Genomic DNA, 144179 nt, shown 5'->3' with positions numbered 1-144179 from the left:
TGGGATTCTCTCCATTCCAGCTAGTGTTTGGGCACGAAGTAAGGAGCCCGTTATTGATGCTGAAGGAGCGGATAACAGCGGAGAAGATATTAGTGACAGTGGAAGAGTATGTGCGAAGATTCCATGAACGATTGAAAACGGCGAAGGAGCTGGCTGCTGATCACTTGAAGACAGCGCAAGAGAAGATGTCGATCTGGTACGACAAGAAGGCTGTCCCAAGGGAGTTCGAGGCAGGAGCCAGAGTGATGATGTTGCTACCTGGGAGGGGTAGAGTGACGGAATCACGCTTTGGTGGTCCGTACTCGGTTGTTCGGCGTGTGGGTCCTGTAAATTATGAGATCAGCAAGCCGAATCGCCCTAACAAGACACAGGTGTGTCACATCAATCGTTTAAAGCCATACTTCCCAGAGGAGCAAGAGAGTGCAGGAGTGAAGGGAGCAACACAGTCGCGAGAGGGGAAATTGGTTCTGTGTATGGAGATGGACCAAGTGTTGCCAGCAGAGGAGAGAAAGTGGGCCCGTGCCAATGGTACGCGCCTGTCGAATACAGAGAGTTTGACACACCTAGAAGACAGGCTGCATCATCTGGATAAAGAGAAAAGGAGAGAACTAGTGACCCTGATAAGAAGGAACAAGTCGCTTTTCACGGATGTGCCCCGACGGCACAAGAGTGTGGTGCACGAGGTGGACGTGTGCGGAGGAAAGCCAATCAAGCAGAGTGCTTATCGGGTGAGTCCCGAGAAGAGGAAGATCATGCGACAGGAGGTGGAATATCTGCTAGCGAATGATCTCGCTGAGCCCAGCAACGGTGAGTGGAGCTCGCCCTGTGTGCTGGTCAAGAAGAGTGACGGATCATATCGTTTTTGCACTGACTATCGTAAAGTGAATGCCATAACCGTGTCAGATTCTCACCCGATGCCCTGAATAAGTGATTGCGTCGACCAAGTAGGAAATGCAAGGTTTGTCACCAAGGTCGACCTGCTGAAAGGGTATTATCAAATCCCTTTGTCTCCGAGTGCGAGAAAGATCTCAGCGTTTGCTACTCCAGACGGATTGTACCAGTACAAAGTGCTTCCGTTTGGTATGAAGAACAGCGGAAGTTGCTTTCAGAGGATGATGAACGAAGTGCTAAGAGGGATGGAAGGCTGCGCCATGTATATAGATGATATAGTGGTGTACGCCGATAGCTGGAAACAACACATGAATCGACTGACGGAGTTATTCCAACAGTTGGAAGAAGCGAACCTGACCGTTATTCGGGCCAAGAGCGAATTCGGAAAGGCCCGATTAGAATACTTAGGTTTCGTCGTGGGTCAAGGGGAAGTGACTCCAGTAGACCAGAAAGTGATGGCAATCAAAGAATATCCGAATCCCAGGACGAGAAAGGAATTGTTACGATATTTAGGGATGGTTGGATACTATAGAGGATTTTGCAATAACTTCTCGACAGTGGCACACCCTCTGACTGAATTGCTATCTAAGAACGTTAGATGGAAGTAGGGGGAAGCATGCCAGGAGTCCTTTGAGAAGACTAAGAAGTTGTTGACTGAAGCGCCAGTGCTGATTTCGCCTGACTTTGAGTCAGACTTTATCTTATACGTCGACGCTAGCGACGTGGGGATTGGAGCCATGTTAGCTCAAGAGAAGGACGGAGTCCACGGTCCAGTGGCATTCTACTCGAAGAAATTCGAAAAGTACCAGAGGGCTTATAGTACAGTGGAAAAGGAAGCCTTGGCCCTGATCCTGGCACTGAAGCATTTTGACATCTATGTGGGTGGAGGTACTTGACCGGTGCAAGTGTTCACCGATCATAACCCCTTGACGTTCGTGCACAGGATGAAGAACACGAACCAAAGGCTGACAAGATGGGCCCTACTGTTCCAAGAGTACTGGCTAGAAATCAGGCACATTAAAGGAAGGGAGAAAGTGGTGGCAGATGCCCTCTCCCGGATTTACTAACCGATATGACTCTTATTTTAAGGGGAGGGGTATGTTACGGTGCCCTCTCCTATCTCTTTCGTTTGCCTGCTTTAAGAGTCATATCAGCTCTCCCTACTGATTCTCTGAGGTTCAGGGAGTCTAATGATATATGTGGCAACCAGACCGACTGCCAGTAAAGGGAAGGAAGTTACATTATAAGTTGTAAATAAAGGGAAATTGGCGCCCTGTTATAAAATGAAAGAGTATCCCCTAATGCAGATATGACCTTTTGGAAGGGACACTAGCCGATCGCGGATTGGCCGACTTAGGTTGCGGGCGACAAATCAGGGCCCGCCATGACGTCACCGAGTGCCCCGGGCGGCGCCAACGTCAGAAGTGACCCGACCTTGGAAGCGACAGGACGCACCTCGGTCTGCTCTCCAGGATTAGAGGCTCTACAAGCCTTTCTTAGTGGATTAGTGCTGGCTATTGCAGCCCATCGGATATATTGGAGACCCCGCGCTTCTGGGAAGCAAAAGGAACCAAGTTTATTGAGCGAAAAAGGGCCAAACTTGGAAAATATTCGGCGACGACGCAGGGCGGCGACGCTGGACGTTGAGGGTCAGAAAAGGTGTGGCGGGCAAGCCTAGCTGTGACCGGGTCACATCCACTGAGGGTCTTGGAAGGACGACACCGTGCCTAGGACAAGGAGCAACGCCTTGTGGAAGGGGCGAGTGTGGGAAAAATAGTGATTAGCTCAGCGCCCATCGATGAACCAGGATTGGGGCAGCTGAATCTCAGGGATTGGAACGGCGACGACGCGAAGGCTCCACGACACCTGAGGACCTGTGGAACGTCCTGGATCGTCAAGAATCGACCCAAGGAAGCGTGGGAACCTCACACCATCGAGGGACAGGCGTCGTGAGCCAGGAATGTAAGGTAGATCATTTTCCCTCCCATTACCCCTTGTGTGAGTAGGCTAGTTAGGCCACAATATTTGCTTATGTATGTGGCAACAGGACTTTAATACTTTAGTAGTAGAATAGGCTGCGAGGCAGCTTGTGTCCAGGACTGTCAGAGGGGACAGTGTGTATGGATGGCAGGACAGTGAAGAAGAGGCGCCGACGTGGTGAAGAGGCCCTCCTGTGAGAGTGTGGGACTCCTGTCTTTCTGCCCAGTTGAAGGAGTGTTGGAGGTCGTGGAAGAAGAGGCTGACGATCTCCAGACTTATTATCCATATTTCCATATTCATGTATTACTTGTGATTGTGTGTGTGTTCATGTAATTTGCATCAGTAAATTCACACATTTTATCACTGTGTTTAAGTGTGCCTCCATTTATGATATTTCTCTATGAGCATACACGAAGGTTATCATAGTACCACCTAGGGAACACTACGTCCTCTATGGGAGTTCTTATTGCCTGGAGAGTGGTAAAGACAGCACACACTTACATAAAAGTGTACTCTTAGCCATCCGATCAGTATCAGTGCCTGAATGGTGGCAACTATTAACGTAGTGGCTAGAGAGAGGTAAAGCCACACAGACCTTCCTGGGAGAGTACCCTGGGCCGACAGTCTAGTAGCAGATCTATGGGAGTAGCAATCTTCTGGCTACAAACAATATATAAATACACCCACTGGACTGCATTGCTGGGATGCGGATATGATAACCCAGCTGGCGACCTTGCTAAGAAGAAGATAGAGAAGACAGGCGGGAAAGGAGTTCCTGCAACCCTTTTGTCTGGCAGGCAAGACTCAGGGAGGTTATGGTTATAAGGTAAGCCTGAGTCTTCCTTCACTCCCCCACGGGTCTAGGCCGGAACTGTTAACAGCAGTTTCCCCGTGTTTGACTGAAGGGCTTCCAGGGTAAATCAGTGGCACCCCTTTTGTGGTGGAAGCAAAGACCTGTGGAGGTGGGCATTGTTGGTCCTCTCCTGTGTGACCGAGGAGACTCCGGTGAATCCCGGGAGTCGGAGGAGCTGAGTATTTGGGCCTTTCGAGCCCCTAGCAGCTAAGTGTTAGCAGAGCCCCGGCCCACCATCCCCCACGTGACAGAGAACTGGCGACCTTGCCAGGATTCGAACCCCGGTAGCCAAGAACTGGGAACTTCGCCAGGAAGCGTGGATCAAGCTACAGTGTGGCCCAAATTTCAAGACAAGTGTTGCCAGGGTACTAATACAGTGTTGCCAGTGAATTCAGTGGTACTGTTACTCAACCAGCTAAGGGACTGAAACGGTGAAATTAGTGCCTACTAACTTGTCTGTGCTGTCGTGTATGCTCGATGATATAGAGATGGAGGAGGACAAAGTAAAGAAATTTATTGACACAAGGGACAAGAGAATTTTGGAAGAGTGTACCAAGGCCCAGCTCCAACAAGTGGCAAACCACTTTGGGATCTGGTTGAGGACGACTAAGGTAGCGGAGCGAAGGATACAGATCATGGCACAGCTCACAGCTCGAGAGGAGGCGACGGGAGAGGAGCTGTCTCAAGAGGAGCCGTCCCGAGGAGAGCCGTCGCAAGGTGAACCGTCCCGACTAGGGCCACCCCAAGCGCCTACCAGTGTGGAGAGAATTCACAGTGAACCTGGGAGCAGTGGAAGGTCCAGCTGTAGTAAGAGGAGCCTGCAACTGGAAATAATGAAGATGCAACTGGAAGCCCAGCTGCGACGAGAGGAGACAGAAGCGCAAATGCAGCGAGAGGAACGTGCGGCTGAGCTGCAGCGAGAGGAACGTGCGGCTGAGCTGCAGCGAGAGGAACGTGCGGCTGAGCTGCAGCGAGAGGAATGTGCGGCTGAGCTGCAGCGAGAGGAACGTGCGGCTGAGCTGCAGCGAGAGGAACGTGCGGCTGAGCTGCAGCGAGAGGAACGTGCGGCTGAGCTGCAGCGAGAAGAAGGAGAGAGACAACTGCGACTGGATGAAATAACGGCAAAGAAAGAAGTCGAATTGCGTCGCGTTGAACGTGGTCTGCCCTCACTACCTGCACGGAGGGATGACCTCCGTGCAGGTAGTGAGGGCAGACCTCAAGGTAAGGGAACGTGACTTACCTACGTTCAAACCACAAGAAGCTGAGGCATTCTTCGAACACTTTGAACGGATAGCAACTCTGAAGGAATGGCCGGAAGATGATTGGGCTGCTCTGGTCCAGGGCAGGTTGACTGGTGAGGCCCGGGAAGCCCACAACATGCTGGACCTAGAGGAGTGTACTAGTTACGACGCGATTAAGAATGCGGTGCTCCACTCATTCCGGCTGACTCCGGAGATGTACCGGAAGCGGTTCAGAGAGTGTACAAGAGCGTCGGGAAAGACTTACGCCGAGACCGCCAGGGATATGGAACGGAAATTCCTACGATGGTTGAAGGCGGAGGAAGCGGAGTCGGTGGATGATATCAAACGACTGATAGTGATGGAGAAGTTTATGTCAGTGCTCCATCCGGAGTTGCGAGTAAGGGTGAGAGAAGCGGGTATTAAGGACCTGAAGGCTGCAGCGGACCGAGCCGACATGCTGGAGGAGGCACTACATATCAGGAGGAAGGGGCCACCCAGACATTCGCCTTACCCCAGGTCAGGAGGAAACCTTAGGAGTTCAGGAGGAGCGAGGACGGGTGGGGACTCTCCCAAGAGCAGCGTGCCTGATGAAGTAACCCGGTTCGAGAGCTCAAGAGACGCGGGGAGGAAGCCCCAAGCAGTGAGCAGTGGACCTAGCTCGGGAGCAAGTGCTGCAGTCCCGGACACGACGACAGGGAGTCCAAGGAGGTCCCAGGGAACGTCTGCAAGTGGTACCGCCAGAGGGACTAGCGAGTGGCCGCCCAGGGGAGGCAGCCGATGCTACAACTGTGGTGTGAGAGGACATTATGCCCGCGAGTGTGAGGAGCACCAAAGGAATATAGGACTAATGTTGGAAGAGGAGAGAGTGTTTGTTCACACCCCATATTATAGTGGACCCAACGTGAATGGTTGGGAAATGAAGTTGGGTGAACATCCCTTCGTTTTCGAGGCCAACGTGAAGTTTGGAAAGTCAGACCCAGTGGAGGTTGCCGTTCTTCGAGATACGGGTGCTGACATAAGTATGGTGACCAGGAGTATTCTCCCCAAGGAATTTAATGATTCACCTGTGGGAGTGGTGAGGATACGCAGTGTGGGGGAGGAATACAGGTTGCCACTTCACGAAATACAGCTGATTGCCGACTGCGGAGTCGAGAAAGCTATAGTGGCTGTAGCCCCTAAGTTACCCCTAGAGCATGTACAAATGGTGCTGGGTAATGACCTCGGAGGAGGCAGGATACAACCTGATTGGGCCAGAAGTGCCTATGTTGCAAGCAGCGGTACAACCCTGCCAGGTGAGGTATCGGTCGTTCCAGATGGTAGTGAGGAAGCCGACTTCGCCAGGGGAAACGTCGCCAGAGACGACGACAACGAGGGCGAGAGTGCAGAGAGGTCGTCGGAGGTCGTGGAAAACCCCGACGAGGACCTCCGACTAAGCCTGATGATGCGTGTGGAGGAGTGGTGAGGAGCGGCTGTACCAACGCCTGGGGCGGTGAAGAGGCTGCAGACCGCACTCCCCCCACACAGAAACGTGAATAAAGTAACCTCAGTGGATGAGCGAACGGCGGTGAGGGGCAGAGTGGAGGAGCCACGACGCAGTGCACCCTATGCCAGCCAGATGAATAGTGGTAGGTGCATGATGAACCACCGTGGTGAGGTGAGCCACAGGGAGGTGGATAAGCCCAACCACGAACCGAAGAAGACGTCTGCAGGGAAGAGAATCTCATGGAGGAGTGAAGATGTTCGTCGGGAACGAAGGAGCGAATGGTATAGGAAAGGCAATATGAAGAAAGCAGGGAATAGGTACACCCAGGGTAGGCACCAGCCTAACCAGAGGGGCATTGGGCCATCGCAAAAGCGTAGTGTAGGAGAGGGGAAGCCGCTGGATGGAGTACAGGTGACAAGTGCCACTGTGCAGAGGCAACGCACCTATGGGAGAAGAGGAACCGAGAAGAGAGAAGATTGGCGAAGAGAAGCTCATGAGAGGAAACATGGAGTACCTGTAGGACGTGGTGGAAGTGCAAGACTATCTCGAAGTGCACGACGCGGTGGAGGCGCTGCATGCACTGAATCTTACAGTGGTAACGAGCCGTGGGAGTACACTCGTGGCCACGGAGAGAGGATTTCTTATAGGTGTTCAGGGAACACCCATCACACCCGTTCCTATGCGAGGTGGAGATATAATGAGGCAAGTGACTGGCAAGGTGGTACGAGCCACGTCACCAACTGGAGGAGTGACACTTCAGGAACGGAGGGAGCAAGAGTATAGGTTGCCCTCTTGAGTGCTGCTCTTCCGATATGACTCTTATTTTAAGGGGAGGGGTATGTTACGGTGCCCTCTCCTATTTCTTTCGTTTGGCGGCTTAAAGAGTCATATCAGCTCTCCCTACTGATTCTCTGAGGTTCAGGGAGTCTATTGACACATGTGGCGACCAGACCGGCTGCCAGTTAAAGGAAGGAAGTTACTGTTGGATATTTCCAACATCGAATACAGCATTGTTGTATTCTCATTACTTATTACTAACCATACTTAATATTGTAGTAAGTAAAATTAACAACTCGTAGAATTCTCCTGTACTAATAATTCATCTGTGCATTAGGCTAGAATTCTCACGTCACCCGACGCCAGTATTGCGTCAGATTTCTTTACAGTAAAACACATTATATTCAATTTGTGTGAGAATTAAATACGATTCTCCATAATTAAAGCATTCTGTATGACAACTGATTGCAGACGAATTGTTCTCTAACTAAAAGCCGAATAGAGCGTTAGAATTATACCGTCTACCTCGCTATAGTGTTAACGTCATCAATGAATGCCATGGGGAGACATTAATTCCTCTCCCTTATATATTTACTATTCTTAAATAGTTAAATAATAATATTTCGTTCCTCTAAATAATAAACCCGTCCAGTCTTCAGAGTTTCAAGCGCGAATGCGAGAAATATTAATGTTCAAGACAATAATTTGTGTCATGAACGTTGACTCGGCGTGGGTTGGGGGACGCCATCCTCAGTCGGTACGCGGACACGTGCAGAGCCGGAAGGAGGCAGAACTGTACTTACCGTACTCAAAACAACGCCATTGCCCAGCAAATCGGGCAGGTGTTATTCATCCGCAGATGAAAGCCGCCACTGTGAGGCGTGAACGACCATGCAGATAATATCTTCAACTAGTGCTGGTGTTAAAGGAGGGACCCTAGACTTGGTTCCTGACGACACGTGATCAGCTAGCTTGAAACGCATCAATCCAGGATAGGTTCACCGGAGCCTGGGATACGAAATTACGGCAATCTTAATACTTATACAGTGCCCACAGCTAAGTACCCTTTATTTGATGCATCATTTACAGGTTTAATAATAGCGGGGTGATTGCGCGTCACGCGGCGAGAAAACACCTAATAACAGGTGATTAGAATTCCATTTGTAGATATCAATAATCTTGAATATGAATTGAGTAGTTAAATCAATTGCTACTGGTAGTTATTTATCTTGCAGCTCGAGAGACGAATTCCTCACGCTGTCTTCTCCATGTTAACTGTGCCATTCGTCAGTGTACCAGACTTGGAGATTAAGAGGACTTCCATGGTTATCTAAAGGAACCTACTACCAGCTAAGGCTTATTTCTTTTTCCCATATTCTAGCAATTTGATACATTCAGAATGTTTCAACATAATGTGTGATTTACTGTAATTCATTGCTATGTTCATATTCATGTTCTTCTTTATATGAATAATATTATATTCAGCATTATTTATAGGATTAGATTATTATTAATTGAATTAGTGAACGAACCACACTGATTCCTGGACGTACTGACCTCCAGTAATAACCCCCCAATGTAGGTGTTTGAGGTTTGCTTCTTTAATAATACAGCCCATTAATTATTCTTATGATCATACTTTCTAGTCATATCCATAGTCACTGGTTTTCTCTAGAATTTTATCTAATGATCTGAAATTCTCAGTTTCCCTCTTTACTTTAAAGGCGGGTGGTCCTTCGTAATTTAATTTACTATTTTAATTATTAATTAATCAGAATCAGCCCAAATATCCCACATTATGGTCCTTCGAACCGGATAGGCATTAAATTTATAATTAAAATATTAACCATTAATAACTAATCTTTGTGTGATAGAAGCTAGACTAACTATTTAATTGTGTCAACTAACATTGTAACACATCAGTTAGCCTAGATCACACTAACATATTGCTACTTTTACCTCATGTATAAAGTGGCTTTAGTGGGTCATAGCCAATTACCCACAACAATTAGACCTATACCTCACACCGAGGTGAGAATCTTTAGGTCACCAGGAGCAACAGCTCATAACTTTTACAATAACACCACCCTAACACCTGCGTTAGAGTGGCCTCACCACCTAACCATCATATACTTAGGTGGTAATGACATCCATCCCACTCGTCATCCAGCCGAGGTGATCAAACACCTCAAAAACATAATTTCTTCTTTCAAGCTCATCAGTGAATCAGTAGTATTCACATTAGTGGAACCTCGCCAACCAAGCCAAGATAATCGTTGGGGAGTAACTCCCGGGTACTACCTGAGAGCTGCAAAGTACATAAATTTCAGGCTGAAAAAGCGAGTGAGATTGGATGCCACATATATCCAATTTACAGCCAGACCTTACAGACAGAACCTGACCAGAGACGGTGTACATTTGTCAGGGGAATCTAGGTTGCATGTGGTTGACAAGTTAATTAACACCATCAACCATCACAAAAGGCTGTGGCTAGCAAGCCAAACTTAACTGTACATAATTGTTCACCTGTGTGCAAGAGCACTCTTATAAAACAAAAAACCCAAAAATACAGCACAACTATATTTACCTTATTGCACCACAATAATCTTTACCCATGTTATTAGGTAGAATTTAGGCTGAGATTGTGCTGAATTTGGTACAAGCCCAGACTAAATAATTTTATAGTTCTTAGTTAGGAATTATTACGACTAGATCTAAAACTAGTCAGTGTTGTGTATATATTACATTATTTGTGCTGACCCTCTATAGGGTGGGATAAATTTTTGAGATAACTCTGATTGGAGTGTCTCCATAATATTTCTCTTGTATACATTATTTTGTGTATCTATTTTGTGTATTGCTGGATTATCTCCATTAACTCTGATGGTGATAAGGATGAGCTAACCGGACGAGAACTAATGGTGGAGTTCAGACAGTACACAAAATATCTAGCTATTTGTTGTTAGGTAGGTAGGTACATTCAACCTCAAGTGAGGTAAAATATAAAGTAGCCACCTTAATTTAGGCTACAATTAATGTTACCTGTTCACTAATGAACAAGTATCCAAGCTTCATTAGTAATACATACCCTAACACTGTGAAGTTTGAACCTAAGCCCAACATGGCTACTCCTGAACAATTGAGGAGAACCTACATTGGCCTTAAAGGTCACTTGACCAGATTAATTAATAAGGCTGATGACTTAACTAAAGATAATCCCATTGACTCTTATCATTTAGAGTCAACAGTTAGATTGGCTGATCTGAAATTTGATCAAGTCAGAACTGCAGGTCAATCTTAACTTGCTCTGCTAAATACTGTAGAAATTGATCCTGATGAAGTAAGTCAAATAGTAACCGACATCTCCCAATATGAAGAGGAGACTCATGATAAAATTTTCAGGCTATCTAAATTAGCCAAACAGTCTGGATCCAATGCCAGCAACACTGGGTCTCACTTCAATAATCCCTTACCTGAGGTTCGTTTACCTACTCTAGACTTGCCCACCTTTTAGATACAGAAAAACAACTTTCTCCCGCTACAAAATTAGATCCGTTGTCTGATATCATTAATCTAGGACATGATCGACGGGCAGCAAATCTGCGGAAAGCTTGAATGAAAGCTTCAGCACTCATGTCTGGGGTGACCTCTAAGTGCACCTCTGGTTGTAGCACATGTAAAGAGACAAATGTACGCCTTCACTGATATATTATCTGGGTTACCAGTGAGGAGTAAGGCTCCTGTATAATCTACTCCAGTGGTTTCGAATGGACGAAGATGACCTACTCGCTCTCCTGGGAGTGGAGGAGGTCCTGGGTAAGGACAGACTCTAGCGTCGTATCTCTTACAGATTACACAAGATTTAATAATGGTCTTAACAGTCTAACGACCTTGAGGAAGCCAGTACTTTTGTCTAAGGTCGGTGAGAGTATCTAAAACTCCACCATGTAGGGTACCATATTGATGGTGATGTAAGACAAAAAGTTTAGTTATGATGTGGTGGCGAGGTAAAAGGATTGGGTTCTTAGTGTCTAAGTCAATCTTTGCATGTAGCAAACGTCCTCCACATCGTAGTATGTTATGAGTGTTGACATCGTACCAGATGCCCAGAGATTTAGTGAGTTTATCCGGAAGATTCTCAAATTCGCTTCCGTAAGTCTCTTGCTGCGCCCGCTTAATCCAATAGTGAACAGGATTGGGAAATTTGTGTCGTTTCCTACTTTAGAGAGGAAATCAAACACGTGTGCAGTCACTCGTAACAATTTGCTTAAATTGGAATAATGATGAGGATTAATGGCTAATGTTCGCTGAGGCTCTGGTTCCTTCATGGGAGCGGTGATACTGGTCACTATGACTTGTGGCTTTTGTTTGGGCCACTGACCACCAACAAGCCATGAAGGTCCGTTGAACCACAGCGAAGATTTGACAAGTCGTTTTAATGTCAATCCTTTTGACAAATAATCTGCAGGATTGTCCTTAGTAGGGACATGTCTAAACTTATAACCTGCGGACAAATCATGAATCTCCCTGACGCGATTACTGACGTAAGGAGTTTTGTTGTTATTGTTTCTTACCCATTGAAAGACTGCCTCGTTGTCTGACCACATCACAATCTCACCAAAGTGGATATTACTGAGTGTCTTTGCCAGGCAATGGGCCAATCTTACTCCCACTAGCAATGCAGTCAACTCCATCTGAGGTAAGGATCTCTTTTTGATGGGAGCAACTCTTGCTTTTGATGTGAGTAAAATTGATTGAGCACTGTTAACTAAATAGGCTACTGCGCCATATGCTTTGCCAGAGGCATCGCAAAAAACGTGCAAATTGGTGGGTAAGTTTGGTCCTGAAGCATTACGTGGAAATTTCAAAACACCTAACTGATTAAAATCCGTTGAGAGTATTTGCCATTTGGCTTGTAACTCACTTGGTAACGGATCATCCCATCCCATATGTTGTTGCCAGCACTCCTGCATTAGGAGTTTGCCCCTTATTAATATAGGACTAAGTAGGCCTAAAGGGTCAAATGGTTGACTGACAAATGAGAGCAGTGTTCTCATGGTAAGGGTTGAGTTATCAGTTTGCACTGACTTGACATTCATCTCGTCAGTGTTGGTGTTCCATTCCACGCCTAGAACCTTTAATTTACTGGGTACCTGATAATCGGGAAATTCTTTCTCAATTAACTGGTTAAGCAGTTTATTATTTGAGGCCCATGACTGTAGAGGCATATTAGCTCCTAACAGTTCATGGTTAGCCTCAGGGTAGATTTCTACCAGATTAGCTTGATCATTAGTTGTCCCCTGGAAATTGTCGACATATAAGTTGTCGCTAATGGTTGCCTTATAAGGGCTGTCTGATTTCCTCAAATGCGTGTCTAGTGTTGCTTGCAAAAGAAACGGTGAGGATGTAGCACCAAATAATACAGAGACGAACCGATAGGTGATTATTTCACTGTTAGGATCCAGTGGATCCTTGTACCAGAGGAATTTTGTGTAGTCACGATCTTCCTCCTGCAATCCTACTCGGAGAAAGGCTTTGCTGATGTCAGCAGTGTAGGCAAAAATGCCTGTGCGAAATCGCAACAACACGTCATGTAGCCTTTGTGTTAGGCTAGGTCCCGTTTGGAGACATTCATTTAGAGACACACTATTAGGCTTTACTTTAGCACTGCAATTAAAGACAATACGAATAGGTGTTGTCAGTGAGTCTTTCACCACAGCATGGTGTGGTAAATAATGACCTGTTTTTCGGTCATCGTGTTCAACAACTTCAATGAACTTGTTGTTAAGTTGTTGTTGGATAAGTTGGTGATACATGGTTAATTTTTCTGGCTGCTTCTGCAGTCGTGTTAATTGAGACCGCAATTGTGAGGCTGCCATAAAATAATTCACTGGAAGTTGGGGATGATCTAACTTCCATGGAAGTCTTACCCAGTATTGTTTATTTGAGTAGACAACTGTATCCAGATATTGCTGGTAAGTCCATGTATCATCAGGACTTGGTTGTTCAGGGATGATGCCTAATGTATCTAAATCCCACAAACGATGTATTGGTGGGTCAGACTCAATGTCCTCGGCTATTTCCCTGAAGCGTAGGGGTGACTGCTCTAAGCCTAGTCACGCCACAATTACATTATGGGTTTGTTGGTTTGTGGGCGCTGGACCTTGTCTGAAAAGCACGGGTCCTGTGAGCAATTTGCCACCTGCGGATGACAACAAATTCATACCATGTTCCCTAGTGCATCCAGTGATAAACTTGTAGTAATGATCCGCGCCTATTAATATTCCAATATCTGTGAGACAATCGGAATTTATTTTATGATCCGCTAGCCTCATGCGGTTTCGCTTAAGGTGTCTCGCTGTGCGAGCTAATCCTGTGACCTGTAGGTCCGTAGGAATCTTATCCACTACCACCGCATGGATTGGGCTAGCAGAGGATCCTAGTCTAACTAGTAATTTAACTACCTTGTAGTCACGTGGTCCACTATTTGATAGGAAACCAGAAATGTTTAACTTCACACTTTTGGTAGGTTTTAAATTTAAATCATCTACCAACTGTTGTGTGATGAAGGTTTTTTGGGAACCTTGGTCAAAGAGACCTCTACTGTTAATTCTAGATCTTCGGTTTATTAATTTAAGCTGAGCAGTAGGCAAGGTAGTACTGTTGCCTGACTCAGTAGCGAGTACATTCACTTCGTGATGTACTTTACAATATTGCACTGAAGTAGAATTAGTAAAATTCTCTCCAGTGGTTATAGTTGGTGTAGGAGATTTCCTACATAAGGCGTAGTGGTGTACACCCTGGTTACAACGGTTGCAAGTACATAGTGGTACTGCACATTTCTTGGGATCATGAGAACCCATACATTTAGTGCATTTGTGCAATTCCTGTAACCTTTTAACTCTAGCATTATACGTGGGATAAGCTGAGCATTGGGAAGTGATGTGTTCCTGATTGCAGAACAGACACTTTCTTTGATTAATAGACTTAGTCTCTTTAGTAGACAAGTCATGAGTTATCTCTGAAGGAGATACTGAGTAGGTACCTACATTTCCACTTCTTTTCCTGGTGGATGGAGTAGGTTTGGATTTATATTTATTAGACTTACTTGGAGTCTGTTTAGGTTTGACTGAAATATCAGTATTAATTGGTTTGGACTCAGGTTTAATTTTGTCATGAGTTTTTAACCTATTAACTGTGATCCTCAACCCCTCGAAAATCTGATCGAGAGTAAGAAACTCAGTATTATAATGTGAGCAGAGCTCTGTCAAGACGTTTCGAGGTAATTTCCTCTGTAACAATAGCTTGATAGACCATTCAGAACTAGATATATTAACCTTGGTACCTAAGGCCTTCACTAGAGACTCTACTTCTAGTCTGAAGCTTTGAAGTGACTCTGGTCTACTGTTTGGTGCATTCAGATCTAGCAATTGATAATAAAGGGTGGCTATACTTAACTCTTTGTTGCAATAGTTTAACTTCAGGAGTTTTATAGCTTCCTCATAATTACTCTCATTAAGATTAAGGTTATGTATGACCTTTTTAGCCTCTCCTTTGAGAAGACTGAGTAGGTATGAAAATTTAGAAACTTTGTCTAGAGACTGTTTCTTATGGATGTGAACTTCAAAGGAAGTCCAAAAATTATCCCAATTTTCTGTATCTAATCCTGTATCTAAAACCACCCTGAAGTGCAATCAGTCTTACAAAGAAGACACTGTCACTGGAAATTCATAGCACCAAGAGCCCCTTGGCAAGGTGGGTTCTATGAGCGAATGGTAAGCACAGTCAAAAAATGTCTAAGGAAAACTTTACACCGACAAAGGGTCAGTTACTCAGAACTCCAAACTATTGTTGTGGAAATCGATGCACGAGTCAATAATCGCCCGATCACCTACCTGTCTGATGATTACACCCAGAGAGAACCACTGAGCCCCTCTCACTTGATCCATGGAGGTCTACTGAGCCCTCTCATCCCCTTAGCCGAAGAGGACCCTGTAGACCCGTCCCATGTGACCAGAGGAGACTTGGTGGAAAGCTACTAGCATCTTTCTAGAGTTATTAACAGGTGGAATGAGGTGTGGACTCGAGAATACCTCACAGATCTACGAGAGTACCACTACGGAGCTTCGAGCCCTTACAATAAGGTACAATTAAAACCTGGAGACCTTGTACTAGTCGACAGTGATGGACCAAGGTCCGAGTGGCCTATAGGAAAAATCGTCACCATTCACCCAGATCGACAAGGTGTCCTAAGAGTGGTTAAGGTCTTATGCAAAGGCAACACTACTCTAAAAACTTTAGAGAAGCTGGTTCCCCTAGAACTGACTGAACAAGAATATCAGTCAGATCCAGTTTCCCCAGTAATTTCAGAGGACAATGAATTTGTTCCTCCAAGCAACCGTCCCACTAGAGCTGCAGCTCAACAATGTAGGCAGAATTTGCGAGCCTATTATAACTCTGAAGAAGAATAATTTCCTTCATTTCCCACTAAGAAAACTGTGCTGATACTACGATGTAATATCACGTAACGAAACATTACACGTCACTGTGACCCAAGATATCGCATCACTGTAGATTCTGTTAGTTTAAATTGGGAGAGTTAAATTCTATAAATATTGTGTAGGCTACAAACAACATGTCTCAGTTGACGTGTAAATAGCAAGACTCAAATTCTTGTAAGTCCTTGATAAATCCGGGACGTTCGTTATGTGTGTACTAACATACTAACATACTAACATACTAAGGTATTAATCTTAATATCACTTCAGGATAGGTCAGTACAACACAGTACACTGCGACCCTGGGAATCCCCCCCCGGAGTTATGTTGGATATTTCCAACATCGAATACAGCATTGTTGTATTCTCATTACTTATTACTAACCATACTTAATATTGTAGTAAGTAAAATTAACAACTGTAGAATTCTCCTGTACTAATAATTCATCTGTGCATTAGGCTAGAATTCTCACATCACCCGACGCCAGTGTTGCGTCAGATTTCTTTACAGTAAAACACATTATATTCAATTTGTGTGAGAATTAAATACGATTCTCCATAATTAAAGCATTCTGTATGACAACTGATTGCAGACGAATTGTTCTCTAACTAAAAGCCGAATAGAGCGTTAGAATTATACCGTCTACCTCGCGATAGTGTTAACGTCATCAATGAATGCCATGGGAAGACATTAATTCCTCTCCCTTATATATTTACTATTCTTAAATAGTTAAATAATAATATTTCGTTCCTCTAAATAATAAACCCGTCCAGTCTTTAGAGTTTCAAGCGCGAATGCGAGAAATATTAATGTTCAAGACAATAATTTGTGTCATGAACGTCGACTCGGCGTGGGTTGGGGGACGCCATCCTCAGTCGGTACGCGGACACATGCAGAGCCGGAAGGAGGCAGAACTGTACTTACCGTACTCAAAACGACGCCATTGCCCAGCAAATCGGGCAGGTGTTATTCATCCGCAGATGAAAGCCGCCACTGTGAGGCGTGAACGACCTTGCAGATAATATCTTCAACTAGTGCTGGTGTTAAAGGAGGGACCCTAGACTTGGTTCCTGACGACACGTGATCAGCTAGCTTGAAACGCATCAATCCAGGATAGGTTCACCGGAGCCTGGGATGCGAAATTACGGCAATCTTAATACTTATACAGTGCCCACAGCTAAGTACCCTTTATTTGATGCATCATTTACAGGTTTAATAATACCGGGGTGATTGCGCGTCACGCGGCGAGAAAACACCTAATAACAGGTGATTAGAATTCCATTTGTAGATATCAATAATCTTGAATATGAATTGAGTAGTTAAATCAATTGCTACTGGTAGTTATTTATCTTGCAGCTCGAGAGACGAATTCCTCACGCTGTCTTCTCCATGTTAACTGTGCCATTCGTCAGTGTACCAGACTTGGAGATTAAGAGGACTTCCATGGTTATCTAAAGGAACCTACTACCAGCTAAGGCTTATTTCTTTTTCCCATATTCTAGCAATTTGATACATTCAGAATGTTTCAACATAATGTGTGATTTACTGTAATTCATTGCTATGTTCATATTCATGTTCTTCTTTATATGAATAATATTATATTCAGCATTATTTATAGGATTAGATTATTATTAATTGAATTAGTGAGCGAACCACACTGATTCCTGGACGTACTGACCTCCAGTAATAACCCCCCAATGTAGGTGTTTGAGGTTTGCTTCTTTAATAATACAGCCCATTAATTATTCTTATGATCATACTTTCTAGTCATATCCATAGTCACTGGTTTTCTCTAGAATTTTATCTAATGATCTGAAATTCTCAGTTTCCCTCTTTACTTTAAAGGCGGGTGGTCCTTCGTAATTTAATTTACTATTTTAATTATTAATTAATCAGAATCAGCCCAAATATCCCACAGTTACATTATAAGTTGTAAATAAGGGGAAATTGGCGCCCTGATATAAAATGAAAGAGTATCCCCTAATGCAGATATGACCTTTTGGAAGGGACACTAACCGATCGCTGATTGGCCGACTTAGGTCGCGGGCGACAAATCAGGGCCCGCCATGACGTCACCGAGTGCCCAGGGCGGCGCCAACGTCAGAGTTGATCCGACCTTGGAAGCGACAGGACGCGCCTCGGTCTGCTCTCAAGGATTAGAGGCTCTACAAGCCTTATTCAGTGGATTAAACTAGCCATCGCAGCCCACCATAAGTTATTGGAGACCCTGCGCTTCTGGGAAGCAAAAAGGAACCAAGTTCATTGAGCAGAGAAGTGCCAAACTTGGAAAATATTCGGCGACGACGCTGGGCGGCGCCGCTGGACGTTGAGGTCTGGAAGGTGCGGCGGGCAAGCCTAGCTGTGACCGGGTCACATCCACTGAGGGTCTTGGGAGGACGACACCATGCCTAGGACAAGGAGCAACGCCTTGTGGAAGGGGCGAGTGTGGGAAAAATAGTGATTAGCTCAGCGCCCATCGATGAACCAGGATTGGGGCAGCTGAATCTCAGGGATTGGAACGGCGACGACGCGAAGGCTCCACGACACCTGAGGACCTGTGGAACGTCCTGGATCGTCAAGAATCGACCCAAGGAAGCGTGGGAACCTCACACCATCGAGGGACAGGCGTCGTGAGCCAGGAATGTAAGGTAGATCATTTTCCCTCCCATTACCCCTTGTGTGAGTAGGCTAGTTAGGCCACAATATTTGCTTATGTATGTGGCAACAGGACTTTAATACTTTAGTAGTAGAATAGGCTGCGAGGCAGCTTGTGTCCAGGACTGTCAGAGGGGACAGTGTGTATGGATGGCAGGACAGTGAAGAGGCGCCGACGTGGTGAAGAGGCCCTCCTGTGAGAGTGTGGGACTCCTGTCTTTCTGCCCAGTTGAAGGAGTGTTGGAGGTCGTGGAAGAAGAGGCTGACGATCTCCAGACTTATTATCCATATTTCCATATTCATGTATTACTTGTGATTGTGTGTGTGTTCATGTAATTTGCATCAGTAAATTCACACATTTTATCACTGTGTTTAAGTGTGCCTCCATTTATGATATTTCTCTATGAGCATACACGAAGGTTATCATAGTACCACCTAGGGAACACTACGTCCTCTATGGGAGTTCTTATTGCCTGGAGAGTGGTAAAGACAGCACACACTTACATAAAAGTGTACTCTTAGCCATCCGATCAGTATCAGTGCCTGAATGGTGGCAACTATTAACGTAGTGGCTAGAGAGAGGTAAAGCCACACAGACCTTCCTGGGAGAGTACCCTGGGCCGACAGTCAAGTAGCAGATCTATGGGAGTAGCAATCTTCTGGCTACAAACAATATATAAATACACCCACTGGACTGCATTGCTGGGATGCGGATATGATAACCCAGCTGGCGACCTTGCTAAGAAGAAGATAGAGAAGACAGGCGGGAAAGGAGTTCCTGCAACCCTTTTGTCTGGCAGGCAAGACTCAGGGAGGTTATGGTTATAAGGTAAGCCTGAGTCTTCCTTCACTCCCCCACGGGTCTAGGCCGGAACTGTTAACAGCAGTTTCCCCGTGTTTGACTGAAGGGCTTCCAGGGTGAATCAGTGGCCCCCTTTGTGGTGGAAGCAAAGACCTGCGGAGGTGGGCATTGTTGGTCCTCTCTTGTGTGACCAAGGAGACTCCGGTGAATCCAGGGAGTCAGAGGGGCTGAGTATTTGGGCCTTTGAGCCCCTAGCAGCCGAGTGTTAGCAGAGCCCCGGACCACCCACCCCCACGTGACAGAGAACTGGCGACCTTGCCAGGATTCGAACACCGGTAGCCAAGAACTGGGAACTTCGTCAGGAAGCGCGGATCAAGCTACAGTGTGGCCCAAATTGCAAGACAAGTGTTGCCAGGGTACTAATACAGTGTGGCCAGTGAAATTCAGTAGTACTGTTACTCAAACGGCTAAGGGACTGAAACGGTGAAATTAGTGCCTACTAACTTGTCTGTGCTGTCGTGTATGCTCAATGATATAGAGATGGAGGAGGACAAAGTAAAGAAGTTTATTGACACAAGGGACGAGAGAATTTTGGAGGAGTGTACCAAGGCCCAGCTCCAACAAGTGGCAAACCACTTTGGGATCAGGTTGAGGATGACTAAGGTAGCGGAGCGAAGGATAGAGATCATGGCACAGCTCACAGCTCGAGAGGAGGTGACGGGAGAGGAGCCATCTCAAGAGGAGCCGTCCCGAGGAGAGCCGTCGCAAGGTGAACCGTCCCGACTAGAGCCACCCCAAGCGCCTACCAGTGTGGAGAGAATTCACAGTGAACATGGGAGCAGTGGAAGGTCCAGCTGTAGTAAGAGGAGCCTGCAACTGGAAATAATGAAGATGCAACTGGAAGCCCAGCTGCGAAGAGAGGAGAGAGAAGCGCAAATGCAGCGAGAGGAGCGTGAGCGAGAGGCACGGCTGCAGCGAGAGGAGCGTGAGCGAGAAGCACGGCTGCAGCGAGAGGAGCGTGAGAGAGAAGCTCGGCTGCAGCGGGAAGAAGGAGAGAGACAACTGCGACTGGAGGAGATAAAGGCATAGAAAGAAGTCGAATTGCGTCGCGTTGAGCGTGGTCTGCCCTCACTACCTGCACGGCGAGATGACCTCAAGGTAAGGGAACGTGACTTACCTACGTTCGAACCACAGGAAGCTGAGGCGTTCTTCGAACACTTCGAACGGATAGCAACTCTGAAGGAGTGGCCAGAAGATGATTGGGCTGCTCTGGTCCAGGGCAGGTTGACTGGTGAGGCCCGGGAAGCCTATAACATGCTGGACCTAGAGGAGTGTACTAGTTACGACGCGATTAAGAATGCGGTGCTCCACTCATTCCGGCTGACTCCGGAGGTGTACCGGAAGCGGTTCAGAGAGTGTACAAGAGCGTCGGGAAAGACTTACGCCGAGACCGCCAGGGATATGGAACGGAAATTCCTACGATGGTTGAAAGCGGAGGAAGCGGAATCGGTGGATGATGTTAAACGACTGATAGTGATGGAGAAGTTCATGTCGGTGCTCCATCCTGAGTTGCGAGTAAGGGTGAGAGAAGCAGGTATTAAGGACCTGAAGGCTGCAGCGGACCGAGCCGACATGCTGGAGGAGGCACTACGTATCAGGAGGGAGGGGCCGCCCAGACACTCGCCTTACCCCAGGTCGGGAGGGAACTTTAGGAGTTCAGGAGGAGCGAGGACGAGTGGGGACTCTCCCAAGAGTAGTGTGCCCGATGAAGTAACGTGGTTCAAGAGCTCAAGAGACGCGGGGAGGAAGCCCCAAGCTGTGAGCAGTGGACCTAACTCGGGAGCAAGTGCTGCAGTCCCGGATACGACGACAGGGAGTCCAAGGAGGACCCAGGGGACGTCTGCAAGTGGTACCGCCAGAGTGACTAGCGAGTGGCCGCCCAGGGGAGGCAGCCGATGCTACAACTGTGGCGTGAGAGGACATTATGCCCGCGAGTGTGAGGAGCACCAAAGGAATGTAGGATTAATGTTGGAAGAGGAGAGAGTGTTTGTTCACACCCCATATTATAGTGGACCCAACGTGAATGGTTGGGAAATGAAGTTGGGTGAACATCCTTTCGTTTTCGAGGCCAACGTGAAGTTTGGAAAGTCAGACCCAGTGGAGGTGGCCGTTCTTCGAGATACGGGTGCTGACATAAGTATGGTAACCAGGAGTATTCTTCCCAAGGAATTTAATGATTCACCTGTGGGAGTGGTGAGGATACGCAGTGTGGGGGAGGAATATAGGTTGCCACTTCACGAAGTACAGCTGATTGCCGACTGCGGAGTCGAGAAAGCTATAGTAGCTGTAGCCCCTAAGTTACCCCTAGAGCATGTACAGATGGTGCTGGGTAATGACCTCGGAGGAGGCAGGATACAACCAGATTGGGCCAGGAGTGCCTATGTTGCAAGCAGCGGTACAACCCTGCCGGGTGAGGTATCGGTCGTTCCAGATGATAGAGAGGAAGCCGACTTCGCCAGGGAAAACGTCGCCAGAGACGACGACAACGAGGGCGAGAGTGCAGAGAGGTCGTCGGAGGTTGTGGAAAACCCCGACGGGGACCTCCGACTAAGCCTGATGATGCATGTGGAGGAGTGGCGAGGAGCAGCTGTACAAACGCCTGGGGCGGTGAAGAGGCTGCAGACCGCACTCCCTCCATACAGAAACGTGAATAAAGTAAGCTCAGTGGATGAGCGAACGGCAGTGAGGGGCAGAGTGGAGGAGCCACGACGCAGTGCACCCTTTGCCGGCCAGATGAAGAGTGGTAGGTGCAAGATGAACCACCGTAGTGAGGTGAGCCACAGGGAGGTGGATGAGCCCAACCACGAACCGAAGAAGACGTCTGCAGGGAAGAGAATCTCCTGGAGGAGTGAAGATGTTCGTCGGGAACGAAGGAGCGAATGGTATAGGAAAGGCAATACGAAGAAAGCAGGGAATAAGTACACCCAGGGTAGGCGCCAGCCTAACCAGAGGGGCATTGGGCCATCGCAAAAGCCTAGTGTGGAAGAGAGGAAGCTGCTGGATGGAGTACAGGTTACAAGTGCCACTGTGAGGAGACAACGCACCTATGGGAGAAGAGGAACCGAGAAGAGAGAAGATTGGCGAAGAGGAGATCATGAGAGGAAACATGGAGTACCTGTAGGACGCAGTGGAAATGCAAGACTATCTCGGAGTGCACGACGCGGTGGAGGCGCTGCATGCACTGAATCTTACAGTGGTAACGAGCCGTGGGAGTACACTCGTAGCCACGGAGAGAGGATTTCTTGTAGGTGTTCAGGGAACACCCATCACACCCGGTCCTATGCGAGGTGGAGATACAATGAGGCAGGTGACTGGCAAGGTGGAACGAGCCACGTCACCAACTGGAGGAGTGACACTTCAGGAACGGAGGGAGCAAGAGTATAGATTGTCCTCTTGAGTGCTGCTCTTCCGATATGACTCTTATTTTAAGGGGAGGGGTATGTTCCGGTGCCCTCTCCTATTTCTTTCGTTTGCCGGCTTAAAGAGTCATATCAGCTCTCCCTACTGATTCTCTGAGGTTCAGGGAGTCTAATGATATATGTGGCGACCAGACCGGCTGCCAGTTAAGGGAAGGAAGTTATAATATAAGTTGTAAATAAAGGAAAATTGGCGCCCTGTTATAAAATGAAACAGTATCCTCTACGGCAGATATGACCTTTTGGAAGGGACATTAGCCGATCGCGGATTGGCCGACGTGGGTCGCGGGCGACCAATCAGGGCCCGCCATGACGTCACCGTGTGCCCCGGGAGTCGCCAACGTCAGAGTTTGTTACATAAATAGATGTGGGGGCTATGGGGTACTGGTAATATTAAGGGGTAAGGGTAGTTAGAAGACAAGAGTATCAAATATGGGAGAGCTAAAAGGCCTGGCCCCCAAAATAAACTATCCACAGTAGTAGTAACTTGCTACAAGACCATATATGTTAGTCTAAGGGTTGATCAATGCACTCCCACACTGGAAGAAGAGATACTCTGTAATTCATGTACTTATTTATTAACCCCTTAACAACCCCCCATATACACTCACACCAATAACAATAATAATAATAACTTTACCACACTATCTTACGTTAAAAGCCTTGGTCCACATAGGCAGGATACAAGGTTACACTAATAACAAGCTAGGGTAAAGTACTACTGGATAAGCACTGAAGCTGGATGCAGCTTAGGGTAGTGAGACCATGTGGTACCCTAATACAAAACACAACCCTAGGGGTAAACAAAACACTGGCAAATACTAACCCCAGGTCTCACCAATCGTTACTACCAGAGTAGGTACACTTAATAATGCCCCGTACTTAACTTAAGGATACAGGAACTTCAGGTAAGGGAAATAAGTAAGAGGAGGAGGGAGAAGAGTAGGGGAGCAGCCACAGAGTAGGTCTTATCCGCACGACACCAGCCCGAGAAGAGAGCGAGCTCCTCGCGACCACCTGGCCTCCCTCATGTCGTGGTGCCGGAAGGAGCCTAATTAATCGTGCAGCTAAGCACATTAAAGATCTTCCCCTATGCAACGTATTGTTACTTTATGAATGATTAGAAAGTCTTAGTAAGCAAAGTTGGTGCCTATGTTATTATTTAATAATCAACCCCCAGCTCAGTCTTTAAATGCTCTTTGAGAAACAATAATAGTCTTACGTCTGGCAGGGAAGATACAAACAATTGCTATTCGAGATGCACAACTGTACTACCAGAAAGTTTAATAGCTCAATTTTGACCTCTGGTTTCCACTGGAGAACCCAGGGTCGTAACACTCCTCCCCCCTTCAGAGAAAAAAAAAATGTGACTACTAGAATAGTAGTCATATTTTTTGTAAGAGTATACAGAGAATAAAAAGAAAAAACATGACAAAAACAAAAAATCAATCAAAAACAATTTCTCTGCAAAAAAAAAAAAATACAAAGGAGTTCTCTGAAAGAAAAAAAACACAAAAAATAAAAGAACAGGGAAGTAAAGAAATTGGACACGGAATATTTAATGTCACAGGAGAACCTAAAAAAAATAACTAAAGCATGACAGTTGGTAAATGGCTTTCTGTGGCTCAGATGAATGTTATTCAGGCAACCGGGACAGAGCGTCGGCTATCACATTGAGTCTGCCCGGTAGGTGGGTAATGGAAAGATTGAAGTCCTGTAGGTACAACGCCCACCTGAGGATGCGTTTATTCTTACCCTTCATCTGAGTCAGGAAGACTAGTGGGTTATGGTCCGTGTACACTTCCACTATATTACCTGTGAGGTAAACTTCGAACTTTTTACATGTTAACACTAGCGCCAACACCTCTTTTTCTACCACTGAATAATTGCGTTGCGCCTTGTCGAATTTCACAGAGTAATAATATACTGGGTGTTCCACCTGATCATCCCCAGTTTGCAACAACACTGCACCAGCACCCGAGTCAGACGCGTCAACATGAATTTTAAACGGTCGGTCGAACCTTGGACTAGCAAGCACTGGGGCGGAAGCTAAGATCAATTTCAAATTTTTAAATGCCTCTGCACAGTCTGCTGACCACTTAAATTTAACGGCTTTCCGCAACAAGTCTGTGAGAGGAGTGGCAACACTGGAAAAGTTCTGACAAAAACGTCGATAGTACGCACACATACCGATAAATCTTTGAACGTCCTTTTTAGACTTTAGTACTGGATACTCCAGAATGGCATTGATTTTATCTTGCCGAGGTAACACTTTTCCTTGGCCCACTTCATAACCGAGGTACGTCACTGTGCCTTGGCCAAAATGACACTTTTTAGCATTTAAGGTAAGATTTGCCCTTTTCAAGATGGCAAACAACTGGCGTAACCTAGCTATGTGGTCAGCCCAATTACTGTCAAACAGCACGATATCATCTAAATACGCCCGACAATTTGGCACCTTAGCGAGTAGAGTGTTCACGAGTCTCTGGAACGTGGCAGGGGCATTACGCAAGCCGAACGGTAACACTTGATACTCAAAAACACCCTCGGGTGTCACAAACGCCGTTAGCTGTTTAGCACGTTCAGTGAGTGGGATTTGATAATACCCCCTCGAGAGGTCGAATTTCGAAACGTACTTGGCATTTCCCAACTCGTCGATGCAGTCCTCGAGGAGGGGCAGCGGATAGGCATCCACAATGGTCACCTTGTTGAGCTGCCGATAGTCGGTGCATAATCGCCAGGAGCCGTCTGGTTTGGGGACCAAAAGGCAGGGCGAGCACCAAGAGCCCTGGCTCGGCCGGATGAGGCCGTGCTGGAGCAAGAAGTCGACCTCCTTCCGTACGATGGCCTTCTTTTCTGGACTCATCCGATAGGGTTGAAGGCGAATGGGAGTGTAGTCCGTCAACTCGACATCATGGCAAATGGCATCAGTCTGGGTCGGGACCTCCCCGAACAGACTGGAGAATTCATCAACCAACGACTGCACCTCTTCACGTTGGGCCATCTGCAAATGGGACAGTTCCTCCACAGCATTCACAGAACTAGAATTATTGAAAATGAGATTAGTTGGGTCCCCAGAACAATCATCCCCTCTCTCACTGGAAATGGAAACATTGGTTAGTGCAATGGGCCTGGGGCCCTGGAACTTCTTCAGTCGATTTACATGTATGAGCATTACCTGGTTACGTTTGTCAGAGTGCCTCACTTTGTACGTGAGGTCCCCAGTCTTTTCTGTCACAATGTAGGGGCCTTCGTACTCGTGGGACATAGTGTTCCCTAGTCGAGGCTTTGATACCAGGACAGGGTCGCCAGGCTGAAATACCCGTAACTTAGATTTAGCATCGTTACGTTCTTTCATCTTTTCTTGGGCCTTGCCAAGATACTTAAATGCAGCCGCCTTGCAGTCCTTGAGTCTCTGGTGGTGTTGCGCAAAGAAAGCCGAACCTTCGGATAACGTTACATTCCCTAACAGATTCTCCTGTAACATTTGCAAGGGTCCACGAACTTTATGGCCAAAGACTAACTCAAAAGGAGAACAGCCCAGTGAACTTTGTAATCCCTCTCTAGCCGCAAACAAAACATACGGTAAATTCTCATCCCAGAAGGTGTGGGAACTCTCGCACGATGTCTTCAACATCTGCTTCAGAGTTAGATGGAAACGTTCAATTACCCCCTGACTCTGTGGATGGTATGGGCTGGAAACCTTATGAGTTATTCCATGTTCCTTACAAAATTGCTCGAAAACATCAGACTTAAAATTAGTACCATTGTCAGTTTGCACGACCCGAGGCAGTCCAAAAGTGGAAAAAAATTGCAACATACGAGCAACAACAGTTTTTGCTCGGATGTTCCTTACAGCAAAAGCCTCTGGGTAACGAGTAGTGATACACATCATCGTGATTAGGTAAATATTACCAGACTTAGTTCTAGGTAATGGTCCAACACAGTCCATTACCACATGAGAAAATGGTTCCTCTGGCACGACAATAGGCCTTAGAGGAGCTTTAGGTGGAGTCTGGTTTGGTTTCCCAACCAGTTGACAAACAATACACGCATTACAAAATTTTGCCACATCGCTTTTCAGCTTGGGCCAGAAAAAATACTTTAAAATTTTGTGATACGTAATATTAATACCTTGATGTCCCCCCAAAGGATCATCATGAGCAGCTGCCAAAACTCTTTCTCTATAGCAGGTCGGCAACATAACCTGGTGGACTACCTCCCACTCATTTGACAAGGGAGCACTCTGTGGTCTCCATTTTCTCATCAAAATCCGATCATTGTAGTAGTACCCAGTTGCTGCGTCTACAATTTCCTCCATAGAGATGGCTGTCTCATGACAATCTGCAAGAGTGGGGTCAGCTTTCTGTAACTCACTCAAGGAGGCATCTAGGCCTTGGTCAGATGCCATTGGCCGAGGCTCAACAGTGTTCTCCTCCACCTCCCCACTACTCTCTGTAGATGGCGGTGGCAGGCTCTCCACAATGTCCTCGGCCACGTCATCGAGTTGGGCCATGAATGTGTCCGCGAGGTCCACTTGGTTTTCACCACTCGGAAAGCTCCTCGTGACCTCGGGATTTACCACCTTGGCAAGCACAGGGCTGCCCTTACATTTAAGTCCCATAGACCTGGTCACCGCGCACGCAGGGTACACAACATTATCCTCTGCGGCGGGTGGATCCAGGCAAACCTTAGGGGTAGGCAACATAATAGGCAGTCTGGAGTCCCCTACCTTATCCCCTGCTAAATCATTACCAACTATTACATCAACATTAGGGAAAGGTAGGTATGAAGTGACTCCGACTGTACAAACACCCTTGTGGAAATCAGATTCCAGGGTAACCTTATGGAGGGGTACTGCCCGAGTATCACTAGTGACACCCTCGACCAGTACCACCTCTCCATTGTCGAGAGTGTTGGCACCTTGCAACGCACTCTCTAAAATTAAAGTCTGGATGGCACCGGTGTCTCGGAAGATCACCACGTCCTTCCAGGAAGAACCCTCAGACAAAAGTAGTCTCCCTTTCGATAAGAATGGGGTAAGCAAGTCCAACCACTGTGGGTTGGAGGTCTTACTCCCTAACCCTTCTGAAAGCCTCAAGCCCTGTGTCACAACTAGAGCATTGGGTCTTTTTTCAGGGTGCAGTTGCCAACAACGGCTAATAGTGTGGTTTGGACGATTACAGTGACCACAAAAACGTCGGGGAGAAGAGACATTACTAACAGAATTACCCTTCGGTTCACCTTTAGGTGCCGTTGGGCTAGACACTTTAACAGGGTTAGTTATGTCTGAAACAGAAGGTGCATTAGGTAAAGGGTTAGAATGAGCTGGTCTGGACTGGCTGTGGGTATAAGGTTTGCTACTCTGTGGGGTATAATTATTTTTATTAGGCCTTTTGCCCGTCAATTGGTAGTTTTCGGCCAACTTGGCCAAATCCCCTATTTTAGAATTTAACTCTATCCTTCCTCTAATATACTGTGAAACATTCTCTGGCATAATATCTATAAAATGCTACATTAAAATTAAGTTCCTGAGAGCCTCGTATGTTTCGGCTTTCGCCGAGCGAATCCATCTATCAAACAATCGAATTTGATCATTCACAAATTCAGTGAGCGGTTGGTTGTGAGTAGGCCTAAGGTTACGATAAACTTGGCGGTGAGCTTCAGGAGTAATTTCATATGCCCGCAAAATACATTCCCTGACTTTATCATATTCGAAACACTCGTCGTCAGGCATGTTTATAAAAATATCTTGTGCTTTACCCCTAAGTCTTCCCTGTAGGATTTTCACCCACTCTTCCTTTGGCCAGTTCATGGACGTGGCCACTCTCTGAAAATGGTTGAAAAACCTTTCAGGGTCAGACTCGGAAAATTCAGGCAAATTATGCTTTTTCTCATAATACCTGGGGTTTGAATCCCCGGCAGGTGGAGTTCCAGTGGCATTCGCTCTAATTTTAGCCTCCTCGGTTTTGAGTCTTTGCTCCTCTAATTTTATTTTTGCTAACTCTAAAGCTAATTCTCCCTCCCTATGAGTTGCACTTTCTGCTTGGCTAGGCTGGCATAAAGGTGTATCACTTGCCAATAGTTCTTCATCAATACAATGTTGTAATATTTCATTCACCAAAGTCCACTTTTTATCTGCGACATTTAATTCTAGGCCAAATTCCTGGCCTAACAATACTAAATTAGACTTTTTAAGTTTCTTTATCTCTACCACTGAAGGCTCCCTTGCCAGTTCCTGCATTTCAGAAGACATCACTAATAATTTTAGCTCCCAGCCAAAGAAAAAATTAAAAAATAAAAATTGGAAAAAAAACAAAAATTTGCACGGCCCCTAACACAAGGCCACACTAACCTTAATCGTGAAGGGATCCAGCTGGGTGTCCAGTCAGTGCAAGAATGTCCTTTGCTAGATGAGCTGGACCCTAGGCTAGCACACAACCGTTCTGCGGAAAACAAAAAATTTTAATTTTGGCACTCAAGAATCTAATTTTTTACACTTATAATGTTCCTCCCGGACTGGCCAACCACTTGTTACATAAATAGATGTGGGGGCTATGGGGTACTGGTAATATTAAGGGGTAAGGGTAGTTAGAAGACAAGAGTATCAAATATGGGAGAGCTAAAAGGCCCGGCCCCCAAAATAAACTATCCACAGTAGTAGTAACTTGCTACAAGATCATATATGTTAGTCTAAGGGTTGATCAATGCGCTCCCACACTGGAAGAAGAGATACTCTGTAATTCATGTACTTATTTATTAACCCCTTAACAACCCCCCATATACACTCACACCAATAACAATAATAATAATAACTTTACCACACTATCTTACGTTAAAAGCCTTGGTCCACATAGGCAGGATACAAGGTTACACTAATAACAAGCTAGGGTAAAGTACTACTGGATAAGCACTGAAGCTGGATGCAGCTTAGGGTAGTGAGACCATGTGGTACCCTAATACAAAACACAACCCTAGGGGTAAACAAAACACTGGCAAATACTAACCCCAGGTCTCACCAATCGTTACTACCAGAGTAGATACACTTAATAATGCCCCGTACTTAACTTAAGGATACAGGAACTTCAGGTAAGGGAAATAAGTAAGAGGAGGAGGGAGAAGAGTAGGGGAGCAGCCACAGAGTAGGTCTTATCCGCACGACACCAGCCCGAGAAGAGAGCGAGCTCCTCGCGACCACCTGGCCTCCCTCATGTCGTGGTGCCGGAAGGAGCCTAATTGATCGTGCAGCTAAGCACATTAAAGATCTTCCCCTAGGCAACGTATTGTTACTTTATGAATGATTAGAAAGTCTTAGTAAGCAAAGTTGGTGCCTATGTTATTATTTAATAATCAACCCCCAGCTCAGTCTTTAAATGCTCTTTGAGAAACAATAATAGTCTTACGTCTGGCAGGGAAGATACAAACAATTGCTATTCGAGATGCACAACTGTACTACCAGAAAGTTTAATAGCTCAATTTTGACCTCTGGTTTCCACTGGAGAACCCAGGGTCGTAACAGAGTTGATCTGACCTTGGAAGCGACAGGACGCGCCTCGGTCTGCTCTCAAGGATTGGAGGCTCTGCAAGCCTTATTCAGTGGATTGAACTAGCCATCGCAGCCCACTATAGTTATTGGAGACCCTGCGCTTCTGGGAAGCAAAAGAGGAACCAAGTTCGTTCATTGAGCAGAGAAGGGCCAAACTTGGAAAATAGTCGGCGACGACGCTGGGCGGCGCCGCTGGCTGGACGTTGAGGTCTGGAAGGTGCGGCGGGCAGGCCTAGCTGTGATTGGGGTCACATCCACTGAGAATCTTGGGAGGACGACACCGTGCCTAGGACAAGGAGCAACGCCTTGTGGGAGAGGCGAGTGTGGGGAAAAATAGTGATTAGCTCAGCGCCCATCGATGAACCAGGATTGGGGCAGCTGAATCTCAGGGATTGGAACGGCGACGACGCGAAGGCTTCACGACACCTGAGGACCTGTGGAACGTCCTGCATCGTCAAGGATCGACCCAAGGAAGCGTGGGAACCTCACACCATCGAGGGACAGGCGTCGTGAGCCAGGAATGTAAGGTAGATCATTTTCCCTCCCATTACCTCTTGTATGAGTAGGCTAGTTAGGCCACAATATTTACTTGTGTATGTGGCAGTAAGACTTTATTACTTTAATAGTAGAATAGGCTGCAAGGCAGCTTGTGTCCAGGACTGTCAGAGAGGACAGTGTGTATGGATGGCAGGACAGTGAAGAAGAGGCGCCGACGTGGTGAAGAGGCCCTCCTGTGAGAGTGAGACTCCTGTCTTTCTGCCCAGTTGAAGGAGGGTTGGAGGTCGTGGAAGAAGAGGCTGCCGATCTCCAGACTCATTATCCATATTTCCGTATTCATGTATTACTTGTGATTGTGTGTGTGTGTTCATGTAATTTGCATCAGTAAATCCACACATTTTATCACTGTGTTTGAGTGTGCCTCCATTTATGATATTTCTCTATGAGCATACATTTCTGGCTACAAACAATATATAATACACCCACTGAACTGCATTGCTGGGGTGCAGATATAATAACCCAGCTGGCGACCTTGCTAAGAGGAAGATAGAGAAGACAGGCGGGAAGGGAGTTCCTGCAACCTTTTTTGTCTGGCAGGCAAGACTCAGGGAGGTTATGGTTATAGGTAAGCCTGAGTCTTCCTTCACTCCCCCACGGGTCTAGGCCGGAACTGTTAACAGCAGTTTCCCCGTGTTTGACTGAAGGGCTTCCAGGGTGAATCAGTGGCCCCCTTTGTGGTGGAAGCAAAGACCTGCGGAGGTGGGCATTGTTGGTCCTCTCTTGTGTGACCAAGGAGACTCCGGTGAATCCAGGGAGTCGGAGGGGCTGAGTATTTGGGCCTTTGAGCCCCTAGCAGCCGAGTGTTAGCAGAGCCCCGGACCACCCACCCCCACGTGACAGTAGCTGGTTGTGGGTTCCCCCCTCGCCTCTGGGGGTGATGTGTTGGGAGCTGTGGTTTCCTGGTTTTCCCCTCTTGCCCTGCACTTCTTTCTTGCTTCTGCTGCCATGGCCCTCTCCTCCCTCGTCATGTCCCAACACATCACCTTCCATTTCATTCTTTCATTCTTCATTTCCTGCATCTCACTCTTGATGTCCTCCAGAAACTGGGCGAATATTTCCTTCATTTCGTCGCCTAAACTTTTCCCTGTTCCTGTGTGTGTGTGTGTGTGTGTGTGTGTGTGTGTTTTGTGGCAAAAAAAAAAAATAATTTGATATGACAGATGGAAAGCCAGCCGAAAGAGCCAGAGCTAAACCCTCGTAAGCACAATTAGTTGAATACTCTCAGCCACTCGCTCCTAACACTTTGCCGTTGGGGGGGGACTAACACTTTGCCGTGGGGGGACAAACACTTTGCCGTGGGAGGAAAAACACTTTGCCGTGGGAGGAAAAACACTTTGTCGTGGGGAATAACACTTTGCCGTGGGGGGACAAACACTTTGCCGTTGGGGGACTAACACTTAATTTGACGTGGGGGGACTAACACTTTGTCGTGGGGGTGACTAAACGACGAGCGAGCGAGAGGCCCACGAAAACGTGCGAGCGAGAGGCCCGCAAAACCGAGCGAGCGAGAGGCCCGCAAAACCGAGCGAGCGAGAGGCCCGCAAAACGGAGCGAGCAAGAGGCCCGCAAAACCAAGCGAGCGAGAGGCCCGGAAAACAGAGCGAGCGAGAGGCCCGCGAAACCGAGCGAGCGAGAGGCCCGCAAAACCGAGCGAGCGAGAGGCCCCCGAAACCGAGCGAGCGAGAGGCCCGCAAAACCAAGCGAGCGAGAGGCCCGCAAAACCGAGCGAGCGAGAGGCCCGCAAAACCGAGCGAGCGAGAGGCCCGAAAAACCACGGCCGTGTTAATCCTCCCCACGGCAAAGTGTTAGTCCCTCCAATCCAAAGTGTTAGTCCCCCCCCCCACGGCAAAGTGTTAGTCCCCCCACGGCAAAGTGTTAATGCCCCCCCACGGCAAAGTGTTAATGCCTCCCACGGCAAAGTGTTAGTGCCACCCTCGGCAAAGTGTTAGTCCCTCCCACGGCAAAGTGGTAGTCCCTCCCACGGCAAAGTGGTAGTCCCTCCCACGGCAAAGTGGTAGTCCCTCCCACGACAAGGTCCTAGTTTCTCCCACGGCAAAGTTTTAGTCCCTCCCACGGCACAGTGTTAAGGTAGGAATCTGGACCTAGATTCAGGAAGCTCTGTGTATTTCTTCGTAAGTGGGTTTGCTACGAAGGTTCCTAAGTGCGCCCTAAGAAGATGCTTAGGTGCGATTCAATAAGGTATACTTAGGAAGAAAATTGTTGGTTCACCTGCGTGCCGATAGAGGTCACTACTGTGTTTCGTTTGGCCAATCAGAGAGCAGCAACATTCTTCATATTGAAGATTTAGCGCTGGCTTATAGGAGCTCTACTGCCTCCTATTTACGTCGAATTTTCTTATAAAATTAGTATATTTCGAAGTAAAACAATGTTTTTTCAACTTCTACAGCCAGCACCGACATTGTAGTAAACAAATATGTTACATTTGTTGTTTACCTACGTAATTCTAAGAGATACTGTGTAGCTGTCCTTGTTGCTCGGAAGATGCGCTGACAATTATTGTATATATTTACTGAATTTACCCAATGGCCACTAACTATCTAGTGACCTCGAAGAGGACAGAAAGCCGGCGGCTTGTTAAAGGGCCCGCCAATTGAATTAATGTTATTTTTTAGCTGGAATTTGGCATTTACGGCTTCAGCGGGTAGGCGGTTCCATGGGTTTATAGCCCTCTTGGTGAAAAAAAAAACATCTGTTTTCAGTCCTACTTGAGAGAACATACTCTCCAACACTATATCTGTGATTGTCCTGTTATCAGTGACTTCATACCAAATGGTATGAGGTACTTTGAGCTCTGTAATTACTTCATACACTCAGGAATATTGGAAGATATTCTTGTGCTGCACCCAGATTTTGCCAGTGGAGGCTAATAGATCAGCATTAAGTATTTTGTTCTCTCCTAATTCCATGTATGACTGGCCATCCTGTGAGGTGAGGATGTTGGGTGAGCTTGTAGCTGGTTTTTGATCTACACTGTGTGGTCCTTTATACAGTATAGGGAAGCAGCACATTGCTGTGTATACCTAAACATGTTTAAAAATACATTGTTTGAGAGGAGTTTTGTAGAAACTGGTAAGAGTAATTATAATATAATGTTTCCATGATTCAGTGCTTACCTCTTGTGAAAATTGCTTAGAGTTGTTTAGTCAGAGTTGATTTGTTTTTTGTATTGAGGCTGGTATTTTCTAAATTGATTCCATGTACAGTATGTCTAACCATCCTGTGAGATGGGAGTATTAGATAAACTTATAGCTAGTTTTTTATCTACACTGTGTAATATTCCATATAGAATAGGGTAGCAGCACATTGCTGTGTATACCTAATCTTCTTAATAAAAAAAATCAGTAATAAAGATTTTAAATTATAGTTTGTATTATTACAAATACAGTACTGTATTATTCTTATTAAATCATGTTGACCATGGATCATTAAGATCTCATGTTGATATGTAATACAAGTCATATTTCTTTTGAACTGCTAATCCATGCTAATCATTCATTAAATTGTGCATTATGTCTTAATTTTTCACTTCCTTGGATATACTGTACAGTACAAAAAGATAGGATAAAAATAAACCAGTAATATTTCTTTCATTATATTTTTCATTTAAATAACTGCATCAATATTTTTACAGCTGACAGGATTTGTTTTCCCATACAGGTGCATTATTTGTTAAAAAAAATTTGGTTTATTGTTACACACAATGGTGCTACATAGCCTTCCCAGCTTGGTGCCTTCTTTTAATACTTACTGATTAAAAAATAAATAATAAATACATTTTATTCAGGAAAAGTACATACAGTTGATTTACAAACATAATGTTGGATTTATAGGCAGAGCTAGTACATACAATACCTAAAGCCACTAATACTCATAGCATTTCGGGCAAGGTGTAGGGGGGTAAAAAACACAGACTAAAACTTAATAGCAATCGAGATTAGGTATAAATTGTGTTGAAAGAAGGAATAACAAATACAAAAAGGGGGTTAACATAGCATAAATCAGCAATTGCACATGTTGGTGAACAGCGTTGTTTAAAACATAGCAAGACATGGGTTGACATTTAGGAGGTAAGTTAGGTTACATGGAGTTAATTAGGCAGTACTTGGTTTAACTCTTAAACTGGTTGAGAGAGGTACAGCCTTTGACATGATTCGGGAGGTCATTCCACATTCTGGGTCCCTTGATTTGTAGAGCACTTCTAGTTTGGTTACACACAGCCAAATTGAGTAACAGGAAGAGGTCTTGGACACAAATTTGTTCCATGCTAAATGTAGAGGAATCAGCTGAGTATTCCTCAAATAAAATAAGTTGCCTCAGCTAATAAGGTAAATAAAATAAGCATTTCTCAAATAAGTAGCTGCCTCACCTCACTGCCTTACTGCTACATAGCCTTCCCGGCATGGTGCCTTCTTTTGATAATTACTTCTTCCACACCCAAATTGTATAACAGGAAGAGGTCTTGGACCCCTACTTCCCTCTCTCTTTTTTAGTAGTCTATATAGTCATAATTATAGCTTTAAGTATTCAATGAATAAAGTTTTTGACATTTTTACCCTTTTCCTTACCTAACATCATTTGTGCAGCATATTTTTATTTTATGTCTCACCCAGATTTAATTTCAAAATAAAACCAAACTAAATAAATTAGAAATGGGTATGTATAGCTAAGGTACACCCTTACTACTAGGTGAACAGGGGCATTTGGTGATAGTAAATGATCCCATCAGGCAGGGCTCATCACCTTCTCTCATATTTCATGTTCACCAGTGTTTATTTACTTAATAACTACTGGTATAATATCTTGCTATTGTAAAACTAATTCTACTATCATCAAACACATATTTACTTCAAGTTTCAAGCAGAGAATGCATATATAACTAACACGAAGGACTCCTCTCCACTAGATTCACCAGCTATAATATTTTGGTCATGTTCCAATATCATAAATCGATCCCAGTGTTATGTAGTAGAGAAAAAATGACTTATATCCAGTTTACGTAAAGCTACGAGTGGTCGAAACCACACTTAAATCCCGGAATGAACTTACGAAGATTTTTCCACTTAGGGTAGTTAATTGAAAACGGACGTAGCCGCCACGAAGGCGCTAAGACGGAAAACGCTCTTAGCTAAGAGGAAAAACCTTCGTAAGTACCTTCCTGAATCCGGCCCCTGGTGTTCCTACACCTTCCTCAGTTCACGAACTGTGGTTCACTGAGATCGTGACCTGCCCCGAGTCACGGGCTGCGGTGTTATGCGCAGAGTGTGTGACACTGGTGTTGTCACAGGGGTGGTCACCACCAATTACGCCACAGGTGGTGTCCTGTAGCACCACGTCTGTGTCACGGGTGACCTGGATCGTGACCTGGGTTGTATCCTGACACGCCTGCCCCGGGTCACGGGCTGCGGTGTTATGCGCAGAGTGTGTGACACTGGTGTTGTCACAGGGGTAGTCACTGGGGTATTCACGGGGGTGATCACCACCAATTATGCCACAGGTGGTGTCCTGTAGCACCACGTCTGTGTCATGGGTGACCTGGATCGTGACCTGGGTCGTATCCTGGCACGCCTGCCCCGGGTCACGGGCTGCGGTGTTATGCGCAGAGTGTGTGTCACGGGTGTGGTCACGGTGCTGGTCACGGGGGTGGTCACTGGGGTATTCACGGGGGTGGTCACCATCAATTATGCCACAGGTGGTGTCCTGTAGCACCAGGTCTGTGTAACAGGTGACCTTGGTCGTGACCTGGGTCGTATCCTGCCCCGGGTCACGGGAGTTACGGGCTGCGGTGTTATGCGCAGAGTGTGTGACACTGGTGTTGTCACAGGGGTAGTCACGGGTGTGGTCACGGTGCTGGTCACGGGGCTGGTCACCACCAATTTTGCCATAGGTGGTGTCCTGTAGCACCAGGTCTGTGTCACAGGTGACCTTGGTCGTGACCTGGGTCGTATCATGCCCCGCCTGCCCCGGGTCACGGGAGTTACGGGCTGCGGTGTTATGCGCAGAGTATGTGACACTGGTGTTGTCACAGGGGTAGTCACGGGGGTGGTCACTGGGGTGGTCACCACCAATTATGCCACAGGTGGTGTCCTGTAGCACCAGGTCTGTGTCACAGGTGTCCTTGGTCGTGACCTGGGTCGTATCCTGCCCCGGGTCACGGGAGTTACGGGCTGCGGTGTTATGCTCAGAGTGTGTGACACTGGTGTTGTCACAGGGGTAGTCACGGGGATGGTCACGGGTGTGGTCACTACCAATTATGCCACAGGTGGTGTCCTGTAGCACCAGGTCTGTGTCACAGGTGACCTTGGTCGTGACCTGGGTCGTATCCTGACACGCCTGCCCCGGGTCACGGGAGTCACGGGCTGTGGTGTTATGCGCAGAGTGTGTGACACTGGTGTTGTCACGGGTGGGGTCACTGGAGGTGGCACCGTCAACTCCGTCTCCTTGATGGAGGACTCAACTGGCCCCGTCAACTCCGTCTCCTTCACTTAGGACTCTACTGGACCCGTCGACTCCGTCTCCTTGACGGAGGACTCAACTGGGTCCAGATCGAGAAGGATACTAAGGGTCCTGATGAAGGCCTACCAGACGGCCACCTCGAAGACGCCCGTGACGAAGCAACTGGACATGGTCCAGCAGGTCCAGGGGGTCGTGAAGGTCCCGGGGCGTGGAGGGACGATCACCTTCAAGAGGGGGACTTTACTCAACAGTCCCCGCCAGCTGGAGTCGTACTGCCGCTAGAGGAGGCGCAGACGGAGGTGATCCTGGACCACACCCCAGACGTACCACAACACGCGACACACCACCGCCACCACCATCATCATGGAGGAGTTGATTCTGTCAGTACTCATTATTTATGTTTTATTTTTACTGAAAAGTATTTTGTTTTTTTTACAGAATATTATTAATTTGTTGCTGTATTGTTCATCGCTAATGTTTGGAAATGAGATGTGTTACAACATGCAGAAATACGACACGCACCCGGCAGCTACCAGGTGATTGTAGTGGAGTAGCTACCTGGTGATTGTAGTGGTGTAGCTACGTGGTGATTGTAGTGGTGGAACTACCTGGTGATTGTAGTAAAGCAGCTACCTAGTGATTGTAGTGGAGCAGCTACCTAGTGATTGTAGTGGTGTAGCTACCTGGTGATTGTAGTGGTGTAGCTACCTGGTGAAGGTAGTGGTGAAGGTACCTGGTGATGGTAGTAGTGTAGCTACCTGGTGATTGTAGTGGTGAAGCTCCCAGGTGATGGTAGTGGTGGGGCTACCTGGTGATGGTAGTGGTGTAGCTACCTGGTGATGGTAGTGGTGTAGCTACCTGGTGATGGTAGTGGTGTAGCTACCAGGTGATGGTAGTGGTGTAGCTACCTGGTGATGGTAGTGGTGTAGCTACGTGGTGATTGTAGTGGTGGAACTACCTGGTGATTGTAGTAAAGCAGCTACCTAGTGATTGTAGTGGAGCAGCTACCTAGTGATTGTAGTGGTGTAGCTACCTGGTGATTGTAGTGGTGTAGCTACCTGGTGATGGTAGTGGTGAAGGTACCTGGTGATGGTAGTGGTGTAGCTACCTTGTGATTGTAGTGGTGAAGCTCCCAGGTGATGGTAGTGGTGGAGCTACCTGGTGATGGTAGTGGTGTAGCTACCTGGTGATGGTAGTGGTGTAGCTACCTGGTGATGGTAGTGGTGTAGCTACCAGGTGATGGTAGGTGTGTAGCTACCTGGTGATGGTAGTGGTGTAGCTACCTGGTGATGGTAGTGGTGTATCTACCTGGTGATGGTAGTGGTGTAGCTACCTGGTGATGGTAGTGGTGTATCTACCTGGTGATGGTAGTGGTGTAGCTACCTGGTGATGGTACTGGTGTTGCTACGTGGTGATGGTAGTGGTGTAGCTACCTGGTGATGGTAGTGGTGTTGACTTCACCCTGACATACTCATTCCTGGTTCTCTGGTATCTCTCTCTGTTTTCTGGTGTTCTGTTATTCCGGAAGTTCCTCCACGCCCTTTTGTTCAGTACCTTTGCTTCCATACATGCCCTATTATACCATGGATTCCTCTTTTGCTTCTCGGATTTTTCCTTTTGGGCCGGGATGTATACTGCCTCCTGACACTTTTGGGTGACATAGTCCATCATATCTTGTACAGACTTAGCTCTGAGGTCTGTGTCCCAAGGTATTTCCCTTAGGAAGCTTCTCCTCTCATAATTTCCCTTTCGGTATGCCAACCTTTTGTTTCCTAGTTCTTTTTTGGGGGGGATAATTCCTAGCTCCACCAGGTACTCAAAGTTCAATACACTGTGATCACTCATTCCCAAGGGCGCTTCCATCTTGACTTCCCTTATATCCCACTCATTTAGGGTAAATATCAGATCAAGCATTGCTGGTTCATCCTCTCCTCTCATTCTTGTTGGATCCTTGATGTGCTGGCTTAGAAAGTTTCTTGTTGCCACGTCCAGCAGCATAGCTCTCCATGTTTCTGGTCCTCCATGCGTGTCTCCGTTCTCCCAATCTATCTTCCCATGGTTGAAGTCTCTCATGATTAGTAGTCCAGGACCATTCCTGCTAGCAACAGAAACTGCTCTCTCCATTATGTTAATGGTGGCCATATTGTTTCTATCATATTCCTGTCTGGGTCTTCTGTCATTTGGGGGTGGATTATATATGACTACGACTATAATTTTTTGCCCTCCAGTTGTTATTGTTCCTATTATGTAGTCACTGAAACCTTCACATCCCTGAACAACCAACTCCTCGAAATCCCAGCCTTTTCTTACCAGCAGAGCTACACCACCCCCACCTCTTCCTTCTCTCTCTTTCCTCATAACATAATAGTCCTGTGGGAACACTGCATTTGTTATTGTTTTCGTCAGCTTTGTTTCTGTGAGAGCTATTTTGTCTGGGTTTTCCTCTAGTACCCATTCTCCAAATTCATTTATTTAATTTGTAATACCGTCTATGTTAGTGTACATTGCATTGAGGCTCACTTTCTTCTGTCCCTTCTCAAATCTCCTCCTTGGTGAATGTTCTGCTGGTGGAGGAAGCTGTGCCATGGGTGTGAGGATTTGTGAGGTGGATACCAGGGTTGCAGAGGATACTGGGATGAGGGGTGGGGGGTCAAGTGAAGGGGGAAGGACAGGGAGGGTATGGGGTGAACGGGGCGGGAGGACAGGATGGAAAGGGGGGTTTTCTATGCAGAGGAGGGTGGTGGGGTTGCTCTCTGTCACGTGGGGGTGGGTGGTCCGGGGCTCTGCTAACACTCGGCTGCTAGGGGCTCAAAAGGCCCAAATACTCAGCCCCTCCGACTCCCGGGATTCACCGGAGCCTCCCTGGTCACACAGGAGAGGACCAACAATGCCCACCTCCGCAGGTCTTTGCTTCCACTACAAAAGGGGTGCCACTGATTCACCCTGGAAGCCCTTCAGTCGAACACGGGGAAACTGCTGTTAACAGTTCTAGCCTAAACCCGTGGGGGAGTGAAGGAAGACTCAGGCTTACCTTATAACCATAACCTCCCTGAGTCTTGCCTGCCAGACAAAAAAGGTTGCAGGAACTCCTTTCCCGCCTGTCTTCTCTATCTTCTTAGCAAGGTCGTCAGCTGGGTTATTATATCTGCACCCCAGCAATGCAGTTCAGTGGGTGTATTATATATTGTTTGTAGCCAGAAGATTGCTACTCCCATAGATCTGCTACTAGACTGTTGGCCCAGGGTACTCTCCCAGGAAGGTCTGTGTGGCTTTACCTCTCTCTAGCCACTACGTTAATAGTTACCATAATTCAGGCACCGATACTGATCGGATGGCTAAGGGTACACTCTTATGCAAGTCTGTGCTGTCTTTACCACCCTCCAGGCAATAAGAACTTCTATAGAGAACGTTGTGTCCCCTAGGTGGTACTATGATAACCTTCGTGTATGCTCATAGAGAATTATCATAAATGGAGGCACACTTAAACACAGTGATAAAATGTGTGAATTTACTGATGCAAATTACATGAACACACACACAATTACAAGTAATACATGAATATGGAAATATTGATAATGAGTCTGGAGATCGTCAGCCTCTTCTTCCACGACCTCCAACACTCCTTCAACTGGGCAGAAAGACAGGAGTCTCACACTCTCACAGGAGGGCCTCTTCACCAAGTCGGCGCCTCTTCTTCACTGTCCTGCCATCCAAACACTGTCCTCTCTGACAGTCCTGGACACAAGCTGCCTTGCAGCCTACTCTACTACTGAAGCATTAACGTCCTGTTGCCACATACATAAGTAACTATTGTGGCCTAACTAGCCTACTCACACAAGGGGTAATGGGAGGGAAAATAATCTACCTTACATTCCTGGCTCACGACGCCTGTCCCTCGATGGTGTGAGGTTCCCACGCTTCCTTGGGTCGATCCTTGACGATCCAGGACGTTCCACAGGTCCTCAGGTGTCGTGGAGCCTTCGCGTCGTCGCCGTTCCAATCCCTGAGATTCAGCTGCCCCAATCCTGGTTCAACGATGGGTGCTGAGCTAATCACTATTTTCCCCACACTCGCCCCTTCCACAAGGCGTTGCTCCTTGTCCTAGGCACGGTGTCGTCATTCCAAGACCCTCAGTGGATGTGACCCGGTCACAGCTAGGCCTGCCCGCCGCACCTTCCAGACCTCACGTCCAGCGGCGCCGCCCCAGCGTCGTCGCCGACTATTTTCCAAGTTTGGCACTTCTCTGCTCAATGAACTTGGTTCCATATTTGCTTCCCAGAAGCGCAGGGTCTCCAATAACTGATGGTGGGCTGCGATGGCTAGTCAATCCACTGAATAAGGCTTGTAGAGCCTCTAATCCTTGAGAGCAGACCGAGGCGCGTCCTGTCGCTTCCAAGGTGAGATCAACTCTGACGTTGGCGCCGCCCGGGGCACTCGGTGACGTCATGACGGGCCCTGATTGGTCGCCCGCGACCCACGTCGGCCAATCCGCGATCGGCCAATGTCCCTTCCAAAAGGTCATATCTGCATTAGGGGATACTCTTTCATTTTATAACAGGGCGCCAATTTCCCTTTCTTTACAACTTATAATGTAACTTCCTTCCCTTTACTGGCAGTCGGTCTGGTCGCCACATATATCATTAGACTCCCTGAACCTCAGAGAATCAGTAGGGAAAGCTGATATGACTCTTAAAGCAGGCAAACGAAAGAGATAGGAGAGGGCACCGTAACACCTCCCTGCCGGTGTTACTGGGTAGCTGGTTGTGGGTTCCCCCCTCGCCTCTGGGGGTGATGTATTGGGAGCTGTGGTTTCCTGGTTTTCCCCTCTTGCCCTGCACTTCTTCCTTGCTTCTGCTGCCATGGCCCTCTCCTCCCTCGTCATGTCCCAACACATCACCTTCCATTTCATTCTTTCATTTTTCAATTCCTGCATCTCACTCTTGATGTCCTCCAGAAACTGGGCGAATATTTCCTTCATTTCGTCGCCTAAACTTTTCCCTGTTCCTGTGTGTGTGTGTGTGTGTGTGTGTGTGTGTGTGTGTGTGTGTGTGTGTGTGTGTGTGTTTTGTGGCAAAAAAAAAAATAATTTGATATGACAGATGGAAAGCCAGCCGAAAGAGCCAGAGCTAAACCCTCGTAAGCACAATTAGATGAATACTCTCGGCCACTCGCTCCTAACACTTTGCCGTTGGGGGGGGGGGGACTAACACTTTGCCGTGGGGGGACAAACACTTTGCCGTGGGAGGAAAAACACTTTGCCGTGGGAGGAAAAACACTTTGTCGCGGGGAATAACACTTTGCCGTGGGGGGACAAACACTTTGCCGTTGGGGTACTATAACACTTAATTTGCGTGGGGGGACTAACACTTTGTCGTGGGGGGACTAACACTTTGTCGTGGGGGTGACTAAACCACGAGCGAGCGAGAGGCCCACGAAACCGAGCGAGCGAGAGGCCCGCGAAACCGAGCGAGCGAGAGGCCCGCAAAACCGAACGAGCGAGAGGCCCCCGAAACCGAGCGAGCGAGAGGCCCGCAAAACCGAGCGAGCGAGAGGCCCGCAAAACAGAGCGAGCGAGAGGCCCGCAAAACAGAGCGAGCGAGAGGCCTGCAAAACAGTGCGAGTGAGAGGCCCGCAAAACCGAGCGAGCGAGAGGCCCGCGAAACCGAGCAAGCGAGAGGCCCGCAAAACCGAGCGAGTGAGAGGCCCCCGAAACCGAGCGAGCGAGAGGCCCGCAAAACCGAGCGAGCGAGAGGCCCGCAAAACCGAGCGAGCGAGAGGCCCGCAAAACCGAGCGAGCGAGAGGCCCGCAAAACCGAGCGAGCGAGAGGCCCGCATAACCGAGCGAGCGAGAGGCCCGCAAAACCGAGCGAGCGAGAGGCCCGCGAAACCTCGTGAGCGAGAGGCCCGAAAAACCACGGCCGTGTTAATCCTCCCCACGGCAAAGTGTTAGTCCCTCCAATCCAAAGTGTTAGTCCCCCCCCACGGCAAAGTGTTAGTGCCACCCTCGGCAAAGTGTTAGTCCCTCCCACGGCAAAGTGGTAGTCCCTCCCACGGCAAAGTGGTAGTCCCTCCCACGGCAAAGTGGTAGTCCCTCCCACGGCAAAGTGGTAGTCCCTCCCACGACAAGGTCCTAGTTTCTCCCACGGCAAAGTTTTAGTCCCTCCCACGGCAAAGTGTTAAGGCAGGAATCTGGTGTTCCTACACCAGGTTCTTCCTCAGTTCACGAACTGTAGTTCACTGAGGTCGTGACCTGCCCCGAGTCACGGGCTGCGGTGTTATGCGCAGAGTGTGTGACACTGGTGTTGTCACAGGGGTGGTCACTGGGGTATTCACGGGGGTGGTCACCACCAATTATGCCACAGGTGGTGTCCTGTAGCACCACGTCTGTGTCACGGGTGACCTGGATCGTGACCTGGGTCGTATCCTGACACGCCTGCCCCGGGTCACGGGAGTCACGGGCTGCGGTGTTATGCGCAGAGTGTGTGGCACTGGTGATGTCACGGGTGTGGTCACGGTGCTGGTCACGGGGGTGATCACTGGGGTATTCACTGGGGTGGTCACCATCAATTATGCCACAGGTGGTGTCCTGTAGCACCACGTCTGTGTAACAGGTGACCTTGGTCGTGACCTGGGTCGTATCCTGCCCCGGGTTACGGGAGTTACGGGCTGCGGTGTTATGCGCAGAGTGTGTGACACTGGTGTTGTCACAGGGGTAGTCACGGGTGTGGTCACGGTGCTGGTCACGGGGCTGGTCACCACCAATTTTGCCATAGGTGGTGTCCTGTAGCACCAGGTCTGTGTCACAGGTGACCTTGGTCGTGACCTGGGTCGTATCATGCCCCGGGTCACGGGAGTTACGGGAGTTACGGGCTGCGGTGTTATGCGCAGAGTGTGTGACACTGGTGTTGTCACAGGGGTAGTCACGGGGGTGGTCACGGGTGTGGTCATGGTGCTGGTCACGGGGGTGGTCACCACCAATTATGCCACAGGTGGTGTCCTGTAGCACCAGGTCTGTGTCACAGGTGACCTTGGTCGTGACCTGGGTCGTATCCTGCCCCGCCTGCCCCGGGTCACGGGAGTTATGGGCTGCGGTGTTATGCGCAGAGTGTGTGACACTGGTGTTGTCACGGGTGGGGTCACTGGAGGTGGCACCGTCAACTCCGTCTCCTTGATGGAGGACTCAACTGGCCCCGTCAACTCCGTCTCCTTCACTTAGGACTCTACTGGACCCGTCGACTCCGTCTCCTTGAGGGAGGACTCAACTGGGTCCAGATCGAGAAGGATACTAAGGGTCCTGATGAAGGCCCACCAGACGGCCACCTCGAGGACGCCCGTGACGAAGCAACTGGACATGGTCCAGCAGGTCCAGGGGGTCGTGAGTAGTGTAAACCGGGCCTATGCCCGTGCGTTTTGCTTTTTCCCACGCACGGGCATAGGCCCCTGTGTTTTCTCCGGACCTATGCCCGTGCGTTTTGCTTTTTCCCACGCACGGGCAGAGGCCCCTATGTTTTCTCTGGGCCTATGCCCGTGCGTTTTGCTTCTTCCCACGCACGGTCTATGGCCCCTGGCTTTTCTCGAATATTTTCCCAAGCACTGTCTATGGCCCCTGGGTTTTCTCGAATATTTTCCCAAGCACGGTCTATGGCCCCTGGGTTTTCTCGAATATTTTCCCAAGCACGGTCTATGGCCCCAGGGTTTTCTCGAATTTTCTTTCATAGCCAGTCTTTGGCCCCATGTTTTTTCGTTACCCCGCTGACCCATGCACGGGCATTGCTAATGGTAGATGACGTCATCAACTTACCTGGGGATTAAAAGGCCGGCTCCTGGCCCCATCATATTTCGCTACCTCAGCGACCCCGCACAGGCATTGCTAATAGTCACCCCGTATTCTTCTTCCCTGAATAAGTCCGTTTTCTGTTATAGTATGTTTATTCCCATTTTTAATGTTTATAGCAAAGGGGGATTCAAATGCTGCCTTCTGTCAAGCCTAATGCGCAATGGCGTTAATCATTATAAGCTCGTTTTTCTCAATAAGGTATTGCCGTACTGTTTCCCATTGTCTAAGATCATTTTATAGCTAAGATTACATAATAATAACATAAGAAATGAGTTCAAACCCTATTTACCCAGGTCTTTTTCCTAAATCTAAAACTTATTCCAATTTATGTCCATTGTTTCATGTTCTGTCTAGTGTTGATAATTTTAATAGTCTATTAATATGTTGACCAGACCACACACTAGAAATTGAAGGGACGACGACGTTTCGGTCCGTCCTGGACCATTCTCAAGTCGATTGTGACATACATACATCAAGTCGACGATCACATACTTCAGCCACGTTATTGTGACTCATCGCCCGTCTATTAATATTCCCCCTTTATCATGTCCATTCATTCACAGCTCTATCATGTCACCTCTATTTCTTTGCCTTTCTAGAGAATGTAATTTAAGCTTTGTCAATCTTTCTTCAGAGATTGCTTATTGAGCATAGGGCAAAATAAAAATGGAAACTTACTATCTTTCATTTGTATGAAAACAGTCCCCTGCCAGGCGTGGTGACTTCAATGCGATTTCAGTACTAATCCAATATTACTGTATAAACTATCAGTCCCCTGCCAGGCATGGTGACTTCAATGCGATTTTCAGTAGTAATCCAATATTACTGCATAAACGCATAAATATATATATATATGCGCATCTCACATTCTCTCAAAGCATACCTCCCACACCTTACTGTAGCATATAACAGATCAAAAAATACTCATTCAGTAAAAGCAAAGGCCTTCTGCAGTTACCTGCTTTTCTGACGTCATCATCCCTAATGTGGCGCGAGGCGTCAACGGGCTAAATGCGGATCCCAGGAGGTTCACACATAAGTGTGAACTCTTAATCAGGCTTAAAACCTCAACTGTACTCTGTGCTTCATCAAAGTTCATATTCAGCAACAATGGCTCGTATTTTCGCTCATTGCTCATATTTTCTGATATTCATAAACCCGATCAAAACATCCTAACCTAACCTAACCTAACTTATTATATATAACAAACAAATGCATTCTACAGACCAGGTATTATTGTTGTTTGGCGACATCACGAAAAGCGACCTCAGGTATAGGGATAAGGTATTGCTGGCCATTAGCATATAGGTGTCAAGGTATTACAGTACCTGATTGGTCAACTATGTATGACGTCACCAGACAACCAATGCGACCTTTGGCGTCCTACTGGCATGTGTATTTGATGTTATTATTCAAAAATGACTAGACTATCCATCCCCTACCTAACCTAATCAGAGGTTTAAGAATATACATTGTATAGGTTTCTATTATTTTATTGGTAATAAAGTTTACATTCTAGTCTTAACCTTAAAATTGTAATGGGGAACAAGCATGATATTTAAGACGTTGATCATAGCAATCCCAGATCCTGGCAATTTTTTGTGAGACCAGTTCCTCTGCCACATCAAATCTGGAAGAATAAATAGAAACCATATTAGCAACACAGAATAATAATAAATCAGCAATAATAAGAAAGACGATATATGGCAAACATCTAGAAATATACTTACAGCTCAGTAATATGAGGATTCATCACACAGCGATAGACATTTATCCTGTCCATCTATGCAAAATGTCTTTTTGCAGTTAGGCATTGCAAAATTAGAATTTGCAAATTGAATTATCTTCCTATCGTTCATATTATATTCCCCATATTCAAATAAAGTTTCAAATTTATGTAGTGCAGCTCTCAAGTTAAGGTTACATAATTGATAAACGAAAAACATGGCATAGGCTCCACAATAATAGGAGTCCATACTCTTAATGCGTTGTGTGAACATGTAAACTCTGTAATCTCCAAAATAAGAGAGGAATTCCTGTAAATAACGTGAATGGAATTCCATCTTCAGCCCAAAACTGTCCAACAGGGCGATAATGGCTCCTGAAGGTGTATTGTGTACATATACAGTCATCCAATGACCCATCATCGTTGCAGGGGATTTCTCGTCTAAAGTATTTAAAATAAATACCACTGGCTCTTTATTCAATTTCTTGAAGATTCTCCGTACATCGTTCGCTAAATAACATCCGATATATATGGCTTCTTCCCCTAAATATATATTTTTCAATCCATTGTTTATTTCTAAACAATTCATGTTTCTTAGGCTCTCGTTTCACAAATAATACGTCGGTCAGCATTAATTTTCATAACCCCAGTAGTAGGACCAAACAGCAGTATAACTTTATTTCCCACTATGGCTGTATTAAATTCCAATGTAATTCTTAAATTCCCTGTCGCTTCCAAGGAAACTGTATCCTTTATTTCTTCTGGTAATAAATTAAAGACCAGCAGAGTTTGTCCTTTAACAAACGATTCGTAGGACAAAATATTATCTACATTAAATCCTACGGCATTCAGGACCGTATAATATAATTTCGAACATTTATGGGGGAAATCACACGCGATATTAAATAAACTCGTGCCGTTCACTGAGATATATACGTTGCTCAAGGCGGAATTGTTGAAATATAATGGGTTTAAGGTGTAATCACCAGAAATGGCTTCCATATCAATAATGGCCATGTATAACTACTCAGGGATCACTCCACCCCAGGGTTGGTCCATAGTTAATGATTTTTGGCCCTGACCTAGAATATTGGTTTTAAATAGGGTTTTATCAAATATATACGTTACTGCACCATTATTTTGGGCGAATGCACTGTTAATAGCTAGTAGCCCAGAAGGGAATGGGGTTAATCTATCTATCCATAAGCGGGCCATATTTATATTATATTTATAATTAGCAGTTGCTGTATCACTGCCAATAACCCATTTATCACTATTTAACTCCAAACGTATTCTTACATCTACGTTATCCAGTAAATACTCGCTAATAGATGCAATATCCAGCAGTAATTTAAAGCACGTATAAATGCCCTGTTCTTTCATATTAGCCATTTTCTCATCCTGATCTATCGTGGTCGTAGCAAAATACTGCGTATCAATTTTATTGGGTATCGTTAGCGCCTCTTCTTTATAAAAATGCGCTAGATGCTTAAAACCATCAATTTTACTTCTGGAAAGAGTCGTTAGCAGCTTTATATACGCCCAATATGAAAATAAAGAATTACTTTTAACTACTTTTTTTTTATTTTTATTTTTGCATGCAGAGCATGCAAATTAAATACAATAAAAATACAAAATACATAAAGGAAAACAATAGACCACCGGCCAGAAGGGCCGACAGCATAGCACAACAAAACACATACACAAGAAAAACATGAAAAATACAGCATACATCAAAGCACAAAACAGAATACAATGGCAATCTAACAATCACAGTACAAAACAACACCTCAAGAAAAACAAAACATACAACAAGAGGCATAGCAGGAAACAGAACAGTGCAAACACAAGACTGTCCAAACACGTACAACAGGTAAAGCAACATAAAATCAATACATTAATAAAAAAAACACACACCAAGCTATCCGCCCCGTAAACAAAAGGCGAGGCCAAAATAAACAATTACAATAAACACGCACACCTGAAAACAAATCAGGCATAAACACAACAACTAGCCTGAAGGACCAAGAATGCAACAACAAAGTACATCAAGAAACAAACAAATCAATACACAACCATACAAAGTCACTAAACACCGGCCTGAAGGGCCGACATCAAAAACACAAGAAAACAAGAGAAAAATACAACAAAACATCACAACACCACACCAAACACACAGCAAGCACACAGACTACGAAAAGATCTCATACTTGTCCGGCCACTCGTCCGCCGGGAAGCGAACACAATACGCCTCCCAAAGTAGCATAATGTCCTCCGAAACATGGTCACTATTGAGCGTACGAGGATCAGGCATTAACTCTGGCACACCTACAATAAAACACTTAGCCCGACGAATCCAGATGGTAGAAGGGCACCACGGATCAGGACGCACACGGTCAACAATATCAAAACTCAACGGATGGTCAGCATCATTCGCCACTCCGGAGGCCAAGATGAGAGGGAGAGGCACCTTCCCATGAGGCCGGGCAATGGGCAGCACACTGGGAGCCTCCTCAGCTGCCTCACAGGGCCCCTCGTCAACCACCGAACGTTGTACCTGCTGGGACCTCCCCACACTTGGCATCCTTTTTCAGCACCAGCTTGATGCCTCGGCTCGCACCAGGATCCACACCATCCACGCCCGTAGGAGCAACCACCTCCCACTGCGGAGAACCTACTGCAGGATAAAGAACAGGAGGTAAATTAGACGCACAATCATCGTCAACAGCTGACACATGGACATCAGCCACCACCAGCGTCGTAGAGCACGAGGCACCCGGAATCGCCACACCATCTCCCGAAGCTCCATCCGCGTCGTAGTCCTCCATATCAGCCCAAGCAGTAGAAGAGCGCCTAGAACGCTTGGGCACTGGCCGCACATCCTCACAGCCGGAGGCAGACCCAGAACCACGGCCCTCACGAACTGGGCGAACCAACGCCCGTCGCAGTACTGCAGCAGCCTCAACCACATGGGGAACCGGGCCGCACACAACAGGATGCTCCGCAGCCCCCCCCCAACACCCAGCACAGCCGGAACACAAGGCGAGGGTGCAGGACCAGGCGCAGCAGCAGGAGTCGAGGAAGACGCAGACGCACTCGGCTGAGGGACAACAAGCACCGGGGGCATGTCGGGTGACGCAGGAGGGGCCGCATCAGCAGCGACTGGGACCTGCTCCACTTCATCTCCGGAATCCACGCCCTGAGGGAGCGGCGGGAAATCCTCCTCCCGGAATAAGTTAACGGGTGCAGCAGGTGTCTCAGAGCACCCGGCAGCCTGATGCCCCAACTGGCCACACCGGAAACAAGTACGGGGCTGCCGGGCATAGTACACCCGAACGTAGTAGCCCAGCAGCCGGACAGAAGATGGGATATCCGACCGCAGGCGCATACCTAATGTACGGACGTTCGTCTGCTTCCCAGCATACTTCCCCGAGGACAGCTTGTTCACCCGTACACTGATGACTACACCATACCTCCCGAAGAAGCGCCGGAGAAGGTCTTCAGGGAACTCCAGGGGCGCACCGTGCACACTGACATATGTCAGGGCACCACTTTGGTCCGAGATCGTAACGGAGCCGGCGCCATCCGGCAACTGCAATGAACGCCCCTCGTTCCGCCGGAGGAAGTCCCGATACTCCTCCTCCCCCATGAACATTGACAATCACCCGGTGGGCCGTAACAAGCTCAACGCCATACACAGCTTCCACCGGGACACGAAGCATGTCGCACATAACTAACTCAATGGCCGGATAACCAGCCTTACACTGGAATTCCAGGCCCACGGAATTTACCCGTAACACAGGAGGAATGGCCAGGCCCCCCATGTCAACACGGCCACGTCAGCACGCAGCCAGGCAGGCAACAACACTCTTTCAACTACTTGTTCGTTGAAATACACCACCACTGTTTTAAAAAGTGTTTGTGATAATCCATTGGCTACAGTCACTTTTTTCGCCTGAATCTATTGCGGCGTCAGCTTCTGTTAATTCTAACCCCACTTCTAGGGCTAGGGATGACAAATCCAGGAAATGACCAGGAATACCAGGGATTCTAAATTCTATATACGAGCCTTTAAATTTATTAATTCCTAAATTAACAGGTAAAATATCAATATTTTTCCTGCTGGCTATAGTGGACTCAATCATACGTGCTGAATTAAGTTTGGGAAATCCATCTGTTACAGCCACTGTATAACTTTCCAAAGGGAATTGTAGCCCCGCTCCTAGTGTAGTAGTAGTATTCATGCTGGATGCTATGAAAGGAATGAATTGCAATTTACGCAAACACGTCATTATATCTCTTATTCTTCATATTCTGTTTTGTGAAACTGCGAATAAGTGCTAATTTGGTGGCCTTAGCCTTTCTCTTAGACTTTTTCCGCCTTTTACCACCACCTAAAATCTGACGCCCTACTCCCTTCAATGATTCGATCCCATGCTTCTTCATTGACTTTTTAAAGGAATGTTCGCCTGTTTGCATGTCTTGCAATACATTCTGACCCACACTTAAGACGGCAGGAGCGAGGGTTCTCATTAAAAATGGCGCTGCTTTACGGTCTAAACCAGTGAGGAAACTGAATATACCACCTCCTCTTATATGACTCCTATTGAATATTCTAATATCTCTCAGCCCACCTCCTTTATATGAGGCAGGTGGGCTAATTAAGAATAATATTTCGTCTACAGACGGAGGGATGAAATTGACGCGCATTTTGTAGCTTGCAGATGAGTAATAAGGCTTGGAACTGTAATGTCCTTATTATATAGACCCAATTCGGGGTCGTATATGTAAAACAGCTGTTGTGCTTCCTCGTTTATCAAAATAAATAGGGGGTCCCATTAGGATCTGTTACTGCAATACTTATACTATCCAGTACATTTGTATTTAGAGGTTTATATAGTTTCCTATTCGTGCTTTCACCGCCCTGCAAAGACACTACGTCCAATATATTCACTAATAAATTCCCGTACATCGTGGGTGCTATTTTATCGCAATAAACACACAGGTAACCCATCATGCCCCTGGGTTGTGGAGGGTTGGGACACGTGTCTGATATGGGTGTTTCATCCAAATAATTCTTGTGTACGTATATATCATAATTTTTATGCTGATCAGTTCCTAAAACCTTGCCAATACTCGCCCCAAAAGATAGGGAAATCCTGCATATTGCTCGATTATCGTCATAATACAATACATTCTCATCGCTGCTCGCGGTATTGAACTTTACTCTATTGGAAATCGATCCATATTTAATATATGCATCTGCATATCTTGGGAAATACGTCTTATAGACATCAGACACAAAACTCAAATCGTTCTGTGAAAATATATGGGTAATTTCATTATTGATGGCGTATATAATTTCCTTTATGCCACCAGCTAAAATATTAGTTTTCGGTAGAAATTTGGAATGTTTGTAACTAATTCCTTTAGCATCTAGGTGCATAATTCTCACGCGGATATAACTTTCCAGATCATCCGATCTTATTATGTAATATGACGAAGGCAATAATATATTCTGGAGACACATTTCGTAGGAACGTCTAGAATCCAGCACGAGTTGATTATACAGTCTGTTTTCGAAAGCACTAGGTACATTATTAGGAAATAAATCTGTATTAGAAACACTAGTAGCGTAAATAACGTGGGAATCCATTGCTGGACTATGAATGAATAAACTAAAAACAAAACAGAACATTTATTTATACACCTCACCTTCAGTAAGCTAGCCATGGTGCTCCTCCACCAACTTTAGAGCGTTTAGTTTCTCCAGCAGCTGTAGTAGGAGCATACACCCGTTTTCTTCTTAGTACCACGTCATCATTAAATACTTGTTTACGAGATTCTGTATTCCTAAACATCTCTCGTGGAGTTGAGGTTAAAGAGATGAATAATTTAACCAGCGGTAATTTTTCTCGTGGGAATACAGAGCGGTGAATTGTCATTTTAGTTAAAATATCATCAATTATGTTAATTCCAGTCACTGGCATTTGCAGATTCCCATTGACGTCCCATTGCACCATCTTGCTTTCATCAAAATAATTCAACAGCGAAGTAGCATAATCATGATCTTTAGCTTTCAATTTTAAATGTACCAAATGTACTATTGAAGGATTAGCTCGTACTGAAACTGGTGCTACTGGAGTAGTTGCTGCTGGTGTTGGAGCTAGTGATGGCGCTACTTCTGCTTTTTTTACTACTGGTACTTTAGCAGGTCTCTCATCGATGGATTTACGAGGTACTAGATAATATTCTTTCATTTTTTTATTTATTAAATAGCCTGGAAATTAAACTAGCAGCTATGGGTAATAATATACCGAGGATACTGCCTCCTTTACGAGTCAATAAAAATGCGCTTTTTGTTTGAAATTGAGGGTTTCTTGCAAGCTAGCGAATGCAAGGTGTCTCTGTATTTCTTCAATTTGGCTATAACTTTCTTTTTAACCGGAAGCCTATTTTTCAGAAAATTTTTGAAAATCTCTGACAAGCAATGAATATGTGGTTTTTTAAACTGTGCAATCAATTTTTTCCTGGCTGAGGAATTGAGTTTGCTCAGTAAGGTCACCAACTCTCTGTACTTGTACACTAATGGCTTCTTCATATCTTCAACAAATCATCAGCATCAATCCACTGATCAAATGAAGAATCGTAGCCTTCGTACCTCACTTTATACTGTAATTTATTATTGGGTAATGTACGTTTGCGTAGGACCTTCTCAATATTAAATGCAGCCGGTAAATGGGTTAGGGTTAATTCTTCCTTATAAAACCCACCGTCAATAGGCTTGTTATTCAAATCTTGTAAAAAATATAATGGGATAGGCTGGCGCTTATCTATACGAATAATTCTGAAAATTTCTTCCGTGTTTTGTCTAGCAAAACCTTTCTTGAATGTCGAAATTCTGTTGAAGAGAGTAATGCGAACTGTGTCCCCGACAGCTAGTAGAGAACTAAGACCTGCTTTAGGTTTGTCCTTACTTTTATACATGAGATTGAACTGTTTCTTTATATCTTGTGGACGAGATAAAGCATGAACGTCAACTGGAGTCCGATCACCTAACCCTCGGTGGGGTGTTGTGTTATACGCCTTTATGATATCAGGCAATATGGGCAGATATCTCGAGGTATTGTGCGCAGTCATATGTTTATAAATCTTGGTTTTCATGGTACGTATAAAGCGTTCGGCGATAGCGGCTTTTGTTTCTTGAGAAAATACGCTATACAGTCTAATATTTTTAGCTGCAAGCATTCGTTGCATATGAGAATTATAAAATTCACCTCCTCGATCTGTATTAATTTTACGTATTCCTTGGAAATATGAGGATTCCAATATATTTTTCAGAGCTTTACTCACAGTCTGTCCATCTTTGCGTTTCAGAGGTGCGACTTGCGCATACCGTGAAAAAATATCGACACAGACAAGAATGTATTTAATATCATCATTATGTTTAGCTATTAATCCCATTTCTGCTAAATCACAAGCTAAATATATACGGGGTTTAGGACTCAGCACCTTTCGTCGCTGAAATTTGCGAGGTTTTAATGCGTGCAAAGTGTAGGCTTTAGACGATTTCAAGTATTCTTTGACATCTGATAGAGTTATATCTGGCTTTATGGTTTTAGCTGCATTATACAACCTAACAACCCCCCCCCCCCTAACCCTCCTGAGGATGCGGGGTTATAATAAATTTTATCTAGTACGTGCTCCATCTTCTAATAAAGTGATATCGGATTGTATGGTTTTAAGTTGTTTTATACATCCGATATACCAACCCCCCTAACCTCCCCTTGTGGTTGTTGTGACACATCCTATACACCCCACCCCCCTAACCTCCCCTTGTGGTTGTTGTGACACATCCTATACACCCCACCCCCCTAACCTCCCCTTGTGGTTGTTGTGACACATCCTATACACCCCACCCCCCTAACCTCCCCTTGTGGTTGTTGTTTTCTTCTAGTACGTTCACCATTGGTATACAATTTCGTATGGATGCTCACCGACAATATTGCTACGGAAGGTGATGCGTTCAGGGGTTTTCACTCCTAAATCCACCAATAAATATCCATAAGTTTTACTGATGGCTTTCTTGTAGATATCCAAAAGCTTTTTAGAATCTTGTTTTCCAAATAATTGCCGCCCTAAAGTCTCAATTTGAGCTAAATCTCTAGATTTCACTAATATGAAATGGGAGGCGTTTAAACTTATACTTCTAGCATATTTCCCAGAGAAAAATATATTTTGGGTAATTATTATGCATGAAATAGCGAGATGTCTGCCTTTAGTGAAGATATCAGACACAATTTTGGAATTGGCAGATTCGATGAACAAGTCATCAATAATAATTAAAATAGGTGAATCATCTGTACGTTCATCTAAAGGGTTAATAATTTCAGAATGAGCTATTATTTTCTTGTTAATTACTGGATCGTCTAGCAATGCTCTGTAACTGCCCCCACAAATAATAATACCGGAGAATTTCAGATGGTATTTTTGTACGAGTTTAGTGCACAAATGAGATTTTTCCGCCATTGGAAAATCCTGCAATGATTATTCTGCTAGGTTCATTGAAAATATCGAGTTGTTCTTCAGTGATAGGTGAACTATCCATGACTCGTGTTGGGTTTGTACTGACATAAGTATGATAAGGACATTATATTTAAACATGGGAGGTTTCATAAAAAACATCAAAGTATACATTACATATTTTTTATTTTTGCATAGAACATTTTCAAAACATAGGTTAGGGGGAGCACGGTTTTATAAAAACATCAAAGTATACATTTCACAATTTTTTATTTTTATATACAACAGAACATTTTCAACATAGATATACAACAGAACATTTTCAACATAGGTTAGGGGAGACTGCATTTTCAGAACATCAGTGATGAGTCAGAGGCCCCGCAATTTTTCAAACATCAATGACAGGTTAGGGGAGGCAGCAATTTTTTCCATTGCCAATTTCTTCAGTCACTAATTGTGAGGATACGTCTTGTTCACCAGTGCATCGCGTTTTCCCCACATGTTGAATATGGGATGGAATCCACGTCTCAGGATGTGCAGCAGCAGCAGGTACATCCTCCTCCTCATTCTCTTCTTCATGTATTTCTGCTCCAGGTATATCTGGGTGTCCATACGCCAAAGACTGTGTAGGACTCAGTACATAACGTTTATCGTCAAAGGCGGACAATCCACGTTTTGTAGTGAGACGGGTACACATACGACCTTTAACATTCCTAATAGATCTGGATTGGAACCTCTGCCCAATATTCAACTCTAAAGCACTTTGGAAAGCTGCATGAGTGAGTTTAGACTGATGATAAGTGGGAATTCCTTTACAACGACAGATCTGAACCTGATCTTGAGTGAGAACTGAGTACATTTTAGGCTTCAATGCAATGAGTTCCTTGATGATTTTGGCTCCAACTTCCGATTTCAACAAACCCAGTTGACCTTTGCGAAAGTCATCAAAATAAGGATTTTCAGGAGGGAAATTGCTGAAATCCATATGCTGAGACAAAGGCAGTTTATTTAATTCCTCAAAAGCATTTGGACAGGTCAATTCAATCAAATACGAATCTGTATCCGTATACAGCAATCTAGCTTTGTTTCCATAATGAACTTTGACCGTATTATACCAAAAATCATATAGGATCCTCTTAGCTATTTGCAGGATTTGGAAGCCCAGGTACGTCGGTGTATTGACTTTAAGTGATTGTTTCTTAACCGTGCAAATGACTCTGTCTTCGCTCAACAAAATGCTCCGTTTGAAGAACGGATTGTGTGCATGCTTTTGGAATTTGTCTCGTGATGTAACTAAATAATGCTGATCGCCATATTTACTCACATTTGTCAAACTCTTGCCGTAAATTGCATTAGATACCAGCTTGAAAGCTTTACCCTTAATGGCGCAAGGTGTATTTGCACGTTCACGTAGCATTTGTTTCGACAAATTCCTTAAGGTACTTGCTTTGTCGGAATTCGTAAACTGCATTTACCTTAGCTACTTCCAATCCCAATTTCATCAGCATCTGAAGCAAATCCAAACTGACCAAGTAATCTTTTTGAGGGAGATGTGAGGCAATTAATTTATTGTTTTTCTTGGAGAGTTTGCGATCTTCGGTATTTAAAATGTGTTTGCTATAATCGGACAGAAGATCAGTTGAAATATTAGCATGTGACAGGGTTAAGGGTAAGTCATCGGTGTACCGAGCCACCTCAGGTGCGACATGCTTGGTATCGCACATGACCCAATACCCCTTATCCCCATCACAAGCAATATTTTCCAATCCCTGTTGGAGCCAATTATCGCATTCGGCAGCAGATAATTTACGGATCCCGCCTTGAGGAAGCAGTTCTGTCATACAGGTGGCATATAAGCCATTGAAATTTAAATAAAGAATATATTTATCAGTACTAGAAGGATCAGCACCCGTATGCTCATTTTGTAACACTTGTGTGTTGTCGTACAACAGAGGTAAATCCGCCTCTTAGATTTCTGCGCAATACATCGTACAAATGGGGATCAGAAATAGAGTCCAAGACAACTTGACTCTTAAACAAGAAAGCGTCCTATGCAAAACTAGATAACGAGACATAGTGTGTAATGTCTAACTTGTACAGCTCAAGCATGGTCTTGCGCCATACAGTAAACACATCACACAATAGTCCAGTATCTACTTTCAAATAGACCTTCAAATAATCCCCAATGGTCTTGCATTCCGCTAATCTAAAGACTTCTTTAGCCTGTTTATAATCGTTCTCGCTTATGGCCTCGTGTTTTAAACTATTGTAGAAGGCTTCGGGAGGAGGAAGAGCCGGTTCATTTAATTTATCCAAAGATGAAATATAATCATAACAGAATACCTGTTTGCCTGTCTTTAATAAATGGTGGGCGGCTACAGGGACGTCATCTAGCATAACTGAGGTGTAAGTGGTGGGTTTACCTTCCTTGATATGTTCTTTACCTAGTTTTTCCAGCCCACCATTTAGTAAAGCCAGACTATCCATAAACCGAAGTTTACCGATATCTACTTTCATGAACTTCAATCCATCTTTGGAGGCAATATCAATTTCACGGTTAGGGAGGTTGGACAATTCATTTAAAATTACCCCGAGGTCATAAGCCGCATTGTGAGAGAATGTATACAAATATTTATATGAATTTCTGCATAACATGTTACACATACGACAATAGGCTGCAAGATAATTATTAAATTCAATAACATGATCATGATGACGGTGCTTGTCTTTATCTGATTTAAATGGCCTATAACACATTTCACATGTGGTCTGACGTCTATAGGCTTGCCAATGTTCACGTGTCATAGATATTTTGTATTTAGGCATGGCAGATTTGATTCTCTTCCATGCTTTCTCCAAAGTCTCTATGAAATGATTCACAGGGTCATCCCCCATATACGTTAATTTATCTACCACCTCCAATTCCCTGTTGATGATGATAAAAGCATATGCCACAGCTTTGTGACGCTTTTCAATCATACTTTGGGGATTGGAGGGGTCCAACAAGCACTCGAAATCATAATATGCCGTGTGAGAGGGACCATAGGCACGACCGTAATTTTTGAACTTGATTTTATGACCTTCAGGGTAAAATTTCAATGTTTTTTTAACTTCGCATGACTCTTCGTGATCCCGCATCGCATCAGGTGACAAATGAATTAAACACGAATAACAAAAAATATGATTATTGGGCACCTTGTTTAAACAGCTGCGCATGTTGCGAACATATTGATTGAAATCTTTAATGAGTACAAGATGCTGATCCTCTAGCATGAGCAATGGTACTTTACGAGCAGAATGTTCCCTGCCTTTCCTAGCTAAGCTAATATAGTACCTATTGTCTTCACGAGTTAGCACATAGATAAATATACTTAATTTATTTATACTTTCAATTTTATTGATGTTATCGCACGTTATGGGAATTTCGATATCCTCACTCCAACGGACGAATCTAAGACACCACCTGGCAGATTTGGAGCGCCTGCCAATGTTGTGTAATGTCATCCCCTGAGCAAGACATATATATGCTGCCAAACATTGGATCAAACATATATTTTGCTCCCCTTTAGGGTTAAAAATAAGTTTTTTTACCACGCAATGTATCTGGATAAGGCACGTATTCTCCTAGACGGATAGGATGCTGAACTGCTATGGAACTGATATAAAAACCAGAAATGCTCTGTATACCTAGACTCGAACCTTCGGTCTCGGCAAAGAACTCTTCTAACTTATTATCCAATTCAGCGATCCATTGATCTACGACAACACTAGCCTCATGCCTAGTTACAGTGCGTTGTTCAGCCCTTATAGGTAACTCTCCCTCAAAATCATGTTCATTTTCTTGATTAAGTCGTTGCAAATTAAAAGAGAAATCCGGGTATATCAAGAGGGCAGGAGGGAAATTGAGATGAACGGCATCAAATAAGGATTCTATTTGCCGGATAAAATAATCACGATATATAGTTAAATAATGGGCAGGATCTCCTTGGGCATGATCTGGGATGCTATATGAATGGCGTATGTATCCCCCCATTGAAATTATTTATCACTTCAAGCACTTCGGGTTGAGGAGGAACTACAACATCTACCTGCTGTTGCTGCTGTTCCTGAGGTGGTGGGGGAGAATTAGCGATAGGCTGGCTGGCATCCATATCTGAATCCGCTTCCCAAACTAAATGCAGGGAGTCTTGTTCGTCCTCCAGTTGAGAACCTATAAGTAACAAGAATAAAAGATTTTAATAAATAAAATTAAATATATAGGAACTTTAATAATAATAATAAAAATGCTGTTATTGTAATATGCTGATAATAATAATTATTGAGGATGTTACTTACAATTAGAACTTTCCCTGTTGTTATTATCTTCTGGTGTTGGTGAGCGAGCTCGGCTCGTGCTAGGCTCTTCACCACCTCCTCCATGAGGATATTCTTCCTCTACCTCCACTACCTGTTGAGTTGGCGAGCCTAAAATCATATAAATGATAATGATAATAATTAACGATGATAAATTAGATATTTATATAAATATAACTGACAAGAATTGGGAATGGTATTGCAGAATAGTGTAATTGACTTACTTTCATATTGGACGCTTTTGTGCGATGATGCATCTGAGTGCTCTGAATCAGAACTAGTATCAGACTCGGGGTTATCTAGATACATGCAAAATGGACATGCATCGGGGTGGCGACCTGTAGATTTTAATTAATTTATATAGTTATACATATATATATTTTTATGGAATGCTGCATAGATGTATAGCTCTACAGCTAACTGTAAATACTAATTCACATATAAATTTAGCTGCTATTGAACAATTTTCTATAGTATCTATAAATATACTATGACTCCTAACAGATGTTATAACTACAAGAATACTTACGGGTAGCACAAATCACTTTGGAGCACGAGGGACAAATCTTATCATAATGTCCACGAGGGACAAATCTTATCATAATGTCCACGAGATATCTCCGAACATTGCATACAGTAAATAACGCACTGATACCGAGGATTGGCGGTGAAGGTTATCCTACATTCACCACATTTCGCCTGGCACAGGTGGAATGGTCCTAGTTTAGGAGCCTTGCAAAGTTCACAAACATACATGGTTGAGTTGATAGATACGAGACAGCGAAGTTCGTTAATGCACAAGTGCTGTAGCTAGTTCAGAGTGTTAGCACAGGAAGCCTGAGTTGAACTGTCCTTTGCGCTGAGGGGAGGTCCTTATAAGGTCAGCTCGCCTGCTGCCAGATGTACGATTCTGCTTAAATTGCAGTACGATATTTGGGCTGCTGTTATACTTTTGAACTTATCACTGAATAATGATTACAGTTGTCGTTGCCTAAAATGCTTATTCTTAAACCTCTGATTAGGTTAGGTGGGGATGGTTAGTCTAGTCATTTTTGAATAATAACATTAAATACACACGCTAGTAAGACGCCAAAGGTAGCATTGGTTATCTGGTGACGTCACACATAGTTGACCAGTCAGGTGCTGTGATACCTTGACACCTATATGCTAATGGCCAGCAATACCTTATCCCTATACCTGAGGTCGCTTTTCGTGATGTCACTAAATAACAACAACAACTGGTCTGTAGAATGTATTTGTTTGTTATATATAATAAGTTAGGTTAAGATGGTTTGATCGGGTTTATGAATAACAGAAAATATGAGCAATGAGCGAAAATACGAGCCAATGTAGATGAATATCAACTCTGATGAAGCACAGAGTACAGTTGAGGTAATAAGCCAGATTAAGAGTTCACACTTATGTGTGAACCTCCTGGGATCCGCATTTAGCACGATGACGCCTCGCGCCGTATTAGGGATGATGACGTCAGAAAACAAGGTAACTGCAGAAGGCCTTATTTCGAAACATGAAAAGCTTGCTTTTTACTGAATGAGTATTTTTTATTTGTTATATGCTATAGCAAGGTGTGGGGAGGCATGTTTTTGAGCAAATGTGAGATGTGCATACGGTTAGGGACAATATTGGATTACTGCTGAACTCACATTGAAATCACCAATGCTCAGGGCTCTATTTTTTCATATATATGACTGATAGCGGTTTTCATTTTTATTTTGCCCTATGAGAAATAAACGATCCTTCAAGGAAGATTGTCAAAGCTTAAATTACATTCTCTAAAAAGACGAAGAAGAAGAAATAGGTGTGACTGAATGGTCATAGTAAAGGGGGATATTAATAACCTATTAAACGTATCAACATGAAACAGAACAGGAATGAATTGGATAAGTTTTACATTTAGGAAAAAAGACCTGGGTAAATACTCGGTCAGTTACAGGGATGAACGCTGAGATACATGGTAGTTCATGCTCTGTGTTGCTCCCCCTTTGATACATGTAGTGGGTGATGGTTGTGTTGGAAATTTCCAACACCGAATACAACACTGTTGTCTTCTCATTAACTATTACTAATTCTACTAATCATTGTAGTAAGTAAAATTAACACAACGTAGAATTCACATGTACTAATAATTTCATCAGTGCAATAGGCTAGAATTCTCACGTCACCCGACGCCAGTATTGCGTTAGATTTTATTACAATAAACACATTATATCCAATGTATCTGAGAATTGAATTCGATTCTCTATAACCAAGGCGTTCTGTGTGATAATTAATTACAGATAAATTGACTTCCAACTAAAAGCCGAATAGAGCGTTAGAGTCATAGCAGTTATCTAGTAATAAAAAATTAACGTCACAAGTGAATGCCATGGAGAGACCTTAATTCCTCTCCATTATATGTTTACTATCACTGAACTGGCAAATAATAATATTTCACTCTTCTAAATAATAAACCCGTCCTGTCTCGAACCTTTCAAGCACAACTGCGAGAAATACTAATATTCATGATAATAATTTGTCTAATGAACGCGAGACGCGGAGCGGGGAAGGAGAGCAAGCCAGTACACGTGTTGAGAAGCTCTCGAGCGGACCTGTTCGCGTCGTGCTCACGAGGAGACGCCATTACCCAGCCATCAGGGTAAACGCTATCCATCCTCCAGAAGAAAGTCACCACTGTGAGGCGTGAAAGGCCTTGCAGACAATATCTTCAACTGGTGTCAGTGTCACATAAGGAACCTATCAATTCTGGTTCTTTGTGATTCCACGTGACCGGCCAGTGAAGCACGCCATTATCCAGGATAGGTGAAGCCAGAGCCTGGGACGCGAATTTCGGCAATCTTAAAACTTACACAGTGCCCATATTAGCTAAGTATCTTATCCTTATTTGATGCATCTGATAGGGTGTAGAATTGTAGCTGGGTGATTTGTCGTGACGACGTATACCAACACCAAACTACAGGTCAATATCCATTATCTACTATTAACATTAATTTCTTGGACATAGAAATTCAGTAGTTTAATTAGTTGCTACTGTAAATATTTGTTTTGCAGCACGTGAGAAGAATTCTCCTAGCTGTCCTCTCCCATGTCAATCGAATCCCAATCGTCATCCAGTCGAGCCCAGGAGAATCAGAGGAAGCGTCGTGACTTACTTTAAGGAATCGTCATTAAGCTAAGATTCCTTTGTATTCCTTTAATAATTATCTGGAATTATTTACATGCAGAACTCTATTTTGGATTGACATGTGTTTATTGTGATTATCATTATTATATTCATAATCTATGTTCCCATTAATAATAATGACATTGATTTCACAATTATTCATAGGATTAGATTATTATAACTTGGATTAGTGAACAAACCACACTAGTTCCTGGACGTACTGAGTTCCAGTAATAACCCCCCAATGTAGGTGTTTGAGGTTTGATTCATTTAATTATACAGCCCATTAATTAATTCTATGATCATATTCTCTAGTATTTTATCCATAGTTACTGGTTCATCTAGGAATTATCAAATGATCATAATTTCTCAGTTTCCCTCTTTACTATAAAAGCGGGTGGTCCTTCGTAATTTAATTTACTATATTAATATTTAAATAATTAGATTCAAGCCCCAAATGTCCCACATTATGGTCCTTCGAACCGGATAGCCATTAAATTTATAATTAAAATATTAATCATTAATAACTAATCCTTGTGTGATATAAGCTAGACTAACTATTTAATTAATTGTGTCAACTAACAGTGTAACACATCAGTTAGTCTAGATCACACTAACATATTGCTACTTTCATCTCATGTATAAGGTAGCTTTAGTGGGTCATAGCCAATTACCCACAACACTTAGACCTACACTTCATACTGAAGTAGAATCTTTAGGTCACCAAGAGCAACAGCTCATAACCTTATGTTAATCACTAACACCAATTAAGTGTTAACCATTTAGGCTATACAAATGTTTCAATATATGGCTGTCAGCAGACTGTCCATTATAGCCTGAATCCTTGTTATAGTTACTGATTCACTCAAGTCAGTGGATCATTAACATTTAGGGATCCAGTATACTAATATAAATTACTGATCTCATACTAGTTAATCATTACTAACCCTGATAGCATTTTATTCCACAATTAGGAGTACATTTAGGAGTTAGATAATATTTACGGCAGTAGAATACTTGCCAAACACAATTAATTCCTTTGTGTTCATTTAATTTCTTATGCACATAATTATACAAGTGTATGTTATATAAAATCCAAAAAACCCAAAACACAGCACAATTATTTGCACATTACTGCACCATAATATAATCTTATGCCAACCTTTATTAGGTAGCAATTTAGGCTGTGATTGTGTTGAATTTGGCACAACCCAGCAAACAATTTTAGGTTGCCACAACATATCTGGAAAGTATTTGAAAGTATTGGAAACGTTTGTTTTATCGTATCAGATACGATATTGTGTGTGGACTTAAATAGGTTTCCAAAACTTATAACCAAGACATATGTATCTAACACTAATTTGAGATGTTGTGGCAACTTTACACTCCTAACATGAGTCATTCATAATCCATTCATATACCAATATGAATCTCTTATGAAAGGTTTGAGCCAATAATCTGAACCATTTTCACATCTTTGTGTTTTAAAGTTAAATTTCTTGAAATTAAATTATATTATATATTATATTATTTTTATTATATTTTATATTATATTATTATTTTCAATTTAAATATTAAAACCAATTTAAGGGTAAAAAAAATCTAATAATTTATATTTCCTTTATTATTTACTAACAATTATAATTATTTACTAACGGAGAGAGGGGAGGCTGTACGGCGGAGAGTGGCGGCTGTGGCGGACAGTGGCGGATAGTGGCGGCGGGCGGACAGTGGCGGCGGCGGGCGGACAGTAGCGGCGGTGGTGGATAGTGGCGGCGGGCGGACAGTGGCGGCGGTGGCGGATAGTGGCGGCGGGCGGACAGTGGCGGCGGCGGGCGGACAGTAGCGGCGGTGGCGGATAGTGGCGGCGGGCGGACAGTAGCGGCGGTGGCGGATAGTGGCGGCGGGCGGACAGTGGCGGCGGTGGCGGATAGTGGCGGCGGGCGGACAGTGGCGGCGGCGGGCGGACAGTAGCGGCGGTGGCGGATAGTGGCGGCGGGCGGACAGTGGCGGCGGTGGCGGATAGTGGCGGCGGGCGGACAGTGGCGGCGGCGGGCGGACAGTAGCGGCGGTGGCGGATAGTGGCGGCGGGCGGACAGTGGCGGCGGTGGCGGATAGTGGCGGCGGGCGGACAGTGGCGGCGGCGGGCGGACAGTAGCGGCGGTGGCGGATAGTGGCGGCGGGCGGACAGTGGCGGCGGTGGCGGATAGTGGCGGCGGGCGGACAGTGGCGGCGGGCGGACAGTGGCGGCGGGCGGACAGTGGCGGCGGGCGGACAGTGGCGTCGGGCGGACAGTGGCGGCGGTGGCGGATAGTGGCGGCGGGCGGACAGTGGCGGCGGGCGGACAGTGGCGGCGGATAATGGTGGCGGGCGGACAGGGCGGCGGGCGGACAGTGGCGGCGGGAGGACAGTGGCGGCGGGCGGACAGTGGCGGCTGTGGCGGATAGTGGCGGCGGGCGGACCGTGGCGGCGGTGGTGGACAGTGGCGACGGGCGGACAGTAGCGGCGGCGGGCGGACAGTGGCGGCGGCGGGCGGACAGTGGCGGCGGCGGGCGAACAGTGGAGGCGGCCTGCGGACAGTGGAGGCGGCGGGCGGACAGTGGAGGCGGCGGGCGGACAGTGGAGGCGGCGGGCGGACAGTGGAGGCGGCGGGCGGACAGTGGAGGCGGCGGGCGGACAGTGGTGGCGTCGGGCGAACAGTGGCGGCGGCGGGCGGACAGTGGAGGCGGCGGGCGGACAGTGGAGGCGGCGGGCGGACAGTGGAGGCGGCGGGTGGACAGTGGAGGCGGCGGGCGGACAGTGGAGGCGGCGGGCGGACAGTGGAGGCGGCGGGCGGACAGTGGAGGCGGCGGGCGGACAGTGGTGGCGGCGGGCGGACAGTGGCGGCGGCGGGCGGACAGTGGCGGCGGCGGGCGGACAGTGGCGTCGGGCGGACAGTGGCGGCGGTGGCGGATAGTGGCGGCGGGCGGACAGTGGCGGCGGGAGGACAGTGGCGGCGGGCGGACAGTGGCGGATAGTGGCGGCGGGCGGACCGTGGCGGCGGTGGTGGACAGTGGCGGCGGGCGGACAGTAGCGGCGGCGGGCGGACAGTGGCAGCGGCGGGCGGACAGTGGCGGCGGCGGGCGAACAGTGGAGGCGGCCTGCAGACAGTGGAGGCGGCGGGCGGACAGTGGAGGCGGCGGGCGGACAGTGGAGGCGGCGGGCGGACAGTGGAGGCGGCGGGCGGACAGTGGAGGCGGCGGGCGGACAGTGGAGGCGGCGGGCGGACAGTGGAGGTGGCGGGCGGACAGTGGAGGCGGCGGGCGGACAGTGGAGGCGGCGGGCGGACAGTTGCGGCGGCGGGCGGACAGTTGCGGCGGCGGGCGGACAGTGGCGGCGGCGGGCGAACAGTGGAGGCGGCCTGCGAACAGTGGAGGCGGCGGGCGGACAGTGGAGGCGGCGGGCGGACAGTGGAGGCGGCGGGCGGACAGTGGAGGCGGCGGGCGGACAGTGGAGGCGGCGGGCGGACAGTGGTGGCGTCGGGCGAACAGTGGCGGCGGCGGGCGGACAGTGGAGGCGGCGGGCGGACAGTGGAGGCGGCGGGCGGACAGTGGAGGCGGCGGGCGGACAGTGGAGGCGGCGGGCGGACAGTGGAGGCGGCGGGCGGACAGTGGAGGCGGCGGGCGGACAGTGGAGGCGGCGGGCGGACAGTGGTGGCGGCGGGCGGACAGTGGCGGCGGCGGGCGGACAGTGGCGGCGGCGGGCGGACAGTGGCGTCGGGCGGACAGTGGCGGCGGTGGCGGATAGTGGCGGCGGGCGGACAGTGGCGGCGGGAGGACAGTGGCGGCGGGCGGACAGTGGCGGATAGTGGCGGCGGGCGGACCGTGGCGGCGGTGGTGGACAGTGGCGGCGGGCGGACAGTAGCGGCGGCGGGCGGACAGTGGCAGCGGCGGGCGGACAGTGGCGGCGGCGGGCGAACAGTGGAGGCGGCCTGCGGACAGTGGAGGCGGCGGGCGGACAGTGGAGGCGGCGGGCGGACAGTGGAGGCGGCGGGCGGACAGTGGAGGCGGCGGGCGGACAGTGGAGGCGGCGGGCGGACAGTGGAGGCGGCGGGCGGACAGTGGAGGCGGCGGGCGGACAGTGGAGGCGGCGGGCGGACAGTGGAGGCGGCGGGCGGACAGTGGAGGCGGCGGGCGGACAGTGGAGGCGGCGGGCGGACAGTGGTGGCGGCGGGCGGACAGTTGCGGCGGCGGGCGGACAGTGGCGGCGGCGGGCGAACAGTGGCGGCGGCGGGCGGACAGTGGAGGCGGCGGGCGGACAGTGGAGGCGGCGGGCGGACAGTGGAGGCGGCGGGCGGACAGAGGAGGCGGCGGGCGGACAGTGGAGGCGGCGGGCGGACAGTGGTGGCGGCGGGCGGACAGTGGTGGCGGCGGGCGGACAGTGGTGGCGGCGGGCGGACAGTGGTGGCGGTGGCAGACAGTGGTGGCGGTGGCGGACAGTGGCGGCGGTGGCGGACAGTGACGGCGGTGGCGGACAGTGGCGGCGGTGGCGGACAGTGGCGGCGGTGGCGGACAGTGGTGGCGGTGGCGGACACTGGCGGCTGTGTCTGGCGGTGGTGGCGGGCGGTGGCGGGTGGCGGCGTCTGTGATGAGTGGTGGCGGCTGGCGGTGTTGGGTGGTGGCGGCGGCGGCTGGTGGTGGTGGGTGGTGGCGGCGGTGGTGGTGGGTGGTGGTGGTGGTGGTGGGCGGTGGTGGCGGGTGGCGGCTGACGGTGGGTGGCGGCGGGTGGCGGCTGGTGGTGGGTGGCGGCGGGTGGCGGCTGGTGGTGGGTGGCGGCGGGTGGCGGCTGGTGGCGGCTGGTGGTGGGTGGTGGCGGGTGGCGGCTGGTGGTGGGTGGCGGCTGGTGGTGGGTGGTGGCGGGTGGCGGCTGGTGGTGGGCGGCGGGTGGCGGCGGGTGGCGGCTGGTGGCGGCTGGTGGCGGCTGGCGGTGGCGGCTTGCGGTGGCGACTGTGGCAACGGGCGGTGACGGCTGATAGCGGGCGGTGGTGGCGGCTGGTGGCAGGTGGTGGTGGCGGTGGTGGCGGCTGGTGGTGGCGGCTGGTGGTGGTGGCAGCTGGTGGCGGCTGGTGGTGGTGGCAGCTGGTGGCGGCTGGTGGTGGTGGTGGGTGGTGGCGGGTGGCGGCTGGTGGTGGGTGGTGGCGGGTGGCGGCTGGTGGTGGGTGGTGGCGGGTGGCGGGTGGCGGCTGGTGGTGGGTGGTGGCGGCTGGTGGTGGGTGGTGGCGGGTGGCGGCTGGTGGTGGGTGGTGGCGGGTGGCGGCTGGTGGTGGGTGGCGGCTGGCGGCTGGTGGTGGGTGGTGGCGGGTGGCGGCTGGTGGTGGGTGGTGGCGGCGGGTGGTGAGTGGCGGTGGTGGGTGGCGGTGGCTGGTGGCGGGTGGCGGCTGGTGGTGGGTGGTGGCGGGTGGCGGCTGGTGGTGGGTGGTGGCGGGTGGCGGCTGGTGGTGGGTGGTGGCGGGTGGCGGCTGGTGGTGGGTGGTGGCGGGTGGCGGCTGACGGTGGGTGGTGGCGGGTGGCGGCTGGTGGTGGGTGGCGGCGGGTGGCGGCTGGTGGTGGGTGGCGGCGGGTGGCGGCTGACGGTGGGTGGTGGCGGGTGGTGGTGGGTGGCGGCGGGTGGCGGGTGGCGGCGGGTGGCGGCTGGTGGTGGGTGGTGGCAGGTGGCGGCTGGTGGTGGGTGGTGGCGGGTGGCGGCTGGTGGTGGGTGGCGGCTGGTGGTGGGTGGTGGCGGGTGGCGGCTGGTGGTGGGCGGCGGGTGGCGGCTGGTGGCGGCCAGCTGGGACACACCCTTCACCACTGAAGGTCTGAGAACAACTAACCATATGTCTCTCTCACCCACCAGCCCAGTGTTGCCAGCTCGCGCTCTCAAAATGTTTCCTTCAAAGATTGTATATTATCTCTGAACAACAAGTTTGATTATCAAGGAAATAATGCATATATTATTGTCACATTAATACTGTGCAATATCTTATTACATTCCTGCTAAATAATTATAATTTGAAACAGGACAAAAAATCCCACATATATATAAAAACCAACATTAGAGATCACGAGGCCTAGGCCTCGCCTGTGACCACACATCCTGCCTCCCTGGCCTGCTACACTCACACACCTCACACTCTTAACTCTCTCATAATCACTCTCACTCTCTTACTCTGTCACTCTTACTCTCTGTCACTCTTACTCTGTCACTCTTACTCTCTGTCACTCTTACTCCTGTTACTCTTACTCTCTGTCACTCTTACTCTCTGTCACTCTTACTCTCTGTCACTCTTACTCTCTGTCACTCTTACTCTCTGTCACTCTTACTCTGTCACTCTTACTCTTTGTCACTCTTACTCTGTCACTCTTACTCTCTGTCACTCTTACTCTCTGTCACTCTTACTCTCTGTCACTCTTACTCTCTGTCACTCTTACTCTCTGTCACTCTTACTCTCTGTCACTCTTACTCTGTCACTCTTACTCTCTGTCACTCTTACTCTCTGTCACTCTTACTCTCTGTCACTCTTACTCTCTGTCACTCTTACTCTCTGTCACTCTTACTCTCTGTCACTCTTACTCTCTGTCACTCTTACTCTCTGTCACTCTTACTCTCTGTCACTCTTACTCTCTGTCACTCTTACTCTGTCACTCTTACTCTCTGTCACTCTTACTCTCTGTCACTCTTACTCTCTGTCACTCTTACTCTCTGTCACTCTTACTCTGTCACTCTTACACTGTCACTCTTACACTCTGTCACTCTTACTCTCTGTCACTCTTACTCTGTCACTCTTACTCTCTGTCACTCTTACTCTCTGTCACTCTTACTCTCTGTCACTCTTACTCTGTCACTCTTACTCTCTGTCACTCTTACTCTCTGTCACTCTTACTCTCTGTCACTCTTACTCTGTCACTCTTACTCTCTGTCACTCTTACTCTCTGTCACTCTTACTCTCTGTCACTCTTACTCTCTGTCACTCTTACTCTGTCACTCTTACTCTGTCACTCTTACACTCTGTCACTCTTACTCTCTGTCACTCTTACTCTCTGTCACTCTTACTCTCTGTCACTCTTACTCTCTGTCACTCTTACTCTGTCACTCTTACTCTCTGTCACTCTTACTCTCTGTCACTCTTATTCTCTGTCACTCTTACTCTCTGTCACTCTTACTCTCTGTCACTCTTACTCTGTCACTCTTACTCTCTGTCACTCTTACTCTCTGTCACTCTTACTCTCTGTCACTCTTACTCTCTGTCACTCTTACTCTCTGTCACTCTTACTCTGTCATTCTTACTCACTCTCAGTCACCCTTACCCATTCATACTCACTCTCTCACTCTTACTCTCATACTCTTACTCTCAATTACTCTTACTCTCAATCACTCTTACTCCCAATCACTCCTACTCCCAATCACTCCTACTCTCAATCACTCCTACATTCATTCTTACTCTTACTCTTACTCCCAATCACTCTTACTCTCAATCACTCTTATTCTCATTCTTACTCTTACTCTCACTCTTACTCTTACTCCCAATCACTCTTACTCCCAATCACTCTTACTCTCAATCACTCTTACTCTCAATCACTCTTACTCTCAATCACTCTTACTCTCATTCTTACTCTTACTCACTCTTACTCTCAATCACTCTTATTCTCATTCTTACTCCTACTCCCAATCACTCTTACTCCCAATCACTCTTACTCTCAATCACTCTTACTCCCAATCACTCTTACTCTCAATCACTCTTACTCTCAATCACTCTTACTCACAATCACTCTTACTCTCATTCTTACTCTTACTCTTACTCTCAATCACTCTTATTCTCATTCTTACTCCTACTCCCAATCACTCTTACTCCCAATCACTCTTACTCTCAATCACTCTTACTCCCAATCACTCTTACTCTCAATCACTCTTACTCTCAATCACTTTTACTCTCAATCACTCTTACTCTCAATCACTCTTACTCTCACTAACTCTCAATCACTCTTACTCTCACTCTAACTCTCAATCACTCTTACGCACTATTACTCACTCTTTCTCTCAGTCATCCTTACTCACTCTCATACTCACTCTTACTCTGTCACTCTTACTCTCTGTCACTCTTACTCTCTGTCACTCTTACTCTCTGTCACTCTTACTCTCTGTCACTCTTACTCTCTGTCACTCTTACTCTCTGTCATTCTTACTCTCTATCACTCTTACTCTGTCATTCTTACTCTGTCACTCTTACTCACTCTCAGTCACCCTTACCCATTCATACTCACTCTCTCACTCTTACTCTCATACTCTTACTCTCAATTACTCTTACTCTCAATCACTCTTACTCCCAATCACTCCTACTCCCAATCACTCCTACTCTCAATCACTCCTACTCTCATTCTTACTCTTACTCTTACTCCCAATCACTCTTACTCTCAATCACTCTTATTCTCATTCTTACTCTTACTCTCACTCTTACTCTTACTCCCAATCACTCTTACTCCCAATCACTCTTACTCTCAATCACTCTTACTCTCAATCACTCTTACTCTCAATCACTCTTACTCTCATTCTTACTCTTACTCACTTTTACTCTCAATCACTCTTATTCTCATTCTTTCTCCTGCTCTCACTCTAACTCCTACTCCCAATCACTCTTACTCCCAATCACTCTTACTCTCAATCACTCTTACTCTCAATCACTCTTACTCCCAATCACTCTTACTCTCAATCACTCTTACTCTCAATCACTCTTACTCTCAATCACTCTTACTCTCAATCACTCCTACTCTCACTAACTCTCAATCACTCTTACTCTCATACTCACCCTTACTCTCAATCACTTTACTCTCACTCTTACTCATTCTGTCACCCTTACTCTCACTCTTACTCACTCTCAGTCACTCTTACATATACTCACTGTTACTCACACTTACACACTCTCTGGCACTCTCACTCACCTTCAGTCACTCTTACTCACTCTTACCCACTCTCGCTCACTCTTACTCACTCTAGTTAATAAGAACATGCCAATATAAGACAACAAAACGTTTTCAGATTCTTTCTCACCACTTTCCAGCAACTTTTATAATTTATATAAATTATCTTAGGGAATAATACATAAATTATATATTTAAACATGATATTAGTGTTTAGTGGAATGCATAAGGAGTCAAATTGTGTTAAAAAGAGCGATTTTTAGAAAATTTGGAAAACTACTTTTTTTTGTTCATATTATAACTAAATGGATTTTAAAGGTTTCACTCAGCCAATATATATCATTCACAATTTATTAATGAATTTTACAAAAAAACACCATAAATTTTATATTTAAACATGTAAAAACTATTTGTTTTACATTTGGAAGAAAATAATTGTAGAAAAACAATTTATAATTAAACCTTTGTGTTTGGATTTTTTGAGTAAAAGTTTCTCAAAGGCTCTCCTGCACCATTCTCAATGCAAATCATTCCCACACCTATGGGAAGAGATAGGCGAACGTTGTGTAGATGATTTGTGTTTGCTGGGAAGCACAGACTAAATATAGTTGTAGTTTCTTAAGTAGAAATTCTCATGACTAGGCTTGAGCTAGTTAGTGACACATATATTATTCTTTTGTGCTGACCCTATCAAGGGTGGGATTAACCATTTATTGTGTAATTATTTATTGCATATTTCTATGTATGTCTTTGAGTGTTACTGTAAGTCCACTACCCATCCGAGGCTGATTTAGAAGAGCTAAGCTGAGGAACACCTGTAGTGAGACCAAGGTACCACTCAAATCTTAGTTGCTTATTATTAGGTAGGTAGCTAACCTCTAAATGAGGTAAATTACAACCAGCCTCAAGAAAAACCAGGCTGTCAATACTTATACCTGCTCTACATCAAGGAGCAGACACCATAGCTATACCACTAGCTACATAAGCCCTATCAGGCTCCATTTACCGCAAGAATGAATCCTCTAGAAAGGAATGCAAGATTCTTGAGAGCTCTTCAAATCCGCCTAGGAGACCTGCTTATGAAATGTCATCTCTGTGTAGAAACTGGCCCAGGTGACGTCTACAGACTTGCAAGTTCCATAAGGAACGCCATTCAAAAATATGATCATGTAAAGACTGTAATCGAGTCCCACCGGAATTTACTCCAAGTCGGTCATACTGTCTCAGACCACTTACGTCTGACAGAATCGGATCTGGATAACTATGAACTTTACGTTCAAACCAGGTTAGACCGATATAAGGAGGTGTTTGCGAGACAAGGTATTCCCGAGTGGATAGAGCCGATCATTAATAGACCTACACCTGAGTCAACACTCAGTTCAGATGAAATACCTGAACTACCTCAAGACGAGGAGAATCCTCTAATCAATACTGATCACTGCACAGGATCCACAACTGAAGTTCAACCTTCATTTTCTAACCTCTCATCTAATACAGCTTCATGTGATGATTTGTTTACAGAGTCTGATCAAATTTCAGACCACTCTTCTCAATGTTCCCTGGATTCTATAAGTTCAATACATAAGGCTACGGAATTAACTAGCTTATCACCAGAACCCAGAGAAACAAGTGAAGCTGCAGATGAAACAAGTGAAACTGCAATAATCAGTGAATCTGAACCAGAAAATGATAAAGCTAATGCTGCAGCAGCAGTAGAAGCTGTAATCAAAGCTGAGGCTAAACAAGAAGCCTTAAGCAACACAAGTAATGGTCACAATTGCTCACAACAGGCTTCTAAAGTAAGTGCTAACAATGAGAAGACTATTATAAACCTTGTGCACCAATTATTAAATTTATCTTCACCAGAACAATCAGTTGACTCTTTACAAGCCTTTAGTTTCCAGCTTGAGTCACTGATAAATTCTTTCAGTAAAGAGGTGGATCACCCAACTACTGAGTGGATGACTAAAATTATCATCCAAAGAAAATTGTCTGGTGACACTCTTAATAAATTATATGTATGCCAGAATGGTAATACCCTGTCAATGCAGGATATATTTACAGGTTTGCGTAATATGAGCAATCATACAGCAGACCAAGCAATTAATGCTAAATCTGAATGCACCAAAACTGTACCTACATCAGTTTCCTTACCTGAAACTCCTAAAGTGACACTGTCACTAGGTAACAAAGGTGCTAATAATCAATGTAACCAAAATCAGTCAAACACTGATTCATCAGTGAGGCCTAAGAACCCCACAGGTGCTCCTAAGAGACCTAATAGTCCAAAGAGCACTCCTAATAACTCCACAGGTGCTCCTAAGAGACCTAATAGTCCAAAGAGCACTCCCAAGAGCCTGTTAATGGTTCCCCAGAGTACACCAAGTACTCACAAGAGAATAAATAACAAGCAAATGCAAGCAGCAAAACCATCACCACCTGCAAATACTGTTTTACCTAAACCGGTAACCCCTAAACGATCTGCAGGATGGGGAATGTGCTTGTTTTGCAATCAAAAACATTCTCTGTACAAATGTACTAATTATCCTAATAGAGACACAAGAGTCAGACGACTCAAACAGTTACACAAATGTACTAGGTGTCTCAAACCACATAATGTTAACAGCTGTGAAACCCCTCTGAACACCTGCAATAGGTGTAGAAGGGGCAAACATCATGCTGCACTGTGCAAATCAGTTAGGACTAATTATGTCAATCCTAGAATAGGACGTAGAGAATCTACACCAGTACAGTGCTGCAAGGTGCGAGATGTGTACAGCATAACTTCACAAGCATCTCAAGTGGATGCTGCTTTGCCTACTGCCCAACTTCAAGTGAAGAACAGAGGAGCCAAGATCACCATACGTGGACTATTTGATCAAGGTTCCCAGAGAACTTTCATTACTCAAAGGGCAGCAGAGGCACTTAATTTACAACCAATAGGGCAGGTAATATTAAACTTGTCAGGGTTCATGATAAATCGAGGAACCCAGGAATACTCAGTAGTTCAACCGCTTGTACGACTAGGTAGTCATGCCAAGGCTGTCCAAGCCATTGTTATAGATCAAATACCTTTAGACTTAAATATTAAGGGTCTGGGGTACACAGCCCACTTCCTGCAGGAACGTGAAATTAATTTGGCTGACAACAAGTTAACGTCTGACCGCCTTAACCATGTAGATGTACTAGTAGGAGCCGACTACTATTACCAGTTCATAACTGGACATGTTAAACGATTGGGAATGAATATGCTCCAATCTGCAGGTGGCTACTTACTTACTGGTAAAGTTCTGAATGTGAACAAGCCTAAGCCTGCCAACAATAATAAATTAGTCAGCAGTAAATCAATTCTCCAGCAGCAAGCTAAAAGGAGAAACACAGCTGAGTAATAAACTCAGATTGAATGTAGTGCAATTGATACTCGCCGAGATGTTTCATAGCTCTCAGTGAAAATCAATGGTCCGTACTCAAACAAGTACAAGTCACAGCGACCAAACTATTGAATTCACTGTCGACCTAGAATTATTCTCGACAAGTAGTAATTGACCACACTCAGTCTTCCTAGGTAAATTGTAATGTTGGGCTAGGGAATCTAGTATTTCCTAGGTAATTAATAATGTTAGGCTAGAGAATCTAGCACTCAATGCCACTGGCATTTCCTGAATTTAGTAATAAATTCACTAGGACCACTGGTCCACTATACTTGCGCTTAAAGGTTTGCCAAGAAAACCTTCTTAATACCATGTTTTCTGCACTAAGAGTTAGTGATAAATACTTGCATCAATTGTTTGAGTTGTTTTTTCTTTCGTTTCTGCTTATTTAGTGTAGGAGCGCAGCACGAACAAACTTGCAAACTTACTAATAAGTAAGCGAATTTACAGAGAACTAATATGTTTAATGCATTATCGTTAAACATCAGCATTGTTAATTAACATGCTTCATGAGCTTAATATAGCTCACCTTAGAATTAACGTAATAATATGAGTGCTTGTTCCCCATGCGTATACGAGCTTAATATTGCTCGCCATGACAATCAAACGCTTTAATGTTCACCATGCCACGAGCACTGCTCATCATGATAATTGAATGATGCAAAACTCCACCTCGTTAATTCGAGTTCACTGAACTCACCCTGTTAACACTGTTAACGAGCTCACTGCAGCTCACCCTGTTAGCACTGCTAACGAGCTCACTGTAGCTCACCCTGTCAACACTGTTGACGAGTTCACTGAACTCACCCTGTTAACACTGTTAACGAGCTCACCCTGTCAACACTGTTGACGAGTTCACTGTAACTCACCCTGTTAGCACTGCTAACGAGCTCACTGTAACTCACCCTGTCAACACTGTTGACGAGTTCATTGTAACTCACCCTGTTAGCACTGCTAACGAGCTCACTGTAGCTCACCATGTTCACGAGTTCAATATAGCTCGACCAGTTAATGAGCTCAATACTGCTCACAATGTTAATTCGAGTACATTTTTGCTCACAATTAGCTTAGTCCCGTACTTAGGTAGGTTAGAAATTCAAACCATTTATTTAGGTAGGTTTAGGGACTTTAGTTAGTGTCAACTGAGTACTAGCCTAATCTGTACTCACCATTAATTGCAGTTGACTATACTTATAGAGACTGATTTAATAAACTCCATTTCCTGTAAAGGTGATTTCGTACTAACCAGTTTACAGTGTCAAGCCTATGAGCTGCCATTTAATTAGCTCATAAGTCAGAATGACTAGGCTACTAATCTCACTGTCGACTCAGAATTTTCCTTGATTTTTAATGAATAAACTTTTCAGTTCTCTACTTTTCCATTATTTTAGCTAGTTAGCAAATTAGTTGTACCATCAGTCAGCATGACTACTGCACGGCAGTGCACATTAAATTCAATTTCCTCATTTGAATTTGAGGTGATCATGATGCTGCGTGATGTTATTGTCTAGTAACTCAATAGTTACAAGTCACAGCGACCCTAGACAGTGACCTTACTGTAGTGTCATAGTCTCCTTGATCTTAAATGACTAATAATACTTTACTGTATAATCATACAATAGTGTTATCAGTTCTTAGGAACTTATTCTGAGTTTACCTATGATTCAGCAGCTACGTAATACACCATTACCTGTCACTGCGACCCTAGTTGTTGAGTTTATTGTGAGCTTTAGAGGGTTCCTGATTACCGATAACTTAATCATTTAATGTTTCAATATTTGATACATGTTTCCACTAAGGGAAACTACAAGCCTATTATAGTTCTCAACTAAGAGCAATTCTTTAATTATTGTGTAGGCTATAAGTAACATGTTTCATTTGACATGTAAATAGCAAGACTCAAGTTTCTTGTAAGTCCTTGATAAATACGGGACGTTCGTTATGTGTGTACTAACATACTAACATTTTGACATACTAATGTACTAATATTAATATCAACTTCGGGATAGGTCAGTACTCCACAGTACACTACGACCCTAGAATCCTCCCCCCGGAGTTATGTTGGACATTTCCAACACCGAATACAACACTGTTGTCTTCTCATTAACTATTACTAATTCTACTAATCATTGTAGTAAGTAAAATTAACACAACGTAGAATTCACATGTACTAATAATTTCATCTGTGCAATAGCCTAGAATTCTCACGTCACCCGACGCCAGTATTGCGTCAGATTTTATTACAATAAACACATTATATCCAATGTATCTGAGAATTGAATTCGATTCTCTATAACCAAGGCGTTCTGTGTGATAATTAATTACAGATAAATTGACTTCCAACTAAAAGCCGAATAGAGCGTTAGAGTCATAGCAGTTATCTAGTAATAAAAAATTAACGTCACAAGTGAATGCCATGGAGAGACCTTAATTCCTCTCCATTATATGTTTACTATCACTGAACTGGCAAATAATAATATTTCACTCTTCTAAATAATAAACCCGTCCTGTCTCGAACCTTTCAAGCACAACTGCGAGAAATACTAATATTCATGATAATAATTTGTCTAATGAACGCGAGACGCGGAGCGGGGAAGGAGAGCAAGCTAGTACACGTGTTGAGAAGCTCTCGAGCGGACCTGTTCGCGTCGTGCTCACGAGGAGACGCCATTACCCAGCCATCAGGGTAAACGCTATCCATCCTCCAGAAGAAAGTCACCACTGTGAGGCGTGAAAGGCCTTGCAGACAATATCTTCAACTGGTGTCAGTGTCACATAAGGAACCTATCAATTCTGGTTCTTTGTGATTCCACGTGACCGGCCAGTGAAGCACGCCATTATCCAGGATAGGTGAAGCCAGAGCCTGGGACGCGAATTTCGGCAATCTTAAAACTTACACAGTGCCCATATTAGCTAAGTATCTTATCCTTATTTGATGCATCTGATAGGGTGTAGAATTGTAGCTGGGTGATTTGTCGTGACGACGTATACCAACACCAAACTACAGGTCAATATCCATTATCTACTATTAACATTAATTTCTTGGACATAGAAATTCAGTAGTTTAATTAGTTGCTACTGTAAATATTTGTTTTGCAGCACGTGAGAAGAATTCTCCTAGCTGTCCTCTCCCATGTCAATCGAATCCCAATCGTCATCCAGTCGAGCCCAGGAGAATCAGAGGAAGCGTCGTGACTTACTTTAAGGAATCGTCATTAAGCTAAGATTCCTTTGTATTCCTTTAATAATTATCTGGAATTATTTACATGCAGAACTCTATTTTGGATTGACATGTGTTTATTGTGATTATCATTATTATATTCATAATCTATGTTCCCATTAATAATAATGACATTGATTTCACAATTATTCATAGGATTAGATTATTATAACTTGGATTAGTGAACGAACCACACTAGTTCCTGGACGTACTGAGTTCCAGTAATAACCCCCCAATGTAGGTGTTTGAGGTTTGATTCATTTAATTATACAGCCCATTAATTAATTCTATGATCATATTCTCTAGTATTTTATCCATAGTTACTGGTTCATCTAGGAATTATCAAATGATCATAATTTCTCAGTTTCCCTCTTTACTATAAAAGCGGGTGGTCCTTCGTAATTTAATTTACTATATTAATATTTAAATAATTAGATTCAAGCCCCAAATGTCCCACAGGTTGGAAGTAAATATGAAATTTTAAATAGACTAGGGATGATGGTATTTTCCATTAGGTTTCAGGGTCACTGTTGTAACGCAAAACACACGACTCATAGACCGGCTTTTTAATCCCCTTGAACGTGCCTGTGCAGGAACGCTGCACGGTTTGCTGGTGACGTCATTGTCAATTAGCGATGCCTGTGCATGGGTCACTGGGGTAACGAAAAACATGTATGACTACGAGGGACCTTTTAATCCCCTTGAGTGAAATTTATGGACTATAAGGCAATCACACGCTGGGGTAACGAAAAACAGGCAGGACGGATCTGGGCCCCACAAAAATGTAACGAAAAACAGGCAGGACGGACAGGGGCCCTACAAAAATGTAACGAAAAACAGGTAGGACGGACCGGGGCCCTACAAAAATGTAATGAAAAACAGGTAGGACGGACTGGGGCCCTACAAAAATGTAACGAAAAACAGGCAGGACGGACCGGGGCCCCACAAAAATGTAACGAAAAACAGGTAGGACGGACAGGGGCCCTACAAAAATGTAACGAAAAACAGGCAGGACGGACCGGGGCCCTACAAAAATGTATTGAAAAACAGGCAGGACGGACAGGGGCCCCACAAAAATGTAACGAAAAACAGGCAGGACGGACAGGGGCCCCACAAAAATGTAACGAAAAACAGGCAGGACGTCGAAAAAAGCAAAACGGCCCCTGTCCGTCCTGGTTTCTACTACTGGTGTGTCTGTGTTGGTGCGTCTGTGTTGTGTGTGTTGGTGTGTCTGTGTTGTGTGTTGGCGTGTCTGTGGTGTGTGTGTTGGTGTGTCTGTGTTGTGTGTGTGTTGGTGTGTCTGTGTTGTGTGTGTTGGTGTGTCTGTGTTGTGTGTTGGTGCGTTTGTGTTGTGTGTGTTGGTGTGTTTGTGTTGTGTGTGTTGGTGTCTGCGTGTTGTGTGTGTTGGTGTGTCTGTGTTGTGTGTTGGTGTGTCTGTGGTGTGTGTGTTGGTGTGTCTGTGGTGTGTGTGTTGGTGTGTCTGTGTTGTGTGTGTTGGTGTGTCTGTGTTGTGTGTGTTGGTGTGTCTGTGTTGTGTGTGTTGGTGTGTCTGTGTTGTGTGTGTTGGTGTGTCTGTGTTGTGTGTTTTGGTGTGTCTGTGTTGTGTGTGTTGGTGTGTCTGTGTTGTGTGTTGGTGTGTCTGTGGTGTGTGTGTTGGTGTGTCTGTGCTGTGTGTGTTGGTGTGTCTGTGTTGTGTATGTTGGTGTGTCTGTGTTGTGTGTGTTGGTGTGTCTGTGTTGTGTGTGTTGGTGTGTCTGTGTTGTGTTTGCTGGTGTGTCTGTGTTGTGTTTGCTGGTGTGTCTGTGTTGTGTGTTGGTGTGTCTGTGTTGTGTGTGTTGGTGTGTCTGTGTTGGTGTGTTTGTGTTGTGTGTGTTGGTGTGTCTGTGTTGTGCGTTGGTGTGTCTGTGTTGTGGTTGCTGGTGTGTCTGTGTTGTGTGTTGGTGTGTCTGTGTTGTGTGTTGGTGTGTCTGTGTTGTGCGTTGATGTGTCTGTGTTGTGGTTGCTGGTGTGTCTGTGTTGTGTGTTGGTGTGTCTGTGTTGTGTGTGTTGGTGTGTCTGTATTGTGTGTGTTGGTGTGTCTGTATTGTGTGTTGGTACGTCTGTGTTGTGTGTGTTGGTGTGTCTGTGTTGTATGTGTTGGTGTGTCTGTGTTGTATGTGTTGGTGTGTCTGTGTTGTGCGTATTGGTGTGTCTGTGTTGTATGTGTTGGTGTGTCTGTGTTGTGCGTGCTGGTGTGTCTGTGTTGTGCGTATTGGTGTGTCTGTGTTGTGCGTGTTGGTGTGTGTGTGTTGTGCGTATTGGTGTGTCTGTGTTGTGCGTGTTGGTGTGTCTGTGTTGTGCGTATTGGTGTGTCTGTGTTGTGCGTGTTGGTGTGTGTGTGTTGTGCGTGTTGGTGTGTGTGTTGTGTTTGCAATGAAATTGAGTTGATAAAAGTAGAACTTATTCAAGACTCGTAGGAGATAGGCTTCCTAACGTGTGGGGAATACGATTCTGATTCGCATGAGATACGTGTCCATATGTGATGGTTTACGATCCTCAGATTCGTAAGGGATGAGCTTCAATGTGTGTTGGGTTACGATCCTCAGTTTCAAAGGAGATATGCTTCAATGTGTGATGGTTTACGATCATCAGATTCGTAATAAATTAGCTTCGATGTGTGTTGGTTTACGATCTAAGGCTTCATAGGAGATAAGCTTCAATGTGTTTTGCTTTACGATCCTCAGATTCGTAAGAGATAGGCTTCAATGTGTGTTAGTTTACGATTCTCTGAGTCATAGAAGATAGACTTTAATGTTTGTTGGTTTACTATCTGAGGATTCGTGAGAGATAAGCTTCAATGGGTGTTAGTTTACGATCCTCAGATTCAAAGGAGATAGGCTTCAATGTATGTTAGGTTACGATCTGATAATTCATTGAAGATAGGCTTCAATGTATGTTCAAACGTTCCATCAAACGTCTAAATGTGCAAAATACGTCAATATGCAGACTAGTATATGTATGAACGAAAAAAAAACGCATTTAGAAAAGACATTTCTTGCAAACATTTTTTTGGCTTTGTGAAATATATTAGAAGTGAGATATAGAGAGAAAGAGTGAAATATGGCACAACGACATTGTTATAATATTCACAACATATTTAATTTTGCTCCAGATCATTTATATATAAAATTTGTTTCTGGACGCTTCTGCGATCTGCGACTTTTGGCGCCATTAATGACAGGGCGCAGTGGTGCAACGTCTTAAATATTCAAATTATGTGAATTTCATGTGTGTGTGTTCATCCTATATGAAATCCTATACTGTATTTCATATAGGATGTTTAGTTTGGTTTTGAGCTTGCATGCATGTTGTAGTGTGAGACTACATGCTCCTGTATGACTTAGTCGAGTAATAAACCATCTTGTGCAATTTGAATGTCGAGAGGACAGGAGTGTGGCAGCGTGGCGTCGAGGCGTCAGTTGCTGCTCAGCCTCGACGGGAGACGGACGCGTCGAGTCTCTCTCTCTGGCCTCTCTGCCTTATCCTCCACTAACTTCAATCATGGAAGAGGTAAGAGGATATTCCCTTTCCGTTTCTATGAGAAATGCATTTACCTTTGTTTTAAGTAGAGACCCCATGATTGTGAGGCGTTACCGCCTGCTGGCGCACATAGTAACATTTATCCTCCTGAAATTATTACAGATAAAGCAAATTGTCTATATGTTAACCTCGTGTAAATATTAACTGAATGTTTATCATCGAAAAAAACACATAGTCTCTTGATTAACATTACAAATATTTGGTATAATTTTTTTGAATATGTAGATTCCTAATTGATTACATTATCATTAATACATAATATTTACAAGGTAAGTATTACATTGTAATTAAGACTGCGAAATCTCATTTTTTATGATCTAATACCACCATAAACTGTTTATGTCTCGGATATATGTTTTCTTTGTCATTTTATGTAAATAATTATAATTGTATAACGTTTTGGTCTGCGGCTCAAGTTGTGAGGTACCAATACCCCAGCAGGTCCTGTATAGTGGTACTGGGGACCCCTGTGGTTGTGGGGTACTCCAGCAGGTCCTGTATAGTGGTACTGGGGACCCCTGTGGTTGTGGGGTACTCCAGCAGGTCCTGTATAGTGGTACTGGGGACCCCTGTGGTTGTGGGGTACTCCAGCAGGTCCTGTATAGTGGTACAGGGGACCCCTGTGGTTGTGGGGTACTCCAGCAGGTCCTGTATAGTGGTACAGGGGACCCCTGTGGTTGTGGGGTACCCCAGCAGGTCCTGTATAGTGGTATAGGGGACCCCTGTGGTTGTGTGGTACCCCAGCAGGTCCTGTATAGTGGTACTGGGAACCCCTGTGGTTGTGGGGTACCCCAGCAGGTCCTGTATAGTGGTACAGGGGACCCCTGTGGTTGTGTGGTACCCCAACAGGTCCTGTATAGTGGTACAGGGGACCCCTGTGGTGGTGGGGTACCCCAGCAGGTCCTGTATAGTGGTACTGGGGACCACTGTGGTTGTGGGGTACTCCAGCAGGTCCTGTATAGTGGTACTGGGGACCCCCTGTGGTTGTGGGGTACTCCAGCAGGTCCTGTATAGTGGTACTGGGGACCCCTGTGGTTGTGGGGTACTCCAGCAGGTCCTGTATAGTGGTACTGGGGACCCCTGTGGTTGTGGGGTACTCCAGCAGGTCCTGTATAGTGGTACTGGGGACCCCTGTGGTTGTGGGGTACTCCAGGTCCTGTATAGTGATACTGGGGACCCCTGTGGCTGTGGGGTTCCCCAGCAGGTCCTGTATAGTGGCACTGGGGACCCCTGTGGTTGTGGGGTACTCCAGCAGGTACTGGGGACCCCTGTGGTTGTGGGGTTCCCCAGCAGGTCCTGTATAGTGGTACTGGGGACCCCTGTGGTTGTGGGGTACTCCAGCAGGTACTGGGGACCCCTGTGGTTGTGGGGTTCCCCAGCAGGTCCTGTATAGTGGTACTGGGGACCCCTGTGGTTGTGGGGTACTCCAGCAGGTCCTGTATAGTGGTACAGGGGACCCCCTGTGGTTGTGGGGTACTCCAGCAGGTCCTGTATAGTGGTACAGGGGACCCCTGTGGTTGTGGGGTACCACAGTACCCCCAGCAGGTCCTGTATAGTGGTACAGGGGACCCCTGTGGTTGTGGGGTACTACAGTACCCCCAGCAGGTCCTGTATAGTGGTACAGGGGACCCCTGTGGTTGTGGGGTACCACAGTACCCCCAGCAGGTCCTGTATAGTGGTACAGGGGACCCCTGTGGTTGTGGGGTACTCCAGCAGGTCCTGTATAGTGGTACTGGGGATCCCTGTGGTTGTGGGGTACCCCAGCAGGTCCGGTATAGTGGTACAGGGGACCCCTGTGGTTGTGGGGTACCAGTTCCCTAGCAGGTCCTGTATAGTGGTACAGGGGATCCTTGTGGTTGTGGGGTACCACAGTACCCCCAGCAGGTCCTATATAGTGGTACAGGGGAACCCAGTGGTTGTGGTGTACCCCAGCAGGTCCTGTATAGTGGTATAAGGGACCCCAGTGGTTGTGGGGTACCCCAGCAGGTCCTGTATAGTGGTACAGGGGACCCCAGTGGTTGTGGTGTACCACAGTACCCTAGCAGGTCCTGTATAGTGGTACAGGGAACCCCTGTGGTTGTGGGGTACTCCAGCAGGTCCTGTATAGTGGTAAAGGGGGACCCCAGCATGTCCTGTATAGTGGTACAGGGGACCCCAGTGGTTGTGGGGTACCAGGGGACCCCAGTGGTTGTGGGGTACCAGGGGACCCCAGCAGGTCCTGTTCAGTGGTACAGGGGCCCCCTGTGGTTGAGGTGTACCACAGTACCCCAGCAGGTTCTGTATAGAGGTACAGGGGGACCCCCTGTTGTTGTGTTGTACCACAGTACCCCAGCAGGTCCTGTGTATAGTGGTACAGGGGACCCCTGTGGTTGTGGTGTACCACAGTACCTCAGCAGGTCCTGTATAGAGGTACAGGGGACCCCAGTGGTTGTGGTGAACCACAGAACCTCAGCAGGTCCTGTATAGTGGTACAGGGGACCCCAGTGGTTATGGTGTACCCCAGCAGGTCCTGTATAGTGGTACAGGATACCCATGAGGTGATGTTGGGATTGTGGGGGGGTACCAGAGTACCGCAGCAGGACCAGTATAGAGGTACTGGACAACCCCCCCCCCCTCCCATGATAAAGGGATGGTAGTGATACCATACTACCAAAGGTCCAGTATATCATTACAGCTAATTACGTTGAGTGGACACGGATCGAATTTGCATACGCAAGTTTAATCCCAATTGTAGGAACGTCATGTGTGCGAATCGACCTTCAGCCCTTCACCCCTATGTTACTCCATATTAGTGATGTGTGTTACTTGACAGATCCTCACCGTGCGGCCCTTGAGCAACTTTAGCCATGTTGTGATGTGTCTTCCTTGACAGATCACTGTGTGGCCCTCGACCAACTTTACTCATGTTGTGATGTGTCTTTCTTGGCAGGAGATCCCCACCGTGCGGCCCACACCCGACTTCAACCCCAACGCTGATGCTGAAACAATAAGGAAAGCCGTGAAGGGAATAGGCACAGATGAGGCTGCCATAATCAGTGTTCTTGCAAACCGGACTTCAGATGAGCGCCAGATTATTATAACCAAGTACCAAGAGATGTATAGCAGGGTGAGTCTTGCCTCCACTGTACCAAGGTACACTTTACTGTATTTAGGCACTCGAATAACTAAGCACCAAGAGATGTATAGCAGGGTGCTACCACTCTACCAAGCTGGACTTTATTTAGGTACTCAAAATAACCAAATTATCAGTTTGATGGCTAGGCAACTCTTAGACCAAACTACACACACACACACACATGCACCTTACGACACTGGAAGACAGAAGAGTAAGGGGGAGACATGATCACAACCTACAAAATCCCCAGGGGAATCGACCGGGTAAACAAGGATAAACTATTCAACACTGGTGGGACGCGAACAAGGGGACACAGGTGGAAACTGAGTAACCCACATGAGCCACAGAGACGTTAGAAGGAACTTCTTCAGTGTCAGAGTAGTTAACGGATGGAATGCATTAGGCAGTGATGTGGTGGAGGCTGACTCCATACACAGTTTCAAATGTAGATATGATAGAACCCAGTAGGCTCAGGAATCTGTACACCAGTTGATTGACAGTTGAAAGGCGGGACCAAAGAGCCAAAGCTCAACCCCTGCAAGCACAAATAGGTGAGTATATACACACACACACACACACATTATGAACATAAAGCCAATGTGTCGGGGTTATGACCACTTTGTCGGGGTTATGACCACTGTGTCGGGGTTATGATCACTGTGTCGGGGTTATGACCACTGTGTCGGGATTATGACCACTGTGTCGGGATTATGACCACTGTGTCGGGGTTATGATCACTTTGTCGGGGTTATGACCACTGTGTCGGGGTTATGATCACTGTGTCGGGATTATGACCACTGTGGGATAATTACCTGGGATAGATAATATGAGAACTAAAATATATGAATTCAAAATTAAGAGCATGCACCACTGAGAAAAAATATAGCCTTATAGAATATAGATACAAAGATCCTCTTGTCCTGTCTGTACATGTTCCTACAGCTCACTATTATAGTTACTTAATGACACCAGGATATTGATGGCTCAAACACAATGTTGCTGTTGGTATTTAGACACATTAGCATTGTATTCTATTCACTGGATTAAATCTTAAAAAACACATTACAATGACTAAATACTTGTTCTGTTCTAGCATTTCAAAGATCTGAACACTCTCTGACTCTGAAGGCTCTAGCCTAGCTCTTAAAACAGTTATGGCAATTAACTGAGATTTTACTTAGTAATTATAAAATTAACTAGTTATATTATTCCAACGAGATTTTAATTGATTTATAGATTCTATGCAAGCAAATGTTATTAATTGGTGTTAACTATGATGATTGATAATTTATGCTGATTAGATTATTATTATTAGTTTATAATTTAGCTTATCTAAATAAGAATTATTATAGGTGCAGTACAAGATCACAGTACTGCATATGAATATAAGATCACAGTACGTACTGCACATGAAGACACGCTCACAGTACTGCTCATGAACACAAGATCACAATACCGTACTTGAACACACGCTTCACAGTACTGCATATGAACACAATCTCACAACACTGCACATGAACACAAGCTCATAAGTACATACCCAACCATATTTGTGTACTGTACATGTATATGTAAGCCAGTTCAGACACAAGTGCACATACGCACATTGTGGGGATTTAATTGTGGGAGCAATTTTAAGTTTATTTGATCAGTTATGAAATTTAAGATAAATATTGATTTAAGTAAACAAATTTGTTTTAACTTAATTTGAAGCAGTGGACTGTATTTTACAGCGCACAACTAATCCCTCACAAACTTTGGGGGTTTATAATTGAGAAATTAACTAGATTAGAGTAAATTACTTCATTAAGTAAATTAATTAAATCTTACTATTTTATTCTATTAAATTAATTGGTTTTAGCACAAGCAATCTGCCTGTCCAATGATTCTGGGAGAGGAACCAACAATATTTTACTTTGCTTCAACATCTGCATGCTGTAATCTTCCCCCCCCAACGCAGAACGTTGTGATTGTCTGGGTCAGTCCAAAGACCCAAGTCATTAATGGTTTTTGGTGGGAGGTTTTCATAGTCCTCACCATAGGTTTGCACTTAGGCGTGTTTAATCCAGTACTTAAGAGCACCCGGAAACTTGTGTTTGATACCTAATCTTCGTAGCAAATCAAACTCCGTTTGGGTGACTCTGGTAGTATATTTAGTGTAGAGTACCAAGTACAGTCAGTGAAGTCAAGTGTGTTCTGTATTTTCAATGGGAGCAGTGACAATGGTCACTATGACTTTGTGACTTTTGTTGAGGCCACTGGTCACTGACTAGCCACCGTGGCCTGTGGAACCATATCTCGGCTTTAGTTAATTGCTTCAATGTCAGTTCTCAGATAGATAATCAGCTAGGTTCTCCTTAGACAACATATATAAGCATTTATATCCAGCTGGTAATTCTCTTAATTTCTTTAACGCAGTTACTGACATAAGGCGTTTTTGCTGTTATTGTTGTGTACCTATTGAAGTACTGCTCCATAATCTGACCACACCACAGTCTGTTGGGTGTGGATGTTTGTTAATGTTTTGATCAGATAACGAGCCAGCCTCACCCCTAGTAGTAAGGCTGTTAGTTCTAGTTGTGGCAAGGACCGCTTCTTTATCGGTACAACTTTTGCTCTGGAAGTAAGCAAATTTGCTTGCTCGGTGGTGACCAAATTGGCTGCAGTGCCATATGCTCGTCCGGAAGTGTCGCAAAACACATGGAGACTAACTTGTTGGTCTTCATTAGTGTTTGATCAAGGGAACTTAACAGCCTCTAGGGTATTCAAATCCTTTAATAACCTCATGCCATTTTTCCTAGAGTTTAGGAGTCAGAGGATCATCCCAGCCTATTTTCTCCAGTCAGCATACTTGCATCAAAAATTTTTCCTTAATTGTTAGTGGGCCTAATAGTCCTAAGGGGTCGAAGGGTTTGCTAACTTGGGAGACCAGTTTCCTCATAGTTAAGTTGGAAGTTGAAGTTTTTCCCTGATTTAATAGGAAGTTGATTAGTTTGTGTTTCCCATCCAATGTCAAGCATCTTTATTTGTTGGTTTGAAGGTGCTTGATAATCAGGAAATTCTGATTCTATTAAGTTATTCGAGTGATCATTATTTGAAGCCCACGATTAGAAAGGCATATTGGCTCCCAGTAACTCTCGATTAACTTCATGGTAGATATTAAGCAGTTCTTGTTCACTCCTAGTTGTCCCTTGGAAATTTTTGACATAAAGATTGGCGCTAATGTTGTTTTTATAAGGGCTAAGGAACCTTTAAGTGCATGTCTAAAGTAGCCTGAAGCAGAAACTGTGAAGAAGTAGCCCCAAATAATACCGAAGCAAATCTGTATGTTATCAACTCACTGTTGGGATCATTAGGATCCTTTATCCTAAGGAAATTTAGTATAGTTTCTGTACTTCCCTTGGAGGCCTTGCTAATGTTGGTCATATATGCAGAAACGCCTATACAAAACTTCAATAGCCTTTGGGTTGGTCTAGGGCCAGTGTGCAGGCAGTCATTCAACGAGACACTATATGGTTTTCCATTCGCACTGCAGTTAAAGGCTATCACTCGAGTAATAGCTGAGGCTTTCAATACTGCGTAGTGGAGGGTAGATAATGTTCCTTCTTAGGGTCGTTGTTTTTCACGACTTTATGAATTTATTACTTAGTTGTTGCTGCATGATTTCATGGTAAAGTTGGAGTTGCTCAGGTTATCTTTGCAAGCATAACACCTGAGACCTCAACTGGTTTTGGGCCATGAAATAATTAGTAGGTAGCTGTGGATGGTTAATGCACCATGGTAATTGGACCCAGTATTGATTGTCTGTATAAAGTACTGACTCTAGTTAGTCTAGGTATCATCAGGAGTCTGTTGTTCAGGAACAATTCTTAAGGTGGCTAGACCCCATAATTTGTGTACTAGGGATCAAGCTCATCCTCAGTCATGTCTGAAAGTTAATGGTGACTGCTCTTGGCCTAGTTATGCAACCATCACTGTATTTATTTGTTGTCTACAGGTATTCACCTAGTTGTGCTTGCGGGGGTTGAGCTTGCCCGCCTCTCATCTGTCAATCAATCAACTGTTACTAACTACTAACTTTTTTCCACACACACACACACACACACACACACACACACACACACACACACACACACACACACACACACACACACACACACACACACACACACACACACAAAGGTAAAGGTATGCTACTAGACTAGTCCCAGAACTAAGAGGCATGAGTTATGAGGAAAGGCTGCGGGAAATGCACCTCACGACACTGGAAGACAGAAGAGTAAGGGGGGACATGATCACAACCTACAAAATCCTCAGGGGAATCGACCGGGTAAACAAGGACGAACTTTTCAACACTGGTGGGACGCGAACAAGGGGACACAGGTGGAAGCTGAGTACCCAAATGAGCCACAGAGACGTTAGAAAGAACTTTTTCAGTGTCAGAGTAGTTAGCAAATGGAATGCATTAGGAAGTGATGTGGTGGAGGCTGACTCCATTCACAGTTTCAAATGTAGATATGATAGAGCCCAATAGGCTCAGGAATCTGTACACCAGTTGATTGACGGTTGAGAGGCGGGACCAAAGAGCCAGGGCTCAACCCCCGCAAGCACAATTAGGTGAGTACAATTAGGTGAGTACACACACACACACACACACACACACACACACACACACACACACACACACACACACACACACACACACACACACACACACACACACACACACACACACACACACACACGAACACCACGAGCGTAGCTCTCATCCTAACTACACTTAGGTAATTACACACACACACACAATAGGAAGGATAAGAAATTTAGATGATTGTCATGCCCTTCAAGAAGACCTGGACAAAATAAGTATATGGAGCACCACCTGGCAAATGGTAATTTAATGTTAATAAATGTCATGTTATGGAATGTGGAATAGGAGAACATAGACCCCATACAACCTATATATTATGTGAGAAATCTTTAAAGAATTCTGATAAAGAAAGAGATCTAGGGGTGGTTCTAGATAGAAAACTATCACCTGAGGACCACATAAAGAATATTGTGCAAGGAGCCTATGCGATGCTTTCTAACTTCAGAATTGCATTTAAATACATGGATGGCGATATACTAAAGAAATTGTTCATGACTTGTTAGGCCAAAGCTAGAATATGCAGTTGTTGTGTGGTGCCCATATCTTAAGAAGCACATCAACAAACTGGAAAAGGTGCAAAGACATGCTACGAAGTGGCTCCCAGAACTGAAGGGCAAGAGCTACGAGGAGAGGTTGGAAGCATTAAACATGCCAAAACTAGAAGACAGAAGAAAAAGAGGTGATATGATCACTACATACAAAATAATAACAGGAATTGATAAAATCGACAGGGAAGATTTCCTGAGACCTGGCACTTCAAGAACAAGAGGTCATAGATTTAAATTAGCTAAACACAGATGCCGAAGAAATATAAGAAAATTCACCTTCGCAAATAGAGTGGTAGACGGTTGGAACAAGTTAAGTGAGAAGGTGGTGGAGGCCAAGACCGTCAGTAGTTTCAAAGCGTTATATGACAAAGAGTGCTGGGAAGACGGGACACCACGAGCGTAGCTCTCATCCTGTAACTACACCACTTAGGTAATTACACACACACACTAGTGTGTTTGTATCAGTTAGTGTCAGTGAGGTGTGGGCATCTTAAGATTCATTACTGGACCTGTAAGAAATTTGCCGCCTGCAAACTAGCAGGTTCATTCCCTGCAATTTAATTCAGTTAGTGATGTATTTATGGTATAGTACCAATGTTAGTGAGGTAATCGGATGTAATTTGTGAGCCTGCCAATTTAATTACCTTTTCTTTGAGGAATGAGGCAGTACCTCCAAGACTATTTGCATACAAGTCTTACGGAATTTTGTCTACCACAATTAATAATTATTGCCAGCATTACCCTGCTCATTACAAGGTAACAATGGTTAATACTGGCCGGATATAACCGCCCAAATGTACAAGTGGTTGTACCTCCTGGTAGGTTTGAGGTCCTGTATTAGTGAGGAACCCCATAAAGTTCAATTGAACCTGGGTCACAGGTTTAAGATGACGATCTTCTGGGACCCCTGATCGAACAACCCTCTGGTGTAAATCTTGGTACTTTGTTAAATTTAGCTGTGCAGTGGGTAAAGTCGCAATTGTACTGGACTGAGTTGATAGGCACTAATCTCCTGACATACCTTACAGGTACGTCAGGACTGTACAGTGGTGGAAGCTTTATCTTCCTCCAACTTAGGGTTTGTAAACTTTATTTTGGAGTCTTTGCACTGTACTGTGTGATGTTGACCCTTGTTGCAAATGCATAATGGGGTCTCACATAAGGTGGTGTTATGTGCCTTCAGGCACGTCGTGCATATCTGCAACTCCTTTAGCCGCTTGACACGAGTGGTCCGGTCAGGGTATGTTGTGCAGTGGTAGATGGAATGTCCCTCTTGGCAGAATAAACATGTCTGCCAGTCTGCAGCCCCTTTAGTGTTCACCGCCTTGGGTGACACGGTGGTAACTGTAGACTTCGAGGGTGACTACATAAGTACCCACACTGGTAAATTTCCTCTTAGGAGGAGGTGATGGTTTTTTAGTTTTCACCGATTTCTCGGGAGAAATCTTTCCTGTGGTAGATTATATTTTATTGTGGGCTTTCAACCTATTAACCGTCATTCATAATTCCTCAAACATTTCTTCTTCGAGAGAGAAAATCTGTTTTATAATGTGAACAGATGTTAGCCAGAACATCTTTAGGGAGTTTCCTTTGGATGTCTAGTTTGAGAGACCACCTTGATACTGAGTGTTTTCACTAGTGACTCCACTTCTAGTCTAAAGATTTGAAGGAAGTCTGGTCTGTTAGTAGGTGGAGCTAAATCCACTAACTGATAATAGAGACTTGCTATGCTTATATCTTTATTTGAATAGTTGTCATGTAACAACTTAATTGCTATATCGAGGGACACGGGGTAACCTTCTTGGTCTCCCCTTTGAGTAGGCATTGAAGGTAGATAAATTTGGTTATTTTAGAAATGGAAGTCTTTGAGGTTAAACCGAGTCTCAAATTATATTCAAAAAGCATCCCAACTTTCTTCATCCAGTCCAGCAAAAGTTAGTAAGTCACTTGCTGGTAATCGAGCTTCTAACCGAGCTGTATTGGATGGGGATACTGTGACTGTTGGTGCTGTTTTGTGTTGAACAAGCATCAGTAGGAATAGGTCTAACTTGCCTTCTGTATTATCTTCATACAGAGCCAGGTCAGACATAATTTGCTCCAAGTCATCAACATCAGTGTCGCTGGCTAGGAGCTCAGTTTGGTAGAATTCGATCATTCATTTTATCTGATTGAACTTACTGTCAGCCATCCTAAGTGATATCTCCAGCTGCTGATAATCTCCCGGTCTGCAGCCCCTTTTGTGTTCACCGCCTTTGTTGATTTGCCTGGTTAGATGACCCTTAAGTGCTACTAGATCATGTTTTGATTTCTCTGGGTCAACCATGGTGACTGATTGGCTGTATGGGTTGGCTCATAATATCTGAGTTCATAAAACTAGGGGTGTTTGCTCATAAGTGATAAGCAGACAATGCAAGGATACTGTGGTTATAATCAGGCACTAGTCCTACTTCCTTTCTGAGATTGGCAAATTAATAAGTAATTTAATATATTTACACACAAGTTGAGAAAAGTGATAATTAGACAGGGTATGCTATGACGTGCTCTACACTCACTGGTGTAGAGCACGTCAGGTTAGCTCGTTATAATCACCATCAGTAGGGACAGTGGCACCTCGTACCACTCAAACGTGCAAATGAGTAAGTTATTAATATTGTATGATGAAACATTATTTTATTTTAAATTTAATTTGAAGCAGTGGGCTGTTTTTTTTTTTGCAGCTCTACACAACTAATCCCTCACAAACTTGGGGGTGGGGTTATATTCAGAAATTAACTAGATTAGAAGTAATTACTTCATTAAGTAAATTAATTAAATCTACTAATTATATTAATTAGTTCTATTCTCAATAAAAATATGAAACAACTTAGTTCTTCAAGGAGGATGATGTTCAAGATGACGGACGTGTCTAAGTTCTGGCATCTCTCGTGTGGACGAACCCTACACTTCTGCTTCAGTGTCATTGATAAATTACTTGTCAACAAATTACATTGTAAAATTGTACAAATATCGTTGGGTTTAATTATTTGTGAATCAAACTGAAATTAATAATTAATTAATATGATAGGAATTTACGCTCACCAGTTAGCTGGTGTTTGCCTGCGCCATAACCAATGATATTATTATGTTAGATCGCACTCGTTTAGAACCAAATATACATCACCAGAAGAACATTTATTCCAGGAGTCGACGTGGGTGAATATGACTGGATAGCACTTGAAGAACAATATGAATGTTAAAACTTTCGAGTTAACAGCCAACACATCTGCTCTATCTCCCGGTCAAAAATGGATTCTTCGCCATCCTCCGTAACTCGTTTTCTTTACATGCTAAAATTTATACATTTAGAGAAAGAGTGGATATTGATTTGCATTCTTTGCCGTATGATTAAATGAAATTCATATAAATAATATACGCATAAATCAGTCTTCAGACTGTAAGCTTTAATGTTTATGTGTAGAATTTAATTTGCTGTTACTTAATGTTTTGGTGACATGAGTGACATTTTCTTTCATAATGAGAGGAGGAATTAATTACAATTCTTCCTATTTAAGAAAAATTTAACTTTAATGTCGTTTTGATGAATTTACTCAGCAACAGAAATATCTTTTCCTGGTGCATGTTTAGTTGAAAAGAAATTAAACAAATTTAGATAAACTAGGGGAAATTTCCCACACACATAGTCTATGTATACATATCTAAGTACACACATAAAAACTAGTACTCCTTACATTCATCTTGTTTTGAACAGTATATAGTGTAATAGGTTTTAGAGCAAATAATAATGTTGTAATGAATGTTCAGGATTTGTTGAGTGATTTGAAGAGTGAATTAAGAGGACACTTTGAGACAGTGATTGTGACTCTGTTGACACCGCTACCACTGTTTTTGGCCAAGGAGCTCCACTACGCCATGACTGACGCCGACACCAAGGAGAAGACCATTGTTGAGATCCTCTGTACCCGGGATAATGCTTCTATCAAGTGAGTATTATGTTATGGGTTGTCTGGTGTGGGTAGCAAGGAGAAGATCATTGTTGAGATCCTCTGTACCCGGGATAATGCTTCTATCAAGTGAGTATTATGTTATGGGTTGTCTGGTGTGGGTAGCAAGGAGAAGACCATTGTTGAGATCCTCTGTACCCGGGATAATGCGTCTATCAAGTATTATGTTATGGGTTGTCTTGTGTAGGCACCAAGGAGATGACCATTGTTGAGGTACCTGGGAGAATGCTTCTATCATGTGAGTATAATGTTATGGGTTGTCTGGTATGGGCACCAAGGAGATGACCATTGTTGAGGTACCTGGGAGAATGCTTCTATCATGTGAGTATAATGTTATGGGTTGTCTGGAGTGGGCACCAAGGAGATGACCATTGTTGAGGTACCTGGGAGAATGCTTCTATCATGTGAGTATAATGTTATGGGTTGTCTTGTGTAGGCACCAAGGAGATGACCATTGTTGAGGTACCTGGGAGAATGCTTCTATCATGTGAGTATTATGTTATGGGTTGTCTGGTATGGGCACCAAGGACAAGATCATTGTCGAGGTACCCGGGATAATGCTTCTATCATGTTAGTATTATGTTATGGATTGTCTGGCGTGTCCTTTTAATATACTGGATTTTCCATTGAATATTCCTCCAAATATTTCTGTGATTATTGTGCTGGGTATATTTTGTGGGATTTATTTTCCTTAACATATCCTTTTTTCAAATCTCTATGTGTTTGTGTTGGGCATATTTTCTGGGATAAATTTCCCTTTTACGTAACTTTTTTGATCTTTATGGATAATTTCTGTGATATGTTTTCCTTTTCGTAACCATTTTTTTTTTGGGGGGGGAGGGGTGGGGGTGGTGGGAATTGTGTTTATGTTGGGTAAATTTTTGTTCTTATTCCATGTCCTTAACCTAACTTTTTTCAGATGTAGTTTATTTCTAGTGAACTCTTATTTTGCACAATTTGTTCTGTTTATATCTTAATTTTTGTTTGTTTTATTGAAAGTGTTAACACCCTCTCTCTTATACCAATTTGCGTTACTTTCCTCTCTCACCTAACCTTTCTTCCCTCTTCCCTCTTCACATTATACTGCGAGTCAAGTCTCAGTCTCTCTTTAATTTCTTTCTCAGACTCCTTAACAGACTATGTGGCTCTGTCTCAGTGACTTAGTTCATCTTTACTGTCTCTTTCTCTGTCTCTGTATTAGTGTCTATCTCTCTGTCCCAGTCTTTTTTTTCTGTCTATCTCTCAGTCCTAGTCTCTTTTTCTGTTTATATCTCGGTCCCAGTCTTTTTCTGTCTATCTCTCAGTCCCTGTTTCATTTTTCTGTCTATATCTCAGTCCCAGTCAACTTTTCTGTCTGAACTAGTCTCTTTTTCTGTTTCTGAACTATTCTCTTTTTCTGTGTATCTGACCTAGTGTTACTTTTTCTGTGTATCTGAACCAGTGTCACTTTTTCTGTGTATCTGAACTAGTGTTACTTTTTCTGTGTTTCTGAACCAGTGTCACTTTTTCTGTGTATCTGAACTAGTGTTACTTTTTCTGTGTTTCTGAACCAGTTTTTTCTCTGTTTCTGAACCAGTGTTACTTTTTCTCTGTTTCTGAACCAGTGTTACTTTTTCTCTGTCTCTGAACTAGTGTCACTTTTTCTGTGTATCTGAACCAGTGTCACTTTTTCTGTGTGTCTCTCAGTTTATATATTTTCTTTGATTATATGTTTTCCCTCTATCTGATTCAGTCTTAGTGTCTCTGTCGCTTTAATTAAATACAAATTAGACCTACTTTCTTAAATAATAAAGTGAGGATTCAAATGTACAATATTACAATTGTTATCAGAAATTTTATTTAGTATATTGAGAGTAAAGAGGATAAAAAGAGGGAGGAAAGTGGTGCAGAGAAGCCTTGGTAATCACTAATTATAGAAAGGATAGGTTGCGGAAATGGGAATGTTTGTACTATTTATATTGGATATAAAAATGGAAGGAGGAGTGAGTAGCTGGGGTTGGGTGGAGGGAGGAGTTTTGTTTGGAGGGAGGGAGGGATGAGTTGGTTGGAGGGAGTAGGGTTCGTAGGAGTGGGGGGGTTAGGAGGGAGAGAGCAATTGGTTGTGGAGATGGTTGGAGGAAAGGGTAAGGAACAGTTGATTGGAGGGAAGGGGGGGGAGAAGTTAGAGGGAGGGGGAGGAGTATGTTGGAAGGAAAGGGGTAGGAGATGGTTGGAGAGGGAGGGAGGGGGAGGAGGAGATGGTTGGACGGAAAAAGGATAGAGTTGGTTGGAGGGAGGGGGAGGAGTTGGGGGAAGGGGGGCAGGAGTTGGTTGTAGGGAAGGGGAAGAAAAAGTTGATTGGAGGGAGGGGGAGAGAAGTTGGGGCAAGGGGGCAGGAGATGGTTGGGGAGGGGGAGGGAGGAAGGGACGAGGAAGGAGTTTGTTTGAGGAAGGGAGGAGTTGGATGGGGGGGAAGGGGAGGCTTTGGTTAGAGGGAGGAAGGGGAGGCTTAGGTTAGAGGGAGGGAGGGAGGGAGGGAGGGGGAGGCTTTGTTAGAGGGAGGGAGGGAGGGGAGGCTTAGGTTAGAGGGAGGGAGGGGAGGCTTTGGTTAGAGGGAGGGAGGGGGAGGCTTTGGTTAGAGGGAGGGGGAGGCTTAGGTTAGAGGGAGGGAGGGAGGGGGAGGCTTTGGTTAGAGGGAGGGAGGAGTTTTGCCTAGAGGAAAGGAGGGATGAGTTGGATGGAAGGAGGATTTGGTTGGAGGGAGGGAAAGATGGGTTGGGTTGGAGGGAGGGAGGAGTTGGTTGGAGGGGGGGGTTACAAAGGGAAGGTTGATGGGAGCAACCTGTAATTGGCTAATATTGCAATTATCCTGAAAAATGTGAATGAAACGAAAAGGCAGAAGTACATATTCAGGTATTGTTGAGGTTGATCCCGTACATAGAAAAGGGGCAGAAGTGCTTGAGCACCTTCTGATATGCCTCACCAAAACCACCCACTTTCTCTCTTAGAAGACTTTTTCTTAGACTCTCTCATTAAATAGGTTAGCTAGGACGGTATGAATATTATGGAATATGGTAGGAGCTGGGGCGGGGTGCGTTTTGACAGGTGAAGAATGCAACCCGTTCTCGCACTTGCTTATTGTCAATATTGGCTTATTTAATAAGTACATATGTGACATATTAAGTGATTGTAAATATTTTAGTTTACCTTGAAAAGCTTCATAGAAAACACCGACCTCACCTAACCTTCTTAGTATCTTAAGATAAGCATCTTATTGGTTCTTAATTACAATTATTACTTAACCTATACCGTTGATAGATTAAGTAATAATTGTAAATAAGAAGCAATAAGATGCTTATCTTAACATACTAAGAAGGTTAGGTGAGGTCGGTGTTTTCTATGAAGCTTTTCAAGGTAAACTAAAATATTTACAATCAATTAGTATGTCACATATGCACTTATTAAATAAGCCAATATTGACTGTAAGCAAGTGCGAGAACGGGTTGCAACATGAAGGGATTGACAGTGACGAATGCAGGTGACCATGGGTAATGAGTATACTTGTATATTTCTCTGTGGAAAGTATAACTGATGTATGTAAACTTCCAGAACGGAAATGTATTTCACCCCCTAAACGTTCGATCATGCTTGCAAATGACCTTGCAGTAACCTTGCAATGCATATCTATGTGCTGTAAAACCACATTTGCTTCACTGAATGATGTGAAACCATCCAAATCAATTGTAAACTTTTCCCCTAAACGTTCTCAATTAGTGTTCCTACCTAAACGTATAGCTAATGCCACATTGCAATAAAAATGTGTCGTTACAAAGCCATAATTACTGTGTAGCTAATGTTCTGCTGTATGAGTGTGTATGAAACTGCACAACATTTTAGAACCCGCCCTTGGAATTCTCATTTTAACTTTGTTCACCACATACGCCCTTCTTACCGTATTATTTTATGTTGCAGCATGTGACAGGTTTGCAACATTGTAATTTCCAGTTTTATATGTTAGCCATGTTGCACCCAACATTCTTACACCATGCTCAACATTGCCAGCCAGGATGACGAGGTACCTCGTAGTCCTCATTCACACTTTACCAATTTTTACACTAATATGTCAAATATGAACTACTGTAGTATGAGCGGGGTAGGTATAATGAGGTGTGAGTGTAGAAGGTATAATGAGGGATGAGTAGAAGGTATAATGAAGTGTGAGTATAGAAGGTATAATGAGGTGTGAGTGTAGAAGGTATAATGAGGTATGAGTGTAGAAGGTATAATGAGGGATGAGTGTAGAAGGTTTAATGAGTTATGAGTAGAAGGTTTATTGAGATATGAGTGTAGAAGGTATAATGAGGTATGTGTAGAAGGTATAATGAGGTATGTGTAGAAGGTATAATGAGGTGTGAGTGTAGAAGGTATAATGAGGTATGAGTATAGAAGGTATAATGAGGGATGAGTAGAAGGTATAATGAAATGTGAGTGTAGAAGGTATAATGAGGTGTGAGTGTAGAAGGTATAATGAGGTGTGAGTGTAGAAGGTATAAGGAGGTGTGAGTGTAGAAGGTATAATGAGGGATGGGTAGAAGGTATAATGAAGTGTGAGTGTAGAAGGTATAATGAGGTGTGAGTGTAGAAGGTATAATGAGGGATGGGTAGAAGGTATAATGAAGTGTGAGTGTAGAAAGTATAATGAAGTGTGAGTAGAAGCTATAATGAGGTATGAGTGTAGAAGGTTTAATGAAGTGTGAGTGTAGAAGGTATAATGAGGTATGAGTAGAAGGTATAATGAGGTATGACTGTAGAAGGTATAATAAGGTATGAGTAGAAGGTATAATGAGATATGAGTGTAGAAGGTATAATGAGGTATGAGTATAGAAGGTATAATGAGGTATGAGTATAGAAGGTATAATGAGGTATGAGTAGAAGGTATAATGAGGTATGAGTGTAGAAGGTATAATGAGGTATGAGTATAGAAGGTATAATGAAGTATGAGTAGAGGGTATAACGAGGTATGGGTGTAGAAGGTATAATGAGGGATGCGTTTAGCAGGTATAATGAGATATGAATAGAAAGTATATTGAGGTATGAGTGTCGAAGTTTAATGAGGTATTAGTGTAGAAGGTATAATTAGGTATGAGTAGAAGGTATGATGGCATAATGAGGTATGAGTGTAGAAGGTATAATGAAGTATGAGTGTAGAATGTATAGTGAGATATGAGTGTAGAAGGTATAATGAAGTATGAGTGTAGAATGTATAGTGAGATATGAGTGTAGAAGGTATAATGAAGTATGAGTGTAGAATGTATAGTGAGATATGAGTGTAGAAGGTATAATGGAATAATGAGGTATGAGTGTAGAAGGTATAATTATGTATGAGTAGAAGGTATAATGACATAATGAAGTATGAGTGTAGAAGGTATAATTATGTATGAGTAGAAGGTATAATGACATAATGAAGTATGAGTGTAGAAGGTATAATAGTAAAATAAGGTTTAAGTAGATTTGGTGTAATAAAGTATGAGTGGTGAGGGTATAAGATGGTATGAATGAAGTTGGTATAACAAAGTATGACTCGAGTGTGTATTATAGTATAGGAGTTGATGTAAAGCTTTATGAATGGATTAAATATATTGAGGTGTGATTCCAGTATGGTAGGTATAATGAGGTATGAGTGAAACAGATTTAAATGTTAAAAGAACTCATCGTCAAAAAATGACTGGTAGTGACTATTGACGGAACGTAAGAAATGAGCTGCTGTTCTCGGAAAAAGTTCACGTTCAGTTCTAATGGAATACTACAATGGGCATGCCAAAAACTGGAACAGTGCTTTGCAACAAAACAACATCTTTCCCAGGCCTAATATGCAACATCATTGGCAAAGTTTGATAGTCATATGTGCTATATTAGGCTTAAGAAAGTTAAGGTTTGGTTGTTGCATTCTTTCTCGTGCCCCCTACGAGATTACTAGTTCAAAACGCGTTCGTTTTTTAGTGAAACAGTACTTTTGTACATTCTACTGATTGTTGTTATCAGTGCTAATATTTATTATTGATAAGATGGAGGTAAACAGCTATAATGATGGAAGTTTGTTAGATGAATGTTGCTTCTATTCTAAGATCCAAAAAGTTCACGTTACTGGTAATGTATTACTTTAATTATAATATAATAAATATTTTGCACATATATTAAAGTATCTCTGTATGTATAAAAGAGTATGGCTGTCTGTTTGTCCAAGGTTAGAAGGCAAATGCTTTGGGGTTAACCGCACTAAACTTTGTATAATGACCTGTCGGAGTCATGGGACAGTCATAGGGGGTTGGAGGAGGGGAAATAATTGAAGTTCTGTCATTCATTATATTTCCATAATGTGATATTTTCATGCAGAATGTTCTAATGACAGATTTGCCTTCCGGAGGCTCCCAGCACTTGGCACAACCTTTCGGTGTCGAGCCGACCATCACAGGTTACTCCTTCTAAAATAATAAAATCTAGTTGTATCCATTTTACCCAATTTGAGACTTGAAAATCCCAAGGGTCAGCAACTTTCTTCTCTTTCGCTCCAGGACTATCAAAGAAGCCTATCACGAATACTATGATAAGACCTTGGAGGAGAGCATCGACGGAAACACCTCTGGACATTTCTGTAGTTTCCTGTTTAGTATATGCAGTTGTTACAGAAACGAGACGCCTTGTGACTCTGAAACGGCAAAGAAAATAGCCAAGGAAATAGCACAAGCACTCTATGAAGCAGGTTAGTCCATCTCTGTACCTTCATCCACCACTCTCTAACCCCACTCCCCCCCCCTCCCCTCTCATACCACCTTTCACACCAGGAACACGATTCGTCAAGTATTTACGAAACGTGTACATCTTTCCTTAATTATTAGCGGCTTTGTTTACATTTTTTAGCAGTTTACAACATATAAAAGTTAACAAACCAAAGTTATTGCTATAAAAACCTCGTAGTGGTACGGAGGTCATAAACTGTTCATTACAGGTACACAAATCCGTTATGATAAAGGAAACGTGTACAGGTTTGGTAAGTGGCTGCATAAATGCCTGATCAATCCTAGGCGTGGTCTTTCATCCCGCCGACCACTTTCCCTCCTGACTCGCCCTGTCAACTTGGCTTGCACACACACACACACACACACACACTCTCCTCATTAGTCAAACCCACATCCCAGGTAGGTTTACTGATTATCGGTTCCAGCGCTTCTTTCCTCATAGTTTCCTTCACTCACCATCACTATAACTATTATTTAATTCACTCTCACTCCTACCAGTCTCCTCTAACACATCAATCATCCTCTCAGGAGATATTCATAAATATCTTACCCATTCTGTAGCCGACGCTAATCTTCCTCCCGAGATACAGAAATATTTTACTCATTCTGTAGCCGACGCTAATCTTCCTCTTGAGAAAGTATAGCCTGGTTTTGCCTTCTGATCTGCTGCCTCATGAGTCAGCAACCCGTGTTGGCTGACTAAGTCAGCTACCCGCACTGGCTGACTGTTTCATGAGTCACGCTGGCTGAGTGACTCATGAATCAGCTACCCACGTTGGTTGACTGACTCATGAGTCAGCTACCCACGCTGGTTGACTGACTCATGAGTCAGCAACCCACGCTGACTGACTCATGAGTCAGCTACCCACGCTGGGTGACTGACTCATGTGTCAGCTACCCACGCTGGTTGACTGACTCATGAGTCATCTACCCACGCTGACTTAGTGACTCATGAGCCAGCTACCCACGCTGGCTGACTAACTCATGAGTCAGCTACCCACGCTGGCTGACTAACTCATGAGTCAGCTACCCACGCTGGCTGACTGACTCATGTGTCAGCTACCCACGCTGGTTGACTGACTCATGAGTCATCTACCCACGCTGGCTTAGTGATTCATGAGCCAGCTACCCACGCTGGCTGACTAACTCATGAGCCAGCTACCCACGCTGGCTGACTGATTCATGAGTCAGCTACCCATGCTAGCTGACTGACTAATGAGTCAGCTACCCACGCTGGCTGACTGACTCATGAGTCAGCTACCCACGATGACTGACTTGACTCATGAGCCAGCTACCCACGCTGGCTGACTGACTCATGAGTCAGCTACCCACACTGGCTGACTGACTCATGAGTCAGCTACCCACGCTGGCTGAGTAATTCATAAGTCAGCTACCCATGCTGGCTGAGTGACTTATGAGTCAGCTACTCACGCTAGTTGACTGACTCATGAGTCAGCTACCCACGCTGGCTGACTGACTCATGAGTCAGCTACCCACGCTGGCTGAGTAATTCATAAATCAGCTACCCATGCTGGCTGAGTGACTTATGAGTCAGCTACTCACGCTTGTTGACTGACTCATGAGTCAGCTACCCATGCTGGTTGAGTGACTTATGAGTCAACTACCCACCTTGGCTAACTGACTCATGGGTCAGCTACCCACGCTGGCTGACTGACTCATGAGTCAGCTACCCACACTGGCTGACTGACTCATGGGTCAGCTACCCACACTGGCTGACTGACTCATGAGTCAGCTACCCACACTGGCTGACTGACTCATGAGTCAGCTACCCACACTGGCCGACTGACTCATGAGACAGCTACCCACACTGGCTGACTAACTCATTAGTAGCTACCCAAGCTGGCTGATTGACTTATGATTCAGCTACCCATGCTGGCTGACTGACTTATGAGTCAACTACCCACGCTGGCTAACTGACTGACTCATGGGTCAGCTACCCACGCTGGCTAACTGACTGACTCATGGGTCAGCTACCCACGCTGGCTGACTGACTTATGAGTCAGCTACCCACGCTGGCTGACTGACTCATGAATCAGCTACCCTACGCTGCCTGACATATTTACTGGTAACAACCTGTCACGGTCCCTATGTTTACTGGTAACAACCTGTCACGGTCCCTATGTTTACTGGTAACAACCTGTCACGGTCCCTATGTTTACTCGTAACAACCTGTCACGGTCCCTATGTTTACTCGTAACAACCTGTCACGGTCCCTATGTTTACTGGTAACAACCTGTCACGGTCCATATGTTTACTCGTAACAACCTGTCACGGTCCCTATGTTTACTGGTAACAACCTGTCACGGTCCGTATGTTTACTCGGTAACAACCTGTCACGGTCCCTATGTTTACTCGTAACAACCTGTCACGGTCCCTATGTTTACTGGTAACAACCTGTCACGGTCCGTATGTTTACTGGTAACAACCTGTCACGGTCCCTATGTTTACTGGTAACAACCTGTCACGGTCCCTATGTTTACTGGTAACAACCTGTCACGGTCCCTATGTTTACTCGTAACAACCTGTCACGGTCCCTATGTTTACTGGTAACAACCTGTCACGGTCCGTATGTTTACTGGTAACAACCTGTCACGGTCCCTATGTTTACTGGTAACAACCTGTCACGGTCCCTATGTTTACTGGTAACAACCTGTCACGGTCCCTATGTTTACTCGTAACAACCTGTCACGGTCCCTATGTTTACTGGTAACAACCTGTCACGGTCCCTATGTTTACTGGTAACAACCTGTCACGGTCTGTATGTTTACTCGTAACAACCTGTCACGGTCTGTATGTTTACATATAACAAGTCAGCATCAACTGTGGGATAATGTATAATGTTTACAATGCCAGGTGAAGACAAGATGGCAATTGATGAGAAATTCATCCATATTATGACATCCTGCTCCTTCTATCTCCTGCGCCTTGGCTTTGAAGAATACAATGATACTAAGGACAGGAATTTTGGTGACGTTATAGAGGCCGAGTGCTCCGAAGACATAAAATATAGCTTGATGACGTTCTGTAAGTACTCATTCTTTCCATTTATATCTACTGCAGCCTCTTGTCCAGTCATTATTTTTTTCTATTATAAATCCATTCTTATATCAAATTATTACTACTCATTCCCTCTACTGTTTATTATTTTCCTGTTGCTTGATGACGGTTATAATCATTATTAAATTTGTTTTCTACGCTCAAGCTATACAATACAGATTAAGTAATCTTGTGCAACAGACCTCATCATCATGAACCGAGCCGAGTTCTTCGCTAAGGAGCTGCACGAAGCGATGACGGGAATGGGCACCAGGGACAAGGCGATCATTCGCTTGGTGGTGTCCCGCTCCGAGATAGACCTGGGCAATATCAAGCTCGAGTACCAGAAACTCTACGACAGGACTCTCGTTTCAGAACTTGTGGTTAGTGTGCAGTGTGCAGTTTGGGGATATTTTATGGTATTAGAGGGGTTAATGGGATTGGTAGGAATGTATTATAATAATGGGAATACAGGGATAGCTGCTAAATATTCGTACGTTCGAGTAATGACAGCTACCTACCACTGGTATTATGGTACAAGGACACCTAGTTGCTGCATTGATGTACAATTGCAGCTAGTTGCTGCATCGATGTACAATTAAAGCTAGTTTCTGCGTGGATGTACAATGGCAGCTTTTTTTTTTTTTTTTTTTTTTTTTTTAGATATATACAAGAGTTGTTACATTCTTGTACAGCCACTAGTACGCGTAGCGTTTCGGGCAGATCCCTGGAATACGATCCCCGCCGCGAAGAATCGTTGTTACAACCAAGTACACATTTTACTGTTGGGTTAAACAGAGGATACAGTTAAGGATTTGCGCCCAGTAAATCCTCCCCGGCCAGGATACGTGCTGCATGGATGTACAATGGCAGCTGGTTGCTGCATGGATGTACAATAGCAGCTAGTTGCTGCATGGATGTACAATGGCAGCTGGTTGCTGCATGGATGTACAATTGCAGCAAGTTGCTGCATGGATGTACAATGGCAGCTAGTTGCTGCATGGATGTACAATGACAGCTAGTTGCTGCATGGATGTACAATGGCAGCTGGTTGCTGCATGGATGTACAATGGCAGCTGGTTGCTGCATGGATGTACAATGGCAGCTGGTTGCTGCATGGATGTACAATGGCAGCTGGTTGCTGCATGGATGTTCAATGGCAGCTGGTTGCTGCATGGATGTACAATGGCAGCTAGTTGCTGCATGGATGTACAATGACAGCTAGTTGCTGCATGGATGTACAGTGGCAGCTGGTTGCTGCATGGATGTACAATGGCAGCTGGTTGCTGCATGGATGTACAATGGCAGCTGGTTGCTGCATGGATGTTCAATGGCAGCTGGTTGCTGCATGGATGTACAATGGCAGCTGGTTGCTGCATGGATGTACAATGGCAGCTGGTTGCTGCATGGATGTACAATGACAGCTAGCTACTAGTGTTGTGAAACAATGACAGCTACCTACTCGTGTTGTGAAACAGTGACAGCTAGTTACCAAAATAGTGGTACAATGACAGCTAGTTACTAGAATAGTGCTACAATGACAGCTAGTTTCTATATGGGTGTGCAATAACAGCAAAATTCTATATGGTTGTACAATGCCAATTAGTTTCTCAAACGTTGTACAATGACAGATAGTTATTGTATGGTTGCACAATGGCAGCTATTAATTGTATGATTGTTTTTTGGCTGGACCGGTGGTACAGTGGCTCTTAGTGAGTGGTCTGGTGGTACAGTGGCTGCTAGTGACTGGTCTGGTGGTACAGTGGCTGCTAATGATGGTCTGGTGGTACAGTGGCTGCTAGTGATGGTCTGGTGGTACAGGGGCTGCTAGTGACTGGTCTGGTGGTACAGTGGCTGCTAGTGATGGTCTGGTGGTACAGTGGCTGCTAGTGACTGGTCTGGTGGTACAGTGGCTGCTAGTGACTGGTCTGGTGGTACAGTGGCTGCTAGTGATGGTCTGGTGGTACAGTGACTGGTCTGGTGGTACAGTGGCTGCTAGTGACTGGTCTGGTGGTACAGTGGCTGCTAGTGACTGGTCTGGTGGTACAGTGGCTGCTAGTGATGGTCTGGTGGTACAGTGGCTGCTAGTGACTGGTCTGGTGTACAGTGGCTGCTAGTGACTGGTCTGGTGGTACAGTGGCTGCTAGTGATGGTCTGGTGGTACAGTGGCTGCTAGTGATGGTCTGGTGGTACAGTGGCTGCTAGTGACTGGTCTGGTGGTACAGTGGCTGCTAGTGACTGGTCTGGTGATACAGTGGCTGCTAGTGATGGTCTGGTGGTACAGTGGCTGCTAGTGACTGGTCTGGTGGTACAGTGGCTGCTAGTGATGGTCTGGTGGTACAGTAGCTGCTAGTGATGGTCTGGTGGTACAGTGGCTGCTAGTGATGGTCTGGTGGTACAGTAGCTGCTAGTGATATTATAGTCGTGGGTTGGTTGGTGTTGTCGTCGTTGATCCTTCTCTACGGACAACCCAACCCACAACTCGGTAGAGTGCTTACACTTCACTAGGAGATCACACTAGGCGCTTCTGGCTCTTGGAGAGGGGCTCCACGTCACACATTTAGGGGATGCGGCTCCAACACTTAGCCTCGTTGTCACGTGCACACACCCACTCGAGCCGCTGTGACTCCCCACTCTCTCCTTAGGTGATATGATCTCCTCGATCCCCCTTTGACTTATTAATATTACCTCCTACCCTGTCCACAGCAGTGGTTCTTGGTTCTTTCTCTCTCTCTCTCCTTCTTTACTACCTCCTGGGAAGCCTCACTAGGACAAGGGCAAACACCAGCAAATTGTGACACATTTACTGGACAAAGCACATACACGATATATACACACATATAATAATAATGAATCCTATACTCTATAATATCACAATCAGGTTGCACTCCAACACCATCAGAACTCTATTATCAGCTTATCAAGTGGTATCCTATCTCCTGGTTCACCACCTGATACTATTAACCTCCTCAAGTTGATCAAGCCTACATACACTGTTGCACTATCAGCAAGATAATGTACATATAGAAAACCAGCATTTGAATGCAATAACATATATCAGTACAAATGTTCATTGATACACAACAATGATTAATCGATCAATATCAGTCCTAGAACGCATACGTCTGTAGGTAATCCAGCCTACGACTGTAACTCTAAACTTCAGTGTAAAACACTCCTTGACATCAGAATACCAACAATCACTCACCTCTCACTGCGTCTTGCACGCTACTGACAACCAAACACTATCAACTCCCTATAAGTAATCCACCAGAACTTCCCCTTCCACCTCTGGAAGTTCACTACCCTGATATCTTCAGGTTCTTCCGGGCTTCACTACCAGGATCCTCTGCAGCTCCTCCAGGCTGCTATCATGAAGTTTCCTTGAGCAACTACGGTGCTTCACCCTTCTGCTGGGGTCCTCCACAGCTCTCTTGGCTGCTACACCATGAAGTTTCCCCGAGCAACTATGGTGCTTCTCCACCTCTACAGAAGCACGTGACACTCCTCTTCACTGCTTCTCCTCACAACTCGAGGTCCTCTGCTTCACTACCTTTGGAGTCTCATCAATTACCTCATCTAGGCTGGCTTCGAAGTTCTCAGCAACTTCTTCCCCAAAAGACAAACCTGCAACCCATCGACACTCCAATAAAATTGTTTCCCCTTTGACACATAAACAAAAATAATCACACAATATGTTTGCCTCCAACCTCTATCTGTTCTCTACATACAGTGAGAGTGGACTCCCCCGTTTTGGGTGGGTCCATACTCCACCTCGCCTGGCGGCGGTCCTCACTCACTGGGAGGGTCTTCCTCCGTCCGGAGCCGGGCTCCCTCAGTCGTCCGTCAGAGCTCAGAGAGGACGGACGTCGCTCCGTGTTCCTCCCTCTTCACTCTCCTATTTCAGGCCTTCTGCCTTATTAAAACATGTCTAACTTATAAATAAACATCGCTACTGTCGCTGGGCACACGACCAACTACAAGCAATCACTATGAACTGGTGTATATCGTGCTTACCACAGGTTAACTGGTCGAGGACGCTTTCCCTCTGACGGCGTCTGGTCAGGGCGCTCCACACAGCCCACGAAAATGCCTCTGAGTAGCTTATTAAACTCTGCTCGTCGACCAGGACTTGATACCACAACGTTCCCAGCTCGGTTCCACAGCTGGCACGTCTACACACTTCTCTTCTCTTCGAGATATATCACTAGGGGTTCCCTTCTGGCGGGAGCTCAAATGGAGCGCGGCTTCCCCCTGCGATGTCTGGCACTCAAGTGAGGTCAAGGTCCTCCGGAAGCGAGGCTCACGCCTCCAGCAAAATGTCCACATCTCCTAGCCAGTCATTTATCTATTTCCTTACTCACTGCCCCATAATCTCAAATTGTTTTACATATCCAACCAGCCATTTTACATATGGGTTATCACCTCAATATTTGCTAGACCTTCTAGTTAGGTCAGGCTTGACGAATAACTCTCAAGGAGGGAGACTCGTTTCTCCTGTAGGCCGAGATCATAACACTCCCCTCCCCTTATTTTTGAGAGTTATTCCAGTGGCAAGGCTCGGGATAATACATCCGCCACCACACTGTCTCGTTCTTCAACCGATTGGTTCGAACGGTTGATCTGCTTACGTACTCCCTTAAGAGTCTACAATTAGTTCGTTGCTCCTTGCAACATCCGGCTCACAACTCTCCAGAAACATGGTCTTCTCACAAACGATTTGACTTCTCTGGCACCTCTTGGCTAGGCTGTCCTCCTTGGACGCCTGCATTCCATCGGTCCACTCTACTTACTGTCTCCACCCTCCGTTTCCTCGTCTTCTCTTCACGTCCAGAGTCAGACATCTACTGTCTGTACCTCCTCTGTCGTCTTCACACTTCCATCTACTGCCATTATACTTTCGTCTCCTGTCATCATACTTCACTCCCTCGTCTTCACCGACGATTCTCCCTTTCGTCTCCTCATTTATCCGAGACCTCATCCTGTTCGACTCCCACCGAGTCCTCGGCTTTCTTCTACTCCTCCATGCTTGTATCCTCATCCTCTTCTCACACTTCTCACCTCTGTACCACTCCATTTCTTCTCCTTCAACTCTTCTTCGTTCCCTAAAAGTTTCTTCGGGCACTATACTACATCCAACAGCACTCGACCATACATGTCGCTTTACCTCTCCCAAAGTGCTCGTAAGCATCTCTCCACACATACTGTCTCTTCTCCTTTCATTTTCTCGGTTATTACTCTTCTTCACTATCTTTTCTTCACGTTTTCTGTGGAACATGTCAACTCCTGACATCTCAAACAACTTAACTCTACTATCCAGATGCCTCTGTGCTCGTGGACAACGTGACGCTCTACTCCCGTCCTCAGTATGTCCACATCTTTCCTCATTCATACTCAGCACAGTTGCATTCACCTTCCGACTCTTAGTTTCAGCAGTCTGGGCTCTACTCAGGTCCGCTCTCTTCACATGATTCTTCTTCGGCTGGGCCATCTTCACTTTTGACCTCACCGAGACTTCATTCTCCTGGGCTGGACCTTCATCAAACAGCCACGCTATATCTACATCGATATCTTCTACCGGTTTAATCGACACTGTATCATCTTCTCCAGCGTCTTCCTTGTCGGCCACCTCTGCCTTCATCACTACCGAGACAGGGTACTCAATGGCTTGGCGGTCTCCTGACGCATCTCCTCGGATGTCAGTCAGGTTCACACTCTCAGGTGTCCCACCCATGCCGTTGCCTTCTGGGCTCTCCTCTGGCACAGTCTCCGCTATGACTCTTGGCAACACCTTTGTCCCGCACAAGTCATTTCCCAGGATCACTTGGACTCCTGGAACAGGTATGTCGGGGCACACTCCCAACATCACCTCTGCCGACACATATTCCGACCTTAGCTGGACAGTACATACGGGCATGTCACTCTCAGACAATAACCCATATACTTTCATCTTCCCACTGCCAGCTAACCGTCGATCATTCCCAATCAGGCTTCTCGCAATCAAGCTCTGATTAGCTCCGGTATCTCTTAAGATACCAACTTCTACCTCAGGTTGGCCTCCTACACTGATCCAACCTTTGCTCATGAACGGCCTATACCTCTCGTTCACTAAGTTTGATCTCTGTGGTTTGTCTCGGAACACATTAGTATATTTACCTCGGGGGTCACACATGGCCAGGGTCACAACTCTCTTGCCCTGCCTACAATCTCGCATCACGTGACCCAATCCGTTACAATTGTAACATCTCATCTGGGAAAAATCTCTTCTATATGTACCAAAGCGGCTCTGACTTTGTCCACTCGCATGAGAGTTCCTCGAGCCAGGCACACTATTTGTACTCTGTGGGGCTTTACTGGACTCTTGATTCCCTGGATCACGAATAGTTTCTCGTTTGGCTCCTCCATCTTCACTTTCAGATGAAGTGCGCGACCTACTCTTCTGAGTTTTAGGGTACTTACTTTTATCTGCCCATTTATCAAAATTTTTCTCACCCCAGACTCTTCTGGGTCTCTCATAATTTCTTCCTCCCCAGACTCCATTGGATCTGCAATTGCTGCGTCTCGCCTCGCTTCTCACTCTGTTCTCCCTCAAGCTCTTGTATGCTTCAGTAATCATATCCGCCCTATCTGCGGCATCTTTCACCTCCATTATCCCTGCTTCTTGGATCTTGAACTTTGTTTCGGGATGCATAATCTCCAAGAACTTCTCCATGACCATCAGTTGCTTCAGGTCAGCGTAAGATCCAACTCCAGCAGCCTCAATCCACTTCTGGAATCGTCTTTCCAGATCTCTTGCTGTCTCAGCAAACGTACACGCTCCAACTTTGATCATCTCTCTGAAGCGCTTCCTATAAGCTTCTGGGGTTAACTGAAACGAGCGCAATATGCTGCTCTTTACTGTGGCGTAATCCTGGCACTCTTCCAGCGACAATTGGGTGTATGCCTCCCTGGCTGCACCGGTCAATCTTAACTGGACCAGCTGGGCCCATTCCTCCTGTGGCCACTCCTTGATACTGGCTACTTTTTCAAAATGCTCGAAGAAGCTCTCTGCCTCTTCCGGAACAAACAAGGGAATGTCCTTCTCCCTAACCCTAACATCTGGTGGGTGTGATACCTGGGTGGTGCTCTCTGGCAACCCATGTTCAATCCTTTGCTCAGCCAAGGTTCTATTCGCTTCTATCTGCATTTGTTTTGTTCTCTCTTTTTCTTTTTTCGACCTCTAGTCTTGCTTTCTCTTTTTCTTTCTCTTGTTCCAACTCCAGTTCTCTTACTCTGGTTTTCTCTTTTTCTATTTCCAGTCTGGTTTTCTCTTTTTCCTTCTTGGCTTCATTTTTCATCTGGAGTTCCAATTTCATCTTTTCCAGCTGGAATTGTCTCTCCTTGTCCTCTCGTTGTTGCTGCATCTGGAGCTCTAACTGGAATCTCTCCAAGCTCCTATTTCGGCTACTCCTGCTACTGCGGCTACTCTTGCTGCTCATACTCGATCCCTGGGATCTCACGTCATCCTGCCCATCATCCTCCTTTCCACTTTCAGCTCCTTTTTGGGCTCCTTGCTCTGCCGCTTCATTTTTGGCTCTTAACTGCCTCAGGATCTCATCCTTCATCCCAGCTACTTTAGATGCTTTCAACCTAATGCCACATTTTTCTGCTATTTGTTTCAATTGATCCCTCGTGCAACCTTCCAAGTCCTCAGGCTTGCCTGACTCCACAAACGCTTGCACCTTATCCATCTTTGTCCTGTGAGTCTTCCCAAGAGAGAGAATATACACCTGCGGTCACACAGTTTACTTCAGCAAGGGTGTACAAATCCACTCTTAAGACAGGGTGTGGGTGTGTCAGTTCACTATCCCGGACACAGGCCCCCAATTTTATTATAGTCTGTGGGTTGGTTGGTGTTGTCGTCGTTGATCCTTCTCTATGGACAACCCAACCCACAACTCGGTAGAGTGTTTATACTAGGAGATCACCCTTGGCGCTTCTGGCTCTTGGAGAGGGGCTCAACTTCACACGTTTAGGGGATGCGGCTCCAACACTTAGCCTCGTTGTCACGTGCACACACCCACTCGAGCCGCTGTGACTCCCCACTCTCTCCTTATGAGATATGATCTCCTCAATCCCCTATGACTTACTAGTATTACCTCCTACCCTGTCCACAGCAGTGGTTCTTGGTTCTTTCTCTCTTTCTCTCTCCTTCTTTACTACCTCCTGGGAAGCCTCACTAGGACAAGGGCAAACACCAGCAAATTGTGATACATTTACTGGACAAAGCACATACACAATACATACACACATATCATAATAATGAATCCTATACTCTATAATATTACAATCAGGTTGCACTCCAACACCATCAGAACTCTATCATCAGCTTATCAAGTGGTATCCTATCTCCTGGTTCACCACCTGATACTATCAACCTCCTCAAGTTGATCAAGTCTACATACACTGTTGCACCATCAGCAAGAGAATATATATATGTATCTATAAATGTGTACCAAGAAAATCAGCATTTGAATGCAATAACATATCAGTATAAATGGTCATTGATACACAACAATGATCAATCGATCACTCTATCAGTCCTAGAACGCATACGTCTGTAGGTAATCCAGCCTACGACTGTAACTCTAAACTTCAGTGTAAAACACTCCTTGACATCAGAATACCAACAATCACTCACCTCTCACTGCGTCTTGCACGTTACTGACAACCAAACACTATCAACTCCCTACAAGTAATCCACCAGAACTTCCCTTCCACCTCTGGAAGTTCACTACCCTAATATCCTTAGGTTCTTCCGGGCTTCACTACCAGGATCCTCTGCAGCTCCTCCAGGCTGCTATCATGAAGTTTTCTTGAGCAACTAAGGTGCTTCACCCTTCTGCTAGGTTCCTCCACAGCTCTCTTGGCTGCTACACCATGAAGTTTCCTCGAGCAACTATGGTGCTTCTCCACCTCTACAGAAGCACGTGACACTCCTCTTCACTGCTTCTCCTCACAGCTCGAGGTCCTCTGCTTCACTACCTTGGAGTCTCATCAATTACTTCATCTATGCTGGCTTCGAAGTTCTCAGCAACTTCTTCCCCAAAGACAAACCTGCAACCCATCGACACTCCAATAAAAATGTTCCCCATTAACACATGAACAAAAATAATCACACAATATGTTTGCCTCCAACCTCTATCTGTCCTCTATATACAGTGAGAGTGGACTCCCCCGTTTTGGGCGGGTCCATACTCCACCTCGCCTGGCGGCGGTCCTCACTCGCTGGGAGGGTCTTCCTCCGTCAGGAGCCAGGCTCCCTCAGTCGCCCGCCAGCGCTCAGAGGGGATGGACGTCGCTCAGTGTTCCTCCCTCTCCACTCTCTTATTTCAGGCCTTCTGCCTTATTAAAACATGTCTAACTTATAAATAAACATCGCTACTGTCGCTGGGCACACGACCAACTACAAGCAATCACTATGAACTGGCGTATATCGTGCTTACCACAGATCGTCTGGTCGAGGGCGCTTCTTCCTCTGACAGGCTTGGTCAGGGCGCTCCACGGCCCACAATAATGCCTCCGGGCGGCTTAATATTCACTAATTATTGCCCACGACTTGAGACCACACGTCCCCAGCTCGATTCCACAGCTGGTACGTCTGCACACTTCTCTTCTCTTCGAGATATATCACTGGGGGTTCCCTTCTGACGGGAGCTCAACGGAGCGCGGCTTTTCCCCTGCGATGTCTGGCCTCAAGTGAGGTCAAAGCCCCTCCAGAAGCGAGCCTCACGCCTCCAGCAAAATGTCCACATCTCCTAGCCAGTCATTTATCTGTTTTCTTCTTCATTGCCCATAATCTCAAATTGTTATACATATCCAAGCAACTATTTTACATATGCGTTATCACCTCAATATTTGCTAGACCTTCTAATCAGGTCAGGCTTGACGAATAACTCTCAAGGAGGGAGACTCGTTTCTCCTGCAGGCTGAGATCATAACAGTAGTTACTACATTAGTGCCTGTAGTTACTACAAGAGTGCCTGTAGTTACTACACGAGTGCCTGTAGTTACTGCACGAGTGCCTGTAGTTACTACACGAGTGCCTGTAGTTATTACACGAGTGTGTAGTTACTACATTAGTGCCTGTAGTTACTACATGAGTGCCTGTAGTTACTGCACGAGTGCCTGTAGTTACTACATGAGTGCCTGTAGTTACTGCACGAGTGCCTGTAGTTACTGCACGAGTGTGTAGTTACTACACGAGTGCCTGTAGTTACTACACGAGTGCCTGTAGTTACTGCACGAGTGCCTGTAGTTACTACACGAGTGCCTGTAGTTACTGCACGAGTGTCTGTAGTTACTACACGAGTGCCTGTAGTTACTACACGAGTGTCTGTAGTTACTACTCGAGTGCCTGTAGTTACTGCACGAGTGTCTGTAGTTACTACACGAGTGCCTGTAGTTACTGCACGAGTGCCTGTAGTTACTACACGAGTGTCTGTAGTTACTACTCGAGTGCCTGTAGTTACTGCACGAGTGCCTGTAGTTACTACACGAGTGCCTGTAGTTACTGCACGAGTGCCTATAGTTACTACACGAGTGCCTGTAGTTACTACACGAGTGCCTGTAGTTACTGCACGAGTGCCTGTAGTTACTACACGAGTGCCTGTAGTTACTGCACGAGTGCCTGTAGTTACTGCACGAGTGCCTGTAGTTACTACACGAGTGCCTGTAGTTACTACATGAGTGCCTGTAGTTACTACCCGAGTGCCTATAGTTATTACACGAGTGTGTAGTTACTACATGAGTGCCTAGTGTTACTACGTGAGTGCCTGTAGTTACTACATGAGTGCCTGTAGTTACTACTCGAGTGCCTGTAATTGCTACTCGAGTGCCTGTAGTTACGGGTTAATGAACGTACAAAAGTTTCTTTGACTATCACTAAAAACAACAATTGCGTACAAATATTTTGTGTAGATGGTCGGCCACCACCAAACCTAACATTTCCTAGGCCTAGCATCGTACACATATGTAATAAATGTGGCCTAGGAGAGGGTAGGTTAGGTTTATAGTTGCTCTCACGTTATGTTATGCCTATGGCTCTCCAATGTTATAAATCGTGAACCTTTTTATGGGTATAATTTTCTATATTTTGTACATTCCATCGAAGGTAACTTTAGGAATATATTTGATAGAAGATGTATTGCAAAATTTACAGTGGGTTCGTAAGTGTGGTTAATCGTACTGGTATTCCCTTCACCCTCCTCTAACCTGTCCTCCTAATAAAACGTCGCATTTTTACGTATACTTTACCTAAGCTCAAAAATCGTCGTACTAGAATATGGTAGCGGCTAGCGAAATTGACATACTGTCCCGTTTTCTGTTTTGGGTCCTCTAGTAGGTTAGGATAAGGGTACTGTAGGCATATAATGGGTTCAGGGACCCATCCTATGGACGGTGGTGGAAGGAGGAGTTAGTGACGCAATTTGTGCCTCACTAACTCCTGAATCTCTAGTGTGCGACAATTTTACGACTGTCTAGTTCCTGAATCTCTAGTGTGCGATAATTTTACGACTGTCTGGTTCCTGAATCTCTAGTGTGCGACAATTTTACGACTGTCTGGTTCCTGAATCTCTAGTGTGCGATAATTTTACGACTGTCTGGTTCCTGAATCTCTAGTGTGCGACAATTTCTTGACGTTGGGGAAACCTTAGGAGGACCGGCTGATATGAGCACAAATTAGATGTTAACCGCCTGCGATCCGTTTCTTTTCTACAGGGTGATATTTCTGGCGACTACAAGACGGTTATGGTGGCCATCATTAGGGAGTAGAAGTGGCGGAGGCACACCTCCAGACATTCCCCGAGACTTGGAGTAGTACCATGGAGGTGAATAATGACTCGTAGTGATCTAATCTGACGCCTGCAAATATCCGGAGACGTCAAGAAGGAACATTTTTATTTATTTTAGATCAGCTGTATTATCAGTTCAAATTATTAGGTCACGATAAAGTGTTTTGTTGCAAATCTTATTTGGTATTGTATAAGCATTAATTTGTCGCTGTGTGGTTATTGATACCACCTGGTGAGAAGCTACGGATTAACAAGTTCCCGATTTAATTTTGACTATTTATGATCGAGCTGTAATATATTGTCTGGTCACAAGGGTTTTGTTCCTAAGGACCGTTAATCAAGGATGGAGGCGTCCCATATTTAGAGGCAGTGTGGTAATCTTTTGTTCTTGTGGAGGTGGAATGTATGTATGTAAAGTATGCTTCAAAGTCATACATTACTTCGCCTCACATTCTAATGAATTTGATATCTTTACTTTAAGTGTTTTGTCATAACATCACACAAGAGTTTTAGTTAAAATTATTTAAGGAGCAGCTAGAAATGCTGAATTTTTATGTCCTCTGTTATAAATTTCTAAGTTTTCAGGTTGTAGTGAATTTAGATTTATGTAGAATTAAAACTTTTTGATGATTACCAAGCATTTTTTTGTTCCATTAATCTATGTGCTTCCATCAGTCGCTTTATGTAAGCTGCCCAAATGTAGTGATTTATAAACCATTGTCATATGAAACATATCAATAAATTTATATAAAGCACTGAAAATTTTATTAATTCAGTTGTGTTAAGTTAAAGGTAGCCAAGTTTAGAACAGGACATTTTGGAATTGTCCATTAACAGTGCAGAGTGATTCCACCCTTTCTATAATTAATTACTATTTCTGTTGATTCACTCCTTATTGTTTTACCTTACACCGCATCATATGCTATCAGTAGATGATTTTAAAATTATATCTAATTTACTTCTTTCCATAATTTGGCTACTGACATTCGTCATATGCTATTTACTACACAAGCATTAAATAATTATTAACAAAATCTGATCAAAACGTATATATAACAAGTGATTGTTATTGATATTTCCTCCCTTTATGAACTAGGCACCATCCAGCACTATACCTGACACACACAACATCAGTATGTGGAGAGTATGTCACACTAACACGGCTCACACACCACATAGCCGGTCATGTACAACATCAGTATGTCACACTAACACGGCTCACACACCACAGTCGGTCATGTACAACATCAGTATGTGGAGAGTATGTCACACTAACACGGCTCAACACTACACACTACCCACAAGTATAACAAAGGCAGTGACGACGCCTCGGTCCTTCATGGACCATTATCCTGTGAAACCTCGTCATATCTGTGGTTGTCTACAACATCACCAGGTGTTGGGTGCAATAATATCACTTGCACTCGTATCTGTTAATCGTCATCAACATCAGCAGATGTTGGGGGCAATAATATGACTCTTGGACTCATCTGCTGGTTGTCTACAACATCGACAGGTGTTTGGTGCAGTAATATCACTCCGGGACTCATCTGTGGGTGGTTGTCTACAACATTAACAGGTGTTGGGTGAAATAATATCATTCTTGTACTCATATCTGGTTGTTTACAACATCAGCAGGTGTTGGGTATACTAATATCACTCTTGGACTCATATCTGTGGTTGTCTACAACATCAGCAGGTGTTTGATACACTAATATCACTCTTGGACTCATCTGTGGGTTGTCTACAACATTAGCAGGTGTTGGGTGCAATAATATCACTCTTGGAATCATATCTGTGGGTTGTTATAACATCAGAAGGTGTTGGGTATACTAATATGACTTGGACTTATGATGGAAAGGAAACCTTCCCTTAATGTCCGAATTATTGGTTGTGTCCAAAGACAAACCTCTCCTCGTACTCAATATACACCATCTCACACGCTCACAATACTCGTCCAAATAAGGATGGTTTGCAGATATAGCAGCCAATCCTCCTGTTTTGATAGTACTTATAGTAACAATGAGGCCCATAGTACATACACTGAAGTACAACCAAACTAGAAAGAAATTGATACTATTAAATTTAGACAAACCGGAAAACGATTTTTACTTATGTTGTAATGACAAACTATTAACCTAACCTAACCGTCCTAGGTCTAATACACGCTACCTGAGGCCTAATATAGTACATATGTGTGCTATACTAGGCCTAGAATTTTTTTTTTAGTTTTATTTTTGAACTTCATTATTTTCGGACTTTATAAATGTTAATAGTACAAAATTCTACAATCTAATTGCTTAGTACATCAATATTTGTACTATGGTGTACATAGTTACAAAAAGTACTATCTAAACAGGAGGATCCCCTTCGCTGTCAAGCCCGTTGATGCCAAGATTCTCTTTCGGTTCGTATTACCAATGTTTCTCCTCGTATTCTTCTGTCCTTGTCCCCGTGGAGGGTCCCTCTTCCCTAATTTTGTACTTCCCTGACCTGCATCACTAAAGCTTTTACCTCCTACAGTTCTGAAACGCCTTTCCCTTGAGCACTTTTCTTCACACTCCCACTCCGTTTCCGTCTTCACCGATGGGTCTATGTCTGCTGACGGTGTGGGCTACTCTGTTGTTTTCCTGACCACACTTATATGTGTCGCCTTCCTCCAGAGGCTAGCATCTTCACAGCAGAACTTTATGCTATTCTCTATGCTCTTCGTCTCCTGCTTTCTCGTTGTCAATCCTCCTTTGTGGTGGTAGTTAACTCTCGTAGTGCCATCATGGCTTTGGGGTCCTTTAATCCGATCCACCCGGTGGTCATCGAGATTCAACATTGGCTGTTTCTTATCTCCAGTAAATTTAAGTCGGTAGAGTTTTGCTGGGTTCCCAGCCATGTTGGTGTCTCTTTAAATGAGCGTGCGGATACTGCCGCTAAGGAAGCTATCCATACTTTTCCCATCTCCCGTTAAGGTATTCCTTATTCCGACTTTTACCCAGTTATTCATTCCTCCATCTTTGCCCGTTGGCAGGGTTGTTGGTCTTCTGTTACTGGTAACAAACTGCGTACTCTTAAGGGTAGTGTGTCCCTGTGGCCTTCCTCCTACCACCATAACCGGCGGTGGGAAACAGCTCTGGCAAGGTTGCATATTGGCCATACTCGCTTAACTCATGGTCACTTAATAGAGCGCCGCCCTGCTCCGTATTGTCCAAATTGCATTGTCCCTCTTACAGTCGTGCATATCCTTGTTGAATGTCCTGACTTCCAGAACGAGCGTGTGTCTTGCTTTCCGACCGTCCCTCGCTGTCACTTGTCCCTCGATTGAATTCTTGATGAGTCGGATACTGTTGATATCGTTCGCCTTATGTGTTTCTGTTCTCGTATTGGCATCCTTGGTGATATTTAGCGCCCTCTGATTATGCCGCACATTTGATGGTGGTACATAGCCTTCCCGGTTTGGTGCCTTCTTTTGATAATTACTTACTGAACAGGAAGATGGGTTGATCACACTGATGCTGAGTTTGTTGTAAGTTGTAAGGTAATGCTAGAGCTGATGCTGGAGTTTGTTGAGAGCTGATACTAGAGTCTGTTGTAAGCTGATGCAAGCTGATACTAGAGTTTGTTATTAGCTGATACAAGAGCCAGGTGTAAGCTATTACTAGAGTTTGTTGTAGGCTGATACTAGAGTTTGTTATTAGCTGATACAAGAGTTTGTTCTAAACTGATAATAAAATTTGTTGTGAGCTGATGCTGGAGTTTGTTATAAGCCGATGCAAGAGTTTGTTGTAAGCTGACACTAGAGTTTGTTGTAAGCTTATACTAAAGTTTGTTGTAAGCTGATAATAGAGCTTCTTGTAAGCTGATAATACAGTTTGTTTTGAGCTGATACTGGAGTTTGTTGTAAGCTTCTGCAAGAGTTAGCTGTAAGCTGATACTAGAGTGTTGAGCTGATGCTGGAATTTGCTTTAAGCTGATACTAGAGTGTTGAGCTGATGCTGGAATTTGCTTTAAGCTGATACTAGAGTTTGTTGTAAGCTGATACTGGAGTTTGTTGTAAGCTGATACTAGAGTTTGTTGTAAGCTGATACTAGAGTTTGTTGTAAGCTGATACTGGAGTTTGTTGTAAGCTGATACTAGAGTTTGTTGTAAGCTGATACTGGAGTTTGTTGTAAGCTGATACTAGAGTTTGTTGTAAGCTGATACTAGAGTTTGTTGTAAGCTGATACTAGAGTTTGTTGTAAGCTGATGCTGGAGTTTGTTGTAAGCTGATACTGGAGTTTGTTGTAAGCTGATACTGGAGTTTGTTGTAAGCTGATACTGGAGTTTGTTGTAAGCTGATACTGGAGTTTGTTGTAAGCTGATACTGGAGTTTGTTGTAAGCTGATGCTGGAGTTTGTTGTAAGCTGATACTGGAGTTTGTTGTAAGCTGATACTGGAGTTTGTTGTAAGCTGATACTGGAGTTTGTTGTAAGCTGATACTGGAGTTTGTTGTAAGCTGATACTGGAGTTTGTTGTAAGCTGATACTAGAGTTTGTTGTAAGCTGATACTGGAGTTTGTTGTAAGCTGATGCTGGAATTTGCTTTAAGCTGATACTAGAGTTTGTTGTAAGCTGATACTGGAGTTTGTTGTAAGCTGATGCTGGAGTTGTTTGTAAGCTGATACTGGAGTTTGTTGTAAGCTGATGCTGGAGTTGTTTGTAAGCTGATACTGGAGTTTGTTGTAAGCTGATACTGGAGTTTGTTGTAAGCTGATACTGGAGTTTGTTGTAAGCTGATACTGGAGTTTGTTGTAAGCTGATATTAGAGTTTGTTGTAAGCTGATACTGGAGTTTGTTGTAAGCTGATACTGGAGTTTGTTGTAAGCTGATACTAGAGTTTGTTGTGATTAAATGCCGGTTACGGATATCGAGAAAGGCTCGTTGACTTCATGCTTCATAAGGAAGATGAATGCAACGTGTCATTTACTGAGTTTGAGTTACTCTCGGCCCTAAACAAAGGTAAAGTTATATCCCCCGGTGAGGATGGGATCACTTATGACATACTGCGTTTGCTTCCTCTAGTACCAGAAAATCCCCTTCTTGAGCTGTATAATATGAGCTATATTACTAGGGAACTTCCTATCTCTTGGACCAACAGTATAATCAATCAAATTCTCAAGCCCAATCAAGAGAATGCCTCCCGCTCAATTTTCCTTACTAGCTGCACTTGCAAAACATTCGAGAGAATGGTCCTAAACCGTCTCTTCCATTGAATGCTATCCCCCAGATATATGGCTTCATGCATGGAAGGAGTGTGCTGTATACTTTAAATCTGGCATCATTATTCATAAATATATCTATATGTGATAAGGGGTAGGCATCCAGCCCCATTAATCGGTTTATTGTTTGTGAATAATTTACAACCATTCTTTTCTTGTGATTTTCTCCTTTAGTTACTAATACCTGTGCTCACCATGGAGAATTACTGGGCCTAATTATCTCTTCACGCAGCATCCGTGCTGTCTCAGATTCAATAAACATCTTGTCAGCCTCAGAATGCCGTCTGGATTTTACAGCAATCGGCTTGCAGTATGGTGTTAAATTACTGAAGAGCGATGAAGCAGGTAATCCACCTATTCTAAGGTGAGCGTTTTTCTCCTCCAAAAGTCATTTCGAGCACGGAATGATTTCGCAAAAATTTATGGCCCAAAATCACATCGACACAGAAATCGGGTAACACTTTGATATTCACATCATGGTAAGTTTCTCCTTGCAGTTCTAAAGTCTACAGAACACTGACGAGTAACCCGCTCTGCTCGGAAATATTCTTATGAATAAAGTTATCAGTGCACTGACTGGAATCCCATTGACTTTAGAGCTAAGAACTGATTTACCGAGGCATGAGGGTGAAGTCCCAGCTAAAGTAGCAAACATAGAATCTGAATGTTGGGTGTTTGAAGCACCGTTACACTGTTTCAAAGATCGATAGACCTTAGCATAATGACTCTTTTTCTTGCAATTCATACACAGAGCCTCCCTAGCTGGACATCGACAGCGAGGATGCCGAATGTAACCACAAAAGAAGCACTTGAAACCACTATTGTAGCTGCGGAAAATGTTTCAACTTATTTTTCTACAATTCCTTGTCCTCTTGAGTCCTCCAGGTCTAATGAGTGTGTCACGGCAGCGTTTGTAGCTCCTGGCTGAACATAAGAGGCAGAAAGTCTTTGTGCCGTTTCTAGAACTTAAGCCTGGTCAAAGGCTGACTGTAAGTCTAAAATTTTATTTTCAAGTAAGCGCTGCCTTATTGTGGCAGAACCTAGCCCATTAATGAAAGCATCTCTCACACAGTTATCACAAGCTTCTGCTGCAGTCACGGCTTTGAACTGACAATCTTTAGCTAATAATTTCAATGCCCGACGAAACTGGTCAATCGACTCACCGGGTCGTTGGCGTCGATTTGCAAGCACATACCTTGCGAATACTTCATTCTTGGACTTTACAAATAGTTCCGTTAGGGATTTCTCAGCCGCATCATACGTAGTGCAGTCAGCCATGTTGTCGAACACACGTGGAGCAACGTAGTTTATCAGGAGATAAAGCTTGTCAACGGTGAGAGTTGTTTGTTGTACTGTTAAAGAGAAGTTTTTGAATGTTTTGAGTCGGTGACGCCATTCTTGAGCGGCGTTGGTGGAGTTTGGGTCAGTAGCAAACCGCTCAGGCCATAGGAACCGCTCCATGTTCACTCCTTGAATTATTTGATCAATAAATTGAGGTAAACAAATGCATTGTCAGACTTGTGGCTTTATTGATCAAATAATATCAGTACAGTAACATTCTTGCAAAGCCACTAACACGCATAGCGTTTCGGGCAGGTCCTTAATCTAACATATCAGGTAAGATGAAAAGGTACATTGTAGCAAGGTTTTATATCACCAAACAACTACATTATAAATTGACAAGAGGTCATTACTCTGGTAAGGATATATGTCTTAAGTACTAATATTGGAGAAGTGGATACTACAAGATACAGTGGGAGTTTGAAGCACAAGGTAGGATGAAATTAGGTACTTCAAGGTTTTACTTATGCATAGGGCATGTTACACACGCCTGTTTTTTTGTTTTTTTTTTATCGGGAAGTGAGTTCCAAAGACTGGGGCCCTTTTATTTGTATGGAGTGTTTGCACAAATTTAGTTTGACTCTGAGGATATCAAAGATATATTTATTTCTGGTGGTAATCATGGTTTATATTACACTTATCAAGGAAAAGTTTCAGATCAAGATAGCATTTATGAACAATGTGACGCCATTTTTCCCCTATCATACGACCTCTCCTATTTCTTATATACATCAATGATCTGCCTAATGTCTCTAACATTCTTAATCCTATATCGTTTGCTGAAGATACTACCCTCATCTACTCAGACCCCAACCCACACACACTTTAAATAATGTTGTAAATAAGGAATTAAAAAAAGTCCACTTATGGATGTCAACCAACAAACTCACACAAAATATAAAAAAGACCTACTACATCTTATTTGGAAGCAAATCAACAAATGCAACTCAGTTTCAGATAGGCAATGTTAACATCAGCAATAATAATGATAGAAAGTTCCTTGGCCTGTTCTTAGACAAGAGACTCAACTTTAGCACATGTACAGGACGGGTTGCACATTCAACACATAACCAAGAAAGTCTCAAAAACGGTTGGTATACTCTCTAAAATCAAATATTATGTTCCAAACTCTGCTCTCCTCTCATTATACTATGCGCTAATCTATCCATATCTTACATATGGTATCTGTGCATGGGGTTCAACCACTGCAAGCCCATCATCACCCAACAAAAACCTTCTATTAGAACAATAGCAAACGAAAACACTCAGCCCCCTATTTAAATTCCTAAACATGCTAAACATAAACTCACTCCACACATTCTCTTGTGCTATTTACATTTATAAAACCCTGTTCTGAAACTTTTCCTGGACAGATGTACTAGAGCCAATAATCACCACATCTGAAATAAATATATCTTTGATATCCCCAAGAGTCAAACTTAATCTGTGTAAACACTGCAAATAAAGGGACCTAGTCTATGGAACTCACTCCCTAACGAATTTAAAAACTCCAAATTTTGCCTTATTTAAAAATAAACCCAAAAAAGTACCTAATATCATCTTCATAGTGTCCTACCTACTGCTTTAAACGTGCAGTGTATCTAGTGTTACCCAATCCCCCCAATATATGTACCTAAGCAATACAACTTTACAATTGTAATCATTGCCATTTCTTATATCATGGTTGTTATATTGAATGCATATTTTTACTGCATTATTCCTTGAAATAATCCTCAAGTTATGCTACAATGTACCTGTTGATAACCCTCAAATTTTATTTTAATGTGCCTTCTAATATTTGTCAAATATATATATACGAACAAGCCTGAATGGTCCCCAGGCATATATGCAACTGAAAACTCACACCCCAGAAGTGACTCGCACCCATACTGCCAGGACCACTCTGTAACTGGTGTACAGGACCCCTTAACCACTCGACCATCACGACCGGACAAAAGATGATGGTAGCCGAGGCTAATTCCCCATCATCCCACCAGCACTCTGATGGTAATCTTGTGCATGGTATTTTATCAAATCACCTCATTTTGGGGGGCACACGTTAGGAACACAAATGCGAACAAGCCTGAATGGTTCCCAGGCATATATGCAACTGAAAACTCACAACCCAGAAATGACTCGAATCCATACTGCCAGGAGCACTCTGCAACTGGTGTACAGGACCCCTTAACCACTCGACCATCACGACCGGACAAAAGATGATGGTAGCCGAGGCTAATTCCCCTTCATCCCGCTGGCACTCTGATGGTAATCTTGGGCATGGTGTTTTTATCAAATCATCTCATTTTTGGGGGCACATGTGAGAACGCAAATGCGAACAAACCTGAATGGTCCCCAGGCATATATGCATATATGCATTACCATCAGAGTGCCGGCAGGATGATGGGGAATTAGCCTCGGCTACCATCATCATTTGTTCGGTCGTGATGGTCGAGTGGTTAAGGGGTCCTGTACACCAGTTGCAGAGTGCTCCCGGCAGTATGGGTTCGAGTCACTTCTCACTTCTGGGGTGTGAGTTCTCGGTTGCATATATGCCTGGAGACCATTCAGGCTTGTTCTCGTATGTATATATATATATATATATATATATATATATATATATATATATATATATATATATATATATATATATATATATATATATATATATATATTTATTTATTTATTTATTTATATATATACAAGAAGGTACATTGGGTTTGTGAGAATACATTGGATAGTACAGTATTTACACTCTTGTAAAGCCACTAGTACGCGCAGAGTTTCGGGCAGGTCCTTAATCTAACAGGTAATTTTAAGTAGGTAATTTCTATCAGAATTGATAAATGATAAAGATACATTGCAAGAGAAAAATGAGATGAGAGAGCTTAGTAAGTATATTAAAGCATATTGTTATATTAAAGCTCTGATTGATTACATTGACAGCTTGATTAGTAATTTAAACAAGATTAATAGACACCATACAGCAGATTGACAGCACATATAAGACAGCAATGATCACAATGGTAAAGATGTTCAGATTGGGAGACTGGGTGGCAATTGATACAGATAAACAAGATTAATAAACACCATACAGCAGATTGGCAGCACATATAAGAAGACAGCAATGATCACAATGGTAAAGATGTTCAAATTGGGAACATAAAGGTTGGGAGATTGGGTAGCAATAGATACAGTGCAATTTTAAGGTAAAAAGTGAAAAACTATGAAGATGAAATTAGGTACTTTTTAGTATTGATTTTGAATGATGTAAAAGTTGGACAGCTTTTCAATTCAATAGGGAGTGAGTTCCATAAACTGGGTCCCTTTATTTGCATAGAGTGTTTACACAGATTAAGTTTGGCTCTGGGGATATCAAAGAGATATTTATTTCTGGTGTGGTGATAATGGGTCCTATAATATACATCTGTCCAGGGAGAGTTTCAGAGCAGGATTTGCATTTAAGAACAGGGTTTTGTAAATGTAGTTGACACAAGAGAATTTGTGGAGTGAGATTATGTTTAGCATTTTTAGGGAGTTAAACAAGGGGGCTGAGTGTTGTCTGAAAGCAGAATTTGTTATTATTCTGATAGCAGATTTTTGCTGGGTGATGATGGACTTGAGGTGGTTTGCAGTGGTTGAACCCCATACACAGATACCATAGTTGAGATAGGGATAGATTAATGCATAATATAAAGAGATGAGAGCAGAGTTAGGTACATAATATCTGATTTTGAAGAGTATACCAACTGTTTTAGAGACTTCCTTAGTTATGTGTTGTATGTGGGTACTGAAGTTGAGTCTCTTGTCTAGGAATAGGCCGAGAAACTTTCCATCATTTTTATTGCTAATGTTTACATTATCTATCTGAAGCTGAATTGCATTTGTAGATTTGCTTCCAAATAAGATGTAGTAGGTCTTTTCTATGTTAAGTGTTAGTTTGTTGGTTGACATCCATAAGTGGACTTTTTTTAGTTCATTATTAACAACATTATTTAGTGTATGTGGGTTGGGGTTAGAGTAGATGAGGATAGTATCATCAGCAAACAAAATAGGTTTCAGAATGTTAGAGATATTAGGCAGATCTTTGATGTATATAAGAAATAGGAGAGGTCCCAAAATGCTGCCCTGTGGCACTCCACCGGTTATTGGTAGAGTGGAAGAGGTTATATTATTGATGGCTACACATTGGTGTCTATCATTAAGATAGGATTGGATATAGTACAGTGTATGGCCTCTGATTCCATAATGATGGAGTTTACGTAAGAGGTAATTGTGATTAACAGTATCAAAGGCCTTTCTCATGTCAATGAAGTGTCCAGTCGGAAACTCATTTTTGTCAAGGGCTGAATAAATTATGTCAAGGAGACTAATAATTGCATCGTTGGTACTCTTTTGGGAGCGGAAGCCAAACTGACAGGGGCTAAGAATGTCGAATTTTACGAGATAAGAACAGAGCTGTTTGTAGATAATTTTTTTCAAATATTTTTGATAGTATGGGTAGGTTTGATATTTGTCTATAATTGTTTATGTCTGCCGGATTACCTCCTTTATGAACTGGTGTTATATTGTTCCTATTAACAATATCAATATCTAAAAGTAATCTTGCAGCCTAGTAACAAACTCTGCAGAAACCTAATGGCCTATTGTCTAGAATTAGCAGTGAGGCGAATGTAACAAATCTAACTCTAAGTATAACAGTCAGGACACCACAAGTGAACAACATAACATAATGGAAACCCTAGCTGGAAAATAATCAGGCGGCAGAAAATTACATAGAGACTGGGAAAGCCTGATAAGAATTTGGAGAAGAAAATAACCCCAGGCCAGAGGCCGAGCCGCCAAGGAATAAGGAGAAAGAATTTCCTGACTTAAGGTAGGGCTTACTAGTAGAATGGCTGTAAAGTCAAAGTAGTAGCTGCGGACAGGGGAACACTTGGGGACGAGCGCTGCACCCCCACCCCGCAGGCCGGACCCCCACCCCCCGAAGGGCGAGTGCCCGCTGGCCGCGAGGGAAAACCTCAGGGTGGCAGGGCAACTACGCTAACGAACTGGGAAGGAAGGAGGACAGACTGGAGGAGCTCGCACGTCGCCTCGACTTATGCCCCCTGGCCCTGGCCCGTGGGCGACGGTCGGTGAAGAGGGGCAGGGCGGCTGTGGCAGCCGCGGCAGGGTCGGCCTCGTGGACCCCATGCCCAGAAGGCTTGTGACATGAGAGGGCTCCCGAGCCTGCGCGATGGGCGCCTGCAGCGTCGTCCAATCGTCGGCCGAAAGGGGTGGAGGCTGCGACGCTGTGCCACCCGCCGCTTTGCCGGCAGGGGGCCTCTGGGAAGTGTGGTCGCCGTCCACATCAGAGCCGCCCGAGGAGGCCCCCGAGGAGGGGGAGGCGAAACGGGCGGGTTTCGTCCTGGCCCAGGCCGGCTGCGTCCTCACACCACTGCGCTGTTGTCCTCGCACGACGCCGCCCGAGCCCTCTTCCGTGTTGCAGTTGCTGTGTGATCCGGCTTCTCGCCACTGCGGAAAATGAAAAAGTAAGCATCGGTAGGACTAACGGGAAAAAAGCAGGCAGGGAGACCCAGCTGCCGCACCAGCGACCGTCACATACACAAGTAGACAAAAGAAAAGGTAAAGTTAAGTGACCATAGTGAGTGAGAATACCGGACAGATAGCCAATGCTATCGTAATAAAAGCTGAGCAGTTAAATAGATTAAGAGAGTAATATTCATGTATAGATTGAACAGTATTATTCATGGTATAGTTTGGTTATATTAAGACCGTATTATTCATGGTATAGTTTGTTTATATTAAGACAGTATTATTCGTGGTATAGCTTGGAAGAATTCAAACAATATTAATCTCAAAAGTGAAAAGCAAAATTATTTGAGTATCCCACTAGAAATGGACACTGCAACAATATTATTAAGTAAATACCGGGCATAACTGAAGCTGGACTATGTAACAAATTAATTTTAGAAAACCTAAATAAATAATATAAATAAGACACTGAAGTTCTCATATAACAACATAGCGAGGCCAAAAAACAGCAAGAAAGGCATGAGGCTTAAGCAATGTTAGAAAACAGAGAATAAATAGCGGAGTAAATACAAGACAAACTGAAACTGAACAAGTAAATAGATTAAGGCCGTATTATAATATACTTATACTTAAGCTGAACAAATAAAAGAATAAACAGTGATAATCATGGATAATTTGGGTAGATTAAAGCAGGACTATACAAGGTATAGGATGGTTAGGTTAAACAGTAATATATGCATGGTATACTTTGGATAGATTAAAACTGTAATGTTCATGGGATAGATTGGTTAATTAAAACAGTACTTATTCATGGAATAGTTGGTCTAGATTAAAACAATAATAGTCTCAAAAGTGAAAACAAAATTATTTGCGTATCCCACAGCAATGGACACTGCTTTAACGCTGCAACAGGATTAGTAAGTAAATACAAGGCATAACTGAAAGCTGAACAATGTAATAAATTAATTTAGGAAAACTTAAATAAATGATATATAACATAGCGTAGCCCACCCAAGCCGACAGACCGCTATACGGCATGCGCCTACCCTGGAGGAGTAGAACTGAACAGTGAGAACGGGAGGGGACGTGTACGTGCGGGAACAACAGGCGGCTACATCGGACAGCCGAAACGTCTGGGTACAAACAGGCCGGGCTACGCCGGTCGGAGCAAACGGCTGGGGCGATCATAACGTGCGACACCGGACAAGCAAACATCTGGGGACGAACGAGCCGGGCTACACCAGCCAGACAAACGTCTGGGACAAACATGCTGGGCTACACCCGCCAGACAAACGTCTGAGACGAACAAGCTGGGCTACGTCAGCCAGACAAACGTCTGTGACGAACAAGCTAGGCTACGCCAGCCAGACAAACGTCTGAGACGAACAAGCTGGACTACACCAGCCAGACAAACGTCTGGGACGAACAAGCTGGGCTACACCAGCCAGACAAACGCCTGGGACGAACAAGCTGGGCTACACCAGCCAGACAAACGTCTGGGACGAACAAGCTGGGCTACACCAGCCAGACAAACGCCTGGGACGAACAAGCTGGGCTACACCAGCCAGACAAACGTCTGGGACGAACGAGCTGGGCTACACCAGCCAGACAAACGTCTGGGATGAACGAGCTGGGCTACACCAGCCAGACAAACGTCTGGGACGAACGAGCTGGGTTACACCGGCCAGACAAACGTCTGGGACGAACAAGCTGGGCTACACCAGCCAGATAAACGCCTGGGACGAACAAGCTGGGCTACACCAGCCAGACAAACGTCTGGGATGAACGAGCTGGGCTACACCAGCCAGACAAACGTCTGGGATGAACGAGCTGGGTTACACCAGCCAGACAAACAACTGGGACGAACAGGCTGGGCTACACCAATCAGCCAAACGTCTAGGTACGAACAGGCTGGGCTACACCAGCCAGACAAACGTCTAGGTACAAACAGGCTGGGCTACACCAGCCAGAGAAACGTCTAGGTACGAACAGGCTGGGCTACACCAGCCAGACAAACGTCTAGGAACGAACAGGCTGGGCTACACCAGCCAGACAAACGTCTAGGTACAAACAGGCTGGGCTACACCAGCCAGAGAAACGTCTAAGTACGAACAGGCTGGGCTACACCAACCAGACAAACGCCTAGTTACGGATAAAACCGAGCAACACCGGATGGACAAACAACTGGGACGAACAAGCTGGGCTACACCGTCCAGACAAACGTCTGTGGAAGAACACGCCGGGCGACACCGGCTGACGCAAAGGCAGCCTTTAGCAAGAAAGCTTTGGGCCTACCCACCTGGGCACCGCCGCCACAAGGGCGTCTCCTGCCCGTGGGCGAGAGGGAGAAGGACAGGAAGGAAGCGGAACACAACCCAAGGCAAGCGCTCCACGGAGCGCCATGCCACGTGGGTGTTGCCGACCTTGGCATGGGCCCCTAGGGTCGGGCCCTAGGGACAAAGACAACTAAATAACCCGGCCAAGAGGCGTCGCCACCAAGGGTGACACCAGGACGCTCGCAGGGAGCCTGGCCGGGCACGTACGACCGAGCACGTCACGAACCCTGGCCCCTAGGGACAAGCCTAGGAGACGCAACATACCGGGTTCCAGGGAAGACGCCTGGGAGGGGGGGTGGAGGAAACGAAGGGCATCCCTGGGGCGAGTGCTCCACCGAGCTCCAAGCCACGTGGGCGCCGCCTACCGGGCTTGGTCCCCAGGGCTCAGGCCCACAGAAACCAGCCACGTGGCGTCGCCACAGAGGGCGATGCCAGACCACAGTAGGGAGCCTGGCCGTGCACGCACGACCAGGCGCGGGCGAAACATGGCCCCTAGGAGCAAGCCTAGGGGCACAGCAAACCGGGCTCCAGATAAACGCCTGGGAGGGCACACCTGGGACGAATGCTCCACCGAGCATGCATTAGGGCCGGGCCCCAGGGGCACAGGACCACCGAAACCTGGCCAATTGGAGTCGCCGCAGATAACCAGCACACCAGTCCCGACCTGGAGGCGCACCTGCAACCCCAGGCAGGCAAACAGGCGGAAGGCCCTAGGGAACTAGCTAAGGCGGTACGAACGGACCGCGAGGGACGGGGCAAACACACGCCAGCACTGGGGATAGTCCTGACTAACTTGAACAGGAAACTCTCTTACCTTAAGGTTTGCTGACTAGGGCAGGGGGCCCCTGCCGTACCGGCCTGGGATGTCGAAGGCCCCAAAGGAGCAGAGAACGTCAGATCTGGGACCATATTAGCGGGGATAGGGTACATTTGCTCGAGAAATCTCGTGTACACAGTAAGGCAAACTGGAGATGCAGTATAGAGTACTGGCCCACGTGTCGATGAGGCGCGGCGCTGAGCGTGGAGCTGCTTCGTGAATCGCGGACCGTGTCGAGAATGGAGTGAGGGCGAGACCTCACTTCCCGCGCTATTTATGCCACCCAGACTGTCCGCACCGCGCCTTGCGGAACGCGGTGCACAATTGTCTCTTCCTTCCCCATCAGAAACTCCACCGCCTTTCGTCCTAAAGGCAGTGGCCATTTATGAACTGGCATTACTCTTGCTTTTTTAAGGATATCAGGGAAGGTATGACACTCAAGGGATTTGTTGAACAGCAGAGCTATAAGTGGCGCAAGGGCGTGGGAGGCGCTCTTGTATACAATGAATGGGATTTCACTGATGTTCCCAGCTTTGGTTTTTAGTGAGTGTATGATGGACACAACATCTGTCGAGCTGACTGGTGAAAGGAGATGAGAGTTTGGATAGCTGCCTGAGAGATATTTGTTGATATGTGTCTGAGTCTGTGGGATTTTACTGGCAAGGTTAGCACCAACCGATGAAAAGAAGCTATTAAATTCATTCGCCATTTCTAAATCAGATGACGGTGTAAGGCCATCCTTAGAGAGTGTTATCTGGTTGGGGGAGTGTTGTTTAGTTCCTAGGATATTAGAGATGGTTTTCCATGTGCTTTTCATGTTGCCTTTTGCTTCTTTGAATCTAGTCTCATAATATGAAAGTTTAGTTTTTCTTATGATACTGGTAAGCACTGATGAGTACCTCTTAACTACTTCCTTTGTAACTAGGCCAATCCTAAATTTCTTTTCATATTCATGTTTTTTGTTGATTGATTTGATTATGCCACTTGTGAGCCACGGGTTATTTTTTCTTTTATCAGTTACTTGTTTGGTAAGGAGGGGACAGTGAGTGTTGTAGAGGCTTAGAGTATTGGAGAGAAAGAGGATAGTTAATGAGTTTATATCCTGTGTATTATTAAATTCAGATTCCCAGTTTGTATTGAGAAGTTCATTAGAGAGATTGCCTAAAGCTGATTCACTGTGTAGCCTGAATGAGAGTTTCTTGCTTTCTGGTGGTTCTGTGTCCATGTTTGCTATGAGGAAGGTAGGATAGTGGTCAATTGTTCTGTCATAGAATACCCCAGATGTAAGGGGAGCTGTTATATTAGTCCATAAGTGATCCAGGGTAGTGGCAGATGTTCGAGTGACTCGGGTGGGCTTGGTGATTGTGGGGATTAGCATACAGGAGTGCATGCTGTTACGGAAATAGTCAACTTGAGGGTTGTTTTGAAGACCCAGGTCAATATTGAAATCACCTCCCAGAATGAAGTGATTTTTGTTGAGATTGTTATTTATGATAAGATTCCTTACGTTGTCTGAGAATGAAGCTTTGTTGGCATTAGGAAATCTATAGATGGCACCGATAGTCAGGGAGGATTTAAGGGAGAACTTGGCAAAGGTATATTCACAATAGTCGTCTCTATCAAATGGTCAATTGTATCTTCTGATTTTTGTCTAGGGATAACGTTCCTATTAACAATATCTTTCAGAACCCTTTCCTCCGTTTTGTGAGCTGTGGAAAAGAAGTTCCTGTAAAATAGTCTAATAGGGGGTACAGGTGTTGTGTTAGTTGACTCTCCAGAGGTTGCATGGCGTTTCACCTTCCTTTTTATGATGTCTTCAACGAAACCATTGGAGAAGCCGTTGTTGAATAGGACCTGTCTTACCCTACAGAGTTCTCCATCGACTTGCTTCCATCCTGAGCTGTGGCTGAGAGCACGGTCGACGTAAGCCTTGACAACACTTCTCTTGTACCTGTCTGGGCAGTCACTGTTAGCATTGAGGCACATTCCTATGTTCGTTTCCTTAGTGTAGACTGCAGTGTGGAAACCTCCGCTCCTTTCCGTGACTGTTACATCTAGAAAGGGCAGCTTCCCATCCTTCTCCATCTCGTAAGTGAAACTCAACACAGAATTCTGCTCGAATGCCTCCTTCAGCTCCAGCAGACGTCTGACATCAGGTACCTGTGTAAAAATGTCGTCAACATATCTGCAGTAAATGGCAGGCTTCAAGTTCATGCCAACTAAGACCTTCTGTTCGATGGTATCCATGTAGAAGTTCGCAAACATGACACCTAGGGGAGAACCCATGGCGACCCCATCTACTTGCTGATACATGTGCCCATCCGGGCTCAAGAAGGGTGCCTCTTTAGTACAAGCTTGGAGTAGTTTCCTTATTATGTTTTCTGGTATGTCAAGAGGAGTACAGGACGGATCACGATACACTCTGTCCGCTATCATCCCGATTGTTTCATCCACAGTTACGTTGGTAAACAGTGATTCTACGTCCAACGAGGCTCTTATCCCTCTTGACCGTGTTCCCTGCAGTAAGTCTACAAATTCCTTTGGACACTTCAGGCTGAAAGCACACGGTACATAAGGAGTCGGCAAGCTGTTGAGTCGCTTCCCCAGTCTGTACGTGGGTGTGGGTATCTGGCTGATGATCGGCCGAAGTGGGTTTCCAGGCTTGTGTGTCTTGACATTTCCATACGCATACCCAGGTTTGTATTCCCAATTATCTTTGGCAGGTGGAGTCCGGAATTGAAAACAAAGGTAAACAGATTGATCGAAACTCTGAACGCCCAAGAAATCCGGACTCCACCTGCCAAAGATAATTGGGGAATACAAACCTGGGTATGCGTAGTGGCTTTAGTCTTTGTATATACTAGCTGTATTTATAAATCCATCAATGTTTGTATCTCACCTTGTATGTATGTACTTTACCTGAATAAACATTTATTTTGATTTGATTGATTTGATTAGTATTATTACTCAATATTATTAATTTTACTTAAGTTTGCCTCTTTAAATGTTTTCTGTAGCTTAAAATATTTTGTTATCCTGATTCAAGCGGTAACTAAAGAAGGCGGCCAGTAGGCAGTAGGAATGCAAACAGGCAAGCAGGCATGTTATACGACGGACATAAACTATTATAGACCAATATCAAACCAACATATATTATCAAAAGAAGGCAATTTTACTAATGATGCCATTATTAGTTAGCTTAGCTTAGTCTGGAGAAAAATGAGTTCCCAAATGGCTTTTAATTGACCGAAAAATGCCACTCTTATTGTAAATTTACCTGATGGGCCACTAACACTAGTGTCCGCGACGAGGACAGAAAGCCGGCGGCTTGTCGAAGGTCCCTCCATTTGGCTTGAACTTTTCCAATTGTACTTAAAAATTAAGGAGTTTTGTGCAGTGCCAGTATTTACCTGAATTTACCTGAGGGCCACTAATACTAGTGGACACGACGATGACAAGAAGCTGGCGGCTTGTCAAAGGTTCCATTTGCCTGGATGATCTTTTCTATCTGTATTTTAAAACCCAGTAGAGTTTTGGAGTTTACCGCTTCGACAGGAAGGCGGTTCGACGGGTTTACTACCCTATGGATGAAAAAGCATCTCCTGTGTTTTCTGTCCTATTGTAACCAATAGTTACACCTATTGTTTTCGTATTGTAACCAATGAGGTATATCCTAGGTGCGAATATTGCTAGTTGAAAACTTTACTTTAAAATTTAACTGAGTTTTAGCATTTACGGCTTCGACGAGTAGGCGGTTCCATGGGTTTCTAGCTCTGTGGGTGAAAAAAGCATCCCTTGTTCTCAATCCTACATTGTGATTTGTTGAGCTTGAAACCGTTGTTCCTTGATTGTGTTACATCTGACCTTCTGAAGATTTTTTCCAAATCAACAGTTAGTTTAGTTCATTTATTATGCACCCCATACCCATCTTGTGGGCGGTAGTGGAAAGGGTTACAGAGGCACATAATGGGCTCAGGGACTGAACTCCACAATTCATTTAGCTAAGCAAGTTACAATCTTGATGAGCTAGTTACAAAATTCAATATAAGTCGTCACATCAACAATGGGTTCGAGATCAACATCCTCCGAATTATTCAGTATTTAAGTTTTAACGAGATCCGCCCTGTCATGCATGGTTTGCAGTGCTGTTAGTCCTGTGGTCCTCAGGGCCGTCTTAACAACTGTTAAGATATCGACACCGTCGTCGGAGTGTGGAGTGGCAATTTCAGCGATATCTATGGGTCTGCACTCCAACTTCCCTAGTATTGGGTGCTATGTAGACAACCCCATCTGTTGGTGGTGGCGTGGTATCAGCGAATGGCTCTGTTTCCTGCCAGTCAGAATGAGAGGTCGATGTGGATGACCTCTGGTGAGTGGCGTATCAAGATCAATGTCATCTAGGTTGTGACTACAAGTCACAATGTCAAGTCCCCGATGAATGGGTTAGCCCAGGGTTACCCAGTGTACTGTCCATCTAATTATTGACATGTTTATGTCCACAGAGGTGATATATGGAGGCAATTGCGTCAAGGAAGGCAGTTCATCTTGGGCAGTCCACGAACTCTTAACTTGGTCTCGCGAGAGGACTAAGTAGCCGCCGTCGATCCGAGCAGTGTGTGTTAGCTGCTGATATATATAGTGTTTTGAAGATCGGCGTACTTGGGATTGGCTTCTAAGAGTTAAGGAAGACAGTGATGTGTCTACGGTGAAGTAGTGTTAGCAAGCTGCTAGAGGCTTCTGCCAGGGTGTTTGCTACCCTTGTATATGATTGCTTGAGACCCCCTGTCATCGTGTTGCTGCAGCCCTCTGCCAGTGAGTATCTGGAGAGCGAAGGTGGGGTGTAGGCACATCGTGATACTGTGTGGGTGGACTGGCCCATGTAGGTGAATTTGCCAGTGGACAACGTATCTTGGAATGTGGGTTCACTGGGCTTGATGAACACTGTCATTGTGTTGTACCCTGAGTGAAAGAGGCAGTTGTACATACGTATAGTAATAATCTATTATAATGTACATATAGTGGTGAAGGTGTAAATATATTGTTAAAAGGCATTGTCTTGCTTATCCGCCCTTATTTATGCGTTACACTACTGCTTGATACAGCCAGTTTCTTGACAGCTTACTACCGACTTGGGATCGGATATAGAAAGAGGTTATAACATGAACCCGATTACTGGCTCATAAGTGGCCGTAACAACATTATGGGCCCCTGGGCAAACCAGTGTTATTGTCAATGACAATAACTCGCAGTGTAACACCGGGGGGGGGGGCCTTCTGGAACCTTCTGGATAATTGTTACAATAAACCTGGTTTGTTACAGCAGGAATAAAGTAAATGGTCGATAATATTACATATTTTTATTTTATTGGCACTTCAACAAAACTGAAGTTAAAATATATTTATTTATATCTACAAAAAGGAACATTGGATTTATCAGAATACATAGTTTAGTTCATTTATTATGCACCCCATAACCATGTTGTGGGCAGTAGTGGAAAGGGTTACAGAGGCACATAATGGGCTCGAGGACTGAACCCCACAATTCATTTAGCTAAGAAAGTTAAAATCTTGATGAGCTAGTTATGAAATTCAATATACGACGTCACATCAACAATGGGTTCGAGATCGGCAAAAGTACAGTTTCTAAATTAAGCAACTGACATGTGTGGAGAGCTAGTGTCACAATTGATATGTTTGTCCAGCACACCGCCCCCCCCCCCCCCCCCATCCAGTGGGCAGCGGTGGATAGGTTACAATCACTTGGTTGCTACCTACAGTTAGCAAACTGGGGACATTTGGCTAAAATTTCTGGTAGCAGATCATTTTGAATGAAATATTTACACATCTCGGGAACATTTGTTATATAATTGTCTCTGAATTCACGTGTTACAAGTGATTGTAACCTACCCACCGCTGGCCACTGGATGAGGGGCGGTGTACAGGACAAACAAACAGGTGTGAAAGGACGTAGTCCTCCACCCAGCCAGGCAGAAGTAACTCTATATATCTCGGAAGACGAACAGGCACAAAACCGGAATAACAACGAACAGAATAATAATGTACAGACAGAATCTAGGAGCTGTCTCTCAGCCCAATAGGAATAACATAAGAAATTTAAAGTACTTCTACACTAATGCTAGAAGCCTGGTGAATAAATTTGATGCATTGTGTACATCCTCCTCTCTGGGAATCATCCATCGTTCAGAAAGGACAGAACAACAAGAGCAGGTGGTGTACTGCTTTATGTGATGGAGGACCTGAATGCAACCACCAATAAGGAACTGAACACCATGGGATCCTCAGAATCTATATGGTGCAACATACTAGCTCAGGATGGTAACATACTGACAGTGGGAGTATGCTACAGGGCTGACACAGGAACAGCAGAGGAAGTTACTGATCTGCATAATGTGATCAATGCTGCACCACAAACCCAAACTCTTATAATGGGGTGACTTTAACCACGAGACAATAGATTGGGTAAATTTATCACAAGCAGGAGATCAATTTCTAGACCTGGTGCAGGTCTCATTTCTCATACAACATTTGGTAGAGCTTTCCCCCCTCCCTGTCCAGCTCGTTGCTGCCGTGAGGCGGCTTGGTGGGATGGCTGCCGGAGTGTGATGCTCCTTGGGGCAGTCCCCTGTCCTTTTGTAGCCTTGTGCTCCTGCTGCTGTCCTCACAAATTTTGTTGGACGCCTTTTCCTTTTGTTTCGTTTTTCTCCCCCCCCCCCCCCCTTCTCTTTTCTCGTTGTCGTTTCCTGCTGACTTTGTGCCTGTTTTGATCATTCTTTTGGCCTTCTTTTGTTTTGACGCCCGGGTGTTTGAGGAGGCATACTCTTGCACCCGTAGAACTGTAGTACCCAACGTCTCGAGCGAGAGGAACCTTTTATTGTCAATTCCCCTTTCGTCACTGAACCCGATCTCGACGGACTGACGGTTCTTAAGGTGGTGTTTGTGGGGTGTATACTCACGACGCACCCCTAGGGGGCCCCGGCATGATCAGCGATAGCTTCTTGTTGGGTATCCTGCCTCTAATTGTGGCTCCATGGAGGGTGTGGGGGCACATTCGTGAATGAAGGTGTTTCTTTTCGTATTTATGTCTATGAATGTTCCTCTTGTTCCCTCTCAGGCTCGTGGGGTGGGCGACCAAACCTCCGAGTCGGACTGTATTGGAAGACCGGGCTCTGTAGCTCTCGCTGTGTTGGGCCCCGACCTTGCTCCTCCTTTGACCCTCCTGACTACTACCCTCTGCTCCCCTCCCTGCTCTGTGGTTGGGTCGAGCCACAAGCCCCCCAGTGGTGACCACCTCGTCCCCTGGCACGGCTCAGTCTCTCGTTGACTACTGCGCCTTTTAACCCCTCTCTCTCTCTCTCTGGGGGTTCTCAATGCCGTCCGAGCCATGGCTGCACTCGCTCGATTCCTTCCCGTACTGATGCGTATCAAGCCTTGTTTGGTCCTGCTTCGTGGGCCAAATACTTTGATCTCCTCCCTCTTGATTCTACGCCTCTTAACGATTTCTCCCTCCATAGGCATCTTGTTGATTCCATAGATGCCTCTGTTACCTTCGACCCCACCGGTCTCGGTACACGTGTCGTTGCTGCTGCTCCTCAGGATGCAGCCTCCCGCTTGGCTGCCTTATCCTGCCTTGGCGAGACCCCTGTTCGGGTCTTGAAGAACACTCGGTTGAATGCCAGTGTTGGCACTATTCTCCTCCCGCCCCATGTTGCAACCGGTGTTCGGAATCTGCAGGACTGCCACGATGATATTCGGCATATCCTCGATGCCCAGGGCCATTCTGTCCTCCAGGTAGACACGTTTACTCGTTCCCCCTCGTGGACGTCACCGTCAGCCCCTTCGGGTTGTGAAGATTACCTTTGATGGTAGGACCCTTCCGCCCTCTGTCATTCTTGCTGGTGCCAGGTGCTCTGTTCAGGCGTGCATTCCCTCTCCTCGGCTCTGTAATAGGTGCTGGAGGTTTGGGTATGGAGTCCTCTGCTGCTCCAGTACTGTCTCTCTCTGTCTTTTGTGTGGGGGCGAAGGTCAATCTAAGTTGGAGTGCACTTCTCCCCAGGTTCGCTAATTGCGGTGAGGCCCACCCTACCTTCTCCCGTGCGTGTGTGCATTACAAGCTTGAGGCAACCATCCTCAACTTGAAGCACCAAGAGCATTTGTCTTTTCCTGAGGCGAGGAACCAAGTTCGCCGTCTCCCACCTTATGCTCACGTGTTGCGCTCTTCCTCTCCCCATCCTTCCCACTTTCCTCAGACTCGAAACCATTTCCAGGCCTTGGACCCTGACACGCCCACCGCCCCCTCCTTGCTCCTCCTTTGGGCCCCGACCTTGCTCCTCCTTGTTTGAGTTCTGTCCCAAATGGTCCTCCTCCTGATGTGGGAACCGACCTGTGAGATTTATATTTATTTAATTTATATGAATTTATATTTACGTTAATTTGTATACTTCGATAGCAATTTGTATAATGATAAGTGGACTGTATGTCTGCAATAATCTCATAATCTCACAAATCGATCCTCTACACATTAGGGGGGGTTATTAAATTAATATATATGCAGCCAATCAAACTACAGTAATAGCTACATACATTGATGAGGTTCCTTATCTTATAGTACAGCAGGTTAGTCCACCAGGTATAACTAGGGTGTAGACACCAAATTATCCTCTTTGAGGTAGCTTCCATCACCCAGTAACTGGTGCACATAATCTTGCATCCTCGTCTTGACCTGTCAAAAGTGCGCTAGCTGTGAAGCCAGAATCCTATATATGACAAGTATTTCAGAGAAAACTGTACATGGAACATGAAGACCTGGCTTAATTACCTTTAGTTTGAGGCTTCCACGTGATCTAACCGGGTCACCCTATATCCTGACATTAATGGCCATAAATGAATGATAAACGGGTTTCGGATAGACACTTAACTTGATATGTAGACAGCGTGTTGAAAAATGGTACACCTTTGGTTTCCATAACACTACGTCCAAGTAAATTTAACAGGAGCCGAATTTGCTCCTGTGTGAGCCTCTGGTCTAGTATAAACCATGGCTGTTTAACACTCCATACTATTGACGTTACTGGCCGACATTGTCCAGAATGATAGGAGCCGAATTTGCTCCACACGTCTCGGAGGTGACACAACAATGGCTGCCTCCTTCCTCCCTCTGACGCCTGGCCTACTTTGTCCAGATTTCAGAAAGTGATAGAAGGGTCACATTTACTCTACTTTAATATTGATAATTAAGTTAATTTATATAAGATGTTTTTATGATGGTAAAGTCCAAAGACTAATGTATTTAAGAATAATTCCCAGCAGAATAGCTGGTGAATTATAATGGTATGTGGTGATGATATCCCGTTTTCTTTAGACGGTAATTCCACTACAAGTTACGTTTTCTATGGGTAACTTGTTTATACAACACAGCTCTTATCTGTCTGTATGATATTATTATTAAATGGTGTCGGATTTTCCGACATAATTCCCCAGGGGGCTGCTCACGGGTCGAAGTCCTCTTTAGAACAGACGAACACCGATACTCCTCCTTCGAATTATTAGATTAATTTGATGTTAGTAGTTAGTAATCACACATTTGTGCGTCTGTTCGTACAGGACGGATGTCCCGTACTAGAGTTGCAGGGGTTAGAAGTCTAATGCGATTTCATTTCCCTGTCAACTCTTGAAAGGCTAATATTCAAGCCTTATTACATATTATTTAACCCAGAAGACTGGATGTGATCAAGTACTACAGTCAAGTATGATTCAGGGACTGCAGTGAGATCAGTGACATTAGATATAACTTGAAGTTTGTTCAGGTAACTGGTCACTGATATATAAACACTGAGGCCCATGGAATACATCTTGATTAAATAATAAATGTATCAAATCAGTCATCAGATTTATTGGGGTTTAATTTAGTTAATTGATTCAGAAGATTGAATAGCTCATCATTAAAGTAAAGTATGGTTCTGAGACTGCAGTGGGTTCAGTGACATTGGTCGCAGTGACTTGTAGCTGTTTTAGGCTACTGTTCACTGATTGGCCACTGAAGCCTCATGAACTCATCTTCAGCTTCAAATGATGATACTAACATCAACCTCTGTTACTATAGTCAGCTGTAATCTCCTTAGTATAATGCTACTGGAGAAATATAATCAGCTGACAAATTTAGATTTCTACTGGTATTGTTTATCTGCAGGCATAGGTCTCCTCAGGCTTGATACTGGGCCTGAGAGTAATTTACCTCCTGCAGAGTTTAACATGGTTATACCCTGATATTTAGTAGGGCTACCAATGAATTGATGGTAGTAGTCTGTCCCCACAAGGACAGCCATTTGGCATTTGATTTGCTCAAATTTACCTGCAGCTGCTTGATAATAGCTTTCCAGTCAGCATAATCAACTTGAGATTGTTGTGACAAATCTTCACATTTCTTGATCTGTCTTGTTAAGTGGCCTTTCAGACCTGCAAGGGTTCTTTTCATTCTCCCTGCATTATCCATACTGGCTAGTTGGTGAAGCCTTGTGGGGCTTGTACTTGGGCTGCTCATAATACTGAACAAACTCTAATGATAGCCTAGGGTAAATTCTGCACTCACTAGGCAATAATCCTACCTCTACTAGAGGTTAGCACTTAAAATTAATACACATTATATATATACAATCATACACACTAATGATTTGAGTGATAAACCAGTGTCACTGGAAGTACCTTTAGGTTAGCTCTTCTATATCACCCTAGGATGGTAGAGACACTAATTAATCACTCAAAGGTGTAATGATCATAAGTAAATTATTATATATACAACTCAATTCGAGTTGATAAAAATTACACCCAAAATAGGGTCTGGACCATTCATTAATGGTGTTAGGTTATTCAATATAGTACAACTGACTATGGTAATAATGGGACTAGGATGAACGATAATAGTTCAACTAGTCAATGGTTAATATCCTACCCTGTTGTGGGTTGGCAATTAGTAAATATTATATTGAGATCACTAGTGCAATATATATTAAATAATTCTCTATTTTGGAGAAATAATATACACAATTATTGATAATAGCCTCTTAATTAGCCTCTATGAAACTTCTAATATTATCTAGAAGTATTAAATATTATTAGTGACCTCGCGAAATAAAGTCCACAAAATTCGTGGATAATCTCTCGCGAAATGTAACACCACGAAATCCGTGAACAATCTCGCGACACAGTCACTAATTTGGCTGGTTTCTATATTAGCGCTGTCATTTCACGAAATAACACGCCACCAAATATCTGTGGGTGTGCATGAAACCGCTGACGAAGCTGAACTGGGCTGAGGGAGGCTCCTGAGCTCCCACGAGGCAACGCCGCTGTCTATGACTGGCTGGCTTTGTTTAAATAACACTGCACTAGTTTATTTAATGAATCCACTGGTTAACTGGTTCATCCGGTACTAAGATGACCAAATGTGGGTTCACAAGGATCAAATAATCCGTCATCCGGTTCGAAGATGACCAAATAATGTGGGAACCGACCTGTGAGATTTATATTTATTTAATTTATATGAATTTATATTTACGTTAATTTGTATACTTCGATAGCAATTTGTATAATGATAAGTGGACTGTATTTCTGCAATAATCTCATAATCTCACAAATCGATCCTCTACACATTAGGGGGGGTTATTAAATTAATATATATGCAGCCAATCAAACTACAGTAATAGCTACATACATTGATGAGGTTCCTTATCTTATAGTACAGCAGGTTAGTCCACCAGGTATAACTAGGGTATAGACACCAAATTATCCTCTTTGAGGTAGCTTCCATCACCCAGTAACTGGTGCACATAATCTTGCATCCTCGTCTTGACCTGTCAAAAGTGCGCTAGCTGTGAAGCCAGAATCCTATATATGACAAGTATTTCAGAGAAAACTGTACATGGAACATGAAGACCTGGCTTAATTACCTTTAGTTTGAGGCTTCCACGTGATCTAACCGGGTCACCCTATATCCTGACATTAATGGCCATAAATGAATGATAAACGGGTTTCGGATAGACACTTAACTTGATATGTAGACAGCGTGTTGAAAAATGGTACACCTTTGGTTTCCATAACACTACGTCCAAGTAAATTTAACAGGAGCCGAATTTGCTCCTGTGTGAGCCTCTGGTCTAGTATAAACCATGGCTGTTTAACACTCCATACTATTGACGTTACTGGCCAACATTGTCCAGAATGATAGGAGCCGAATTTGCTCCACACGTCTCGGAGGTGACACAACAATGGCTGCCTCCTTCCTCCCTCTGACGCCTGGCCTACTTTGTCCAGATTTCAGAAAGTGATAGAAGGGTCACATTTACTCTACTTTAATATTGATAATTAAGTTAATTTATATAAGATGTTTTTATGATGGTAAAGTCCAAAGACTAATGTATTTAAGAATAATTCCCAGCAGAATAGCTGGTGAATTATAATGGTATGTGGTGATGATATCCCGTTTTCTTTAGACGGTAATTCCACTACAAGTTACGTTTTCTATGGGTAACTTGTTTATACAACACAGCTCTTATCTGTCTGTATGATATTATTATTAAATGGTGTCGGATTTTCCGACACCTGGTCCTTTGTCTGGGGTTCCCCTTCTTTCTGCCCGGTCTGTCATGCCTCCTGTGTCTTCTGCCTCGTCTCCTGGATTTAAGACGGGCTCACCTTAGCCCGTGTTACTTGGAACTTTTTGTTCCAGGTAGAAAATCTTTCACAACACAACACTCGTCTCCCTTCGATCCTCCTTCCCATCCTTCTCCTCCGTCTATTGGCTCTCCACGCCACCTGTCGGTACGGGCTGATGTCCATCGCTCTCCCAACGGCCGTCGTGTATGCTCTCGTTCTGCTTCCCCTGTTGAGACGCTAG

The 144179-nt window shown here is 44.9% G+C and overlaps 1 protein-coding gene across 2 annotated transcripts; it reads left to right on the top strand.

Annotated features, from left to right (window-relative positions):
• The first annotated feature begins 81826 nt into the window (after positions 1-81826).
• Positions 81827-116758, top strand: LOC123749953 (annexin-B12). 2 transcript variants are annotated; one of them, XM_069304870.1, is made up of 7 exons: positions 81827-81984; positions 84944-85120; positions 94130-94308; positions 100881-101068; positions 103980-104150; positions 104364-104545; positions 115923-116758. In XM_069304870.1, exons 1-7 carry the CDS (start codon positions 81976-81978, stop codon positions 115974-115976), a joined length of 960 nt encoding a protein of 319 aa, XP_069160971.1. In that variant the 5' UTR covers positions 81827-81975; the 3' UTR covers positions 115977-116758. The 2 variants fall into 2 exon arrangements, with proteins under 2 accessions (XP_069160971.1, XP_069160972.1); XM_069304871.1 differs by lacking the exons at positions 81827-81984; positions 84944-85120 and adding an exon at positions 85181-85204.
• The last annotated feature ends 27421 nt before the right edge of the window (positions 116759-144179 follow it).

The sequence above is a fragment of the Procambarus clarkii genome, chromosome 53 (assembly GCF_040958095.1).
Source record: "Procambarus clarkii isolate CNS0578487 chromosome 53, FALCON_Pclarkii_2.0, whole genome shotgun sequence".
Classification (NCBI taxonomy): Eukaryota; Metazoa; Arthropoda; class Malacostraca; order Decapoda; family Cambaridae; genus Procambarus; species Procambarus clarkii.
Note: the sequence above shows the minus strand (reverse complement) of the source record. Positions and strands in the feature narration are given on the sequence as shown.

Excerpts from the sequence above, each read along its gene's own strand:
- LOC123749953 (XM_069304870.1), top strand. Across the intron at positions 94,309-100,880 it reads CGGGATAATGCTTCTATCAA|GACTATCAAAGAAGCCTATC; the intron begins GTGAGTATTATG and ends CTTTCGCTCCAG. Across the intron at positions 104,546-115,922 it reads CTCTCGTTTCAGAACTTGTG|GGTGATATTTCTGGCGACTA; the intron begins GTTAGTGTGCAG and ends TCTTTTCTACAG.